Below are 143742 nucleotides of genomic sequence, written 5' to 3' on the forward strand. Positions count from 1 at the left end.
TCCCCGTCAGCAGCCACATGAAGGCGGCACGGTCGGAGCTCGCCGAACGCCGTCCGTCCCTCCTCCTCCCGGGTGGTCAGCGCGGCCAAACCCACTCAGAAGAGAGATAAATACATGGGGCATTTAAGGGTCAAGGTGGGCGCTTTCCACTCCCGCCTCCCCTGTCAACTTCTGCTCCTTCAACCCACTGAGGGCCGGGGCAGCCCTCTGGAGTCCCCTCTAGCTGACGCGCTCAGTTTCTCTCCTTAGAGGGAAGAGAACATTTGGCTGGAGCCGTTTTTCAGTCTTGTTGGCTTCAAGGCTGGATGGCGCTGGGAAACCCGCGAAATGCCCAAGTCAAATGCTTGGAGCCCCGAAGGGACCCCTGAGTCACGGACGGCGCCCGTGGTCCTAGTGAAATGCCCTGAACCTTCTCAACAGCCTCGCCCTCCGCGCCTGGCCGTCCCCTAGGACGCCCGCGCGGTCTCCTCCCGCCCAGCCCCTCGCTGGGGGTTCCCACCTCCCCCCTCGGCGTCGGCTGAAGGGACGCAGTTTCGCAGCCCCTCAGCCTCTGCACGGCCTGGTGTCCCCTTTCCCAGCCCCACTCCGGCACTCGGCTGCTGGGAAAGAGCGTCGCGGCCGTGCAGGAACACGGGAGGACGCCCCTAGAGGGGCAGGGACACGGTCTGCGCGACTGCCAGACTCCCGGCGAGAGCTTCGGGCAGCTGGGGGCGCGCGGCCCGCGGGGCGGTCCCGTGACGCACGTGGCCCCGCCCCCACGCCGAGGCCGCCGCGGGGCCGGCGCCATCTTCCACACCCCCTCCCCACAGCCAGTCCCGCCCCGGGATCGTGACCGCCGGGGAACGTGGGAGGCGCGAAGGATCACTGTCCGGCTGCCGTGGACAAGCTCGCGGCTCCTCTGTGCTTCGCTCAGTTTATTTCTGTCGTTAATGCTCGTCACCTGGGGCTGCCGGAGGCTGATAATTCCACGTCGCTGCCACTTGGGCAGAGAGCCCTGACCCTGTCGTCTCCGTCAGGCCTTGGGTGTAGCTGAAGCGTTTCAGAAAGATGAGATTTAAAAATCCAGTGCACGGTTTTCCTGGGTCTTTTTATTGAGTCTCATTTCTAAAACGTACACAATACAACCTGGGTCAGGTAGATTCCGGCAACGAAGAGGTGGGGAGGGAGCAACTTCCTGCCGGCTGATGCAAACGGTTGGGAGGCTGGAGTGACCAAGTAAACCAGAAAAAACGGTAAAGTCAGAGAAGCCAAATGGGAAAAGGAACGTGTATGGTACTCAGAAAAAGGCTCAAGGGAAAGGAGAAACGGGAGGAAAAGACAGTAGAGGGCTTTGACATATTAACAGGTGGCACTAGGTCCCAGGACAATAACTCTTTTAAGAACTGATTAAAATTTCAGGGTTTTTCTGGGTTGTCTAAAGGCAGATCCGGCTACCATACACAGTGCTTACACTGTCTTGTTATTACTCCAATAAATAACCCTTATTACTTACTCTTGAAAGGGCATAGGTCCAAGTCTTGTACATATTTGGATTCTCACAAAACTTGCACTTGCAGTCCTCTCTGTGAGCAGTTAGTTCAGACATTTTAGAGACGAAACGAAGGAAAGAAGAAAGCAAAAAAGAAAGACGGAAGGAAGGAAATGGAGGGGAAATTAATGATTAATTGTGCTTTCAAAAAAAAAAAAAAAGCCATTTCCAGTAGTTAAAATCTGTTGTGGGAATCCAAACATCTTTTCAAGATGAACCTCCTTTCACTGTAGTCATTACAAAACAGAATTTATAATAATATTAAGCAACAGCCAGCAGCACACTCCTTAGGAAAGGTGAGGGGAGAATGCATGAGATGTGTAGTAACAGTTGTAAAAATACCACTTTACCCACCTTCGCCTGCCATCCCTATTCAAAACTAATAAAAAGGATTGGGATAAAAATGTAGAAAAGATTGTTCAGTTTTGCAGATGTAAAGAGTGTTTAATAAAGCAAGAAACCTCTCCTTTTTGTATCTTGAAAAGATACAAGTAAATTCTTTCCAGCCTCTATGTTGGTGTTGGGATATGGGGGTTAGTTGAATTAAGAAATAACATGATAAGCCGAGGTCACCATCATTCTCAGACTTGAGGAAGGACTGCCTTGTGAAAATACAGCACCAAGGAAGAGACTGGAGTAACATTATTTCTTATGGCCCTGTGCTACTCCAGTCTCTTTTTCACTGATTATAAGATAATTTAAGATTGACATAAGAGATTGGACATAGTTTAAATGTGTGTCAAAGTGTATACAGTAGTGTTATTTATACCTGTCTGGTCATCACAAACTTAGTGGCTTAAATTACAACAGCAATGTTGGGGGACATGGCAGGCCAGTGTCGTGGGTGGTAAGAGAATTTACCAAAGGCAAAAGTTTAAGAGACAAGGAAAACATTTAATAGCTAAGCTGCTATAGGCAACAGCGGACCGCATAGACAGAGGTGCCTATGTGAGTGCTGAGGTGAATGTGCAGGGCCTTACTGAGGAAGGAGCTGTGAATGCAAAGTGATAAGGGAACAGATTTTTGGTTGGCTGTAAGTGAGGTAAAGGGCTTTGGTATATGGCAGGATAGTTGAATTTATGACCCCAAAAGATGAAGACATGGGCTGAGACAAGCAAGGTAGTGGAATTTATGACTCCTATAAGGAGGAAACATGGGCTGAGACAGGTCAGCCTGAGCTACAGTGAGGTTAGCCATTTCCCAGGGCTGTTAATTTTGCTAAGGCAGACACATGTCAGGAAAAGATGTACTTTATCTTCCACAGAGGAACAGGCAGATGCTGGAAGTTTGGGGTTCACAGAGCCTTGGCAGGCACCAGTTGGCACCAAAAGCAATCACTTAATTTTGCTTACAAATATGCAGTTCGGGCCACTGAAACAGCTTAGCTCTGCTCCACATGGTATCAACTGGGGCAGCTCAAAGTCAAGGCCGGAGTATGGAAACTGAAGGATTGTTAACTCACATGTCTGGCAGTTGATGCTGGCTATTGTTGGGACCTCAGCTGGGACTGTCAGCTGGAATACTTTTATGTGACCTCTCCATGTGGCTGCTTGGCTTCCTCAAAGCTTGGCAGCTATGTTCCAAAAATGAGCATCTCAAGATAGACTCCCAAGAGGACAAGGCAGAAGCTGGCTGACTTATATGACTCATCTCAGAAGTCACATAACATCACTTCTACTGTACTCTGTTGAAGCAGTCAAAAGCCACCACATCTAAGAAGAGAGGACAGAGACCACATCTCTCAATGGAAGGAGTGTCAACCGTATTATAAGAAGAGCATGTGGACAGAGATTGTTGCAGTGAGTCTCCAATAACCTGTTCCTTAATCATATACCTCCTGGGATTTGCTTAGGGAATTTTTTTTCCTTCTTATAACCATGAGAAAATAGATACGATGCTTAATTTTATGTGTCAACTTAACAGGGCCAAGGTTGTCCATATTTGGCCAAATATTATTCTGAGTGTCTATTAAGATACTTCTGGATGGATTAATGTTTGAATCTGTAGATTGAGTAAAGATTGCCCTCAATGTGGGTGGGCCTCATCTAAACAGTTGAAGATCTGGCTAGAACATAAAAGCTGAGTGAGAGAGGATTCTCTCTCCTGACAACCTTTCATCTGGTATATCAGCTTTTCTCTGCCTTTGGAATCAACACATTGGCTCTTCTGGGTCCCAAGCCTGCCGGCTTTCAGACCACCATCAGCTTTCTTTTTTCTCAGGCCTTTAGATTGGGACTAGAACAATCTGTCCACTCTCCTGCATCTCCAGCTTACTGAATGCAGATCTTGGGACTTAGCCTCCATAATCACATGAGTCAATTCCTTATGATAAATATCTTTGGTAATTTTAAAAAGCCTATGTTCTTCTCTGTTTTTGTTTTTGTTTTTGTTTTTTTCTCTTATACTCCTGTGGTATTGTGGGAGGCAAAATTTGCATATAGGTGCTAATAATGTCATTCCATATCTGTAGAATGAAACAGAATCCACTTATGTTCAGAAGAATTCCTAGATTTCAACTGTCCTGGGAATTTACTGAAGCACAGGAAGGGGCTTGTGTTGGAGGAAGAAGAGATGGAATGGGATTTAGGGTAATTGCAAAGTCCAAGGGGAAGGTGAGGGAAGTGAGGAGGAAACTATGGGTTTTATTTTCCCTTCCTTCTTCCCTTTCTTCATTTTCCTCATTGACTGTCTCTTCCTTCTCCTTCTTGTCCCTCCCACCACACCTCACAAGGGCCTTCATGGCGTCTCACTAAAGGTGGAGAGAGGAGAAAAGCTGGGAGTATTTTGTGCTGATAAGCCCAAGCAGCTGCATGCTGAGAGGGGTCCTTATGGCCCCTGGCTACCCTCCTGGAATAGGTGGTTCATTTCCAAATGGCTATTTCTCTGCCTATATAAAAGACATAGACAATGCAAGTTATTATGCAAACATTACTAGTATTCAACAGTATCTTGCTCTCTTCTTCAGAGCACTCAGAGGACTGTTTTTGTCAGCTGCCTTTGCAAAGGGGCAGGGTCATGTGGTTATAATGACTAATGATAGGTGAGCAGAAGTGACGAATCATTTCTGGGCTGCAGCGGTGAAAAGCTGTTTGTGATTCTCAAGTCTTGCTGCCCTGCCATTGTGATTGTGGAAGGGGCCTTATGTTGAACTGGAAGAGCTGAAATATTGAAGCAGCCATTAGTTTCTGAATCACCATATTGGGGAGGGGAGTGCAGATGCCCTGGAGACCCACCCAGACCCACAGCAAATTTTGTATAAGTAAGAAATAAACCTTTATTGAACTAAACAACCAAGATTTTTGGAGCTGCTCATTATCACAGCATAACCCAGCCTATCCTGGCAGATACAGTTATGAAAAGTACGGCCTGCCTATTTAAGAGAGCATAGACTTCATTTCTAGGGTGTGGAAGGTATTGAGTCAGGACTTTAAAAAAAATCTCTGTGTATTCTGGTGGCAATAAGGATATCCCAGGCCCTTGTGAAATGAAAGTGGTAGCTGATAGTAAAGCCTCTGGGCATCTTGGAATTGAACGATTGGGCTTTTCATGTCTAAAAACATACTGGTCTCTGATAAATTTCTGTCATTTAAGGATCTTTTTTGGAGAGTATTTAAGCTTAGTACAGGTGATAACCGATTTTTTTTCTCCCTATAAACTCAGATTGTCTCTTTACAAAGGCACACCTACCAACTCCCTCAAGATAAAGAGTCTACTATGGGGGAGGGCGGCAGGGTGCAGCGGAGGCAGCATGATGTTTGTGTCAGCTGGACCAGGATTTGAATGCCTGCGCCCCCATTTTCACTTGTGACACTGGACAGTTACATCCCCTATCTAAACTCAGTTTCCTTCTCTACCAAGTAAGAATAAAAATGCCTATTTTGCAAGCCTGTTTGGAGGACAGTGAAATACCAACTTAATGAAAATTTCTAACAGTATCTGGCACACTGCAGGAAATCAATAAAGTGTAACTAAGTAATACTGATTCCTGTTTATTGATGCTTAAAGTCAACAAATATCTAAGGGGAAAAAAGCATCATCTTTAAATATTTTGAAGAATGCTCCCTTTGTAGATTTAAATAAATTGTTGCCTAATAGATCCTATTTTTCAAAAAAATGGGAGGACTACTTACTTTGCAATTAACGAAGGACAGAGTGACTTTTGGGGAAATTTTGCTTGAAGATTTAGAAGTCCAAAATTTAGCCTTTACACTATTGGGCTAAATATAGTACTTTATGGTTCTTTATGGTTTGGGGTATGTTAAATAAACATTAAAGCAATTATTTGTTTAAAAGATACTAATACAGTCCTTCATGTCATCTAAATGATCTCACTGTGTGGACTGGGAAATAGTTTTCTACGGATATGAATCTATGAGGGTAATTCCTAATGCAGCTTCCCAATTTGTAATAGTCCTCCCACCTATGGTTTTCTATTAAACTCATCAAGAATATCTGAGAGGTGGGAGGTTGAATCCCCCTTCCCCCAGAAAGCCGCAGTAATTTCACACACACACACACACACACACACACACACACACACACACACACAGTGATTATAAAGCAACCTGACTAATTTTTTAATAGCAAGTGTGCCAAAACTAAAATACCCATGAGTATTAGCACTTTTAAAGGAGTCACCTTGGGAAGCTGTTTTAACTTTTGAAGTATATCATGATTTCTCCACACTTTTTGGGGACTCTCTTTTATGTTTAACTTCAGAAGCTGGCACAATCTTTCCTGTATCATAATAGGAAACATTCTTTCCCCGATCATAACAAATATGTCCTTTAAGAATAAATTTGGTTTTCTTGAAAGAGCCAAAAGTTATATAGGACCACTTCTGGTGATTTAAGTGATCAAGACAGTACCTTCTTTGCTAAAAGATGCGATCTGATTATAAAATACTACGACTCATAGTCTGACTTGGAAGTAATGGCACAGCTTTGGAATAAAAATATATATTTAACTTATTCCAGAACTTAAAGGACAAATTCATTAAGTATATAAATATGTAAATGCATACAAACCCCACAAAATCATGCATAAGTCACTAAATAATTTTTATTTCATACATATTTGAGCAGCAGGAGCCACGTTGTTTCTCCTACTTCTGACTGCCAGGCCACAGAGAGGTGTAAGAACAGTTAAGTGCTTTTACCTCCTAGGAGGAGAGGGGAAAGAGGGAAGGGGTGAAGAAGTATTCAAAGGAGTAATGGCTGAAAATTTCCCATATTTGGCAAAAATCATAAGCCTACAGATTCAAGAAGCTGGGTGAGCTTTAAACAGGATAAACCCAAAGAAATCTATACCAAGACACATCACAGCCAAACTTCTGGACACTAAGATAAAGAAAAAACATCCTTAAAAGTAGCCAAAGAAAAAAGCCACTTTACCTAGAGGGGAAAAACAATGTGAATAACAGTGGAGATCTAATTGAAACCACCAGAAAGTGGGCCAGAAAGAAGAGGCATAACATTTTCAAGGGCTGAAAGAAAAGAACCATTGGCCCAGAATGCTATATCCAATGAAAACATCCTTCAGGAATGAAGGGGATTGTGGTTTTAAAATTTGGGAATAATGACCAACAGTTTGGGAGTTTTTCCTTGGGTAGTTGAGAGTAAACAGCAAGACCAGGAGATGCACTTTAGGGGAGCAGGGAAGACACAGGGAAGTAGAGAGTCTTCCTTGGAGAACTGATCTAAGGGGTTAGGGAGGGCCTGAAGAGTAAGGAAATCTTAGGGTGTCCTGACAAATTGTTTGTGAACCCAGTTACACAAAAACTCTTACCAGGCTGGATGCCCCAGGAGTTTATAGTTTATCTGCCAGAAGCTTGTCAAGGACCAATCTTTTCTTTGAAATGATCAGATTTTGCATATCCCAAGCCTGCTGAGTTAATCCTTTATTTCATGTAGGGCAACCAAATGTAATATATGGACTTGTTTGGATCCTGATACAAACAAATCACTGTAAAACAAAATAAAACAACAACCTTTTTTCTTTTAATGGAGTATTGGGACATAACTGACATACAATAAATTGCATATATTCAAATTATACAGTTGATAAGTTTTGATACAAACTCCTATGAAACCAGCACCACAATAATGAACACATCCATCATCCCCAAGAGTTTCGTCTTGTCTTTCTGGACTCCCTCCCTCTGGTTCATCCCTGTCCTCCTTATCCCAGGCAGCCACGTATCTTCTATCTATTACTAAATTTGTATTTTTAGAATTTTCTGTAAATGGAATCATACAGTATGTACTCTTTTGTCTGGCACTTAGCCTAATTATTTTGAGATTCATCCATGTTATTACTATATAGATAGCACATTTCTTTTTGTTGCTGAATAGTGTTCCATTGATTGTATTGATACATCTCAATTTGTTTCTACCTCAATTTGTCCATCACTTGTTTATGAGCACTTGGGTTGTTCCAGTTTGGGGATTAAGGGGTTATGAACATGCATTTACAAGTCTTTACGTGTTTTCATTTCTCTTGAGTAAATAAATACCTAACAGTGCATAGCTGAGTCATATGGTAGGTATATGCTTAGCTTTTTAAGTAAAACTCATGATATGCCTAAATGTAAAACCTAAAACTATAAAACTTCTAGAAGAAAACATAGAGAAAACTCTTTGTGACCTTGAATTAGGGAAATATTTATTGGATAGGACAACAAAACATAAGTCATAAAAGAAAGAACTGATAAACTGAGCTTATGCAAAAGTAAGAACTATGCTTTTTGGAAATAAAAACACTTTTTTTGTTTTTTTGTGTGTGTGCATGAATGCATTTGTTTTAACATTTTTTATTCGTTTATAATCATTTTACAATGTTGTATCAAATTCCAGTGTAAAGCACAATTTTTCAGTTATACATGAACATATGTGTATTCATTGTCACATTTTTTTCTCCGTGAACTACCTTAAGATCTTGTATATATTTCCCTGTGCTATACAGTATAATCTTGTTTATCTAGTCTACAATTTTGAAATCCCAGTCTATCCCTTCCCTCCCTCTGCCCCCTTGGCAACCACAAGTTTGTATTCTATGTCTATGAGTCTATTTCTGTTTTGTATTTATGCTTTGTTTGTGGGTTGTTTTTTTTTTTTAGATTCCACATATGAGTGATCTCATATGGTATTTTTCTTTCTCTTTCTGGCTGACTTCACTTGGAATGACATTCTCCAGGAGCATCCACGTTGCTGCAAATGGAGTTATGTTGTCGGTTTTTATGACTGAGTAGTATTCCATTGTATAAATATACCACATCTTCTTTATCCAGTCATCTGTTGATGGACATTGAGGCTGTCTCCGTGTCTTGGCTATTGTAAATACTGCTGCTATGAACATTGGGGTGCAGGTGTCATCCTGAAGTAGGGTTCCTTCTGGATATATGCCCAGGAGCGAGATTCCTGGGTCATACAGTAAGTCTATTCCTAGTCTTTTGAGGAATCTCCATACTGTTTTCCACAGTGGCTGCACCAAACTGCATTCCCACCAGCAGTGTAGGAGGGTTCCCCTTTCTCCATAGCCTCTCCAGCATTTGTCATTTGTGGATTTTTTGAATGACGGCCATTCTGACTGGTGTGAGGTTGATACCTCATTGTAGTTTTGATTTGCATTTCTCTGATAATTAGTATATAGAGCATTTCTTCATGTGCCTATTGATCATTTGTATGTCTTCCTTGGAGAATTGCTTGTTTAGATCTTTTGCCCATTTTTGGATTGGGTTGTTCGGTTGTTTCTTAAAAAAACCACTGTTAAGAGAATGAAAATGCAAATCACATATCTGATAAATGAATTACTTCCAGAATATATAAAGAATTCCCAAAACTCAATAATAAAAAAAACCCAATTTTTTAAATGGGCAAAAGATTTGAACAGACAGAAGACATATGAATGACAAGCACATGAAAAGATGCTCAACATCATTAATCATTAGGGAAATATAAATTAAGACACAATGAGATACTACTACACACCAATTACAATGTTTAAAATTTGAAAGACTAACAACAATTACTGGCAAGGATGGAGAGTAACTAGAATTCTCATAAACTGGTGAAAATATATAATAGTACAACCACTTTGGAAAACAGTTTGCCAGGATTTTTTTCTTGTGCAATTTTGACTTTGAAATAGTTCCAAGCTTACATAAAAGTTGTAAGAATCATTCAAAGAACTCTCATATATCCTTCATCTAAATTCCCCAATGGTCTAATTCTACACTTGAGTTATTATCTTCTATTTTCTGAATCATTTGAGACCTAACTGCATATGTAATAACCTGTTACCCCTTAAGATTGGAGTGGATATTTTCTTTCTAATAACAAAGACAGTTTCTGTTTGACCACAGTACAACTATTAATGTCAGGAAATTAACCCTGATAGAGTACTGCTATCTAGTCCACAGACCCCCTTCAAACTTTGCTCATTGTTTTGATTATACTCTTTATAGATCCAGCATCCAGTACAGATTCTAATTTTAGACAAATGGAGATTTTTGAACATAAATTGGGTATTAAATGATGTTAAGCAATTGTTACATTTTTAAGGTGTAAGGACAGTATTATGTTTGTAAAATGTCCTTATCTGTTAGAGATATGTATTTAAGTGTTTATAGAAAAAACAGTATGTCTGAGATTTTCTTTGAGATTCACTCCTAGGGAGGTGTATTTTGGTGGGAGGTGGTGCAAAAGGGAGAAGTGAAATAAGATTGACAAGATATCTAAATGTGTTGAAGCTGAGCAATGAGTACAGGGGGGTTCATTATAATATTTCCTGTACTTTTATATATATGTTAAATTTTCCATATTTAGAGTTTTTAATGAAAAGAACCAATGGAGAAATGGGAATTTTTAAAGGATTGTAGTTATGATCATATTTTTGATTTAGGAACATTACTCTGGCTGCAATAGAAAGAATGGCTTAAAAGTGGGGAAAGAATTAAAACAGTGACTAGTTTCCGAGCTGTTGAAGTCATCCAGGGAAGAGATAATGGTGGCCTGAACTCAGTTAGTGGCACTGGGACGGAGGGTACCAAACTAGGGGGTTGGGGAGTAATGGTCACGATTTTAGCTTCTGGTCGTCTTCTGGGAAAGCTCAAGGTGAGTCAATAAGCCGCTGGAAAACCCATTAAATTCTGCCCTTAAGAGTTTCGTCTCACTACTCATGCCAGAGTTAAGGAGTTCCAGCAGTCATTTCTGTTAAAGAGATTTATTTCTTGAAAACCAGACCATTTGGCATTATTATCATTCCATTCTAATTGATTTGATCTCCCAAGCTCCTGCAGGTTCCTCTGCTCAAGTTCCCCCAGCAGGATGCCGGCCAAGCCTTCCGCCAGCCTCGCTCCTTCGCCTCCACAGTTCTCGCGCTAGCAGCGCTCCCGCCGCAGGGTCTCGCCCACGGGCCCGCCCAGGGCGCGGAGATTGGGCCGGGATCCTACCCACAGGCGCGGAGCCCCTCCCAGTCCCTGACCACCATCCCACTTCGGGCTTGGAGTTCCGGCAGCAATCCTTCCTCCAAGACTGGAGCCCCACCCACCCCTGGCCCCGCCCCCGGCGTGGAGCCCCGCCCTCGGGCCCGCCCCCGGAACGGAGCCCGCCTGGGTCCCAGTCGCCACCGCAAGGCCTCGGTGCCTTGCTGGCAGCACTACCATGGCTGGGGGCCGCGGGGCCCCCGGGCGTGGTCGAGACGAGCCGTCAGAGAGCTACCCGCAGAGACAGGACCACGAGCTGCAGGCCCTGGAGGCCATCTACGGCGCAGACTTCCAGGACCTGCGGCCGGACGCGTGCGGACGGGTAGGAACTTCGCTGGTCAGATCGGGGCTGGCGTGCTGCGGCCCAGCCTCCCTTGGCGCGGTCTACCCCGGCCAGGCCCGCGGGGCCCCGTCGGAGCCGAACCGCCGACCCTTCTTAAGATTCTGCAGTCCTTTCACCCCTCGCCATTCCTCCCACGCTCACTTTTTGTCCTTGCATCCGCAGCCGCTTGGCGCGTCTCCAACACCTACCTGGGCCTTTTCCCCAAGTCGGCTTCTCTTACCTGGCTCTGCTTCTCATTTCCACGGACATTCCATAACATCCCTGCCTTCTTACACCTTTACCTTTCTTTACCCTCTGAAAACCTTTGAGTCTGATACAACAGCGAGTTCATAGGGACCCACTGCAACTTTGTTCTGGGAATGGGTTGGGGGCCCTTGCACAGATTTTACCGATGTCGTCTTTAGAGTTCTCAAGTCTCACCCTCCCATGTGTGTTCTGTTAACCATATAATCCCACTCTACTCCTCAGCATCCTCACTGTGCTGTGCGGTATGGAGGAACTTCCCTCCGTATCTTCCTCTAAAGCACTTAGAGAGCATAGAATACATTCTTCTTAGCTGTAATGGAAAGGGAGTGTGCTGAGTACAGACCTTTTTAAATGTTATTTGGTTTAAAATATTATTTTCTTTCTTGTCTGGAAGTAAGTTGAGACATAGTAAGTTAAGCCACTAATACTGACAGTTTTCTTCCATCCTTGAAGAATTATCTACCAAACTGTTAAGCCTAGGAGTATTATTTTTAAAGTAGTACCTTCCTTCATCTACCTTTAATTCTGGCATTTTACAACATGTGCCTATTTAACCTGAAATAGTAAAAATGTAAATATTCCCCTTATACAGGCTTATAGTAAAAATAACAGCCTAACTTTCTGTTGATCTGGTAACCTCTCTGTTCTCAAACATTGAGAACCAGGAAGTAGGCTCATTAAGCCAAAATACCTGTCACAAAGTATACAATGGGAGTCAATACAGAGCCCATAAGACTTCATTCAGAACCAGTTTATTTACACGAGCTTAGTTATCTGATTCTAAGACTACAGAAAAACAGAAAAGGAAAAGGAGCTACTAGGTAGGGATAATGATAATCTCAGAATTTATAACTGGTGGCCTTTATAACAAGATAGAAGAATAAACAACACAAAACAAAAACTGTAATAGGCAGGCAGAAGAATTCAGATACTGTGGCCTGAGGTACACGGGCAGATAGCCTCAGCACTTTCATAGGCCCCACAGGCAAATATCTGATGGTCCTAAGGATGAATTAGGGTGTAGTCACTCAACAAGTACTTATTACTTGCTATTCCCCAGTCTTTAGGGAAGGGTTATGCAAGTCCACAATCCTTTATCCAAAACCTTGAAGCCTGACAGGTTTCAGAATTCACAAGTTTGTGTTCATGGTCCTGTGTGCACATTCTATACCTTACCTAATACCTCCCTCAGTGTCGGGTCAACATCCAAAATCAAACACAGTGAAACGTGAATATTTAAATATTCACACTCAGCGGGATGAATAAAGACTATTAATAGCCTCATGTCAGTTCAGACCAGATTTGCTGCCAGTAAATTCAGAGCAGAATTATTAACCTGGATAAACTTCAAGTTTTTAAAAAACTTCTGTCTTTTAAACTGCTTTTTGGAGGATGTGTTATAATATAGATTTTGGTTTAGTATCATATGTATATCATTTCTAAATAAACATTTTGGGAGTGCATGCTAAAAATTATTTTACATACTAAAAAAGTCTGGGCACTGCTAGTTTAAAATATAATTTACTCTACAGTTATAAATTTATTATTCACTTAATTATCTTGGCTAACTTTCTGTTGGCCAAAGGTCTGCTCATTTAACGTTTGAAAGCTGTTGCAAACTTCCCTCCTAAAAGCTTGCTTCTGTCTCTGGACCCACCAATAGTGTACGAGTCCTTCTTTCCTACATCTTCACCTACATTGTAGATGTCAGACTTTTTCATCCTTGCCAGTAGATAGATTTTTACTTCTTTCTTTATGAATTATGAAGGCCACCTTTGTAAGCCATGAATTTCTCTTTTTCTAATGACTGTTCAATGTTATTTAGTTTATTTTTCCACTCTGTTGTCTAATTTTCTTATTCATTTGTTGGAGCTATTTATCTGTTAAGAAAATTAGCATTTGGGGTCATATATTGCAAATTTTTTTTCCCAGTTAATCATTTGTATTTTGATATTTGGGTATTTTACACAATTTTTTAGAACTTTAATATAGTCATAGTGACTTTTTTTTTATTGTTATTGTCACATAGTCCTTGTGGTTTGTTTTTCTCCCTCCTCCAGTGTTACCAAAAAATGAATTCTTCAAGGCTCTCTTTTAATTCTTTCATGACTTTGTTTTTAAACTTCCATCAAATAAATATAGAAATAGCTTTAGCTTTTTTTTTTTTTTTTAAAGTTCTTACCTCTGTCTGAGTGTGAATCTAGACTGCCCTCTCTCACCCCCAATTAGCCAGTTAGACTAACACAGGTGATTTTTTTCAGTCTTTCCCTCTCATTTGAAATGCTACCTTTACATGATATGAGACTATGCTAGCTTCAACAGGACAGAGTCTGTGTATTTGTTCACACCTACATGCCTAGTGCCTGGTAAAAAGCTCTTCAAAAAAAATTTTTTTTAATTGAAATACCAAATATATTTGGGTCTGTTTCTTGACTCTGTTCTATCCCAGTAATCAGTTTAGGTACTGTGACCACATTGCTTTCATTGCTGTAGATTTGTAACAAGCCTCAGTGTTTAGTGTTATCATCATTTACTTTACAAAATATTCCTGACTAGTTTTACTTTGTTTTTTCTATATGAACCTTAGAATCAACTTGTATCTGATACATTCTGCATTGTGTTTTCCTCTCCTTTGGTGCTCTCAAAAACTTTTGGTTACCCCTTACTTTGTTTATTTGCATAAAAATATTCCAGGAATTCATTATTTCCTTGTGTAGGTTAAGTCAGAGATTTTATTGACACTGAATTCTAATGACCATTTATCTTCTAAAGGCATGAAGGAGGCCCGCCCCCATCCAACTCCCTAGTACATCTTGGTTGTTGAACTGTTTTTAATCAAGTCCTGTTCAGCTCCAGGAGTCCTTGAATGCCCTAATATGAACTAGTACTTGGTATCCTAAACATGTCTTGCAGAAAAGCCTCTTCCCACATTGGGGAAACTAAGCTTCTTAGTTTGCTTGAGAATATTTACTGGCAGATATTCCACTCTTACCTCTGAAAGCACTGTTCCTGGACTGTCTTGACTTGTCTTCTTTTCTTTTCTTTTCCTTTTCTTTTTCCTTTTCTCCCGTGAGCCTGTACTGGTTAGGATTAAGTTTAGCTACATATGACAGAAAACTTAAAATAACAAAATTTATTTTTTTACATGTAAAAGTCTGGAGTCTAAGGGCTTCTATGAATTGCTGTTCCATCATCCTTAATGTGTCCTTCATGGTCTAAAATGGTTGTCTGACCTCCAGCCATCACATCTGCATTCCAGCCAGCTGGAAAGAGAAAAGGATGTAGAAGTTTCACCCCTTTCTTTTAATAAGGGCCACTTCCTGGAAATTGTATATTATAGTTTTTCATCTTACAGGCCAGAAATTAATCCAGTAGCCACACTGAGCTGCAGAGGAGTCTGGGAAATGTATCCAGCTAAAAAATCAGGGATTCTGTTACAGAGAAATAAAAAGAGAATGGGTATTGGGGAACAATTAATAGTCTCTGTTGAGAAATACCCCAAAGTCTGTGCCCTATGGAGAGGAATATCACTCTGGTCCAAACAGTCAGCTAAAGATAAAGGCCTTAGAAGTAGCCAGTCACCTGGTAGCTTCAGTGCCCTGCTCTTTGGGTTGGTCTCAGTTGGTACTCAGAACCAGACAAGTTGTTAGGTTTTTGTCCAACATATGTCATTTCTCAATGGCCGTGGGTCTGTTCGTTCATCCAAACTACCATTACTGAACTCATACATTTCTTTCTTTGTTTTTTGTTTTTTTTTTTTAATGGAGCTACTGGAGTTTGAACACAGGACCTCATGCATTCTAAACATGCACTCTACCACTGAGCTACACCCACCATCCCTTGGACTCATGCATTTCTTAAAGCTGAAACCTTTATGCGTCTAGTAGTCTTCACTTTGCATTAAAGCTCTTCCCTCTTTCCTGAAAGTTTGCTTTGGCATTATCTGGACTCACCACCATTATCTCTGCTGTCCTGCTAGTGCTGCTCTGCTGTGGAATAACGAACACTAGATCTGTATGTGTTCTATGGCTGGGCCAGCACAGGAGTGTTTACAAGATCCTAACCACTTTTTTAGGCCCCATTGTTCTACATACTAATGTTCCACCTAGTAGCTGAGGGAGGCCTCCTTCCCTGAGGCTTGCCAGCAGTCTTTAACTGGATTCATTGTGCTTTAATACGCATTTCCTGTAGTAAAGAATATCTTCAAAATGTGTAGTCCCCCAGTAGGTCACTGTTTTCTGAAGCTAGCTTCCTGTGCCAGTGACTCCAGATATAAAGTGGAGACTTCCCTGTACCATTTCCTGGGGTTAGTTACATTCAGATATACTCTTTACTTCCTGCATAAAGACGAAAGGGAATGCTAAACCTGATTTGTTATTACATATGCAGAGATAACCCATTTCATGTGGCATATGTTGTCTGTATGTTGCAGGTTCATTTTTATACAGAGCCCAAGAGAGTCCTATCCCATGGTTTGCATTTGTAGCTTCTACTTATACAGCTTGCTGTTACAGTTTTATGATTCTTACTCCTTTCAATTATAGACTACTCCAATTTAGTTGCTTCAAGACAGAAAATCTGCCATTGCTCCTAGGTAGTGTGTTTGCATTTTGAAATCTTATACCCCTTTTGCGTTGGGCCTGCTGAGCATCCATATGGCATTTCCTCTTACTTTCTTACCTTCCTATTTACTTTAAGCTATGTTGGTCCATATAGATTTAGAGCAATATTCCCATTTGCATTCTGAAATCAAGTTTTCATTGGTCAGCAGCCAAATGAGAAAATGAAGGTCAGAATAATGTATATGTGAAGATATATTAACATAAGATAAATTGATCCCAGTGGTTATGAAATCTGACTTTGGGAGGTAAGAGTGTTCAGCTCTGAGTTTTATCATGTGTGTCCGTTGAACTTGCTTCATGAACAAAGCTTTGTTCTGCTCTCTGGCCCACAGACTCGTTTCCATTTGTGGGGCTCCCTTAGTGAACTCTTTTTTCCTGTTTGGAAGGTCCCCCATCTGAACTTGGAGCCTAAATACATTTTCAGAGCCAAATTTGCAAGAGGGTGAAGAGATGCTGCAGCTACTATTTTTAGCAATGTTTCTAAAAGTGTGCGTTGGGAGGTGAGGGCCCAAAGATGGAAATTCATTGATCATTGAAATAAACACAAACCCTGAAGTCCTGGCCCCGTTTTCTCGACTATGTTGCAAGTGATTGAAGCCTGCTGAATTATTAGGTTAGATTTAGTTCTGTAATATGATAGGATTTTCTTACTAGGTTGATTATTGTACATTAATTTGATTATTAGCTATGATCGGTAGTGTTTGTAACAATCACTGTCTGTAGGCTTATGATCTGGACAAAACAGGAACTTCAGTATGTTTACTATTGCTCTCACTTGGAAAAAAAAACTTTAAAAAAAGCACAAAGTAAAGTAGTAGGTCCATTTCTATAGACAGTTCATTCTTTCAACAAATATTTATTGAATTCCTAATAGGTGAAGAACCACTTCTCAGATAACTAAGTAATTTGTATGAGTATATATTCACTGAAGAGAACAGGAATAAGTCCTTCAGAAAGTACTTGAGTATCTGTTTGTTTTTAATACTCTTATTTTTCTACTTGGTTTTGTTGTTACTCATAGCAGGATGGAAACTATTCTTCGAATTGCTTTTTTCATCTGATGTAATAATGAAAGCCAAAGTATTCATATATCTTAAAATAGCCCTAAAAGGTACTCCTGAACTTCTTACTGGAATAATGTTTGATACTCTAATTATATAGGCTGTATTTATGTAATGTGTAGAATGACATATTAATAAATAAAGCAATCTGTTACAAAAAAAAAAAAAGATAAATTGACCCCAGGAACACAGTCACAGAATTGTGCTTTGTGGAGCCTTACCACAGGTTTTATCAAGGATTGTTATAAAGCCATAGAAAAACTGAGCTTACATATTTTATGTACATAGTTGATTATATAATTCAGGGTGCCATGTGTCAGGTTCATGTTATGAGTTTCTGTTAGAATTTAGTGTTGCTCAGTACTTTGTTGTGCCCTCTCTCTTTTCTGATAATGCTGCATTTCTCTTTTTGCCCTGGCTGCCTGGACATTCCAAGGCAAAGTCAAGGCTCAGTCACAGCAACTCAGGGTTGACATTAACAAGGAGGGCTGATGGAAAAGATGCAGATTTGGGAATCAGAGCTGGATTTGAAGTCCAGCCTTGTTAGTCAGGTGCCCAGGCCATATGCACAGGTGGTGCCTTGGCCTCCCCTTTCTCATGGTGTATATATCTCAAATCCCTTTTTTGGAAAAAGCATATATAATTAAATCAGAGAAGAGTAGAGTAGTTAGGTGTTTGGTGAAAAGCAGTTGGTTGCAAGCATACACAATTTTGGAATTGCTCCCAGACTTCTCCACATCTAGGTTTTCACTTATTATCTCAACGTTCTAATCTCAGTTGAAGTATCCCCTGCTCAGGAGGCCTTCCCTGACCTTCTCCTTCACCACCACTATGTTCCATGACTCTGCTTTGCTTTCTTTACAGCACTCATCACTGTTTTGAACTCTTGTCTTCTAGTTTGTGTCAGCTAGTTGAGTCATGTCTGCCTAGATCTGCCTCTGAAGTCCCAGGGCAGCACCCAGAACGTCATGAGCACTCAGTGACATTTGAACGAATGGAGGCTATGTGGAACATTTCAGGTCACTCCTTAGATAACTTTGAAAAGGAAAATGCATTCTCTCTGGCACCAGTTTTGTTTTTAAACCGTGCTTTAGGAAAATGTGACCGAACACCTATATTACATAAAATTATATGTAATATTTTGAAAGCAGAACTTTAGAGCTAAAATAATTATTGTCTTAATTGTTAATGATTGGCTTTCTAGAAAAAAAAGAACATTTTCTTTTTCTCTTTTAGGTCAAAGAGCCTCCTGAAATCAATTTAGTTCTGTACCCTCAGGGCCTGACTGGTGAAGAAGTATACGTGAAAGTGGATTTGAGGGTTAAATGCCCACCCACTTATCCAGATGTGTGAGTACGTTTATAAATAGCTTTGATTAAGATTTCAGTTCTGTTTTGACAACGTAGAAACTGGTTGAAGTTAATGACATTTTCTCCTTCCAGCCTTCATTCCATTTAAAATTTCATTTCCTACCACCTGTATTTCATCAAAACTACATCAGCAATAGACATTTTCCTGAAACCTATCTCCTGTTAAGTCAGCTTACAGTTAGTGTTCTCTGCAGATACTGATATTTGTTCTGTGACTGTTTGCTTCCTCTGATGTGTTAACTAACTTTTGTTTGTTTAGTTCTTCATAAACTGGGAAGAGGAACAATCTAGAAGAAAAGGATAAAGGTGTGGTGACTATTCAAGCCTTGTGTACTTAGTTATAAAGTATGATTGGTGTTAGGACTTAGAGAAGCCTTCTGGGCCTAATGGGACCTTTACTTCCTAGAATAAAGGAGGATTTAGTCACCCTGTTTCTGGGGACACTGCTAAGGGGTCCTCACTGAGCAGTCCCACGCCTGCAGGGCATGCAGCATTGCTGGCCTCCACCCACTAATGCCAAGAGAGGTCCCCGGTCAATGAGACAGCCAAAGAAACCCCCACTGAATAGGATACCACCTCTGGTTGGAAACCATTGGTAGCATTAGCAATCAGGACTCTTTTTTTTTTTTTTTTTGATTTACCATGTATATTCCATGTAATCTCCCCCTAGACTTTCTATGTGGAAAAGTAGATTGGCCTGGATGACGTTTTATGGTTTAAGCTTGTTGTACAGTGAACCAGTGAAGGAAAGTGACAAATAAAAGGAAGCACTGCCTCACACATGGTGCTTAATGTACACCTGGTGGTAAATTTATGAAATTTGTTGACCAAGAGGTAATGGAGGATATGAAAATACAGATAGGTCAAGATGAGCTTCTCAAAGTTAGTAACCCACTTTTACCCCAACCTCTAGTTCTAGAGTAGATATAGTAGGTATGCAGAATGTTAATTAGTGAATTAATTAAAGTGTTATTAATTTTATGAAAGAAAAATAAGACAGTGCCTCTCTAGGTTTTTTTTTCCTGACACCAAATAGGTGGTGTCTTTTCTGACATCAACTGGGTGTCCAAACAATTCAACTCATTTCTGACAGATGTCCATGGTTATTGGTACCTGGGTTAAGGGCTCATTCCCACAAGACTTCAGACGCCAGTTGCGGTCCTAGTACTTCTGATCAACTGGCTATAAATTTGCAGGTTCCCATGACCCGCTATGAGGTTTGATAATTTGCTAGAACAGCGCACAGAACTCAAGAAGGCACTTCACTTACTATTACCAGTTTATCAGAAAGAATACAACTCAAGATGAGTCAAATGGAAGAGATGCATAGACAAGGAATGTGGGAAGGGGCGTAGAGCTTCTTTGCCATCTTGACATTGACAGATATCCCCTGGGTGGGGGGGCGGAGGGAGGGCTCGATCACCCCTGGTTGAGAGCCTCAGCATTAGAGAACTATTCAGGTACATCTTGATGTGTCCACTTGGTAAAAATACTATGGGATGATTATTTAAGAAACTATATGCAAATGCTTATAAAAAGTTTAAAAGTGAACATTATAATACCAGGCACATAAAAGTATGAATTATGCGGCAAGGGCATAAAGACAACATTGAAAAATGTAAAGCAAGTTTAATTAGTGTTGTAGATGAATTTTTCACCATCTGTTAATACTGTATAACAATTGCTTGATTTTTTAAAAAATAATTATGTAAGTCTTAAACTTGAGGGGACATTTCTGTCTTTTGAGATGATATGGTACAGGAAAACTTTCCTTTTCTGCAAATTAGTCCTTGATAACACAGTGAGAGAGAGACTCCTGGCTTAGATCATCTATACGTGGACTCAGAACTTTCTCTCAGATTTCCATCCGTCCAAGTAGATGATGGAAGCAGTCTGTCATACTGAAGCATTGAGAGAATGCAGGGGTGAGTAGTAAAGGCCTTGCCAAGGTGAAATGCCATGAATCACTCAGAAATGCTTAGTGGGAAGTCATGAATCATCTTCTCTTCTGTAAAATTAAATGAAGCCTACTTAATCTCAGTGAGTTGTTATTGGATGTTTATTGGTTGGAAGTAAGAGGAACCCCAAGGGCAGGTTGTACCTTCCTTGGGTAGAAGGTGTTGTCTCTTAGTTGTGCTCTGTAGGGATCAAGAGGAGTGTTAGGCATCCTTGGAATGGCAAAGTTTGCAGAGTGTGCATGACTAGATTTATACATGAGTGAGTGAGCTCATTTACAATCCGAATGGGTGGCTGGGACACAGCATGTGTGGGAATACTGGATGGATCACTGTGGCTCCATCTTGCCTAGTTATTCTTGTCCAGCTTTATGCCGGAGCACGCCTATGAGCACAAAGGGCTTGGACTCTTGTGGGTAAGCTGTTAGAGTTACCTGATGTGGAGGGGTCGAGCATTACCATACAAGGGAGTACATGGTTAAGTTACTAGGCTAGAGTCACACACTGAGCTGGAGTGATTTTTTTAAAAGGCAGTAAACAGTAGATGTTGGAAATTTGAATCAGATTATAAAGTTGAAATCAGAGGAGCTGAGGAGACACCCAATTGAGCCCCAATAAGTCTGGTCATCTTGGGGAGCAGGGCACCTGACAGCCCACTCTGACCACTGGCCAGCGCAATTCTGTCCCACAGGCGACAGGCGAGTCCATGTTGAGCACTGTGTCAACAGAGTTGCAGAGGTAGAGTTGAAATCCTTTTGAGATGAAGGGAAGTGAAGTGTTGGTGGGGGATGAACAGTAAGGCTCACAAATGAGGTCCCATTGAAATCTCCAGGCCCTGAGCTTGGAACTTAGCAAATGTTAATGCAAATAATCTATACTTTCTAGAGTAACTCCGTTTTGTTTTTTTCTTTTTTCCAGAGTCCCTGAAATAGAATTAAAGAATGCCAAAGGTCTATCAAATGAAAGTGTTAATTTGTTAAAGTCTCACCTAGAAGACGTGGCCAAAAAACATTGTGGCGAGGTATGATTTGTTAAACTGGAATTATAAGAGGACAGTAAAAAATCTCATGTTCACCAGTGTTTGCTTTCCTGCATTTTCTTTGGGTTAAAGGCCTTCCCACTGCACCTTAAATCTAAATTTCACTGGGATGTTTTAGTTTTTATTGGTACCTACAAAGGGGAACATTGGCATTTGTATTTCTTTAGCGTATGGTATCTATGAATTACAAATTGTAGAATGTGTATAGACAGTAATATTGATGCGTAAGAATTCTTCTGAGAACAGTCCATATGAACCAAGCCATACTTTTTGCACACTTTGGACCTGACGTTGTCTGATCTTGTCTTGAATCTTTATGTTGGAAAATGTTTGCAGACAAGTGATTTCTGATCAAACTTTGATACGTCTCCCCTTTTTGTACTAATTGTTTTCCTTCTCAGTAATGAGCAACCTACTCTCCTCAGTCCATGTCCCTCCTCTCCCTGAGCATTCATACCTTGTTCGGTACTGATTCTTGTTGAATCCTCTGCGCAGCAGAGTCTACACGAGCTCCCCCTTGGGTGGCAGAACTCTCTCTGGAGGGCTAGACTAGGTGACTTCTCAGTGCAGAGTGTTACTGTGTGTTCCTTAAGCCCCACGGATCCCCTTAAGTATAATCCGTCTTTTCCTCACTTTTGTGTAAAATCACTCAGTGTGTTTGCCTGGACAGCTTATGCTTTACTATTCCATCCTGTAAAAACTGACAGAGTTAAGAAAGGATTCCGTGTCTATTTTGGAGCTCTAGAAAAGTGGCCGGGCAGTTTTTACTTGCACTCTGTAACACAGTGAGTCACAACATGCCCCGTGAGGTGCTTTTTGGCCGTGAAAACTTTGCCTATCTAAGTTGTGTTTCCAAGAATGTCAGTCATTGTTGAGGTACAGAAAGTGACTGTAGAACAGCCTGAACAAAAAACTAGGCCTTGGGAATTCTTCCAGAGTTCTCTCTAGTTTATTTCTTTTTTTTTCCGCCTAGTTCTTTCTAGTGTAGTCTAATGTCTAACTGAAAAATAATTTGCAGTTATATTGAAAATTCAGCTACAGAATCCTCTGGTTTCTTGGATTTATGATTTCCTTTTTGAAAAATTTTTTGCTATTTCTTTTTACAGTACAGTATTATTAACTATAATCACTATGCTGTACATTAAATCTCCAGAACTTAACTTATCTTTTAACTAGAAGTTTGTACTCTTTGACCAACATATATTCCCTTTTCTCCCACCCGCACCCCAGTCCCTGGTAACCACCATTCTAGTCTGTTTCTATGAGTTCAGCCTTTTTAGATTCCACATGTAAGTGATATCATGCAGTATTTTTCTTTGTCTGACTTAATTTAACTTAATATATTGCCTCAAGGTACATCTTCATTGTTACAAACAGGAGGATGTTGTTTTTCGTCACTGAATAATATTCCATTGTATCATACATGTCATACATTATATGTATCCTATCTTCTTTGTTCATTCATCTGTTGATACTTGGGTTGTTTCCCTAGCTTGGCTATGGTAAATAGTGCTGTAATAACATGAAGGTACAGATATCTCTTCAAGATCCTTTGTTTTCATTCCCTTTGAATATATACTCAAAAGTGGGATTGCTGGATCATATAGTAGTTCTGTTTTTAATTTTTTGAGGAACTTCTATACTCTTTTCCATAGTGGCTGCACCAGTTTACATTCTCACCAGCAGTGTACCAGGGCTCTCTTTTCTCCACATCCTCAACACTTGTTACTTGTTGTCTTTTTTGATGATAGCCATTCTAACAGGTCTGAGATGATATCTCATTGTGTTGTTGATTTGCATTTCTGGATGATTAGTGACATTGAGCATCTTTTCATGTACCTTTGGCCCTTTGTCTGCATTGGAAAAATGTCTATTGCATTCTTCTACTCATTTTTAAATTGGATTGTTTGTTCTTTACTATTCAGTTTTTATGAGTTCTTTATATATTTAAATATTAACCCCTTATCAGATAAATGATTTGCAAATATCTTCTCTCCTTCCATAGGTTGCCTTTATATTTTGTGCAAAAACTTTGTAATTTGATGTAGTCTCACTTGTTTATTTCTGCTTTTGTCCCCCCTGCCATTTTTTGGCTTTATTTTAAACTACACTTTTTATTATGAGATAATTATAGATTCTTATGAAGTTGTAAGAAACAATGCCAAGAGAGCCCATGTACCCTTTACTCAGTTTGCCCTAATGGTAACGTTTTGCAAAACTGTAGTGTAGTATCATAACCAGGATATTGACATTGATATAGTCAAGATACAGAATAATTCCATCACCACAAGATCCCTTGTGTTGCATATTTATAGCCAACTCCTTAAACCCCTCCAACCCCCCCATGCCCTCCTTAATTAACCTGGCAACCACTAATCTGTTCTCTATTCCTATACTTTTCTTATTTCAAGGATGTTATATAAGTAGAGTCATAGTATTGGCTTTTTTTCCACTTCAGCATTACTCTCTGAAGACTCATCCAGGTTGTTACATGTATCAGTAGTTGTTACTTTTTCTTGCTAAGTAATATTCCATGGAATAGATGTACTACTGTTTGTTTAACCGTCCACCAGGTGAAAGACATCTGGATTATTTCCAGCTTTGGACTTTTGAAAATAAAGTTGCTATAAACATTTATGTACAGGTTTTTGTGTGTACATAAGTTTTCATTTCTCTGGAATAAAAACCCAGGAGTGCAATTGTGAGTGTATGGTAGTTGCATGTTCAGTTTTTTAAGAAACTGCCAAACTTTTCCAGATTGTCTGTACCACTTTACCTTCCCATCAGCAATAGGTGAGTGATCCCAGTTTTTCCACATCCTTGTCAGCATTTGGTGTTGTCACTTTTTTATTTTAGCTGTTCTAATAGATGTTGTGATGGTTAATTTTATGTGTCAATTGGCTAGGCCATAGTACCCAGATATTGGGCCAAACATTATTCTAGATGTTTTTGTGAAGGTATTTTTTAATATGAAATTAACATTTAAATCAGTAGACTGTGAGTTTAGCAGGTTACTTTCCATAATGTTCGTGGGCCTCACCCAGTCAGCTGAGGGCTTTAATAGAAAAAGACTGGCCACCTGGGAAGAAGAGGAAATTGCCAGGAGATGGCCTTCAGACTTGAACTGCAGTATCAGTTTTGCCCTGGGTCACTAGCCTGCTGGACTACCCTGCAGATTTTAGACTTACCAGACTCTATAATCACATGAGCCAATTCCTTAAAAATCAGTCTCAATCACCACCCCTCACCCTCTTTACACACACACATTCAGTGGGCCCACCGTATCCATGGGTGCTGCATCTGTGGATTCAGGCAAGCACAGATCAAAAATATTCAGAAAAAAAAAATCCAGATAGTTCCAAAAACCTAAACTTGAATTTGCCTCATGTCAGTAACTATTTACATAGCATTTGCATGATGTTTACATAGTATTTTCATTCTATTAGGTATTATAAGTAATCTAGAGATGATTTAAAGTATACAGGAGGATGTACGTAGGTTGTATGCAAATACTACATCATTTTATATAAGAGACTTGAGCATCCGTGGATACTGAGGGATGACTCTGTGTGTGTGTGTGTGTGTGTGTGTTTTGGTTTCTATTTGGTTCTGTTTCTCTGGAGAATCCTGACTAGTACAGATGTGTATTGCGAGGTGAGGTGGAGCGGCCATTGTACATAAGGAGGTCAGGAGAGACCCCTGATAAGGTGACATTTGAGCAGAGGCCTTGAGAGAAGCAAGACAGTGAACTGTGTAGATTAAGAGGCAAGGTGGACAAGAGCCAGTTTGGAGAGCAGCTCTTATTTACATCTACTCATATATTTTGTCAGATTTGTATAGAAAATTCTATAGATAGATTAGCAAAAGAAAATCCCTCCACTCCTTGGCTCCTGGCTCCTTTCTGGTGTAGAAATGGTTTCTCTTTAACTTAATGGAAACTGCCTTCACTGGCCAGCTTTCCTTAAAAGAGCTTTTCATACAGTAGTTTGCCTCTTAGACTCTAGACTGGTGTTTCTCAACTGTAAATAGAAGTGTATTCAGAGAAAACCACAGCTTCTGGTATAGTAAAAAATACATGATCTCCCCACAACAATAGCTGTGCTTTCTCTCCAAGAGAAAGGTGAACACCAAGCAAACTAACGTTATATTCTTGTGTACAGTAACTTATATTACTTTTTACCAGCCCGTTAGAAACAGGAATTTTTAATCTTGATTCATTGTAATTGAGGAAAAAAATTTCAGAGTGGTGGTCCTCACCTGCAGAAGGACCTTGGCACTCTTGACCTCTTTGGGACTGGGGTAGTGGTCAGTGTGGGGTCCTGGAAAGCCTGTTCTGTTGATTTACCAACCCTGTTATGATTTATGACTCCTAGGAATAGGGGAAAGTAGCTTCCTTTGTTCACGTAGGATGTCTGAGAGAGGGGCCTTTTTCCTTCTGATACTGTGAATGCTTCCCTAAGTGGAAATGAAGTGCTTTCCGAGCATTGATTAGTCTGCTCCTGGTCTGCTCCCCTAGCAGGGAGATAGTGAGACCTTTAAATATTTGCCTCTGTACCCAAGTCGGATGTTTTCAGTATGCTGTATGGATAGATGAATGCTCTCACATTAGCAATGATTGTTCTCTGTTCAGCTGTCATTGTGTAGGCAGGTTTTCTAGCTGGGAAGGTAGTTTTTACTTTTATGCAGTCTTAAATATTTTACCAGATTTATTTATGTAGAAAAATGTTTCACCGAATTTATTATATTGAAAAAATGCCAATAAATTGAATGGGACTGCCAAAGGAAAATGAAGTTTTTTATTTATCTGGATAGTGATTTGTCTTGATAGTCACACAATGAGATGAGCCCTATAAAAGCTTTTTCCTGCTGTGGTTACATCCTATACCTAATTCAGAACATGTCCCATCAAAATGATTATCACCATTATGAGTGTCTCTGACGGCCTGCATGTCTTTCTATAGTCTCTGCTTTGGGCCCTGTCTTCCCATCACTTGACCATTTGTGGTTGATTTCCATCCACATGTTTAGGTGATGATATTTGAACTGGCTTACTACGTGCAGTCATTTCTCAGCGAGCACAACAAGCCCCCTCCCAAGTCGTTTCATGAAGAAATGCTGGCAAGGCAGGCTCAGGAGGAGCAGCGGAGGCAGCTTGAGGCCAAGCGGAGAGAGGAACAGGAGGTGAGACCCGGATCACCACGGCAACCAGCCCCGAGTACTGCAAGCTCCTATAGGTGTTTACTCTGTCTCTGCCTACACACTTATCAGTATTTATTTAAGTTTTGCTCAACAATTGATCCAAGAACCATGGATTCACTTGAGAGGAGGCCATCAGAGTAACTGAGAAATAAATATTCCCTACCAACAAATATCAGTGCTGGCCCTAGAACCCTTAGTCCAGGTCTTTAAAGAAAAGACAAAAGAAGTCATTTAACCAAGCTTCTTGTGCTCCTTCTGCACTTGTAAAGCTGTGCAGGATGCACAGAGTTTTAGAGGCTATTACTATCTTCCCACTGTGGCACAAGTATCTTGTGCCCAAATGAGTAGCCAAAACCAGAGATGGAAATTTTTTGTGTTCACTAACCATTTGTATTTTTTCTTTAATCTATTTGCATAAGGGTTACACTCCTGTGTTATTTTTCACATCTTTTAATCAAAGATAATATATGTATCTAAATTTCCTTCGTGATTTTTAACTTAGTTTTCTTTTCCTACTTAGTCTTTTAATAAACTTATCTAGAACTTATTTTGGGGTGGGTTGTGAAAATGAGGTTCAGTTTTTCTTTTTTTTATCAGACATTTTTCTAACACATTTATTAAATAATCATTCTTCAAGTGATTTGTAATACTTCCTTTAAAGTATATTTTACCTAATTATATATACTAAGTTCTATTTGCATATTATCTATTTTGTTCAATTCATCTGTTTTTTTCTTGAGTCTCTGCCAGTCTCTTTAGTTTATTGTATCTTTATAAGAGAAGTCAGGGCCCCTGTCCCTTCATCTTCCATTATTCTTTTTTTTTTCCTCAACTATTCTCACACATTTATTCTTATAGATGCATTATAGGATTGCTTTCTCAAAATCAGAACAAAACAAAGCCTCCAGGATTTTGAGTAAAATTGCACTGAACCTATGGATTCATTTAGGAAGAATTAATATGACAATATTCAAACTTCCTATCCAGGAATGTTTTTCCGTTTATTTTTATCTCTCAGTGAGGCTTTTTGGTTTTCTTTAGATGTTACTGTTTCTTACAGTTACTTCCATGGTTTTGTTTTTTCTGCTTTTCTTCGTTTCTTATTCCTGATTCTTTTTTTTCCCCCCTGCTTCATTTTGTTCAGCCTTTGCTTATGTTAACAATGTCTTTGTAAGTCCCATTCTTTTTGTTACTGCTTATCTCCTATTTAATTGTGTAGCCTAGTTATCACTTAGGGTTTACAGTTCCTTCTTGTTGTCATTGTTCTTAGGCAGACACGTTTTTATTAGAAGATAAAGATATTTAGCTAATGATCTTGGTTTGGTGTACTGCTGTAACTACCTGTAAGTTTGGGGTATGTTTTTTCATTTTATGTTATTGCTGTAATAGTTTTTGGTAAGTCTCTCAATGGTTTTGATATTTTCAACCCTGAATTTTAACAGACGCATAAAAAATACTATTTTTCTCTACCTAAATTCAGAACCATTTGAGCAATAGATACATGAGTCAGATGGATAGAAAGCAAAATGCCACTTTTAATACTGAGAAAGCTGATTGGGGAGTGCAGCTGAAGTCTATGGCTTGTGGGTGTGGTGCCAGCTCAACCCACCTCCACCAGGTCAGCCCCCGCACCTGGTGGTGCAGAGCAGGCACGAGTGCTTGTCCTCTGCAGACAGGCAGGTATCGAAGAGAAGGGGCTCAGTCAAGTGTGGGGAGAAGGGAGAGGCCAGTGGTGTTGCTGCAGTGAAAGTCCCTCCGCGTGGAAACTTGAGGAGTGGAGAGTAAATGCCCTCCCTACACAGTCTTGACACCTGGTTAAGTGAGAAGCCTATTGCATTAGAACTCTGATAAACTGATATAACCACAGTTTGTACTAAGGTCTGTATATTCAGGTCTCTTAGAGGAGGACTTGAATTATTGAAATTGTAAAGATTTTTTGTGATTCCAGAATTTATATGTTGTATGGGTTTCAGAGAACAGCATTTGATGGCAGTATGATTTATTTCAGCAACGTGAAATCCTTCATGAGATTCAGAGAAGGAAAGAAGAGATAAAAGAAGAGAAAAAAAGGAAAGAAATGGCTAAGCAGGTAGTCTATCAATTCTGCCATACTTCAAATAATTTACATTTTGCCAAAAATAAAATCTTTTTCTTTCCATTGATATTTGGATTATTGTATCTTTATAATGTTTGAATATCTGAGAAGTCAGGACCCTGTCCTTCATCCTTCAGTATTCTTTTTCCTTCATTATTCTTTTCCCCCTCATCTGTTACTATCAGTAGTAAATCTTAAAATGAAGCACTAAAAAAAAAAAAAATCCCTCAAATATCATTCATTTTGTATTTTGGATTCTCCAAATAGGCAGCAAAATTTAGAGTTCTGTGTCATCTGTAGATGACTTAGGCTTATGTGACTACAGCAGTTTAAAGAGTCAAAAGAGAGAGGAGATTGAAGCTTTAATAACCAACCTGGACTGAAATTCTTCGTACTTGGAAAACAAGACTGTTTGTTCATACTGAAGAGTGAATGAATAGACCACATGGATCTGTCTGAGTTTTCATTCAGTGATGGAAAAGAAGGATTCAACAGAACAGGTTTAACAGGCAGTGGTGGAAAATGATAAAGTCCTTTTTCTTACATTTTCCCTGAGTCCAGCTCAATCAAAAAACCAGTTACACATGTTTGGGGAAATCAGAGACAATTTTGCTCTTTCTTTTTTATAGAATTATGGCATTTAACTTAAGGGAAACGATGAGGTGCAGTGGGGGGAGGCAGTGATGTTTGAGTAAGCAGCACCTGGCTGAAAACTTTGGCTTTTTCACTGCCTGGCTCTGTGACCTTGACAGCTGACATTCTCCGTCCTTTTCTTCATCCCTCAAAATGGCACAGTTAATGCCTTCCTTTTTGTCTTATGTAATTATTCCCACAGATAGATGTACTGCTCTTTGTGGATGTGCAAAGCCATATACAAATGTAAGGTGATATTGTTTTTCCCACCAGCTGCCCTGTCTTACGTCTGATATCTCTTTGAATGCCTCCTTCTGCTCATCTCTTGCTCTTCTCCCTAACTTTTCATGTATATTCCAAGATTTTAAGCATTTTGATGGATAAAATTCACATTCTCTTGAAACTGTAACCTGGCCTTCAGTTCCTGAACCAGTACAAATTTGGGCATTATATTTTTAAAAGTTGAGTTCAACTTTATTACACTTGAAAGCATTCAGCTTAAACAAAATTTGCACTCTCTTCATATTTATAACTATGTACCATGATTGTCTTCCATGTATGACTTATGTCTAAAGTAGGTTTTTACTTTTTTTAGGGACGTTTAGAAATCGCTAGTTTGTCAAGCCAAGATCATACCTCGAGGAGAGACCCCGGAGGACATAGAGCAGCTGCCATTCTACACGGAGGCTCTCCTGACTTTGTCGGAAACGGTAAACATCGGACCAGCTCCTCTGGGAGGTCTCGGTAAGTCCCTGAGATTTCCCATCTGGAAAGGTGAAAGACATAGGAGGAGTCAAACAACTTGTAGTGAAATCTGATGAAATTGTCAGATCATAGTTTTAATAACTTTTCCAAAGCCTGTGTATCTTAATATATTAGTTAGCAATATAAAGTAAAACTTTCATTTGTTTTAACACTTTCCAAGTATCTTTCATGAAACCAGTTTTGTGATTCATTCCCCTTCATAACAGTTATAACACTGAAGTATAAAAGGATGTGGGTCAGAGAAGAGGAGATCTTTCATACATCTCCACACCTGTGATCCTCCATTGTTCATGGTCTCTCCATTGGTTCCATGGAGGCATGGACTGGTTCACTTCAAATTAAACAGTATCAGGCGTTCTTATTAACTTTATGTTCACAAAATTGCCCCGAGTTTCAAGTTGGGGGACCAAGAACTAGAGTTTCTGTGGCATCCGAGTGAGTTAGGCAGGAAGGTGAGACTGTCCTAGCCCCCTGTGCCTCAGGTGAGAGTCCCCTTTCTCTGTCCCATCCCAACCATCTATACCATTGGCCATATTGGTAGGGCAGTCTCTGGATGGGAGCCTGATTCTCAAGTCTCCGTTTGACAATTTGCAACCTCACTTCTTGCCCCTTGGCTTTTTTTTAATCATCTTTTCTTCTTTTTTGAGGTATCAAGGTCCTAGATGCCTAATTTAGTCTTCTAAAATTCAATTGTGTCTAATTCTCTGTCCTTTATAAGACCTAGTTAATGTTATTTGGCAATTTTGTTTAAACACTCTTTATCCTTGTGTACTGCCACAGCTACTTGGAAAAACTGATAACATGGGTGGTATTTCTAATTATATTTGCAAACCCCCATGAACATTCCATAATCTAAAATAAATCATTGACAATAACACCAGTGTTTTTGCTTCTAAGTACCATTTGCTTACATTTGAGATGGCTATTTCTGCTGAATTTAGAAGCTATTTTACTTATGAGTGGATTAGGTTCCAGAAGGTTGTTCCAAACCCAATTCTGATGAGTCCAAGGTAGACAATATTAGCCTCCAATATATACACGTTTTGGGGTGAAAACAGGAAACACTGATGACTTTGGATTTTGCTTCTTTATAACTTCTCTCCAACCTCTGTGTGGTCTACTTTTTATCCTTCAGAATTGTTCCTGCTGTCAGTCTATCCTGTGTCATGACTGTTAAATACAAACACAGTGAGATTCTTAAGAGTTCTAGTAAGAAAAGATACATCATTAAAATTGAAATACAAAGACATAATTTTAGTGAAAGTGTCAAGAAAAGGACAAATATGGTATATGACATTTATGTTAATAAGTCTAGCACATCATTTTAAACCATCAGTCTTACCCTTTTCTCCATAAATTTCACTGTGCCCCAGTGGTTGCACAAGTAACTTAAGAAGTAGAAATTTAAACAGAGCTACAATGTATTCGTCATTCCCTGATGTTTAGAGTATGTGGACACTTGTGATATGAGAGACTCAAATCATAATAGGTCTTATCAGCAGTATGGGAGGACTGTTAGGGGTTGAGGGGGTAGATGTGTAAGACTGAATATGGCAAGACCAGTTAATAATAGGGTGTTTTGTGTGTCTGGGAGAAATTTGATGATGACTTGAACAGGGCAGGGACTTGTACAGGAGAGGGTGGTACTTGAGGATCAATTAGATGCAGGAGATCTAGGAGCTCAGGGAGACTTGCACATTTTTAACTAGTGAGATAGAATAGATGACTGTGCCACCAACCAAAACAAAAGACCCAAGAGGAGAAATCAGATTGATAGTAGGTAGGAGGGAGGTGGTTTTATTGACGTTGCAATGGCATTAGGAGTAGATAGAAGGTGCAGACATGGAGACAGCGAGTATTGAAGTTTGAAGGTGAAGAACAAGATGGGGATTGTGGGAGAGGAGTATGGTGTGGGAGAGATTTGTAGGCTGAGGGGAAGGAGCCAATATAGAGGGACAGATTGAGCATATGGGAGAGAGGGACTAACCCATGGACTAGGATCCCAGGGAAGACGGTAGGGGATGGAACTGAGGACAGGGCAGCTGCCCTTCCTCAGTCTGGGAAAAAGATAGAATCATGCAGATGCCAAGTAGGTTTCTAGGTGGACCCACTGAAGGTGTGGGCTTCACTGCTCACTGTTTCATGTTCTCAGTGAACATGGAAGTCAGGATCATGTTAGAGTGAGAAGGCTGCTTCCTAGAGACCTGTTCATGTGCCCGATCAAAGCATTTCTTACAAGCATCCAATCCTGACCATTAAGAGCTCTCTCTCCCTTTCCTTGTTCCTGCAATCTTCTTCCTGATTTATTCATTATTTTTTACATTATAATCTAACTTCCCAGCTATTACTTCCTACCCAGGGGGAAAAAAGTAGAAAAAAGGGAAGAGAAAAGGAGGGCTTGGGCTTTGAGTGTTTTGAAGAAGTGAAGAGGAATGGCAGAGAGTATCTACCAAAGACAAGGAAGAGAATGAATGAGTAGTCAATGGTGGGGGGCCCAGTTGGAGACCAGGAATTTATACTGCTCCAAGCCCCATTTTGCAGCTTTCTCCAGATGTGCATGTGCATGAGATGTGCTAAAGGGATTGAACTAAATCACTGCTGTAGAACTTCTGTGATGATGGAAATGTTCTCTACCAGTGCTATCCAGCATGGTAGCCACTAGCCACTGTGGCTGTTGAGGACAGGCATACCTCAGAGATGTTGTGGGAACAGACTACCACAGTAAAGTGCGTATCATGGAAAAGCGAGTCACATGAAATTTTGGCTTCCCAGTGCATATAAAAGTTACATTTACACTATGCTGTAGTCTGTTAAGTGTGCAATAGCATTATATTTTTAAAAAGAATGTACATACCTTAATTTAAAAAGTATTTCTAAAAGGTGCTAAACATCATCTGAGCCTTCAGTGAGTCATAGTTGCAATGACCACAGATCACCATAACAAATATGATAATAACGAGGAAGTTTGAAATATTGCAAGAATTATCAAAATGTAACACAGAGACGGGAAGTGAGCAAATGCTGTTGAAAGAATGACACTGATAGACTTGCTTGACACAGGGTGGCCACAAACCTTCGATGTATTTTTTTTAAAGCAGCATCTGTGAAGTGCAGTAAAACAAAGCTCAACCAAATGAGATGTCCCTGTATTTAAAGGTGCCTACTGCAGTTGAGGACTGAATTTTTAATTTAATTTAATCCTGATTAAATTTAAGTAGCCACATGAATTGGACAGCACAGCTCTAGAGTTAGGGGTTTGCAGAGTTCATGTGGAGAAGACCTCAGTGGGCAATGGTGGGGGTTGGACAACTTTCCCATTAGCACCTTCAGCTCAGTTCCCAGTGGAGACAGATGTTGGACAATGAATGGGCTAGAAAGCAGGAGAAGATGGAGGGGCAAGAATTTCCTGTGTTAATCTTAAAGAAAAAAAAAATCATTGTCCAAATTTATTTTTAAGGCGAGAACGTCAGTATTCTGCATGTAGTAGTGAAGATTCCCCTGGCTCTTGTGAAATCCTGTATTTCTCTGTGGGTAGTCCTGATCAGCTCATGGTGCACAAAGGGAAATGTATTGGTGAGTAAACTAGCTAAACTCATTTAAATTATTCTAATGACAAAAGTTAATCATGAAGAAATGGGGTAGAATAGACACTGTATCATCTAGACCGGAGTAGTTCAAGGAAGCCTTTCATGCTGCTAGTCATTCTGACTCCTATTCCTGATGACCAGAAGTAGTCATTCGGGTTTCCTCTTTTGTAAGGTGGAAATTAAAACCTAGGCTCTTAGAAATATTGTTATCAGAAAGATGATTTAAAATTTGTCATCCTTAGAAATAGTCAAGTTATTCAAAACCTAAAGATTGAATCAATATTTTGCATCATGTACATCTATTGGTGATAAAATATGTGTAACAAAATGAGTTCTTAGCCTGTGATCTTTAATGGTCAAGGCTCATTTTCTCAATTTGCTCTCCATCTGCTTAAGTGTCTTCCTGCTTAGCATGCTGTACGTGACCTAGGAAAACCACTTTGTTTTCTATGTGTCATATTTAGCAGTTTAGCCATCTTTTTTAGCAGATGGTTATTAGAGTGAAGCTTGTTCAGCAATTTGTTATTTGAATTGTTTATGTTAAAATCAAGTTTTCAGTATCTACTTCTTTGCCCTAAATGTAAGTCATCTTTTATCAGCCATACAGATACAGCCACTAATTGGTGTAGGGATCACTTATATATGATGAATTTGACAGTTAAGTTTAATTTCCAATCCCATGAATATTCTTAACAGAGCCAGCAGGCAGCCAGATTATCTATATCAAGTTTGTTTTCTTTCGGTATCTTTTTCCGTTCCTCTTTGAGGAGATATAAATAAGCAGGGGAGTTGCCAGGGAGCAGACAGCTGGTGGCAGGAGAAGAAACCAAGTGTCTGAAGAGTCTGATCTGGACACTGGACCTTGGCTGACCGAGGCAGCCTGGACCATGGGAGTCTGCACATACACAGCCTGCCCTATTCAGATGCAGCAGCCGTTTGAGCAGGTTCAGGACCATGGCGGAGATGATTGGCTTTGTCCCTGAGACTGTCCTTGATTCTGAGGCATTTCAGACTCCTGAATTGGCAACCTAAAACTCACTACTTTTAATAATCTAGGGAAATCAGGAAGGCAAATTAATCCAACTGCTTATTACCTTACCTTGGTCTCCTAGTCTCATTGGTGCTCATTAGACAGAATCACCTTCATTAATACCCTCATTAGGAGACACATTTGCAATCTGTATGTTTTTTAATAAAGCCAAGTAAATTATTTATTTTGTTTTCTCACAACAGGTCTAGTTTTTAAAATATATCCTAATTTTCTATGAAATATTTTTATAAAAGATCAACTAATTAACATTTGCTTTTCAATTTAAAGCTGTTGGAACTGGAGAGAATCAAGAACTTCCCTATGGCAAAGAATAATAGAGGCTTCTGTATAGATGACCATCGTTAGCACATGGTAGAGTTATTGGTCAAAGACCTTTTGGTAACATACTTCCCTTCAGCCTTAGTGCAGTGGGTTCTTTTGTCCCTTTTATTATCCCCATCATGCAAAAGTGACAAGAGGAGGGTGACAATAATAAAATTATAATACAAAATAAAAACCTAACCAGCAGTTATGAAATTCCCACTTAATCCCAGTTAGGGAGATAAATGTTGCAAGACATTGTACTGTATAATGCACAAATTTAATTAGGCTTTATGGAAATAACATCACACTCCATCCCATAAACATTCAATATCATGTGTCTCCAGTGTGTACTGCATAGATCCCATATTCCACAGGTTGCTTCCTCTGCTTGACAAATTTTCAAACATCAGGATTTTTTTCCCTGTAGCTAAGAATGTCAGGAATAATTTATGACTAGCATGATAGATCATTTTAATTAAAATCTCTGTTAGCATTTCTATGAAGTAAAACTGAAGTGAGCTAGTTCAGCCACATTTCTCCAAAGTGTTTTTGCTAAAATCACTTTGTCTTAGGTATACAGGTTACTTCACTTTTCATTATGAAGATAATTACCATCATGGAGAACTGTTAATTAAATACTAAGAGAAAAGGACAGAATACTGTGCATCAGTGGTTCTCAACTAGGGCAGTTTTGTCCCCTGTGGGACATTAGGCAACATCTGAAGATATTTTTGATGATTAAGACTGGAATGGAGGTGCTACTAGCATTGAGTAGATAAAGGCCAGGGACACTGCTAAACACTTACAGTACACAAGACTACCTCCTTCAACAAAGGATTGTCTGGTCCCACATGTCAGTAGTCAAGGGTGAGGAACTGTTCTATGTACTATGATTTAATAAATTAGGCAAAAACAGGGTAAAGGGAGCTAGAAGAGAAATAAAACAAAATGGTAGCATTGTGGGTGATATTTTTCTCCATTTCTAATTTTTTGGTTTTTTTCTATTATAGTTATAATAAAAATTTAGATTTTTTTTGTAGGAAAATTTTTGGTATTACAGAAATTTAGCTCTCCTGGGTACAACGGAACCCATATGCCTATCACTAAATAAGCGTACCTCTCTCTCCCTCAAGCTTCAAATTTGAACTTTTATTTCTGATTCCTTTCCTTGAAGCCATTGGCCAGTTTGTGTTTACTGTGCATATTCAGATTTTGTATTTAGAAAATCATCGATGTATTCAAATCTCCAAGTTACTAAAATCTGTTTTTACTGTGCACACTAATCTACATTGATGGAGCAGTCTTGATAGAGAGTTCTTATTTCCAAATTCCTTCTACCATGTTAGTTAGTATTTAGCTATGTACACTGCTATACCAGTAGGCACAGTCATCAGAGGTGAACTGGTTATGAAAATAACATTGTGAATATTGACCAGTAGAAGAAAACATTGGTCTGATACTAAGATCTCAGTGTTGATTCCTGTCCTTTTATAAAATTTAATATTTTAGGGCTCAGAGTATATTGTTAAATCCTAAAAATTAGTTACAAAAGAGCATATAACATGAAATTACATTTTTCACGTTAGTACATGGTATCTATCCACTGTTGAATGAATGAACGTATATTCCCTCTTTTTTTATGCTCACAGAAACTTCACCAGTGAGATTTGATTGTATTTTCTTTCAATGTGCAGGCAGCGATGAGCAGCTTGGAAAATTAGTTTACAATGCTTTGGAAACAGCCACTGGCAGTTTCGTCTTGTTGTATGAGTGGGTCCTTCAGTGGCAGAAAAAAATGGGTCCATTCCTTACCAGTCAAGAAAAAGAGAAGATTGATAAGTGCAAAAAGCAGGTAGGCATCCAAGATGGTTCACTGAGCAAAAGGCCAAATTTCGAGGGTTAAGATGACCAAACAGAACAGCGCTGTGTCTGATTGGCTGGCGTATTTGACCCCGAATGCTGTGAGTTCTGCTTAACCAGAGGGCGTGTTGGAGAACCAGTGCCTTTCTTACCAGTTGTCTCAGCCCTGCTGCCTCTTTCACACCATGGTCAAAACTTGTGCAGCTGCTTCTCAGCCTCCTTTCTTAGCCCTTATCCCATTAATAGCTCTCTCTTGAAATGGGACTAAAGAGTACTCCATAATTGTGTTATTTGCAATCATTTGTATTTTCCCAGTCTTTCGAAATACTGCTTCACAACTGGAGTTTAGGGGACTGGAGAATTTTAAAGTTTATGTATAATACTGAGTTTAAGGAGAACATTTAAAATTGTATATTGCAGTGTTATGAAATAAAGAGATTATAAAGCGGTAGGTAAAACATTGTGTTTAGAAATGTGTGTGTATTTATGACAAAAAGAAAAATTGAAAGTAAATACACTGAAATCATAACAGTTTACTGTTTGTTTTTTCCAGTGGCCATATCGCAAAAGAAGTTACTTTTAAGAGCTATTCATCTTTTGAACTAGTAGGTTGACCATATGGTTTAGGGGAGGACTCAGTTCAGGGCATATTCCTTCTCCTCTCCTTTGAAAATATGTTTTTTATTAAATATTTCACTTTCGAAGTGAAACACTAGCTAATGCTGACCAACCCAGTATGACCTTATTGGTTTTTTCCATATCAGATTCAAGGGGCAGAAACGGAATTCAGCTCACTGGTAAAACTGAGCCACCCAAACGTAGTACGGTACTTTGCAATGAATCTCAAAGAGCAGGCTGATTCCATCGTGGTGGACATTTTAGTGGAGCACACTAATGGAGTCTCCCTCACAGCCCACCTGAGCCACTCGGGCCCCATCCCCGTGCAGCAGCTTCGCAGGTACGCAGCTCAGCTCCTATCTGGCCTCGATTATTTACACAGCAACTCCGTAGTGCACAAGGTCCTGAGTGCATCGAATGTCTTGCTGGACGCAGAGGGCACCGTCAAGATTACGGACTACAGCATTTCTAAGCGCCTAGCAGACATTTGCAAGGAGGACGTGTTTGAGCAAACCCGGGTTCGTTTTAGTGACAGTGCCCTGCCTTATAAAACGGGGAAGAAAGGGGATGTTTGGAGACTTGGCCTTCTGCTGCTCTCCCTCAGCCAAGGACAGGAATGTGAAGAATACCCGGTGACCATCCCTAGTGACTTACCAGCTGACTTTCAAGATTTTCTGAAGAAGTGAGTATCATTGAGATTCTCTGTAATTGCACTTTACTCCTGTGCTTTTTTTCACTTTCATATTCTTTTTCATTAAAAGTTATTGTGAGATATTGAATGAAGTTCCCTGTGCTTTACAGAAGAAATTTGTTTTTAAAATCTATTTTCATATACAGTAGTTAATATCTGCAAATTGTGCTTCAATATATTAAACATCTAAGTCATGTGTATAAGCTGTCCAGCCCCAGTTAACAAAAGAAAAAAACTCCCCGACAAGCATAGCAGCATTTCATTTGTAGTTATATTTTTACTTCTTGGTGAACATCCTTTGGAGAAAGGTTTTATTTCAAATCTGTGATGGGAAAAAGCCCAGACTCTGGAGCCAGACAGCTGGATTCATATCCCACCTTTACCCCTTACTGGCTGAGTGACTTATACTCCTTACCCTGGGTTTCCTCTGAAAAATGGGGATAACAGCAAAGATGCCTCTTGTTATATTAATGAGGTGACTTTCGGAAAGCACCTAAGGATGGGGACTGGTTGCTAGGGGAACCAACCATGTGATTTAGGGGTTTGGAAATTTCAGTCCCAGCCCTAACCTCCGTGGAAGTGAGAGGGGCTGGAGTTTGAGTCCATTACCAGCGGCCAATGATTTAATCAATTATGCCCATGTAGTGAAGCAAAAATCCAAAAGGACAGAGTTCACAGAGCTTTCAGGTTGGTGAACACAGCTGGAGGTTGTGGACGTACTGGGTGGGTGGCATGCAGGAAAGGGCAAGGAAGCTTCAAGCCTTTTCCCCCCACACCTTGCCCTATGCATCTCTTACATCTGGCTGTTCCTGGGTTATATCCTTTGTAATATACTGGTAATCTAGTTAAGTAAAATGTTCTGAGTTCTGTGAGCTGCTCTAGCAAATTAATTGAACCCAAGGCCAAGGTAGTTGGAATCTCCCATTTATAGAACCAATCTCCATTGGTCAGAAGCACAAGTGACAACCTGGACGTGCTGTTGTCTCACGTGGGGGTCAGGGGAGGGCAGTCTTATAAGACTAAACCCTTAACCTGTGGGATCTGATGCTATCTCCAGGTAGATAGTGTCAGAATTGAGTTGAACTGTGTGACACCCAAGTGGTGTTAGAGAATTGCTTGTTGATGTGGGGAGACACCCTCTCCCCACAGCAGAATTGGGTGCAGAACCTTTTATGTGATCAAATGAAAAAAACAAGTTGGAGAATAATATGTATAGGATGTCATCTAAAAAATCAATATTTACACAATAAACTACATTATTTGTTTGGGTGGTTGTCCAGCACTTTGTCATTACCAGAAATATTTAATATTTGTAAGAAGTTTTAATATTTGTAAGAAGGTGTTCATGATTTCCTGATGTAGCTAAAAATTAATTTTAAATTTAGGGGAAAATATCTTATACAAATGCATTTACTGCAATCTTGTTCTCTCAAGGTATGAAATTTGGAGTGTATTACTTTTTAGTTCTATGACATGAAAAAAATTAAATGTTACCCTTTATGATAGTTTCTATCACCACTTTATAGGTGTAGTCCACAATTTACAGTGATGGCTGATTCTTTTAAATATATTTTTATAATTAGGGTCAGGTTCTACCAAGCAGTGCTACTTGATGATTGTTATGAAAGCCAACCGACTTAGATAGTTAAAACAGTGGTTCGCAGACTTTCTCTTTGATTGAAACCACCTGGAGAGCCTGTTAAAGCACAGATTACTGCCCAGACCCCCAGAGTTGCTGGTTTGCTAGTACTAGGGTGGAGAAGAATTTGTATTTCTAGCAAATTCCCAGGTGATACCGATGCTGCTGGTTGGGGACCCCACTTTGAAAAACACTGGGTTAAAGGTATAGGTTTTTTTCATTCACTAAAAGATAAATTGTTTATTAGAACATTAAAAAGTAGTCTAATAAGCTTAAGGAATGAGAATGAAAAGAAAGTAGAAGATAGAACGTAGAACTTTGAAAGTCATTCTTAATTGTTACCAGCTTTGTACTATGTTGAACAGACTTCATCTAAAGTTTATCATATTGGGCCCCAACCCTGCATCAGCTATCTGATTTGCTTGTCTTTGGGGAAACTTTTATTTATGACTGATCCCCAGAAAGGCTCAGTTCAGCATGGCAAGTCACTGAGCTGTGAGTAGGAATGAAAAGTCAGCCTACTTGTGCTGTCTTATCCTTGACTTTTAAAATACTGTTCCATGAGGGTCAGTCTTCCTGCCTCTAGAGACTACTTTGCGTGTATGTGAGACCCCCCAACTTGTACCCAGCCTGGTGCTCAGCATATAAATCCTGCCGGAATGTTAATTAAGTTAAATTCACTTATGAGTGCATTTTAGTCCATAACTAACGTGAATTCTCTAATGTGTATCTTTTAAAAATAAACCCATCGTTAAAAGCTTTGGATTAGCTAGTTTAGCATTTATTTTGTGCACTGCTGAGATTCTGTTTTTTCCCCTCTCACTGAGGTGTGTCTGCTTGGATGACAAGGAAAGATGGAGTCCTCAGCAGTTGTTAAAACACAGCTTTATCAATCCTCAGCCAAAAACGCCTTTACTGGAACAAAGTCCTGAGGGTAAGTCTGTTACCATTCTTTTCTCATAGCCTATTTGACATAAATTATTTTGAGAGTACACATAAACCTAAGGCTGGACAGGACTGCAAGCATCATTTATTTTATCTATATGCTGAGCTATATATAAACCCATTCATTAAACACGTGCTGTGTGCATGGAACTGTGTTTGCTATCCTGGTTTTTCCTGTCTCTTCTGATGGAGTGTCTGGTGGTGTAGCCTTTCTTAGTGTTGAGTCACCTGTACTGCCGTGTAACTGGATGCCCCTGCTGTCACTCAAGTAGCAGGTGAAGGAACCTCAGTAGAGATTGTGATGATCAGTAAACCTGGGTTTGGCTTCTGGCTCTGTGGTTCAGTCATTTCTTTACTCCCAGTTACTCCGACCTGTAAACTTGGGCTAATTGTGTATTTCTACCTCCTTTAAGGAGGAAGAGGTGAGGAAAGTATTAAAGGGTCTGCCAGGTAAGAGGTACTTTTTCAAACTACTGGTTGGGGCCCCTTCCTCCAGCACTTGCATCCTTGTTGGATGTTGTAGCTCTTACTCTGTTTCTCAGTGGCCTCTTTTTGTTTTATCTCAGATTCTGGAGGACAAGATTACATGGAGACTGTTATTCCTAGCAACCAGCTACCCAGTGCTGCGTTCTTCAGTGAGACACAGAGACAGTTTTCCCGCTATTTCATCGAGTTTGAGGAGTTACAGCTTCTCGGCAAAGGAGCTTTTGGAGCTGTCATCAAGGTATGGTACAGAGTTGTCCCAAGTCCCTTTTAGAGCTCTTTCTCTGTTGTATTTCTGCAGACTTATGGACTTCAACTTTGAGAGTGGGGAGGGAAATGAATATGACCATTTGAAACTATGATTATCTTCCCCTTCATGCAGTTAAAGGCTTATTTAAAGTTAACACTGGACACATTAAGAATGCATCATTCCGCTTCCCTTGCTTGATGAAGTGCATTAACATGAACCCACATGATTACAACGGCACTTCAAGTGAAGTCAAGACCTCTACATGAGGAGCATTTTTGTGTGGTTTGGTTCAGAAAGAAAATGGTTCTCTTTTTCTCCCATTTTTTTGCTTTTAGAGTTGCTGTAGCTAAAAGGGGTACAGGGTTAGAACTGAGATGGAATTGAAACTGAGAAATGGCCCCAGATGGTCTTGATAGGTTTTATTTTCCAGCTCTTGCTGAGATGGGGAGGTAGCAATGCATTGTTAAGATGTGCTGCTGTTAGGTCTTCCCTTCTTCATTCCAAGCTATTTGGGTGACTTCTATTATCATCTGTTCCTTGAGAGGGAGATTTCAGCTGTTTTTGTATAATTTAAGTATTTGGTTTGAATTTAAGAGACCCAGATTACTATTATCAAATCCATATGAGATAGATGTCATCTTACAAAAGAAGGTAGTCCACCGTCAGGAAGGCACATGTTTGTGTAGGATTCTGAAGAGTATTAGTAGGAAGCATTACCTGTATTATTGTGGGAGGCCTTTTACACTGAAAAAGGAATTGTTAGTTTTTCTGTGGTAGTCAGGAACAGAAAGATAAACTTAAGCAAGTTTTCCAAAAGGAAGCCATAGTATCAAGGTAAGTTTTCAACTTTCTTCTTGAAAGTATAGACATGACAGTTAGGTGACTAAATAGATCTACTTTGGGCAAACAGATATCCTAATCAGATCATCACAGTTATCTTTAAGAGGAGTGGAGGACTGAAGTATATATTATCCCTTTAACTCTCTGTGATTTTGATCAACTCCTTTAATTTCTTTGTATTTTAGATTCTTGACTGCAAAACATGATCAAACTTCATTTCCTTACAAGTACTTTAAAATGACTAGTAAGCTCATATAACAAAAACATCTTAATAATTTAAATCCCTATATTTTTCCTGTGGTTTCTCCCTATGAGAACTCCACAGCCCTCACACCCATCTCTATTTTCAGGTTAAGGTAGGGCCATCTGCTCAGTGATGTGGTATTTCATTAGCAGTTGGACCCCTTACTGTGTATGCACCTCTGCATTTTAATAAATGAATTCCTAGGAGTTACAGTGTAGCAAGTCTCATATCCAAGTCAGTGACTCTATAGGATTACCAAACCAAACTTGGGTCAGCTTGCTCATGTGTCGTAAAGCCAATCTACTGACACCGGGTTGTGGTAAAGGGAAGTGCAGCATTTATAGCAAGTGCTAATAAGCAAAGAACACAGGCAGCTAATGCCCCAGAGACCCAAACTCCCAGGTAGATCTCAGGGAAGCCTTTTTAAAGGCAGGGTGAGGGAGAGAGTTGCAGGGTACATGATCAGCTCGTGCACAATGCTGATTCGTTGATGGTGAGGTAGCAGGGTGGTGTCACAAGGGTTAACGTCTGTCTTCAGGCTCCAGCCAGTCTGGGGACTGTGTACTCATGGTCATCATGCAGTTAGCTTCTTTCATCTGGTGGGGTTTTAGTTTTAGTATCTGTCAAACAACTCAGGAATGTGTATCAGACATTGTTACCTATGTCCTTCAGGAAGGAACTAAAGATTCTGTTACTGCCATATGGCTGATTCACTGTCTAAATTGTTACCAGTTCTTCTGGCCCAACTGCTATTTTTCTGTTACTACATATTCACATTCTTTCAATCTTTAATTATCAGGCCAGCCTTTTGTGACTCAGGGAGGCCTGGGAGACTAAAGCTTTTCTACAAACAAGAGGCAGGTGGAGGAGGGCAGGGAGGAGGGTCTGTCTAGGAAGTCCCTATAGGGTCCAGCTCAGTTACAGTGGTGTATGTGAGGTCTACTGAGGCATAATGTTGAAAGACAATGCCAGAACTTCTCACTGTCCTCCACTCTATTAATGTGGCATAAAACAACACAGGGATGTCATTTTGGGGAACACAATCCCTATTTCAGGCTGTGTGCCAGGAGGCTCACAAAACTTGTCTTTCAGTCCTGTGACAGTCTTATGAAATAGGTATTATCACATTTTCCAGGTGAGAGAACTGAGGCTCAGAGAGGTTATATCACTTGTATTTACATACATCCGTCAAGAGATGAAATCAGCATTCACACCTTCACTGTTTCACTCAAAAAACATGTTTCTTACCCCTATTTCTGTTCCAAAAATAGGTAATCTGAAACTCAATTATATAGTATTCCTTTCTCATTCCTAAAGGTAGTTTTTAGCATAGTAATTGAAACTTTGAGCCAAACAAGAGAATACTGCTCTATTTTCTCTTTTGTAACCAACTAGTTTCTCCCTCTGCCAATGACCAAGTTGTTGGTGTTCATCACCTCAGTTGACCTGCATGGTTGGGACTGAAATGTTCAGAAAATGAAATTTTATAAAAATTACTCCAGTTAGCCCAGTTTCATAGTGAAACTGCCCAGATTAAGGATGTTTCCATTTAGAATATGGAAATTTACCTGTGAAACCTTTTTTATATTTTTCATGTGTTTTTATTTTATTCTTAATTTTATTGTTCTAGTTTCCTTACGTAGTATCAACTTCAGTCTTAGTAATAAATGGGCAGAGATTGTGTTAATGCCAGTTGCTTTTATTTACTGAGCACCTTTCTCTGCAAGGCCTTCATAAGGTGCTTTACTCACATCAGTTCGTTTAATCCTCAGTCACTTTTGAGATAGGGAAAGTGGTATAAGTGCCATTTTATAGATTAAAAAATTGAGTTTCAAGGAAATTAAGTCATTTGCCCAAGTTCACACAACTTTATAAGTTGAGAATTAGAAGTTGCATGCAGGTCTGTTAAAAATGTTGGAGTTTATTTTGTGTTCAGTGACTAAGTGTAAAAGAAAAATACTGGAGGAAAACGAAAATCGTCATCTGAACCTTTACACTGAGTTGAGAAAATAATTTTTTTAAAACAAGGTTAAATAAGTGAGAATGTTTACTCGGAAATTTAGATAGCAGATGTGATATTGGAAAAGCAGGGATGTAATTGTCAATAAAATGAATGATTAAAATAGGATTGTGTTTTTCCCAGTCTCTTAGCAAGCCAAGTACATCTCCTTTGGGGCGAGATGTTTTCTAAGTTTCTGGCAGTCAAGACTTCCCTTCAGCTTAAAAGAGTTTCAAGCATGTGGTCATCGACTAGCTGTGGGTTCTGTAGTTTAGGAGTGGATGGGGCTGACGCGGTATGAATGCCAGTCTGTGCGGGGTTCGGAATAGCTCACCACCGGCCCCTTCCCCACTTTCCTCTCCCCTTCCCGCCTTTCCTCTCCCCTTCCCGCGCGCCAGGTACAGAACAAGCTGGATGGCTGCTGCTACGCTGTGAAGCGCATCCCCATCAACCCGGCCAGCAGGCATTTCCGCAGGATCAAGGGCGAGGTGACGCTGCTGTCCCGCCTGCACCACGAGAACATCGTGCGCTACTACAACGCCTGGATCGAGAGGCACGAGCGGCCGGTCGGCCCTGCGATGCCGCCCCCAGACGCGGGGCCCCAGGCCCGGGACGGGCGAGCCTTGCCCCGGCCGCCGAAGGGCGACAGCGACACGGACGGCCCGGGCAGCGTGGAGGCGGCCGCGCCGCCGCCCATCCTCAGCAGCTCGGTGGAGTGGAGCACGTCCGGCGAGCGCTCCGCCAGCGCCCGCTTCCCCGCCACCGGCCCCGGCTCCAGCAGCGACGAGGAGGACGACGAGGAGCACGATGGCGTCTTCTCGCAGTCCTTCCTGTAAGAGCCACCCGCCAAGCCCACGCCGGGAAAGAGCGCTCCTTCAGAAAGCCAGGCCTGTGGGCCGTGCTGAAATACGTGTGTATGAGAGGGTCACCAAATTCATTCCAAAGGTTTTTCCCCCAACTGTCTTCCAGAGATCAAAATCCAAGCCCTGGGGAAAGGAAAAATAGAAATTTCTTCCAGTCTCTTGTCCTAATACATTTAATAAGGTTTTTAAAAGAGCATTCTCTGTAGATAAGGTCTTCCAACTCTATGGAATATATAAAACAATTTGGAGTCTTGACACAGGGCCTACTGCAGTTCTAAAAATAGTTAACAAACCAATAATTATGATCCTAAAATGAAGTTTAATTCATTTCAGAATCCACCCTGGTCATTTACTTTCATGTTTTTATTTCCTTATATTCAATTGGATACAGTTTATCGTAACTCTTAGCTATTGAATTATAACACGAAATTTGGTTTCTTTAGCCTTTCTCTATTTCTCTTTTTAAGACCTGCTTCAGATTCTGACAGCGATATCATCTTTGACAATGAAGATGAGAACAGTAAAAGTCAGAATCAGGTAAATACTTAAATAGAAATTACACCTTTTTTTTAAATCATGGAGTAGGTACGTAGGCAAATGTTTGATGTTTCAAACCTCAGGTAAAATAGTAAAGCCTTAATCTGATATGCAGATATAGAAACTGTCCATTTTAACATGTAATTATTTAAAATATGCCTCTCATATGTTTATTTATAGGACTAAATTTATCCACATAATGAGACATGTCTGCTTTGAGAAGAGAGGAGTAAATTGGCATGCTGGGTTTTTTGTTTTGGTTTGGTTTGGTTTTAGTGAAAACCATTTCCTAGAGGATTTGGGGAAACATTGTGTGGTTGGGGATGAGGGTTGAATGCAAATTAATTGAGTAACTAAACAGCCTAATTGTGGAGTTATGTAGTCTATCTCACATCAGTTAATCTTGATTACTTATTCTTGTAAACCATCCTCTAGAGTGGGTCATGATCCTGTAACAGGTTATGAAATCAGTTTCAGGGGTCACAACCAGCTTTATTTTATTTTAAATGCTGTAGAGAGGAGTTTAGAATACCCAAATGCATCACCCTAGTAAAGATAAACTCTGTAGAACTTGTCTCTTATGAGTGTGTGTATTGGGTGTGATATAAAGTATAACATGATCTGAAAAATTTGAAAAACACTGCTCTAGGCCTTGGACCCCACACAATTCTGTATCTTCCTCCACCCAGGTCAGCAGAGCACCTCAGTGCTGATGCATGGAGTTCAGGGTGAAGCTTTGTAACTTCCAGGGCTGTCAGTTGTTGCTATAGAGCAACCTTCTGCAACTGGGGGTTGGATGCAGTGACTTTTTACCAGGAAGAAAATATAATTACAGTTATAAGGGTGCATTCACAGTAGATAAAGAAAAATCTACATGTAGACTCTATTAGATAAGCAATTAAGTTGATTTGAATGAGGTTTGAATGTGTTAGCCAGCATTTTAGAAGTACTTCCCTTTTCTATTAAAATCACCTTAAACCCCTGAGGAAGTTTAAGGGATAATAGCATAAGTAATTAAAATACTGCTTTGGTTTTATGCATTTAATTATTATAGCAGCACCAAATTTATAGTTCTGGTTTTGCTCAGTTAAGGGAGATATCCCATGGGCTAATTCTAATTGATGGGTAGATGCTTCTAAGAGATTAACAAGTTTCTACAGACAATCCTCAGTAATAAATAAATGATTCAAGAGTAGAACCTGATTGTTTCCAGAGCAGGTTTTTTTTTTTTCTTCAGTAAAGAAAAAAATGTGGAAAAAAAATGCAAATCAGAAACAGTCACATGCAACCTAATGCTTTTTCCATACTTAGGGAAGGAGGGAGTATTTATATATATATATCTATTAGAAAAAGAAAGAATTTTTTTAAAAAAAGGAATAAGTGTTAGAAAGAAAACTACCTGTAGGGGACAAACAGACTAACCATGTAGAAAAGTCATCTAAAGGATAGGTCACCCTGTGGTTCTTCAGTGCTGTAGCCCAGAGAGCAGTGTGCCCTTTGGTGAATATGATCACATTTAAATTGCTTTAGCAAAAGGTGAATTCCTCACCTTCTGTTTCCAAAGTAAGCCTATCATCAAAGGAACGCATTCCAGTAAAACTGAATACATTCTACCCTTCTTATCCATAGAAAGACATCAGTGGTAAGAAGGAATTGACTTGACTTAGTCTCTCTGTGGATTGTGCACCTTTTAATACCCATTTGTTTTATTTTCCCCATCACTGTTCTGTACAGTAGCAGACCTGTAAACTATACATTAGATTCTGATATTAGCAAAATTGCCTTTTAAATGCTGTAAGCATCTAAAGGACAGTGGTTGTGTTTGCTCACTGACTGGCCATGTATGTGGTAGGGGTGGGCACGGGTGATGATCTTGTTTCATTTCAGTCCCATTTTGAGTTCTCATGTGTTCCTCTTGGATTAGGATGAAGGCTGCAATGGAAAGAGCAGTTGCCGTGAAAGTGAGCCACCGGCGACCACTGAGGCTGTGCACTACCTCTACATCCAGGTAAGGCCCTGGCTCGCAGCTCAGTGACACAGCAACTCCCAGCAGTTGCTAGTGGGTATGTTTTGGGAGATGAGAGCAAGAGAGTGGGCAGAAGAGGGCTCAGCAGCACTGCCAGAGAGGACTGCAGCATGGTGGCCCTTACCCCCGGCCTTGAACTTGTGCTCTCCTGTTGGGTAGCAGGAGATGGCATTGGGCTCTGGACTCACACTTAGGCTAAGTTCACATCTGGGACCCACTGGTCACAGCTGTGTGAACTCCAGCAAGGTTCTTCAGCTTTCTGGGCCACAGGTTCCCCACCTGTAAATTAAACAATAACAGCTGTCTCAGTGACTTGTGAAGAATAAATGAAACAATGTGTGTGAAGTAATTAGAACCATACCTGAGTTCCATGCAAGCTAGACTCTGCATGTACAGAAACTCCACTTTAATAAGTTAAATCTGGACAAGTAAGGTACCATGTGTGTACATCCTCATGTGTATGGAAGAAAACCCACCTGGCTTTAGGAAAGTGGTTTGGAACCCCTGAGGGAAGGAGCCACAGGCAAACTAGTTCCAAAGTGGCATCATTCAAGGGAAGCCTGTAAGCTTGGGCCTGCTCAGACTCCCAAGGGGCACATTCTGGTCAGTGGTGAGCTCTGCTAGCAGAGGGACAGCCACAAGCCAAAGAGAAAACTTACCTCTGGCCCAAGTGAACAGGGCCATGGGATGGTACTAGCACTTTCAATCATATCTGAAAGGAGGCAGATCTTTAAATGTGAGATACAGTGCTACGCCCAAGAAAGAACCATCAGACAAGTGCAGTGTTTCAAAAGAGGCTAATCAGGTTGGTTGCCTGCCTGGGGTTGGAGCTGGTTTTAGGTTTTCTCTAATACAAACCCCTCACACACATGATAAAGCATTTGTCCCCCAAACCACTAACTGTTGAGTATCTACTAAGTGCCATTAGTCCCTAAACAATTCTAGTGAGACAGGAGCACTTAGGGGAGGTGTGTGAGATGTGGTAGGATCGTAACGTGGGGGTCAGGCTCTCTCAAGACCTGGAGGATGAGTCAGAATTTGTAGATAGCTATTCTGAGCATGAGAGGATATTCCTCTCATGTAAGATGATGTGTTCTTGCTCTCTCTTAAAATAATGCTTCTTCACAAGACATCTCAACTCTGGCACTGGTTTGAAACCTATAGGCTAGTTTCATAAATCAAATGTTGCATGTTGATTTAAGATTTTAATGATGCTGTTTATTTTCTGATATATTAATACACTTAAGAAGGGGTGGGAGAGAGCCCTTTCTTAAATGTTTTGATGTTTACAATGTTTTGCTGTACATGTGAAGGTCATTGACATTAATTTAATGTACAAATGAGAAAGGCTAATGACATCATTGGATTATTAATTAGCCATTCTTGGAAATTTGGGTTTGGAAACAATTTTGTAAAACAGTAAATAAAATTTTACTTAATTCTCAGTTTTTTCATATTATGTGTGACAAGGATTTTAAGATCTTATTTTTTAAATGAGCAATAATATGAAAAATAAAAAGTTTTGTTGGGGTGCTAAGATTATGCATATTCCCTTAATTTTTTTTTAATGGGGAGAGGTAATTTTAGGTTTGTTTGTTTATTTATTTATTTATTTACTTAAACAGAGGTACTGGGAATTGAACCCAGGACCTCGTACATACTAGACATGCACTCTACCACTGAGCTATACCCTCCCCTAGCTATACCCTTCCTCCCAATTTTTTAATAATGTTGATTTATTTTTTTAATTAAAAAAAATCAAGCCTTTCCCATAAGTATTTAAAATCCTTGGTACATGTTTTAAAATAGAGGGTTACATTAATTGCAATTGTCCTCCTTAACTGAAAGTCTGTGTAATCCAATCCTGTCTGGTTTGTTCTTGTCCTTAGATGGAGTATTGTGAAAAGAGCACTTTACGTGACACCATTGACCAGGGGCTGTATCAGGACACCATCAGGCTCTGGAGGCTTTTCCGAGAGATTCTAGATGGCTTGGCTTATATCCATGAGAAAGTAATCTGTACAGCATTTTATGCCTGAAAACTTAAGTTTATGTAAAACTTATGACAAAAAAATCAAATATGAGATTTGAGAAAAACAAATAGGAGGGAAATAATGGGTATGTTGAAATAGTCTATTTTTGTAGGAAATAGAACAACATATCAAAAGACAAGAAAATAGTTATATATAGCATCAAAGTTCAAAGAAAACACTGAAGGGTAAGACGGGTCAGCAAACTATGGCCCACGGGTCAAATCCACCTCTCTGCTTTTGTACAGCCTGTGAGCTAAGAGTGGCTTTTACATTTTTGAATGATTGTACAAAATCAGAAGGATAGTATTTTATGATACCTAAAAATTCTGTTAAATTCAAACTTGTGTCCGTGCATATGGTTGTGCTGGAACGGGGCCGTGCGCGTTTATGTGTTGCCCATGGCTGCTTCTGTGCTTCCCTGGTGGAGCTGAGTAGTTGTGACAGAGACTGTGTGGCCCATAAAGCCTAAAAGGTTTACTGTCTGGCCCTTTACAGAGAAAGCGTGCCAACCTCTGGGTTAGGTGGAAATAACTGAACATATATGGAATGTGAAGATGTCCTTGAGGAGTGGTTTAGATAAAGTGAGAGTAAGATGAATACATGCCAGGTTATTTGATTCTAACTGACTTAGTGCTGCCCCTGCTAAGAACATGGAAAAAACAGAAAGTCATATAACAAGGGTAGTGGTGAGACTGAGTAATGGAGCTTGCCATGTGTATAAAAGCTCGAAATTACAGTGTAAGTGCCCATGGACCTAACTTCAGGGTGAAACACTGCTTACATTTGAAAAATGGGATTGTCTAATGCATTAGACAGTATAAATATGTTTTTTCCTTTGCCTCAATTTTCTTTAACCTTAAAATGTTTATACTGTACCATATTTACACTAAAAAGCTTAGGACTATAAGTTATAAATGTCTAGTTTACAAATTATTTGGTTGAAGCAGAATTTACAATGTTGGACATAAAAATGAGCTCTAATGAAGGCCATTAGAATTCTATTACTGTGCTGTCATCCTGGGGTACTAGCACCGTGCTCTGTGGGCTCTCTTCCTTGCCATCTAATCTGCTAAGTACTGCTTACCATTTGCTGGGTGTGTAACACTGTGCCTGCCACACCTAGAAATACAGAAAGGCACAAGTGTCTGACAAATCCCATACTCGAGATGGACTTCCCTTTTTTTCCCCAGGAGCCAAAATTTGCCATCATAGTAACAGATCACACCATAAAGTGTTCTTATTACATTTAGTGATTTCCTATATTGCAGTACCTGAAACAATAAGCATTGTGAGGATGCCATTAAGAAGGAGAGAAAGCAGTGTTCACATAACAAGTAACTAGTGAGCACTTACCAGGTGCGCTGGGAATGCAAAGTTGAGTTATTAGAATTACTCTGGAAGTATTCATGAATAAGTTGGCACTTGTGAATGTTGGTGCAGTTCAAATGAGCGGAGAAAAGCCTGGGCAGGGCAAACAGCATAAAAAAGAACAGAGGAAGGAATGAAAATGCTGTGTGTCTCCCTGACCAGAGCAGGGGTTTTGTGATACAGCAGAGAGAATGACCATTGTGAACCTGGTAGAGGGGGCTCTTGGATGCCAAGATTAGGATTGGACCTGATCAGAACCACCAGCAGGTAGACTGGGAGATGGTGGTGAGGTCAGTGGCCGGATAGTCAGGAGACATTGCAGAGGCCAGCCTGGACTAGCATGGTCTGCTGGAGAAGACCTCATCTGATCTTCTTCACGAGGTTGGCCTTTTACATTAGGAAATAGGTATGATATAAACTCTACTTGGGAAGCAGTTGTTGATTTCTTTACTCTCTTCCATCAGGGAATGATTCACCGGGATTTGAAGCCTGTCAACATTTTTTTGGATTCTGATGACCATGTGAAAATAGGTGATTTTGGTTTGGCGACAGACCATCTAGCCTTTGCTGTGAGTATTTTTTAAATTTGAGCATCCTGAAAGTGGACTTGTGTGCCTTAATTATCCCTAACACTCTCATGACTGTGAGTTCACTGAACTCTGCGTAATCCCCAGGAAAATATCCAAGTCTGAAGGGGCAGCTGCAAATGATCTTACAGGCTTTAAAGTTGTGAATACTGTGAGTGCGTTCCACTTGAGGGATATAAAATTATTAGTTTGTGGATGACATTTAGGTCAAAGGTATATCACGCTTTATGAAACAATTTGGTATTTTTGTGTACCAAGCCAGGCACTGGGCTAGATGCTTTATACTTGAGGGGCTTTTAGTTAGCTTAAGAAAAGAAGGCTAAAACCATAAAACATCAGGAGAATGAATTTGAGGCAACATAAGTCAGAAAATGTTAATGTTCTTCACAACACTGTGGAATAGTTGTTTAATATGAAAAGCTAAAATAATGTGAAGTGAGAGAAATAGTGATATAAAAGACAGGAGAGATTTACATATGGTTATGAGGGTTAAGAAAGGTTGTATAAAGAAAACAGCATTTCAGATGGGCCTTAAAGGATGGATGGGAGTCAAGTAGGGTGAGATTGAGGGCATGGCATCATAACACCAAAGTAGGGGATCCCAGAGAGAATAGCATAAGCAAAGGCCCTGGGGTAAGCAGACATGATTGTTGACCATCAGCATGTTGTCTGGTTGGTTGACACCATGAGGTGTTGGGGATCAGTGAGAGAAGATACTTGAAGGCTGGGGATTCTTGGCTGTGGCAGACCTTGAGAGTCAGGGGAAGAGTTTTACTTAACGTCATAAGCCAGAGATTAGGCACCATAATCTGGGGTAAATGCGGTTAATTCTAAGGGTAGTCAGAGAAAGAAATTAGGATTTGGATTAATGGTGAAAAAAAAGAATAAGGGCTAAATTAGAAGGTCAGGTTAGGAGAAGCATAGAGGGGGGAAATAGAAGGGGGACAGTAGAATGTGGTCCTGAGCAGAACAGTGGGGAATTTTAAGAGATCAAGGAAGGGTCAGATGATGGAAATCTTGGGATCCCCAAACTAACAAATTTAACTTGGTGTCTGTATAGGGATACAGGTGAGAACACAGGCCCCAGAAGCCCACTGACCTGGGCTAAAATCCTTGGGCAAGTTAGTTAACCTCTCAGTGTATTTATCTATAAAAACTGCCTAGATAAACAAGTTTCTTCTGTACAGCCCAGGAACTATATTCAGTATCCTATAGTAGTAAAAAGAATATGAAAATAAATATATGTATGGATGACTAAAACATCATAATGTACACCAGAAATTGACACACCACTGTAAACTGACTAAACTGACTGTACTTCAATAAACTAAAAAAATAAATAAACAAGATGTGCCTAATGTAACTACCAACTTCAGGGTTTTCACCAGGATGAAATAAGAGTACAGGTGAAGCCCTAGAACAGCGCCTGGCTCTAAGAATGTTCGAGCTGTTGTTATTGATGGCAGGTGCTTGTAATGCAAATCTGTGGAGTGGTGTCGGAAAAACAGTAATTTAGGGTAATATGTGAGACGGCACTGTCACAGGTGTAGCGGAGGAAGTGAGGCTACCTAAGAGGTGTTAGCAGTGACGGTGGAATAGAGTTTGTGACCAGCCTCTGGGGAAGGAGTAAAAATTGACTCAGATAAAATAGTAACAGTGGGAAAGCCAGAAAGTGAGTTTGTTGCTGTTGTACCCTTACTCTTCCTAGTAAGTAGATTCTGTTTTGGCCTTTGCAGTATGAAAATAGATTAGTTTCTGTAAGTTTTCGGGGTTTCTTCCATGGAGTTTAACAGTGAATTGACCCTTCCCCTTGATCTTGTTGGGTTTCCAGTGAGCCCTGCACTAGTGGGCTAATGAAATGAAAAAAATTTTAAACTCAAAAAAGCACTATTATAATTATTCTGGTTTCTGTGTAATATTTTTCAGTCAGGCTTCATTTAGAAATGATAATCCATTCCTGTGGAATAACGTAACATTTTAATTTGGTATTTGGCTTACCTGTATTTTCAGGCTGATGGCAAACAAGATGATACATCAGACCACTTGATTAAATCAGACCCTTCAGGTAAATCCAGAAGACTGTATATTTAATTGGTATGTTAAAAAGCAGTCCACAAAATATATTCTTTTCTCTGTTAAATTTTTTTTCTAACATACAAGAAGCTGTAATGTATACAGCATGAGGAGTTTAGAGGTACATATGCACCTCAGGAAGCATCATCACGATCTATGCCATGAACGTATCTGTCACCTCTGGAAGTGTCTTCCTCCCTCTTATTTATTATTATTACTAATTTTGTGATAAGAACACTTAACATAAGACCTAACCTCTTAAGAAAATTTTAAATATATGGTACAGTATAAAACTTCTCAATCTGAAACCTGTTTTTCACTTGTAAAGATTTTATCCTAAAGCAAATTATAATTATTCATTAAATTAGCAAAATTATGCAATTGCTTTAATTTTTCTTTTCCCTTTCCACTATATTAACTGTTCTTCAGAACTCTTAAGAAGTCAGAGCTTCAATTAGAATAATTTGCTCCTGTGGGTGGACGATTATACTATGACCCCAGGTGGTGATGAGAGGTTACCTCATGACCTTGGCCATCTGGGGTCTTCTTGCCTGGCACTGCCCTGTTACAGCAGCAGAGCAATCCTGTGTGGAACAGAATGTGTGACCATCCACGATTTAGGGTTCACAGCATGGTGAAATGCATGCTGTTTCTTCCTGTGAATAGTGTGAACAGTGAACAGATCGTGCCTCACTCTTAAGAAACCTTTTTTTTTTTTTGATACAAATTTGCCTTATCTCTAAGTCCTATTATTGGAAAGCCTTTCCTCTGCCTTCTTCCATGCAGGTCATTTGACTGGGATGGTTGGCACTGCTTTATATGTAAGCCCAGAGGTCCAAGGAAGCACCAAATCTGCATACAACCAGGTAAAGGGGAAGCTTTTGGGAAAAGGAAAGGTCTCAAGAGAGAGATAATAGTGAGAATATCAAGATCATAGCATTTGGGGTTTAGTTATCAACTGAAATAGTCAGGAACATTTATTCATTCGCTACATATCCACATGTATATTGACTACTCCGCATAGGACATTTGGTGCCCAAGGACAGTGAATGAAGCTGGGATCGTTGCTGCCAAGGAGCTTACAGTCCCTCCATCCACTTAAAGGAGATTTGAACTAACTGGTCCTGGACTAGGCCCCAGGAATGTAGGGAACAAGGCAGTCGACTGATAAAATCTCATTGCAGCCCTCGGGGAGCTTATCCACTGGTGGATGAAATGGGCAATAAACAAGTGAAAAAAAAAAATTTAATCGCAAACTGACAAGAACTAAGAAGAAAAGAGATGGAGTCCAGTGACCAGAGAACAGTAAGGGACATCATCTTTAGGTAGACTGACCAGAGAAAGCCTCCCCAAGAGGATGGCTTCAGGATCAAGGAGGGAAGGGGGGACAAGCCTTGCAAAGTTGGAGGCTAGAGCTTGCCTGGGAGAGAAAGGGGTAAGCAGAAGAAACAGCACACATGAGGAGAAGGCTCAGGGTGAGAGCTAGCATGGCGCGCTTAGGACAGGCGAAAAGAGGGTCCCTGTGGCCACGGCATGGTGAGCTGTGGGGAGGGAGGCGTGAAGCTGGAAGGAAGGTGGGGTCAGATGATATAGGGCCAAGTGAGCCAGGTAAGGAGTGTGCACAGGCATCCACCAAAGGATCTCGAGTGAGAGTCCACCCTAGCTGCTGCTCTAGGCTTTGCAGAGGTCCTGGCGGAGCAGCTGATAGATGGAACCAGAGGGGTAGCAGTAGAGACAGGGAGAAGTGTGCAGATATAAGATACGTGTTGGAGGGGAATTGACAGGTTTTCCTAATGGAGGTGATATCAGGTGAGGGAAAGGAAGGAAACCAGGACATTGCTCAGGTTTCTGCCTGGAACAGCTCGGGGAAGGGTTGTAGACTGAGCTGAAGAAACCTGAGGAGAGACAGGGGAGATGGAGGAGAAGATAGGAAAATTCTGTTTGGGGCATGTGAAGTTTGAAGTGCCTGATGAGAAATCCCATCAGAGATGTCCGGTCAGCTGTTAGAGACTCAAGACTTGAGTTCCGCAGAAAGGTCAGAGTCAGAGGTATAAATTAGAGTGTCACCAGCACACAGATGAGATTTAAAGCCATGAGACTGGATGAGATCACTTAGGGCAAGAGCATAGAACTAAATTTTTAAAATATGTGAGGCTGGCAATTCACATCAAAGCATTTTTTCGGGCCTGCAGTGGAACCTGAAGCCAAGGTTTGGTTCTGACACGGAGCACGGGGCAGTGACAGAGCTGAAGCAGACCTCCAACACCCGTTGAGGACAAGGGTGTGTGGAAATGGATGTGCCCACCCTTGGGCAGTGGGAGGGAGTGGAGGCACCTATCTGAGTGTCACTTTCCTGAGTTCATTTTGCAAGAGTGTAATGAAATCCTTAAAAGGGCCCTACCCTTTGGCCCAAGAGTTCCACCTTTTGAAATGTATCCAAAGGAAACAACAAAGAGATGTCCAAAAAAATTGGTGTGAAAGTATTTGTCACAGCATTATTTATAACAGTGAAAAATAAAAAGTGTTTAAAAATAGGAAACTGATTAAGTAAATTATGGAACTTCCATGTAATTGAATTGAATGACATGTATATGTCATTAAAATCATGTTTTAGGGGCCTGTTTTAGAAAAATGACATACTAGTATCAAAATATTCTGCCTAGATTAGGGGAATAAAAGTTACAAGCGATAGTGTAGTTCTAATTTTGGGGTTATGGGTGCTTGTCTGTATGTTCCACATTTTCTACAGCCAACACATGTAGGAAATGACACCATGAGCTTGTTTTTAAGACTTCGGAGGTCACTAGTCATAATTGGAGAGGCTCTCCTATCCCTGGGTCCAGATTCATTCAGGGGTTTTCCTTGAAAGTGGCTTCTGTGCGTGTGTGCGGTTTACCCCGCACAGTCTCCCCTCAGCCAGGCTGTGCTTGGCTGCCTGGGGCGCAAGGCCCCCAGAATGCCCTCTTCCGCCTGGCAGCTCCCTGCCTGAGACCCTGCACTAACCACCCTTTTCTTCTCCACTTGCACTTCCCTGTTTGGTCAGGGCTCATCACTGACCTCTCTGCTGTGTCGGGCTTCCGTCCTTGGTATGGCTTTGCAGTCGTTGGTAGCTGACCTTTGCTGTCAGCTGCAGATTTTGGTCTGTGTCCCTTCTGAGATGATTGGTAAACATGCAAAGCAAGTTCTTTTAATAGACGTCAGTTGTCCTTGCTCTTTACTGGTTATTCTCAGGGTTTGGCTAGTGGTTATTCACTAGCATTTAGCATATAGCTAAACAAGTTACAGTTAATTTTCAAGAAAAATGTTGAAGTCATGCCACATATTTTATCACCTAACTATGAAATACCTGTCTCATCTATACTTCATACCTATAATTTTTTTTAGAACAAAGCACATTTTTTTTCTAGTGTCTTATTTTTCACTTATGCAAACTTTATTCCAACTAACAGTGTAATCCTGTAATTCCCTAGTGAATTATGCTTTCATATGTAGATGCTCTGAATACTGTTCTTTTGTTTTCCTCAGAAAGTGGATCTCTTCAGCCTGGGAATTATCTTCTTTGAAATGTCCTATCACCCGATGGTCACAGCCTCAGAAAGGATCTTTGTTCTCAACCAGCTGAGAGACGTATGTATCAGATGTTTTAGTGCCTTAGTTTCCAGTAACCTGAATCGTGGACATTAAAATTCAGTGTGGGGTATTTTTCTGGTATTTATAATATAGAAGAAGGTGATCCTACCATAATTTTATATATTTCTAGTAAATGGAAATCCACCTCTGCTTATTCACTTACGATGATAAGAAATTTTCCCTAGTTTTTTTTATTTTTGAAATCATACTTAAAGAGATTGCTAGGGTATTGTTACTTTTAAAAAATATTTTGAGATTTACTCTTGATTTTAAAACAAAGGAGGAATTTAAAATTTTTGTCTAATATCAGTTCAGTTACAGCAGTGGGAATGGGTTATGAGGATAATGGATATTTATATCTAGAAATTAAAGGTTCCGGCTGAATGGACCTGGTGTAGTAATACCGAAAGGATACCACCATGACCAGAAGTGAAACAGGGCCTGGGAAAAACATCAGCCACTTAATTTTTTTCCCAGTGAGCTCTCCATATATGTTCTTGGGATTGATCCTTGCCTCTGTTATTGCTCAAACTGAAACAGACTAATGTTACAGTGTGCAAGGTCAAGGGTGCCCATTGGAAACGGCATTAGGATGACAGTGGAAAGTAAAGTTTGAGTAAGGGCAATTGAGATTCACATTTTTGTGAGCAAGAGACATGGAGAGCCTTCCTCCTCCTTCCTGAGATGGAAGCAGGCACATCTGTTGGTGTAATCACATACAACGTAACTAAGAATACTCCTCTAGCTATTTTGGAAAAGTGTTTAATGGTTTAGCTGCTGGGACAGCGTAGATAGCTGTGTTCATAATGTACAGGAGTAAATGAGGTGGTTACTGTGTCCTTGCCTTGACTTAGAATGCTCTTCGAGGATCATATCTTCGGTTAAGTGCCTTTCTGTAGTCTAAAATTCACGTTTGTTCCCTCATTGCAAGAATCTCAACTGTCAAGTTCATGTTATGGTTGAGGTCTTATTTACCAGAAAGGTGAGAAATTTAGGGGTGAGGAGTGGAGGTTTTAATGTTGTGTTTTTCTTTCTCTGTGTTGATGGTTTGGTATTTTTGCCTTTTTAAAAATTGTATGTTTAATAAAGCTACTTTGTCTTTCTCTGAAGCCATTAGGTTTTAAAATACTTTGTTCTCAAATGAGGTGCTTTCTATCCCCCAGACTGTCATTTGGGTAAAGTTAGTATTAAAATAATATGTATGAACATAGAACAGTGGGCATCGGGTTTCAAGAGGGTGTCACCTCTGTCTTCCCTTGTTAGGAAATTTTCATTTCTGTATGTGATTTTCTTACTTCTGTTGAATAAAATGCTTTCACTGTGGCAGTCTGCCAAGCACTTGCTGATTTGAATATAATAATTTTTTAGCCCAGTTCACCTAAGTTTCCAGAAGATTTCGATGATGGAGAGCATACAAAGCAGGTAATTTTCTGATACTTTAATGACTGTGTTCTCACTCGTGGATTTTAATTACTATTTTTCTTCTTCCTCAATTAGTAATCTTCTGACACTCATTCTCTTGTGTCATGGGAACAATGTGGGGAAAAAAATCAAAAGATGGAGTACTCAACAATGTATTTAGACTTGAAATACACCATAGAAATGCCAACAGCTGACATAGAAAATTAACAAACTACAGGGTTCTTTTTTGTGAGTCATCGTGCTTTTGAAGTACTGTTTGGACCCTTGGCTTAGCTGTTGAAAAAAAAGAATGCTTTTACAGCTCATTGTTTAGATAAAGCTTGGAACTTTAAGAAAAGGAAAATACATTTAAAACTATAATTTTGTTCTGTCTTGTGGTTAAAGTAGTTCAAATTGTAAAGAGGAAGGCGAGACCATCTGATGTTACAATAATTTAAAGCAAAACAGTTTCTCCTCCATACTATAAATGTGTGTGTTTGTGTGTGTGTGTGTGTGTGTGTAAATAACTCATGTCATAGTAAATATTGGCATCTGGCTAATATAAAATAATAATTATTAGTGAATTTATTACAGTGCTGCTGATATGCCTTTCTTCTTAGTGCTGGCTGTTTGTCTTGATGAAGTCTTCCATGGTTAATACTCTTGTCATATGGAAGTTTGTTCCTTAAACTGACTTTTCTTAACAATTATAATCAAGACAACATCCCTTATTTAAATTATTAACATTGAGAATAGAAACCTAGCTAGAACATTGTATTAATTTGCTCTTTCTTAATTATTGGTTATGTATCTGGATGGACAAATCACTTAACTTTTCTAGACTTTAATTTTCCTCACTTGTAAAATCGAGGTATTATACCCTTCATTTATTTTAGCACTGATGTCTTATAATTCAGTGGTGTTTAACATGACATTTATTTATGGCTAGAGGGACCCATTCGGCCTCCACTGTTGAATTAGGGAATAACCATTAGAAAATACATTGGGTCATGTTTCTACTTCTTTTGTTAGCTATTGTTATTTATTTGAACTGAGTTGTCCCCTGTGTTTCTGGATGTCACAAGTAAATGTTCATTTCACTGCCTTTCCCTGTAACAGCGTCATTCTTATTCAGTATGTCCACATGTTAGCAGGGCTGATGGCATAGGAACTTAAACTGCAACACAAGAGCTACTATACAGAACATGTCTCATGACAGTGATTGGCCTCCTATTTCAGGGACTTAGCAGGCACGCTTAAGCATTTGCATTTGGACTGTATAAAACTGGCACAAAAACCACAACCACCGCCACCTCCCACATCACAGTTGTTGCTTTTTATCTGAAAGGTGGCAGCATACATAGAAAATGCTTTAGACTAAGTATAACACAATTGTTGCCACATATAGAAATTAGGCAGTCTGATCTATTTTGCTGAATAGGATATTATTTTTACCAGTTTAACATAAATTTTCATAAAGCTGTATCATGTCAGTTCCTTTCTTTATGTGAAAAATAATTATGTGTGTTTTTACTTTAGCCTAAAAAAGGGGTAGGTATTGTTGGGGAGAGGGTATTTTAAAGATATACAATTAGAAAGTGCTTAAAAAGATTCACCTAAAAATTGAGATTTTCTGATCTCAAGTATTCCTCTACCTCCGTATAAATCTTTATTATAAACAAAAGAATTATGGAATCAGTATGGAACCTATCAAAAGTTTATATATTGCCTTTAAATTGTTCCCTGCTTAATGAGTAATAGCTGTGAAAGTCTAAGGAACGCATATCATAAGAAAATTCAAGGGAATGGTATCAATACAGATAACATAAATGGAGAAGGAAAAATAAAAACAAGAAGCTTTACACTGCTTTAGAGGTTCCAGCAGCTACTACTTAACGTATTATAATTTCTACTAAAATTAGGCACCAAAAAATGCTTGTTTCATGTTCTTGTATTTTTTTTTTTGATACAGTATTTTAGGTACAGTTTTTAGAAGGCCTAACTTCTACTTCTATGTAATTGCTTAGTTGAAGATTTGTTTTTAGTCATATATGGCAGTAAAATATAAAATGGGCCTTTACTTCTTAAGAAATACTGATGTTACACTGTTGCACAATTCTGTGACCATAATGCAGTACAGGGGGAAAATGAGAGATTCAGATATTTCAGAACTACTAATTAAGATGCACCAACTAAGTGGAAGAAGTGTGTCTTTTTTTGGATCTGAGCATCATCCATTGCACCCCATCACCTGTGTGCCTGGGTTTCGTTATAGAAATCTGTCATCTCCTGGCTGTTGAACCATGATCCAGCAAAGCGGCCCACAGCCACAGAACTGCTTAAGAGTGAGCTGCTGCCCCCACCCCAGATGGAGGAGTCGGAGCTACACGAGGTGCTGCACCACACCCTGGCCAACGTGGACGGCAAGGCCTATCGCACCATGATGGCCCAGATCTTCTCCCAGCGCGTCTCCCCTGCCATCGATTATACCTATGACAGCGACATACTAAAGGTGGGCTTAAGCCATGCTTCGAAGGAGCTTAACCTGGTCCACAAAAGGACCAAGTCAGTTCCTTAATTTTCATGGGTTCCTTTAATGCCTCCAACATGAGTTCTTAATCTGAGGTCTGTATATGCAAAATGTGTGCATATGCATTATTCCAGAAAGAGCCACACTTTTAATCACTTAATTGAAGGAGTTCCTGCCCTACCAGAGATTAAGAAGCAGCGTTTTTAGGGACAGCCCTGGCCCAGCTGCCCAGTGCCAGAAATATCCAGCCAGCTCAGATCCAGATCAAGTAGCCAGTAGCTCCCAGTGCTGGCTGCACATCAAAGTCACCTGTGAGGCCCTTGGAGCTTGCATAGGCTCAGGCCCTACATCCGATCTAGGGGCTTGGAATCTTAAGTGTGAGGTGCTTCAAGAATCTCGGTTTAAAAGCTCCCAAGTGGATAGTATCCAGGGGGAGGGATAAATTAGGAGTTTGGGATTAGCAGATACAAGCTACTGTATACAAAATAGATAAACAAGGTCCTACTGTGTAGCACAGGGAACTATATTCAACAGTTTGTAATAATAACCAATAATGAAAAAGAAATATATACGTATAACTGAATCACTATGCTGTACACCAGAAAGTAACACAACATTGTAAATCAACTATACTTCAATTTTTAAAAAAATTTTTAAAAAGTTCCCAGGTGGTTTCTGAAGCATAGGCAGGTTTGAGGGCCTTCAACATTTTCTTTTTTAAAAACAAGCAGTCTGAAACAATATAGCAAAATATTAAAATTTGATAAAGTTGAGTGATGAATAGCAGATATTTGTTATATTCTTTATGTTTCTCTATACTTAAAATGGAACTTCAGAAGAGTCGTAAAGAAAGTAGTGGTAAGGTTTGTGGAAGATCAGTGTAGATTTCAGGAGCCAAACAGTTCTTGTTGCTGGATAATGTTAGATATTTGCCAAGATTATGGCCAACTTTTTAATTTTTGGTGTTTTGCTTATCGTTTCTAAATTTTCTATAGTGGAATAGTACTACTTTTATAATAAGAAACAAATGAAAAAGAAAGCTATTTACTAAATACATAAATGCCATGTAGCTTTCAAGGGGCCCATAGGAATCACCTTGGTATGTGAGGGGGTTTGATGCTGTTAGTATCTGTGCCTCAGTGTCCCTGAAAGTCCTCAGGGGGGATTGTGTACATGACTAGCTCTTTCTGAAAGGCATACGTCCGCATGACTAAGAGCTTGGACTTTGAACCTAGGCGGCCTTCCTAAAGTAGGACGTATTAGAAGACTCGTGGTTTCTTCTCTCCTGAATATGTTCAAAGAGTGACTGACTTGTCGAGATCTCTCTTGTGATCTTGGGAACAAGCAACGTAATGCCTACTGCAAGCCACAGAGAAATATTTTAGGGGATCCGTTTGATTAGGCTTTGGTGACGTTTTGATTGGTCATGTTTTAGGGCAGCTTCTCGATCCGTACAGCCAAGATACAGCAACATGTGTGTGAAACCATCATCCGCATCTTCAAAAGACATGGTATGTCCTTTTTAAAAAATTACGTGCCTTCTCAAAAGATGTTTTGTTTCCTCATTAGAAAGTATTGTTAATGGATTTGGATGCAACCATATTTTACTTTTAAATTCACTTATAACAGTTGCCACTTGTGAAATTGAAACTTATTTTTATAATTCAGCTTGTTGAGGAGAAACAGATTTGAATATTGCAACCTTGCTGCTAAAATACAGTTGGTTTGTGGAGTCCGAAGTATGACTAAATTAACAAACTTAGCCTTAGGTGAGCTTTCCTTTAGTAAATTTAAAGAATTGAAAATAAACTAGTTTCAGCAGTCCCGATAGCAAATGAGAACCTGATGATTGGTTATTTTTTCTCATTTGGTATAGGAGCTGTCCAATTGTGTACCCCGCTACTGCTTCCCCGAAACAGACAAATATACGAGCACAACGAAGCTGCCTTGTTCATGGACCACAGCGGGATGCTCGTGATGCTTCCTTTCGACCTGCGGGTGAGGCTGGGAATGCTCTGCTGACAGTGCAGGTGCCATGCCTGGCCCTGGGGGTGGCACCTGTATTAAAAGATTGCCCCCACTAGTCACTTCTCCCCCTAGGCTTATATTCTTAACATCACCTTTAGGAAGCATATTCTTAAAAGAGTTATGAGGGTGAGAGTATTATGAGAATTTGGTAATTATTTGACCCAATGTATATCCACCTTCCCAATACCACAAGTGGCTTAGGGCCCTAGAAACCAGGAACCTCCACACCACTGTTGAGCTCCACCAGGTGACCACAGCAGCCTAACCTGGCCAACTCAGACACATAAATGGAGTTTTTCCCTTCATTTCCTGGCTAGATCTTCAGTAACTTTCTAAAATGTTAATGCCTAGAATGATTAAATTCTTATAACAGCAAGCATCTCTGCTAATTGTGTGTGCTGAATTTTGCTCATGTTTGCTTTCTTACCCTCAGGGTTCCCTTTGACAGCAACACTCTCACCAGTAGATCACTGACATGGTGTTGGCTGCTAACAAGCCCATCTGTACATATGCATGTAACAAGAGTTTAATTTCCCTTTTGTACAGAAAGCACTTACAAGTAGAGAGATGAGCAAAGGCTATAACCTGGCAGTTCTCAGAAGACAAAATGGTCAGGGCTGATAAACTTCTGAAAGATGTTCAGCCTAACTAATAAGAAACTGGAAAGCAAAGGTATTTCAACTTCTCTGTGACAGAAATATTTAATATCCAGAGATAACAAGGGTTTAGGGAAATAGGTACCTTAATATGTTGCTGATAGGAATGTAAATTGCTAAACCTTTAGAAGAGTAATTGGAAAGTATTTAATAAAATAAATACACATACTATACCCTTTGAACTAGCAATCCCACTTTGAGGAATTTATTTTTAAAAATAACACACTTGTGTATGGATATTGAAAGGGTATTTGTTGCCAATTTATTGTGGTGGTCAGAAACTGAAAACTGCATGTTCATCAATAGGAACATGGTTGACTAGTTTATTATGGAATATTAAGGAGGTAAAAGATCAAAATACTTATGTATTTAGATATATCCATATCTATATTTGATCTGTAGAAATGTCCATGCTATATTGCGAGCTGAAAAAAAGTATGTTTCAAAGGGACTCTAATATGATTCCATTTTTACTACATAGAGAAAGAAAAAGTTTTTTAAAAAAAGCATCTGAGTGTGTGCATAAGGTGCACTGTATGTTTGCATGTACCTGGTATGTGTGGGGTAAACACATGCTCTCACATGTGTGTGAATAACAACACATACCAGCCTGTTTGTATCATCACAGAGTGAGGTATCAAAGACTCGAACTTTTGACTGTATTTTTCTGGAGGAAGGTTTGAAATCAAGGCATTTTCTTTTTTTCATACCTATGTTGTAGTTTATTACGGGAACATGTTTTGCTTTATGGTTTAAGAGGAAATGCCTTCCATACGCTCGGCTTTAGTTTTTCTTTTACAGTAAGTAAAGTGGTTTGGGGTTATTTTAGTGAGAGGTGAGTATGTAGCATGTCAGACACTTGGGCTCTGTTGAAGAAAGGAGAGACGTGCAAATATTTACATAGCTATGCTTAAAACTGGCTTCTTCTCTAAACATTAGGACACTAAAGTGCAGATTTTTAAACATCAGCTCTCTTTCTGTGAGCTGATATTCAATTTCCCAAAAGTAAAAAGTAATTGCCCTTTGAGGGCAATTTGACCCATTAGTTAATGATACTGTGTCAGATCTCTAGAGGCAATCTGATAATGGTTTTATAAGTTGTGGTGATTATTAAGAATTTCTTCTGTAAAATCTATGGGAAAGTCAGGAAATCCACTGTAAGAGGTAACACCCATTTGATTGCATTATTGTAAGTGACCCTTTAAAATAAATCACAGGTAATGAAATAACTTGCACTGATTTTAATTTGGCATTAAAAAATTGGCAGAGTATATTTAACTAAAAGTGAATTTTTCTCAAACTTAAAAACCTGAGAAGGGCCACAGTGAATAAAGATGATGGTATAGCCAACAGTGGAGTCGATCGCTGACTGACCAGCTCAGGAAGGTCCCTGGGAGTGTGAGTGGCAAGCAGTGCACAGCTTGGCGTGCACGAGGCCCTGGGTTCAATCCCCAGTGCCTCCGTTAAGTGGGGGGAAAAAACCCATTGAGTCGGAAACCTTAAAGGAGTGAATTCTGTGGTATGTGAGTTACAGCTCAAAGCTGTTATTAAAGAAACGAAAGGAGTGGTGGTTGGCACATCTTGACACTGACCTTTGAAACTTTATTTTTCAGGTACCTTTTGCAAGATATGTGGCAAGAAATAATATATTGAATTTAAAACGGTAAGAAACAATGTGGGGTTCATTTGGTGGATGTGAGAAAGAAACCAAGGAAGGATGTTTTATCCTCTGTGATCCTTATGCAGTAGAGAATTTAGGGTTTAAAGTATTGAGCTTGGAAAATAGTCAAAAAGCAGCCACAGTACCCCTTTTTATGACAGAGCCTCCCCTTTGAAGGAATGTCGCAGTTGGGTAGGTACCTGAGGCTCCCACGGTCTATTCTGTGCCTTCTAAATGTCCCCAAGCCACATAACTATTTTCACAAATGGTTGCTTAGAAAAACATCCGGCTGTTCTTGATCACAGATGGCCCCCTTTAAAACTTAATTAGAGGGACGAATGGCCAATGGTCTCTGTGTGGAAACTGCCTACACAGGTAACGGAATAAAAGCTGCTTGTGGAGAAGTGGAGTAAACCTCCAGGCACTCACCGCTGGGAAAAGGTTTTCTGTACATTCAAATACCATAGGGGTCAAACACCGAGATCTTCATAAATTGGAGCAATATTGTTGTCAATGAGGCACTCAACTTTATAGCTCCTTTCCTAAATGAAATCAAAGCTCTTTACATGCTTTTATTCTCAGTTGCAAGTGAACAGTTAATAGTCATAGTCCTAATGTGTGGGTAGAAAGCAAGCACTTAAGATAAAATTATTTTCGTGTACAATTTCATCTCTACTTCAGACATTAAAATAAAAAGTTAGGCCCCATAGTTAAATAGCGGCAACACTGGGATTTGGATCCTAGATCACAAGGCAAGACTATTCTGGGCAGATCTATCTTTACTAAGTTCTCTTAATCATATTACTGATTAGATTTTTTCATATTTATTTCTCTTATCTTATTCAACAATCTCTTACGATATTTAATTCCAGTAAGCAATGACCTTACAAATCCAGGTTTCTCTCCCCAGATACTGCATAGAACGTGTGTTCAGACCTCGCAGATTAGACCGATTCCACCCCAAGGAACTTCTGGAATGTGCATTTGATATTGTCACCTCTACCACCAACAGCTCTCTGCCCACTGCTGAAATCATCTACACCATCTATGAAATCATCCAGGAGTTCCCAGCACTTCAGGTTCCTTTCTGTATTGTGACAGCTCAAGATTATCCCGCTAGACTGAGTCCCTCCCCAAATGTAGTGGGAAAGCAGCGACCACAGAGCTCCTCCTCAGGTTGTGCGCCAGTGGCTCACATTGGTACCAGTCACTGGAAGAAGTCTGATGTCGCTTTTGAGACTTGTCTCAGGCTCTCACCTCTGCCCTGGTGGGAATGGGTTTTGTTTTTGTCTCTTTGTTTTGGAAGGGGGGATCTTGTTTCTCTCTCCATTCTTCCAAAATTTGAGGAACTAGGCAAAGATTCCTAAGATGCTTTGAGCATGTTCATACCCTGTTGAGAACCCTCAGTGGCTTGCTCGTAGACCCAGGCAACCAGCTTCACTCAGCATCATCTCTGCAGACTCCCCAGCTGGTGGAGACTGCTGCAAGCACAGTGTTTGCTCTCTTGGCCTTCCCTACACCCCCACCAGGGCGAACACCCGTCAGTCACAGTGTGCCCCTGTCCAGAAAGACTACTCTACCCCATGGTGGGGGCCCATTCTCCAGGAAGCCTGACTGCGCCCTCCATGTTGGGCCGGTCCCCTTTCCTTCTCAGTTCTCACAGCACGTGAGATGAGACATCATGTGCCACCTCAAGTTGTTAGTTGTTTCCTCCAAGTAGAGTGTTCTTTCTGTGCTCCCTCTGCACCTAGCTTAGCACACAGCTCACCACTCTGCCAGTGCTCAGTGATCGACTTGTGAAACTGACTTATGAAAGTAACTATACCTATTCTACCAGCCAAACTTATAGGTCAGTTACTGTTGCACCAGATCCTCTTCCTCTTGGAAATCTGTGTGAACTTGCTCAGGCTTTTTAACGTAGCCGAAGACCAAAGTATATGCATAAATAAATAAAGTGTTCAATTATATCGTACTCCTTGATTACAACAGTGTAAGAACAATGTGTATGAAAAAGCAAACTGGAAGGCAGTATGCTAAAATTCAGTCCTTCCATTGTGTCAGGTTGGTAAGTTGGTGGTAAGATCCTAGATTTGGTCATGTGCCTCTATTGGTTTTTTAATGAAAATAATAATTTCTCTATCCTAGGAAAGAAATTACAGTATTTACTTAAACCATACCATGTTACTGAAAGCAATACTCTTACACTGTGGGATCCCAGAAGATAAACTCAGTCAAGTCTATGTTATTCTGTATGATGCTGTGGTAAGCATTTAATTACTTTGACTTGATATTGAAGGATAATAGTAATAGTTTATGAGTATTTTCTTAGTGACATAACCAGAAAACTGAATTGGGGATTTTATCTCCTTCCTTCATTGCTCTAAGGTAAAAGAACCATTTGGTTTTGATTCTATCAATAGTTAACAAGTATTGGCTGAGTTTTTAATCTGTACTAAGCCTTGTACTACTAGTAATCTCCAGGGTGTTTTTTTAAGGGTAACTTCTAAAGATTGAATTATCTTATTTTGTAATATCATAAAGTTCTTCACTAACCTACTACTTGAGGCAAAAAATTTGTTAAGTACAATATTGGTCCTGATACTTGCCAGTAGTAATTTAAAAAATAGTTAATCTTTATTGAGCGTGTACCATGTATGTATGTGCCAAGCATTGTTCTAAGCTCCACATGGATTAGCTCACTCTAATCTCACGCGTGCTATCGTTATCCTTACTTTATAGAGGCCAAGAAAGGGAGTATTTGTTTTGAGAATAAAAGACTAATGCCCTGCCCGTAATTTTCCAACCTGTCTAAGCTTATCTCATTTATAGACTAGGATTTATTGAACTAGGGTGACTGATTTAGACTTCTTTGGAGTCTCATTTATCACCTCTTTCCTGCGGGACTAGGGCAGCGGCATCTCCAGTTACTCTTCCTGATTTAGCTACATCATAGTATTCCTTACTCTATAGTATGTGTGCAGAGCCTGGAGGGGAACCAGTGAAAATCTTAAATGGTATTCTGTATTATGGTGCTGGGATGGAGGTGAATCCTTCCTTATCTTTTCTAATGTCTTTCCATGTTAAATGTTACTTTTATAATAAATAAGGGTATCCAGGAGATTCGGTAACTAACAGTGCCAGACAGTCTGTGATTAAGACAGGATGAGCAGTGGAAGTCCATGATGCTTACTGTTTTTTATGTACTAAAAGGCATAACTAGCTTTTCTTTCATCTGCTGAGTACACATCAAGGGCCCTAACTTTACTGTCTGTTTCTCAGTGGTTCTTTTCTCCCCACAAAGTGCTACTGCTGTTTGGCAGGAACAGATACATTATAGTGTAAGTCAGACTCTGGCAGAAACCCCAGGGACGGTGCAGAGGGCTTCGGGTCACTCCTGTTTATATCCTGCAGCCTGTCTGCCAGCGTGCGCTGGGATGCTCAGAGCCTGACCGCATGCAGCTTTCATTAGGGGGACATCGATCAGTTGGCTCCCCCCAGCTCAAACATAAGCACCCTGGTTAACAATGTCCACCTCTGGTTCACCTCACCCTTCAAGCAAGTGCAACTTCCCCAGTATTAATTCTCTTATGTCAGGGATATCCAATTTTAAACAATGTTAGTTCCACTTTTATGTCAAATGTATGGGGAAGAAAAGTTTTTTAATCACTGAGTTGATCCATCCTTCATGATTAGGAGCAGTCTGTCCAAAATGAAGGATATCCCTATCAGAACTAGCCTGGAAATTGTATCTTGTTCAGGGCCAAATGTGGTGACTCTCACTGTTACCTTTTTCTTTACGTTAGACAGAAAAGCTGACTCGGAGAGAAGTGGAAGCTAAATTTTGTAATCTGTCTTTGTCGTCTAATAGCGTAAGTACCTTCTAACATTATGATTACAGCTCTCTCTCTAATTCTCTGATACCAGAAAGTGTCACTGAATTCTTGCTGCAGGTCTGCAGCAGCGCTTCCTGCTGCCTCCCTTGAGCATTAATAGGTACCATGGCAACCTCTGGATTAGGGGGAAGAGAAGCCAGTGCTGGGATCAAAGAATGCCTCTCCATGCTGCTTCTTAATGTGCTGTAATCACTCTGTTCTTTCCTCATCACCAGATACTTTTCTTTCACGCCCTCGTAAAGGCTGTGTTTGGTGGGGCCTCCTGCTGATCAGATCTCCTACTTCTTGGCCTTTTCTGAAATAGACTCCTCAGGACTAGTTTGAGGCACAGAGCCCTGCAGATGCATCTGCGTGTCCACCTCCCATGCCCCTCATGCCTCCTTCTGCCCCCCCTTAATATTAGAGGAGATATTAATAATTACAAAGTGACCCAATAGCATAATATTCTAATATGAAGAACAGGCTTCTAACACCTCAGAGTTGAATTAAAGCTCTTGCTTTTCTAGTACATTTCCTACTCCTAAAATTCTTTCATTTGATCACATTGGCAATGAGGAAGAATCTCATGGAGGTAAACAGGTTTGTCATATTCTCTCTCCTGGCATCAGATTGGGCCTGGATCTTTGGCACAGTCACCCACACTTAATTGAGTCCCTAAAAAGCAGATGACAACATGGATTTCTTACATTTTCCTGAATATTTATATAAGAAGAGCTTTGTTTTGTTTTGTTTTGTTAACTTTCCCAGAACCCTTCTAGACCTTGATCTGACAGTGACAAAATCCTGTGGTGATGAGCAAAATTCATATATGGGACAGATTAAAATATGATCATACACAAGCCAGGCAGAGTCATTCTAATTTTTGGACACCTACAATGTGTCAGGCACAGTGCCCGGGGTATAAAGAGGAGTCAGTTGAAGAGTCCACAGACAACTTTCAGCTTCTTCATTCATATTGACCTTTGAAAGCCATGAGAAGGGGATACGTGCAGCATATATCTACCCTCAGCTCTTCAAAACAACCTGCACAGGCCACACATAGACCATGGTTTAAAGAAATCACCCATTCAGTTTGCAGGTAGGGAAGGTAAACCAGATATATAGCATGAGGAGCTCTAGAAATTATACCAGATTACATTTTTAATGTTAAATACTAGAGGAAATACTAATAATTACAAAGTGACCCAATGGCATAATATTCTAATATGAAGAACTGTATTCAGATAATACCCTAGATGTGTGCACAGCACATACCTATGTGTAGAAATAGTCCCTAGTATAAATGACACAAAGGATCTGCGCAGGAAACTGCCCAGTTCAGTGACTTCTACCCAAAGATTCAAGCCCAAAAGGTTCTTTGAGCTAATGTCACTTTTCAAAGATACTTCACACTTGCACCTGATAACTGCATTGATTGCTAAAATGTCAGCTTCTTTTCTTTTTGCTAAATCTCTACCCACTGGTCATTTGATGTTAAGCATTAATTCAAAGTTGTTTGATTAGTTTAAATGGAAAAATTAGTATCTAATAAAGGCATTTGGTACTCTCATTATTTTAAAAGGGAACTCTAACGGTACAAGAATAAGGAGTAGATATATTGCAGAAGAGTTTCAAATATCTGACCCCATCTGTATTTTACAGGTGAGGCACCTAAGGCCTAAAGAGTGTGACTTATCCCAAGTTACATAGAGTTAGTTGATGACGGGGTAAGGACCAAAACCTGGGGATGTTAACTCTAGTGCTTCTGGTAGTTAATTAATGGGATGATTTAATGTTAAAATTTATTAAGAAGAAAAAAATTAATTAAAAAAAAAGTAATTTAAACTCAAAGACATCATTTTAAAATTAAAAATTTTTATCTTTAATACAGTAAGGAAATTATAGATGTTGATACTTTGGGGTTTTCAAAAAATACAAGTGATTTTTTATTATTAAACTATATTAAGCCAAGTCTTCACTCAGCTCTTAGTTTCCACGTCCCAGTTTATAGGTGAACCAGGTTCTGCTTGCTTACAGTCTCAAAGTAGCTATAATTTTGTTTCTTAATTTTTACTTTAGCTCCTGGGAATCTTTTTTTCTGGCTTTATGTTCATAGTTATTTCCTCTTTCACCTCCTACGTGCCAGGGACTGTGCCTGGCCCACAAATAGAAATTTGTTAGCCACTGCCCTCTCCTGAGGAAGACGATGAGTGCAGCTGTGAGAGCTGGGGTCTGGGATCGAGATATGAGCAGAGGGAAGGATCAGGAAGCTGCCTGCAGGACACGGTATCCAAACTACATCTTGGTGCTACAGATCAGAATTATTCAAAGGGAGGAGGGGGAATTCTTGGCTAATTCAGTGTAGTATCAGGATGAGTCAGACTTTGCCTTCCTGTCCCCCACGGACTTGCCTGTACTAATGGGAATTCATGAGAATGAGGAAGGCAAAGAGGAACAATACTGGTATGAAAATAGGTCATGGAAATTCTGCTAGTGCCAGAGTCTGCTCTGCTGGGGTCAGCGTCAGCTGTGAGTGTGTGCGACTGAAAGTTAACTGTGAGTAGGTGCCTAAGGCACTTCTGCAAAGTGCTTTAGAGTTGTTGGGAAAGGTTAATCTTTAGTTGGGATTGTGGGAAAGACTAAAATTTCCTTTGACCACAACATCCACCCTTTTGGAGGTGCAGACACTCTGCCACACCCCCTGTGAGTACGAGACAAGGCAAAGTGAGCCTCCCGTGATTTGGAAGCTAACTGTGCCTCTCTGCTTTCCAGCTGTGTCGGCTCTACAAATTTATTGAGCAGAAGGGAGAGCTGCAAGATCTGACGCCAACCATAAATTCATTAATAAAACAGAAAACAGGTGTTGCCCAGTTGGTGAAATATGCCTTAAAAGATCTAGAGGAGGTTGTTGGACTGCTGAAGAAACTTGGCATAAAGTTACAGGTTTGGCAACTGTTTGATTCTGGCAGTATAAATTTGTAGCATTAGTAATAGCACAAGGAGGGGAAATGGGATTTATTTTATGAATACCTAGTAAGTGTTTTATTTTTCCAGAAGAATTCAACTTTCTACATTTTGGAACATTTGATATCTAGTAATAATTTTGGCTTAAATCAGAAAATTTCTCTACAAGCATCACAATTCCTGTTGTGCAGCAATTCTTATTATGTCAGCCTTGGAGGAGTGGTTATTCTTGAAGAGAGCAGAGCTTCTCTTACTTGGCAGGCTACAGTTAAGCACGCTGTGTGCCAGATCTTACTGAATATTTTGATTATGCTAAATAGGCTGTTCTATGCTCTTGATGGAAAATGGCATTTTCAGCTTTGCACATTCTAAATCTCGAGCACTTGACACATTTGTGTGGCATTTCACTTTACAGGTCTTGATCAATTTGGGCTTGGTTTACAAGGTGCAGCAGCACAACGGAATCATCTTCCAGTTTGTGGCTTTCATCAGACGGAGGCAAAGGGCTATACCTGAAATCCTTGCAGCTGGTGGCAGATACGACCTGCTGGTGAGGGCTTGCCCTGTATTTGTGGATTTGTTCTGGCTTAATTTCATTTCTTCCTCAACTTACTATTTTGAAATTTTGCAAGCCTACAGGAAAATTGAACCATAGTATAACTGAACACCTGTATATATTTTCATCTAGGAATAGAAGTGTCTTGCGAACTACATTTGTAATCTTTTAAACTTTTATTTAAATAATTGTAGGTATATAGGATGTTGCTGCAAAGATAGTACAGAAAGGTCTTATGTACCTTTTACCCAATTTCTTCCAATGGTTAAGCCTGCCATAACTATAATAAAATGCCAAACCCAGGAAATGGACATTGGTACACTGTATGATTCTAATTCTGTGCCATTTTTATCACACGTCGTAAATTCCCATAACCACCACCACAGTTGGGATAGAATGTTGACCCTGACCCATACAAATGGAGTATAGAACTTTACCTCCCATTATGTCCCTCATCCCATCCCCCACTTACATTTGTCTTCTACATCCAGGGTGGGAGGAGGGGCCTTTACTGCTTCCCACATGCCTGCGCTGATAGTACAGTGAAGGGTGGAGGGATGGTGACCGGGGCATGGAGTGGAGGGTGTTGGCCATGGCTTTGTTACTGCTGGATGGTGGTGGAAGTTCCAGCATCACCCCCGCCCAGCCTCTTCCAGGACCACCCCAGTGGGGAGGGGGACCTTGTTACTGCTTGGGTTGGGGTGGAAATCTGAGCTCCTGGGGATCCTGGTCTCCACTGACACTTCTGGGGTAAGCATTACCCCCAGGCAGATAGCAAAGTCCTGGGTCCCCATTCAGTTTTCTCTGATGCCGCCCTGCTAGGACTTGGTGGGGGGCTCCTTCCATCTGGGTGAGGGTGACTGTGTTGGCCCCTACTCAGCCTTTGTGATGGGGGTGTCTGTGCTTTTTCTGTGTTTGGCTGGAGCAGGGCAGGTATTATTTAGAAGTTCTCTGTCTTGCTGGGTTGCCCCTTACTTGGTCTTCTGGCCAGAGAAAGCAGTTTTTCCTTGGGGTTTTTTTTCTTGGTTCTCCTTGGCATTTCTGGGTTGCCAGTTCCCCTAGCACCCAATCAAGGATACATGAGACAAGACTAACCCAGGCAACTTGCCACATGTCATTTCTCACATCCCACGATCCCTAGTCAGCCTGCCATCCTCTCTTAACTGTCAGCGTCATCTTAGGTTTGTTTTATATGTAATGTCTAGGGTTTTAGCTGTACTTAGTAGAAAGAATAGAGAGAAATGTACCTACCCATTTTGGCCCAGAACCTACATATGCAACTTTAAATTGTCTAGTAACAAAGTAAATTAAGAGAAACAGGTGAAATTAATTTTAAAAATATTTTATTTAACCCAATATATCCAAAATAATATGTAAGTGTGTAATCAAAATTTTAAAAATTATTAAGGAGCTATTTGACATTCTTTTTTCCATTCTGAGTCTTTGCAACCAGTGTAGGTTGTACACACACAGTGCATGTTGATTTTGAGTAGACACTTCCAGTGCTCAAGCCCCGTGTGACTAGCAGCTGCCATATCGAACAGCTCAGCGCTAGATGCAGCATTCGTTAACATTTCCTAAACTTGTGTGCTTGCTTCACTCTCTTGCTACACCCACACACTTCTTTTTGTTGAGCTCTTTGGTAAGTTGCTGTTAGAGTAGATGCCCGCTAATACTGCTTTTCCCATGATTGCAGTTTCTTGTCCGTTTTATGACCAGATTTGTGTGTGTCTCTCCGCAGATTCCCCAGTTTAGAGGGCCACAGGCGCTGGGGCCAGTTCCAACCGCCATCGGGGCCAGCATAGCTATAGACAAGATCACCGCTGCCACCCTTGGCGCGGAAGAGCCCGTGAGTCCAGGCTTTGCTTTCTGGCAAGCTTTGCGGTGTCTTTCCTTTTGCAGTCATTTACAGAGAGCCCTAGTTGCGGCAGCTGCAACTGAGGGTGACTGAGGGCTTGGGAGGTTACCTTCACCACGAGAGACAAGCCTAAGTCCTCATGCCAGTCCTTAGCCTCTGCTGCCTAGCTGGGGGACCTGAGTTTGCTAGCTTCCTTTCCTTGTCTGTGCTAGGCTGTGTAAACGTGAGATGCTACACGTGTTAGCAGACTCAGTTCAGAGCCCTTTGTTAATAATTACTGCTGTTCCACAAAGTTAGAAATGGTTTTTCGCTTGTGTTTTAGGCAAGATTAGTTTTCCTAGAGAAAAATTATCTTCCTGATGGCCTAGGATAGTTGAAATTATTTCTACCTTGAAAGACTAATGTAAAAGTTTTTTGACTATGTCATTTTTTTTACTATGTCATTTTGAAGCAAAGACTTCTGCATTTATGTTGCTGTGCAAGACTTTAAGATGCCTGTTTTCACATGAGTGCTGCCTCCCCGGCCTCATATACGTGCCCACAATCTCGCTCCTCTGTGTAATCACTCTGCTTCTGATTCAGGTTATTATAAGCTCTTGTGACCTCCTGGTTGTAAGTGTTGGCCAGATGTCCATGTCCAGGGCCATCAACCTAACCCAGAAGCTCTGGTCAGCGGGAATCACAGCAGAAATCATGTATGACTGGTCACAGGTAATGAGACAAAAAGCACCTGGGAGTGAAGTACAGACAGTCATGGCTTCGACAGCAAATCATCCTCTATGGCTTTAGTTTCTGCCAACTCTATCTCTGTGGTTTGAGCTGCTTCCTGTATGAGTTTCTGACTGTTGCAGTAAATTACCATAAACTTAGTTGTTTAAAACAACACTCATTTATTATCTTACATTTCTGGAATTTGGAAGTCTGAAATCACTTTCAGTGGACTAAAATCAAGGAGTCCAATAAGCCTGGTTCCTTCTAAAGGCTTTAGAGAGAGACTCCATTTCCTTGCTTTTTCCATCTCCTAGAAGCTCATGGCCCCTTCATCCATCTTCAAACTCAGCTGTGTAGCACCTTCTTTCCTCTCTGCCCTGTGCTTCTGTCCTTACATCTCCCTCTAACTGATCTTCCTGTCTTCCTCTTACAGGGACCCTTGTGATTACATTGGGCCCACCCAAATAACCCAGGATAATTTCCCTATGTAAGATTCTTAACTTAATCACATCTGTAAAGTCCCTTTCACCACGTAAGGTATCATGGTCCCAGGTTCCAGGGATTAGGATGTGGACATCTTTTCGGGGCCACTATCCATCCTAGCACACTTCCCAAAGGCATTCTGTGTTTCCCCAGACCTCCCGCAGCAGGCCTGACACCTGCTCTGGGTGTGGAGGTGAGGAAAGTGGCACCACTGAGCAACTGCCTACCCTTTTGAATGGGGAGCCTTTAGATGACTAACTTCTATACAAGCAGATCACAGAAGGGGCTGCATTCCCAAGTGATCAGCCAAGTTATACGTGCTTCACTTTCACTCAAGGTGCCCCAGAGCGTGAAGAGATGCCAAGGGAAACAGAACCCCAACCCACCCACCTTCTCTTCCCACATCACCTGCCAAGAGGTCTTTGAAGCTGCTGCTGTCCATTTTTGTGTGTGTTATATAAAATTCATGTCTAAAGTATGCTGAGCAATAAATAAATTGTAATCATTTGACAGAGCAGTATCCTATTCCATTTGTTTACTTGCTTCATAAAAATGTTAGAGAAGTGTTCTGTCTTACATTAAAATTGTAAGCTTGGTAACGATGACTTCAGCCCTGCACAGGGGCATCCCCTGCAGGCTTCTCTGCTCTGATGCTTCTTTGCTTTATGCTTCAGTTCTGCTTTTCACCATCTACTATTTCTTTTATTGCCTTTGCTTCCCTCAAAGGCCTTTTCACTCTGTGTGTGTGTGTGTGTGTGTGTGTGTGTTTGTGTGTGTCTGTGTGTGTGTATTTTGGCACCTTCTATGAAGATGGGAAGTCTTTGGAAAACCTCTTAGTGTGTAAAGCAAAAGAAGTCTTATTCCTCCTTTGAGTTCTGTACTCTTCTTAATATTTATTTCAACCCTGAAATCAGCATGTTTAGTAATTCACTTTGATAATACATTGAACACAGTGTTTTCATTCTCATTACTTGAAGCTGTTCCAGGTGCTCTGTGTTTATTTGTTTCAGTCTCAAGAGGAATTACAGGAGTACTGCAGACATCACGAAATCACCTATGTGGCCCTTGTCTCAGATAAAGAGGGAAGCCATGTTAAGGTAAAGACCAGAGGAAATCTTTCACAATTCAGCAGTCAGATTTCCCAAACTATATTAACTATGGAGCACTCAACTTCCCACTGAGGTTCTGGGCTTGGGTGTGGGTGGAAATCCATGATTTCATTCTCCTTTTGAATTGCTGGGCCTGTTTTTAGACAAAGTATATAAAATAAAGAAGAGAGAATCTGAATCTGAATACTTCTCTTTGAGCTTAAAAAAAAAAAATTAAAAAGCTATGGCTAGGTTTTTTTTCTACTTCTTTCCCCTTGTTCTGTTTCTCCATCTAAGAAAATGAGAATAATAACTAATGGTGATACTTGCTGGCTGGCATATCCTCTGGCTACTTCCTAACCAATTTTACTATGTTGCTTTTGACTAAAAATAATCATATATGTATCACCTCATAACCTTTATTTCTAGTTTTAAAGGGGGAAAAAAATCAACATATTTTCCCCTTGTTTTTCTCTTACAATGTCTTTGTCTGCTTTTGATAGCAGAGTGTTGTTGGTTTCGTAAATGAGCTGGATCTTACATACTCCAGATCATTTTCTATAGAGTTGCTGTTATTTCATCCTCAGATATTTGGCACAGTTTACCAGTAAAGCTGCAGAGGCCTAGATACAGAGCTATCAGTTTGCCTCTTTCTCCTTAAGTGAGTTTTTGGTAGTTTGTATCTCAGAATGTTTCCATTTCACGTAAGTTTTCAAACACTCCCTTTCACTATCTGTAGGATCTGTAGTAATAATCCCTTCTTTCATTCCCGATATTGGCAGTTTATGCCTTTCCTCTTTTTTTCCTGATCACCCTGGCTAGACATTTATCAATTTTGTCTTTTCAGAAAACCAGTTTTTGATGTCATTGATTTTTCTCTTATTTTTTGTTCATTGGCTTTCTTGCTTGTTTTTTTTTTTTTTTTTTTCATTTTTTTGGGGGTGGTAATTAGGTTTATTTATTCACTTTTGGTTTGGGGGTTTATTTTTTGTTTTTATTTATGCATTTTAATGGAGGCACTGGGGACTGAACCCAGGACCTTGTGCATGCTAGGCAGGCACTCTACCACTGAGCTATAGTAACAGTCCCCCCAACATTGGTTTTCTATTTCATTGATTTCATTTTTTTTCTTCATTCTGCTAAATTTAGATTTAGAGACAGTCACTAGTTGAGGTTTGCTTTTTTATCCACTCTGACAATCCCTGCCTTTTCATTGGAATGGTTAGACCATTTATATGTAATGCAATTATTGAAATGGTTGGGTTTAAATCTACCATTTTACTATTTTTTCTTTGTTCCACCTATTCTTTTTTTCCTTTTTTTTTTCTCTTTTAATGCCTTCTTTTTAGATTGAGTAGATTTTATTCCATTTTATCTCTACTGTTGGTTTACTGACTATAATTCTTATTTTTGGTGGGATTTTTTAGTGACTTCTCTAGGGTTTATAGTATACATCTTTAACTTACCACATTTTACCTTCAAAACATATTATATGCCTTTATATATAAGAACCTTATAACGAATACTTTCATTTCCTATCTCTCATCCTTTGTGCTGTTGTTGCCAGTTTTTTTCCTACATGTGTTACTAACTCCATAATACATTGTTATTTTGGGGGTTTTAATTAGTTATCTTTTAAAGTGATTTTTCAAATAAGGGGGGAATGTCCTTTATTTTTATCCACATAGTTATCATTTCTGGAACTGTGTATTCCTTTGTGTTCAGACAAATATCATTCTGATTTCATTTTCCTTCTGCCTGAAGAATTTTCTAATATTTCTGAGGAGTGCAGGTCTGCTGGTCATGAATTCCCTTAGTTGTTATTGGTCTGAGAAAGTCTTCATTTTGCCTTCATTTTTGAGAGATATTTTTGCTAGGTATAGAATTCGTGATTTACATTTTTTCTTTTTTGCACATCAAACATGTGTTTTATTGTCTTCTGACCTGATAATTTCTGTTTAAAAGTCTGCTTTGATCCTTTGTATATAATGTATGTTTTCTGGTACCTTTTGAGATTTTCCTTTGTCACAGTTTTCTGCAGTTTGAAAAAGGTGTGCCTTTATGTTCTAATACTTGGTATTGATGGAGCTTTTCTGAACTATAGATTGGTAGTTTTCATCAAATTTGGACATTTTTCAGACATTATTTCTTCAAATATTTTTCTGTCCTTTTTCCTTCTGGGACTCTGATTATAGTATATTAATCATTTGATATCACCCCACAGCTCACTGAGGCTCTGCTTTTTGATTTTTGTTTTTTCTCTATGCTTTATTCTGGATCATTCACTGAACTTTTCTGTAATATCTTATCTGCTATTAGTCCCATACAGTGCATTCCTTATTTCAGATATTGTATTTTTTTCATCTGTATAAGTTACATTTGTGTCTTATTTTTAATGTCTTCCATTTCTCTCCTCATCATGGTTCTTGTTTCCTTTATATTCTTTATGAGATTTATAATAATCATTTAAAATTCCATCATCTTGACATCTCTGGTCGGTTTGTATCTATTGATGTTTCTCCTGGTTATGAGTCATATTTTGCTTCTACTTTGTATGCCTAGTAATTTTTGGTTGGTTGTTGGATATTACGAGTTTTACATTTTTTGATGCTAGCTTTTCTTCTGTTCCTATAAATACTGTTGGACTTTGTTCTGGGATATAGTCAAGATCCTTGGATTCTGTTTGATCGTTTCCAGGCTTGACTTTAAGTATTGTTAGAGCAGGTCCAAGGCAACCTTTAGTCTAGGCCTAATTTTGCCCCACTCCTAAGGCAATGCTCTTTGGAGGATTCTGCCTGAAGCCCTGTGAACTAGGAGGTCTTTCTGCTCTGCTAAGAACAAGCACTATTCCCAGGCCTGTGGATTTCAGAAATTATTATGCCTACTCATTGCTGGTGGTTGTTTCTCCAGCCTTGGGTAGTTTCCTCTCACTCGTGCACAGATCAGTTCTCTGCCAAAGGTGTGAGTGGACTTCTCTCTAAAGCTTCAGAAATCTTTCTTTCTCTGTGTGTAGCTCTCTCATCTTCAGTCCTCTGCCCCACAATTTCTAGCCATCTTGGCCTATCTAAACTCCAGTCAGTCTCCCCAGCATGGCAAGACTTCTGGTCTCTTCCTCCCTCCATTGCAAACTGCAAACTTCCTCAACTACAAAAATCTGGGGCACTTGTAGGCTCACTCCTCTAAGATAATAGTCCTCCACTGCTTGTTGTCCAGGGTCTGAAAACCATTGTTTATATATTTTGTCTAATTTTCTAGTTGTTTAAGGCAGGAAGGCAGTTCTTACAGTAGTTAATTCTTCATGGGAAGATTTGTAGGTCCCCACTACTAGTCTGCTTGTTAGTCACAAAATCATAAATGACTGTAAGTCCTACTAATCAAGCAAGCCCCTTGCAGAACAATGATTGCTCCTGTAATATTACCAAGAGATGGTCAGCTAGCCTCTGCTGGATAATTCCAGCATCGTAATGCACTGCTGTAATGATTAGCAAATTTTAAAAACTTGAATCAGTATCTGCTTTCCCAAATTTACATTCACTGGTCCTAGTTCTGCTCTCTACAATAGTCAAAAACAACAAGTCTAATTCTTCCTCCTTTTCCTAACTACCTTCAAATAAATTTTAGGAGACCACTGCCATGCCACTCTAAGTGTCCTCGTTTCTGGTTTAAACATTGCAGTTACTTAAGCCATTCTGTATAACATGATTTCCAAATCCTTGACTCTCCTAATTAACCTCTAGACACACTTAACTCTGTCAGTGTCTGTCCTTAAATGCAATACTAGAATTCTACAGAGCATTCTAAGCATGTTCTGACTAAATGACAGAGTCAATCCAGAAAACATAAGTCTCCTAATATAGCCTACAAGCGAACTCTTAGCAACCATGTGGTTCTTTTGGCTTATACTGAATTTATCGTCAACTAAAACTTTTTGGCCTTTTCACAGTCATCACATGTTTGACTGGCCTTCTACAATGAGAACATGATTACAGGACTTCATGTTTATCTCTGTTAAATGTGATCTTGTTCATTTCATTACATTGTTCCAGTTCGTCCAGCTTTTTTTGACCTTTCTGCCTCTGTTAATGGTGGGTCAGTAGCATCATCTTCATATTTGAAAGGCAAGACGTCACTTCATTTACCCATTCAGTAAATGCATTATAAGCATTCACAGTGTAGAAAGGATTGAATTTAGGGCCATGAGGGTGCAGGGCCATTTAATCCACAGGCCCTGCTGTCAAGAACAGAAGACATTCATGCATCAGTGTGAGCTAGAAATTGCTAAATACCATAAGAATCCTACAAGAAGGCTCCCTGAGGATTCGTCAGCCCAAGAGATTACTACTGAGTAGCATGGAAGTCTTCAAGTGGAGGTGGGATTAATGCTGGACCCTCATGGATGAGTATAGATATGTGCTAAAAAGGCCTTTTAAGCAAAGGAATAGCAATAGTAATGGTAGTTCTTTCAGCAGATTGTCTCAAGGAGAGAGGCAGTCCAGCAGAGAACTATTCTGGCATTACTCTGAATAGTCTGTCTGGGGTGAAGCGAGACTGTGACGAAGGGCACTTCAGCAGGAAAGAACAGTTCTAGCTAGATCGTGGAGAGCCAAAATGCACAACCAAGGAATATGGACTTTATTTAGCAGTTAGTGGAGAGCCAGTGTATGTTTTGGACAGAAGGGGACATCAGAGTTGTAGATGAGAAAAATTAATCCGCAAGGATGTGTTGCATAGAATGGAGTGAGGGAAAACTGAAGACAGGGATAGCCAAGGAAAGAACACCAGGTTCTCCCAAGCCAAGGCAGGGTGCTGGCCATGGAGTAAAGATGAAAGGACAGGCACCATAAAAGTGGGATCACAGGACAAGGGTTTGGAAAGGAGCAGGGGAGTTGTAGAAACCTTGGTGACTGACCAGAGGATGCTGAAGGGAAAAATATGTGAAAGAATCAAATGAAATAGGAGCTGGTTCATCTTGGCTTTTTTTTTTTTTTTAATTCTGTCACCTATAATAAGCTATTCTAATTTACACCAGAGTTTCTCAACAGCCACAATTTCACATTTGGGGCTAGATAATTCTTTGTGGGGACTGCTGTCCTATGCATTGTAGGATGTTTAGCTGCCTCCCTAGCCCGTACCCACTGGATGCCAGTAGCCCCCCACACAGTTGTCACAACCAGAATGTCTCTAATCATTGCCAAACATCCAGTGGGGAGCAAAGTCATCCCTGGTTAAGAGCCACCAACCTCAACTGTTGACTTAGTAGTCTTACTGTGGTACTCTTGAGCCTATTGGCTTCAGAAATAATGGGTCTGTTTCATTCTTTTTAAGGTTAAGTCTTTTGAGAAGGAAAGACAAACAGAGAAACGTGTGTTGGAGTCTGATCTTGTAGACCACGTTGTGCAGAAACTGAGGACAAAAGTCAGTGATGAGAGGACTGTCAGGTAATTTAGTGAACAAAAGCGCGGAAAACCGGTTGCAATTGCCTATTTAGAATTTCTGTACATTTATTTAGAAAGCCAATTTGATCCTTTTGGGAAATAAAGATAGGTCAGGATAATTTTTCATGAACCATTCTATCGCTTCTGAATAACTCAGCAATTAAAAGTATATAACCTCCTGTGTAAGACTAGTCATATCTTACTTTCAGTGTTTGTTCTTCATAACATGTCAGAGACTATTATCATTTTGAAAAGCCCAAGGAGCCAAATATGTCTGCCATTATCTTATTTGGTCTGTTAATCAGTGAATTTCAGTAGTGTTTTATCAGTGGTTTTGAAATATCTAACGTTCTGAGAAATAATAATGTTCTGGGAAAAGAGCTCACATACTTATCATGGGAATACAGATTGGTTCAGCTCTGGATAGGATTTTAACAAAGTTAAAAGCCTTAAAACTAAAACTTTAAAAATTGACCCACCAATTCCACTGTAGGAATTCATAATAAAAAGTATTCCGTAGGGATATATATACAAAGATGTCTATGAAGGCACTGTTTATTACAGCAGTTCTCAAATTTTTTGGTCTCAGAACCCCTTTATACCCTTAAAAATTATTTGAGGACCACAAAAGCTTTGTTTATGTGGATTTTATCTGTCAATAATTTCTGTTAGAAATTAAAATGTGAACATTTAAAAAATATTTTTAGATAATAATAAACCCATTACATGGAACCTAAATAACATTTTTAATGGAAAATAACTATTTTCCAAAACAAAATAAATTCAGTCAGAAAGAGTGGCATTGTTCTACACTTTCGTAATCTCTAATGCTTTAGAAGAAACTATATTGTCTTACCTGTTTCTGCATTCAGTCTGTTGTGATATATCGCACGTCATGTAGTCTCTGGAAAATTCCATTACACGTTCATGAGAGGATGAAAATAAAAGGGATAATTAACATTTTAGGATTATTGTGAAAATAGTTTCGACCTCACCAACACCCTGTGAAAGGATCTCAGGGACCTCCAGTCCTCACTTACAATATCACAAGATTCATTTGTGAAATTTTCAAGTATAATATCACAGTACTCATTTTTAGAAAGTTGTTCAAATTATGGTAAATACAGTGAAACACTGTGCAGCCTTTAAAAATCATGATTCTAGTAAAGCTGAGTTAATTACAAGGATGTGTGTCCACAAATAAGATGTATGATATGATCCCATTTTTGTTTCAACCAAAATATATAGCCCATGCATAGAAAAAATGTCTGGTATAATGTACCAAATTTTTAATTATAGTTATTTCTGGTTAGTGTGATTTACAAGGGATCTTAATTTTCTTTAAGCTTTTCCATATATTTGGAACTCTTATATATATGCTCATAATCACAAAATACAGTACTCTACTTTTTTTGGCTTTACATCAGCGATTCTCAGTCAGCAGCGGTTTTGCCCTCTAGGGGACATTTGGCAATGTTTGCATGCAGACATTTTTGGTTGTTACAGTTGGAGGTACTACAAGTATCTATTAGAGACCAGGGATGCTGTTAAACATCCGGTAGTGCACAAGACTGACCTCCCTCACCCGCTCCCTGCAAAACAAAGATTTATCTGGCCCAAAATGTTGATAGTGCCAAGACTGAGAAATCCTGGCTTGTATTAAAAATAAAAGTTCTTGCTTTTTTCTCCTTACCCAGCCCCCACCACTGCCCATCTGCACCTATCTTGAATATATTCACTTTCAGCCTTTTTCTAAGGGAATATAATGTTCTCGAAATCACCAGGTATTAGGATTAAGGATCCAAATCACAAGCAGAGGTGTAGAAGAGAAAACAAATTATAGAAAACAATTTATTAAGAGTGACTATTAATAATAGTATAGGCAAACATTATTAAGACACTTAAAAGGCCAGATGGAATTTGGTTTTAGCAGGAAGAGGTTTAAAATCTTTCTTCCATGTGAATGATTATTTCCCTCTTTTCCCAAGATAGAGTGCTATTGTGTCTCTCAAAGGCTATAAATTAATTCAGTCTTTGAAAGAACATCCATTCACAGCTTTTGAAAGAATCTCATTTACTAAGTGTTCTCCTGTGGGTGATCACCAGGGTTGCTGCCATAATGAAGGTGGGGCACTGCTAATGTTTCCTTGTCTTGTGCGGGGAGCAGAAAGAACACCCATTATATTTCATTGAAATTAGCTTCTTATGTTGAGCCAGTATTTCAGACCCAACTGAATCAGAATGTTGTCCTTAGAATGTTAATTTGAAAAGACATCCTTTTAAATTTTTGTTTGCTCTTAACCAAAAGCATAATTAAGTGCAAATTTTTGTTTTTTTCTCCACTAAGAAGTATTTATTAAATACTTTGAATAGAAAAAAAGCCTCCAAGTATATAGCTCACTATAAATTACCTGTGTTGCTTTTGTCTTCTTGACTGTTTATTCTAATTGTTTTTGTTTGCTTGTTTTTAGAGAAGCTTCCGATAATCTTGCAGTACAAAATCTGAAGGGGTCATTTTCTAATGCTTCAGGTATAATTACTAATTGTAATCTAAACTTAATAATGCTTGTGTGTGTGTGTTTGCTCTAAGCACTTAGGACTATGGCTAACTCACTACATCAGAAATACACTTTTAAAGTAACAAATATATGATTAATTATACCAAATGGAACTTACCCCTATGCTTTGAAACCCAAATCCTAGAAAATGATAAAACCACTGGGAGTTTGGTGACTCTTTTTGATCCTAATATATCTCTGTCTACTGTCTTATTTTTACAAGTAGTTTAATCCTCCTTCAATTCAGTTTATTGTATAGATCAAATGTGGATAAATTTTCCCCACACAGAAGACTGAAGAAAAGGATTTTGAAATGCCTTGCAGAAAGACACTATATATACCTTTGTTTTCATGACAGCCAAGAGGGGACGGTGGTGATAGTTACACCTTTAGTCTCACCACCTCCGTCATCCCGACTGAAAAAGAATGTCCCACTGGAGTCCATGAGAAGACGTTTGGCTTTTAACAGAAGTGGGTCTTTTGGGGTTCATTTCTGTTAGCACTGACTTACTTCCACCATCAGATTTTAAATACTTGAGGAACTTTAATTAGAGCTTGGGAGGCATTAAGTTTTTCTTCTTGGGTTCATGAGGTTTGACCCATGTTGCCTCCCTATGCCTTTGTCGGCTGCCACGTGAGGAGAGAAGGCTGGTGATCTTGACAGAAGCATCAAAACCATTGGGGTGGGGTTCTGGGCTCCTGGTCAAGTGCAGAGATAGGAAACAAGGCCCAGACATAATCCATAGGATCACCCCTGAGGGGATTCTCATCATCTCTGCCATCTCTGTGGTGTGTTGTACAAAGTAGGGCCAGATAAGGCCATAATTTTTAAAACTCTTCGTTTCAGGTTTGTTTGAAGTCCATGGAGCAACAGTTGTTCCCATTGTGAGTGTGATGGCCCCAGAGAAGCTGTCCGCCAGCACTAGGAGGCGGTATGAAACTCAGGTACATGGTCCGTTTCCTGGGCTCTCTAATGTGAGCTGCAAAGGAGGAAGAAAATGAGAAAGGAAAAGAAAGTTTCCTGGAAATGCTTTTCTTCCCTCTTCCCAAACTTGGTGGTTGGAGAAAATTTCACCAACACAAAGGACTTCTGGGGCCAGGATCCTGTGCCATTTGTCCTCCAATGGCATCAGTGTACACTGGGCACTAGAAGCAGCCATTGTCACAATTACTGGATCTAAACAAAAACTTCCTTATCTGGGTCTAATAGCAAATGGGGTTTGTTTTTGTTGTAAACAACAGAGCAGAAGAGATCTGTCTACAAAACTTGAGGCAGGTTTCTCACTGCTGCTTACATGTTTTTGGTATCTGCTGTGTGCCTGATTCTGTGCTAAGTGCCAGGTGAGACAGAAAAGATATGGCATGGCCCTAGTCCTTGAAGAGTTTATAACCTTAGAAGCACACGCATTATATAGCTGGAGAACAATAGAAGGAACTAAGTAATAAGATGCTGAATTAAATAAACTGAATGCGTGTTAGAGTATGCTGCAGCCATAGGGGAGAGACAGATCAATGTTGGCAAGGATGATCAAGAAAGGCTTTGTGGAGGTGATCCCTGAAGGAGGGACAGTAGGACGGGCAGTACAGACAAGGCTAATGAGCACAGTCAGGACACTTGTGTCACTTAGGAACCGGTGAGGGTTAGAGAGCGTCATTATTCAGAAATGGAATTAGATTGAAATACAAAAGGTCAAGTTGCCTCATTTTGTAAGCTTTCCTGGCTATTTCTCAGGATACTGGGTGGAAACTCATTTTTCCTATCTTTCTACCATATTTCAGTTCTATGTTCTCATTGCTGTCACCTTCCCCCTTTTCTAAGTTTAGCTTAATGCTGAAATCTTTTACATGCATTTTTTTGTACATGTATTTTAACTGAAGTATAGTCAGTTTATAATGTGTGTCCATTTCTGGTGTACAGCATAATGCTTCAGTCTTACATGAACATATATATATTCGTTTTCATATTCTTTTTCACCATTTTAAGTTACTATAAGATACTGAATATAGTTCCCTGTCCTATACAGTATAATATTGTTGTTTATTACATATGAGTATCTGCAAATCTTGAACTCCCAATTTCTCTCTTCCTACCCCCTTACCCTCCTGGTAACCATCTACATGCATTTTTTTTTTAATAGTACTGAGCTTTTATTAGGTGTCATTTCAAAATTATAAAGAAATAAGCAACTGGGTGGATTATTAAACAAATGATCGAGATAGGCTATAAAATCTCATTTCCTTAGAGATCATGATAGACTAGACACTCATCTTTCCAAGGTGGATTAAGAGCAAGTCCTTAGGTAATATTTGGGATCCCTCCTAGGCTTTGGTTTGCCACCCATGACTGTTTTCTGAAATGGGAAATGAACTATCGAGAAGGATGGCTCAGTTTGACAGGTTCTGAATTCTGACACGCTTTCTTCCTATTAGGTACAAACCCGACTTCAGACCTCTCTTGCCAACTTACATCAGAAAAGCAGTGAAATTGAAATTTTGGCTGTAAGTCACTTTAACATTTTGAGAATGGCTTCTGTCCGTACATAACTGTCAAAGCAGTTTCCGCAGTGGTCAGGCCTTTTTTTTTCTTCAGTGTCAGCAGCACTGAGATACAGGCCTGTTACCACTGTGGTGAATTATATAATCTAAATCTGTAAAGAACTGGGGAGAAAATAGGTTTTGTATTTGTTTCTCCCACTTTCTCTGAAAGATGGGGTTCGGAGGAGTGAAAATGAAAAGCACCGTTTTTCTAAATGTTTCTGGCCTTTGCTGGTAGCAGTGTCAAAACTTCGGGGTGTCGTGGGCTGGGAGTATTAGTTCACCAGTGCTGAGGTCTTAGCGCTGTCTGGCTTGGTAAGGCTGCTTAACAGCACAGGAGCATCCCCTTCATGTCGCTCCATCCAAAGTGACACCAGTCACAAGTCTGCCCAGGTTCCCTGACGTATGACGTATGTTTGTGTGTGTCAACAGGTGGATCTACCCAAAGAAACAATCTTACAGTTTTTATCATTAGAGGTAAGCAAGATGAACTCTTCTGCATTACGGCCTTTAACATCCCAAAGCTTTGCTGTTGATTTGCCAAAAGAAAATGGAAAGTGGCTTTATTTTCCTAGTGATAATTAAGTATTTTTCTGGCAGTTCCAGGAATTTACTAATATCATTCCTTTTATGTGACATGTTATTACTAAATCAGATTTTGAAGGAATCATACTTTTCTAGTGACAATTCTTTTAAGTTTCAGATGACTTTAACACTTAGTGCTTTTACTGTGTGTCAGGCTCTGGCAGGCCTTGTTCTAAGCATTTTACAAATATTAACTCATTTAATCATAACAACCCCAAGAGATATGTACTGTTGGCCTTTTTTACAGATAAACAGAATCATTTTACGTCTTATGGAGAACAGAAGCAGAGGCTAAATGTCTTACTCAGAGTCACCCCAACTAGTAAGTTGCAGAGACAGGATTTGAACCTAGGCAGACTAGAGGGATCTATATTGTTAACCGCTGAGCTACGTGCTTCGAACAAACCTTTGTTCCAACTAGGGAAGCTCGTTTGCAGAACTAGAACAATACGGAAGATCTTTTTGTAAAAATTAAATGAATTTAGGTCCTATTTTATATGCTTTTTAAAAAATGGGTACATACCCTTATCAAATAGCCTAATTGAACTTAAAAATTTTTTAATGCCTTTGCTGTATGTTTAACTATAAGAATGGCCACAGATGATTTTTGCAACGTCATATCAAAGAATACTTTTGTTTCTCCAATGTTCAGTCACAGATTAAGTTAGATGACAAATGAACTTTGCCCCAGAACTAACATTTAATACATTTTCTATTCTTTTCTTTAAAGGTCATACTCCATTTATATAAAATACTGGCTGTATTCTCTGTGCTGTATAGCATATCCTCCTAGCTTATTTTATAAGCTAACTTCCCCTTCCCCCTACTGGTCATGTTGCCCTGTAAGCAAGCACATAGCACTATGCACTATCCTGGCAGATCACTGCTTTGTGAGCCACTCAGATGCGTGTACAGCAGAGGTGGTATCTCCATTTCACACAAAGTAAACAGTTGGCATAAATAACTCATATAAAGTCCCATGAGCACATGGGGGTTGCAGCGCTGTTAACCAGGATCTGGTAAGGTAGTCTTATAAAGAAACTCGATGCTGCAAAGGAAAGAACCCCAGCAGTCTCCCCACTAGTTCTCTCCCTATCACTGATTTCTTCACTGTACTTACGGGGGGCAATGACACTGAGTTTTCATTAGTGACCCTGAAAAAGCCAGTTAATACACCCTACTACCTGTTAAGTCTTAGCTATTTTTCTTCCTAGTGGGATGGTGATGAACAGGCATTTAACACAACTGTGAAGCAGCTGCTGTCACGCCTGCCAAAGCAAAGATACCTCAAATTAGTCTGTGATGAAATTTATAACATCAAAGTAGAAAAAAAGTAAGTTATCACTTAGGCATTTCAGGTTTTAACATGGGTTAAAACTCAAGGAGGGTTTTTTGGGGGGGGTTCTTGTTTTTGTTATCGAAGGAGGGGTTTTAAAGTGACACATATTTTGTCTTGTGGTTAGATGGTTAATAAGCTGCTATGTGAGAACTACAATTGGTAACCTGTAAATACTCCCCAGGACTGTGACTTACAGTCATGATCTTGTCAATAACAAAACACAGTGGTCCCAGCAGCAGCTATCTCAGTCATAATGGGAATCACCCAGGTAACTCCTAGCAATGTTTATATGAAAGAAAACAAGTGTGACTAATTTGCTTTGTGTCCTTTTGTCAAATGCCAGTTGTTCATGTCGTCATCCGCTTAAAAGGCAACAGCAAAACCTGTGGGGCAAGTGGTGGGCTCCTTATGTAGACCCTTATACTGTGGACCCTTGCCGGTCACAGCTTCTGTAAAACTTATGTAGTTTTTTAGTGACTAGATTTTGTTTTTGATTAAGCAAAAACCTCCTATGGTTAAGTCTTCTCAAAACAATTTATCAACCCCTTATCCTGTCTTTTTCCTTCTTTTGCAGGGTGTCTGTACTATTTCTGTATAGCTACAGAGATGACTACTACAGAATCTTATTTTAATCCTAAAGAACCATCATTACACTCTTCAGACAGGAGCTTATACTATAAAATGTTGTACATTCATTGTAATTTTAAATTAACTTTACAGTCTAAGAAGCTGTCCTACAAAGTTGAGCTTTGTAAGTTTTCCATGTGTAATATATTATACATTTGTCTTTTTGAATATAAAAAATGTTTTCATATATCTGCTGTTTTTTAATTGCAAATCTATTAGAACTAAAGGTTTTGTGGAGCTAGAACAGGAGAAATCAGCCTTGTTCCTCTCTTAGCCTTACTGAGTAAGCACATAAAAATGTCCAAAGTAAAGGGCATAAAGAAATCAAATATTGTTAACAACTTGGAATCTTTATTCTTGATTTTGTCATAAGCTTATTCTAAGTTTAGTTAAGGAAACTCATTTGGCTATGAGAACTCATTCAAATTTTCTAAGGGAACTATAATGATACAATTAGACAGCTAGTTAAGGAAAATATCCATGAAACAACAACTTTTTATAAAATTGTCAGGTTTCAATTCTAGTAACCCATGAGATAGGGCTTAGAGCCTCTTCGTAATTACATCACTCCAGAATTAGTAACTATTGCCACAAACTTTATGGGGAGGGAAAAGGAATAAAAGATGGTCAGTGCTGATAAATACAGGTTTAATGATACAGTGCTCTTCACGGGTGGCTACAGAGACTTTAAACTATAATCCAAGAATATACAACCATGCAACACAGACCACTTAGCCAGATCTAAAATAGACTGGTTTCTTACAACTACCCTGTAAACACTGCAGCCCTTCTTCCATCCAAAGATGACCCTAACCTCACGTGAAAAGTTACTGTACAGGAATCAGAAACCCAGCTTTGTGGCCAAAAGTAAAACCAAAAGAACAGCATTTAAGTGGTTAGTTGGTGAAAGCAGGAAGTCTGGGTCCCTTCACTGTGCTGCTTTGCTCTTCTTGCTCTTGCTCTTTCTGTCCCTCTTCTTCAGCCCATCCATGTTAGCTCTCAGTAGGTTTGAATAAGCCTAAAAGACAGAGCATGACCTTAGTGGGAAGAGCTGCAAACTGGTGGAGCAGCTGCCTCATTTCCATAATAGATTAGGGGAGCCAAACTCAGAAAGCCGATCTGATAAAGCATATAATTCTATGGGACACTTGTATCCTACGGGAAATGGTATAAGGAAAACACCCTCACATTATAGCAGCTTCTGCAACACTCACCCACGGTGAGTTAGTTGCATGTTTTTTACTTTTTTTTTTTTTTTAAGCAAAAATGGAAACCTGCAGGCAATTTCTTAAGCCATGCCATAAGTAGAGAGTATCTGAAGCGTAAGACAACAAAATCCAGTTAAAAAAGACAAAATCAGTATTGAAAGTAAAACTCATAGCCTGGCAGCTTTTACTTACAAACTGCTGGTAAAACATCACAGGACAGCAGTGAACCTGAACAGCAATCTTAACCCAGTGGTAAACATGTTGACTCCTGCCCTGAGGAAAGGGACACAGGGATCACCAGAAACTCACCATCTGAAACTTATTCACTTCTTTGGAGCTCACCTGGAAAAGAAGGGAGAAAGGTCACCCATTATCCATAGAGGAATCATCTGCCTCACCCAGTAACAATTCAAAAGCCTCATGAAGCCAACATCCTAATCCTTAAAAATACTTCTTCCCAATTGCAGAGATCACAATATGCTAAAAGCTATCTTTCTACTTCACCTTCCTCTACCTGAGGAACACGCAAAGTAGCTCTGCACTTTTTTCCACATGAGAACTGTTCCAAGATAGGATAGAGGCAGAAGTAGGCTCCTTAAGAAGTGATGCTTCTCCCCTCTGTTGAAATCTTACACGTGTGGCACTGACTTTTTCCCCCTGGGCTCTGAGAGATATCAGAGGACTTGGTATTAACCTTTTATACAAGATACATTTAAGTTACTCCCTCCCCATCTTATTTTAAACCTACCTTCCATTAATTCAGACCCATTTAAGCAAAATGAATGCTACTGCAACAAGAGAAATTCTACCTCTGAAGTCTCCTTAGTTTTCTGTATTTCATGATGCCCAACTTTATTTTTAAAAGCCACATAAGCTTGCTTTACTGTAAAAGTCTTCAAGGTAACTAATATAGGGAGACTTAATCAACTAATTATGGTCTATCATATCTTATCATCTGATTAGAGGGCAGTCCAGTTCTACCCCAGCAGCATAAAGGAGTATTCATTTGGAATCCAAGGAGTCTCTTGCTTTCATATTCAACCTCCACCTTGAAAGGAACACTAGGACTCTTGACTAAATTACATGCTCTCAAATACAAAGTTTAACATAATACATGTTTGGTACATGAATCACAAAGACAGAATAATCATCTTAAAAGTAAAAGCATCATCTGGTACCAGGAAACTGTTCACTGAAAGCCCAGCACAGTAAGGGAATAAGGAATCAAATACACCAACTGCTCCTGACGGTGCTACTAAGAGTAAGGACCAACATGCTAATTTTATTTCTAACAGGTGTTTGACTTTTACCCTTCATTTTAATTTTGCTCTTGAGTTTTCTACTAACATAATAAAAGAAGACCCTGATCCCAAAACAGCTGGGGAGGTAGACACTAGGCTTTATTTAAACAAAACAAAAACACCTGGTTCAGATATACCCCGTCCTCAGTTAAGTTCAAGTCTTTAAACTCCAAAACTGTAGTTTTAGGAATCCAACTCACCACGGTGCTGATCTTCTTCTTCCCATCAGTAGCTCTTAACAGACACTTGTTGTCTGAGGGCTCAAAGCCCTCCACGGAACCTTTCCTTGGAATGGGTTTAGTCCGACCATCATCTGCATGAAAAATACATCTTGGTGAACATGACCACAGTCGTTGTTAGCAGGTAGACAAAAAGTTAATCAGTAGGGAAGGGATACACAGGATACCTAATCCACCTTCACTGATCCAGTTCTGTGAACTACATCATTTGCTATCACCGACGGCTTGGCCACACCTTGGAAAACTACTTGCTTTTCTACTTCCACGATGGGAACACTGTAATATCAAAGCAGCTTAAATCTCACTAATCATAGCGAGGTTTGGGATCCTTGACAAAAAGAAGGGCCCTAACATGCTTGGGGCCTCTGGAACCTGAATAGGTCTAAGTGATTCAGTGCTGGGGGCCGCAACAGCCAGTCCCTAATACTTCGGTCCCTCAGCCCTGAACGTGCCCAGTACAAGATGGAGGGAGGCAGGGGAAGGCTGAGGGAGGCAGGGGAAGGCTGGGCTGCGCGGCAGACTCTGCCTGTGGCTCCCAGTCACGGGGCACCCGCGCGGCCTCCCAGCTCCCTTCCGGCGTCCACAGCTGCTTACACTTCTTCAAGGTGATGAACACGCTGCCCGACAACCGGCATTTCTGAAACAGCCTGGTCAGCTCCGTCAGGAACTGAAATACAACAAGCCCGGCCCCATTAGGCAACCCAAATCCCCGTCCCGCCTCGTCACGTCCCAGTCCCTCCCGCAGGAGACAGGTCCCGAGCTAAGCCCTGAACTACATCAGTCCCCGGGCCGGCCAGCTCTAGCGTTACCTGCTCACTCTCCAGCAGCACCATCCCGGCGCTGCTGGCTCCGCTCCGTCAGCATAAGGCCCAAGCGTTTGGAGCCGGAAGTTTCACCCCGGTTGGGCGGGACTTCCGCTATTAAGTTTCACCTCTCTTCCACCCAATCGCTGCTTCCGCCCTCTCCCCGCCCCATCCGCCCCGCGCCTGCGCTCTAAGACGCCCCCGTCCCTGGAGAGCTATGACGCGTACCGCCCTTGGGCTGCCCGGGATTTCATTAAGAAGAGGTCCTCTCCCCCAGGCAGTGGGAGGGAGTGAGACCGGGAAGAATGTGATAGAAATCTACGGTTGTGTATATTCGGCTGTATGCTGGCCACATTACCTAACAGTTTGGCGCTTCAATTTCCTCAACCTGTAATAATAATAGTATCCACTTCACAGTGTGGTTGTGAAGGGTGAACGAATTTGTGTTAAACACCTACAACTTGACACGAGGTATCATACCGCAGATCACTGCCTGTTCATCAACATTTTAAAAGCACAAACGAGGTTTCTAAATGGAAATTTTAAATGGTTTAGCATTGTTTATGATTTTTCTCTAATTTACTGGTCAGACCTCTTATTTCAGAAAGGTAAATAGATGTTAACATTGTTGCTTCCTTTAATCTTGCGGTTTTCTCTTTATTTTTGGATTTTTAATCAGTATTCTGATAAACTGCTGCTGAATTCTGATAAAATGACTAGCACAATTTTGAATAAGGTTATACAAAGGTATATATGTTCCACTGGGTTAAATTTTTCATAAAACTTTAAATTACTGAATTTCTTTTCAGTTGCATATGGTCTTTTGATTGCACATTGTACAAGGATAGTTTTAGTTAAATATATTATGTTGTACACCAGAAATTGACCCAACATTGTAAACTGACTATACTTCAATAAAAAAAATAAAATAAACGTGATAAATGAAACAAAAAATAAATAAACACCTACAACAGCGCTTGGCCCATAGAGGATGCTCAATAAGCATTAGCTTTTGTGGCTTTCATTATGATTGTCATCATAATATATTTCGGTGGTCTGCTGAACTCTCCCTGTTCTTTGACTCCCTCTGGCAGCAAAGGCTGACCCCAGCTCTAGCACAAGGGCCTGGAGCTGGGAATTAGTTTCACCTCTGGGTTCAGTCAGGAGCCCTGGGGTCTAGGCCTGGCTCTGCCAGTAGTCACCTTGAACCTTAGGCCTCGGTAGAGTCAAGCATGAAATTGTGTAACGAGCTTTCACTGAGGGCCTCTTAGCCTGTGCCAGGACTGTTGTAGGCGCTGGGGGTACAGCAGGATACAAGGTAAGTTCCTGATTTCCTGAATCTTGGGTGAAAGGAGTAGGGAGGAAATAAACAAGAAAGTGTAGCTTCAGATAATGAGTGCTATGAAGACAACTAAACAGGATACAAATGAGAGTGACAAGAGGACTACTTTAGGAGGGGGTCAGGGAAATCTCTCCCAGGAGGAGAACTCTGAGCTGAAAGCTAAAGGGACCAGCCTTTCAAAGATCTGGGGACAGAGTGTTTCAGACACAGGGAATGGCTAGAACAAAGGCCCCAAAGGGGAAGCAAGTTGCCCTGTGTCCACAAAGCTGCTGGGTAGGGGTGGAGGGTGGGATAAGAGGGGAGAGGTTGTGCAGAAGGAGGGGTGAAGGAGTATGGAGAGCTCGGAGAGGTGGCTGGTTGACCCACTGATATAGGGCCTATAAATTTGGATTTTGTTCCAAATACAAAGAAAAGCTACTTGTTAAGGAAGTTTTGAAAAGAACAGTGACAATCTAATTTACATTTTTAAAAGATCCCCCTGTCTGTGGTGTGAAGGCACTGCAGAGACAAAGCAAGAAGCAGGGGGACCAATTAGAGGGTTGTCTTAGCTTCCTGTTGCTGCTGAACAAATTGGCACAAACTTAGTGGCTTAAAACAACATGAGTCTATCCTTTACAGGTCTGGAGGTCGGAAGTCTAAAATCAATGTGTCTGCAGGGTTGCATTCCATCTGGAAGCTTCAAGGGAAAATCTGTTTCCTTGCCTGTCTAGAAACCACCTGCATTCCTTGGATCGTGGCCCCTTCCTCACATCATTACCACCTCTTGCTTCCGTTGTCACATCTCCAACTACTGACTTTGATCCTCCTGCCTCCCTCTTATAAGGACCTTGTGGTTATGCTGCGCCCTCCTAGATAATCTCCCCGACTCAAGATCCTTAATGTAATCACGCCTGCAAAGTCCTTTAAACATGTGACATATTCACAGGTTTCAGGCAGGACATAGATATCTTAGGGAAGGGTTGAGGGCTACCATAGAGGTTATTGCAAAAGTCCAGGTGCTAGCAGCATTTGCAATCAGATTAGTGTATACTTTGAAGGTAGAGTCAACACGACTCATACTCAATTGGATGTGAACATAGAGAAAAAGAGAAATCAGGAAAGACTCATAGGCTTTTTTTTAAAATTGAAGTATAGTTGATTTACAGAGTTTTGGGTGTACAGCAAAGTGACTCAATTATACATATATATATTCTTTGCCAGATTCTTTTCTGTTATAGGTTATTACAAGATGCTGAATATAGTTCCCTGTGCTATACAGTAGGTCCTTGTTGTTTATTTTATATATAGTAGTGTGTATCTGTTGATCCCAAATTCCCAATTTATCCTTCTCCCCACCCCAACCATTTCTTCTTTGGTAACTGTAAGTTTGTTTATGTCTGTGAGTCTATTTCTGTTTTGTAAATGATTCAAAGATTTTTGATTTGTGCAACTGGGTGGCTAGTGGTGCCATTTAGTAAGGTAGGAAAAACTTGAGAAGTAAGAAGTTTTGTAAGAAGATGAAAAGGGTTTTTTTTGGGTCTTGGAATATCTGAGATACCTATTACTTATCCACGTGGAACTATCAGGTAAGCAGCTGCATATGCAAGTTTGGAGCTCAGCAGAAAGGTTTAAGTTATAAATGAAAATTGAGGAGTCATCTTTGTATGTCCATGGAACTAGCACAGACTAGAATAGTCTGGGGAAAACCCCTCCTGTGGGGCTGCCAGTGCAAGACCACTCTGCAATGAGCACCACTATGAATAGCCTCTACAGAGCCCTGGGCCTTGGTATCATGAGCTCAGAAATCAGAGTCCTGGCTGAGAGCCCCAAACTGGCCAATCGTAGGTCATATGCTTGAGTTCCAGTCCTGGGGTGGGTGAGGGAGTGACCCTCTGACTTTTATTTTCCTTGCTTTTCACCAAGACCCACACAATGGAGGATTACAAATAGGTTCAGATCCTAGAGAACCAAAAGCCAGCACAGGTCTGCTACACAAGATCATCAGGGTGCTGGACATTTGGAAGAAAGTGTAAAATAATCAGAGAGTGTACATATTTGAGATGTGTGGTCAGATCTCCAGGAACTGTGAGGGCCCACTTGATATTTGTGGTCATGAATTTAAATGGAACCAGTTACAGCCTTGTGTGATCTAAGAGTTGGCCTGAATGATGATCGTTATGCTCTGAGCCTCTATCATTCATTGAATATTGAGCAGTGTTCTTTAGAGCCATGAGCTTGGACCTGGCGGCACCAGGATGAAGGAACTGGCCCTGTGCTTGAGGAACACAGAGCCTGGGGCCCTGATTCATCTGGGGCCTTGTCAAGATTAGCCCTCACTGTGGACACATCTCACTGCTTCCTTTGTGGGCTTGGTCACACCTTGGTTCCACTTAAGAATCAACAGTCATGCAAGCCACCATGTGTGACATCTCCAGGCCATCCCATGACAGAATAAGCCACTCTAGTAACAAAAACACCCAAGTCTGCCAGTTTTAGCATCGCCCTTGGCCCAGTACAATTCAGCTACTGACACAGTGTTCCTGGGCTTTCTTTACCTGTGGGAAGTGATTAAGAGCAACTGTTCTGTAGTTCAGTGGGTCTGGGTTCAGATGTCACCTCTGCTACTTATTATGTGACCTCAGGCAACCTCTCAAGGTCTAAATCGCTTCCTGAGCAAAATGGCAATAATAATACCTATTTCATAGATGTTATAAAGAGTTTATAAATTACTATGCATAAGACACTTAAGCTTGTTCTAATATGGTAAACATGGATATTTAAATTTAAATTAATTAAAATTAAATATTAATAAAATAAAATTAAAATTCAAGAAAGAGTTCAATTATTTAGTCTCACTAGCCACATTTCAAAGATTCAGTAGCCCTGTGTGGCTTTGATACTGCAGGTATAAAGCATTTCCATTATCACAGATTCTGTAGGACAGCATGATTGTGGCTGGCACTGAGGTTGGCATGTAATGAATGCTCAATAAAGAGTAATAAGCAGGGGGGAGGGTATAGCTCAAGTGGAAAACACATGCCTACCATGCACAAGGTCCTGGGTTCAATCCCCAGTACGTCCTATAAAAATAAAATAAAATAAACCTAATTACCTGCCCCCCTGCCAAAATAAAATAATTAAGCAATATAATACTAAATAAATAAAATATTTTTAAAAGAGTAATAAGCAATGCTATTATTTATAGACCAGCCACCATCCATCATTTGGACACCACTATCTTGATTTCTGCCATAACCCACATACCACCTGTACTATTAGTTAATACTTTTAAGTTGACTCATTTTATACTTGTTAATTTAATATCATTATCATAAATGGAAAATCAGTATTTTTGCCATAAACAAGAGGATGATAAAAGTAAGTACTATGAAACAAGATGTGGCCAAACTTTAAAATTTGATATTTAAAAATGAAAAACAATGAATAAAAGCAATAACTCGATTCATAAAAATCTACATTTAAAAGTAAATTTTCCAATGAGAAAAAATGGAATTGTTTATGATCCGTCAGGAGTAAAGGTAGCTCAATGAACAATGAAATTGAGAGTCTCTGTCAATAAGACATGATTAAATTCACCTTGCACCCAAAATCCTACCTTGCGATTAGATTGGCGGCTTTTGGACACCTGGAACAGAGGAGTGTGCGAGGCAGGAAGTTGGGTCACTTTTCCAAACCACGCAGGCCAGATGCCTTCCCACTCCTTCTCCTTCACGCAAGGAAAACTGAGGAAGGAAAAATGGCTCCCAAGTCCCTCCCATATCCGGGCCTTGAGCAAAGTCCTCCACAGCCCCAAGATCAACACAGAGGCCCTCAGCCCAGAACACCGGCATCTCCTTGAGGCCAGGTTCAGAGCTGCTACCTGAAGACCTGGGAGAAAAAAACTCCCTGTGCTCCTCAGCTGGAGGGGCCTGAGGGCCTGCAGAATTGTCCTGCTTACACCCCTGAAGCCACCTCTCCCGAGTGCTGTGGTCACAGGTGTCCTTTCCTCAGAGTACAATTTAGTCTATTAGCTTTAAACCAGGGGTAGGGTTTGAATTCGGATCAAGGGTCTTTCCTAGGCTGAGGTTGATTAATTTACAGCAGCAGCCACTCTCATGCAATCAAGCCTTGCAGTACCTAGAACGGAGAGTGATGATTATAAACAGGGACGCTGCATCCCAGCTGCCTGGGTTTGAACCCCAGGTCTGCCTCTCCTCATCTCAGTGACTGGAGGCAAATTACCTGTTACCCCTGTTAAAAGATAATTTAAAAAAAATAAAACGGTGAAATCATGACTCTTACACACTTATTCCAGATTTATTTACCTTATCATTAATGAGGGAACCAGGTAAATGATACACCCCATTCAAAGGAGGATTACCATAATGTTAAGGAGTTAGACTAGATTGCACAAGTCACTTCCACTTCCAAATTTATAAGAACTACTACTCCTCTCCCTCTGGCCCCACCTGAAAGCCTAGGAAGTTTCCAGAACCCATGAGTGCCAGTGTTTAGCTCACATGGGATAGGGGAAGCTGGCCATGCCACCAGGCCCTCCCTCCAGCGTCTCAGGGCTGGGAGAGCCCGGGCTGGGTCCTGCCTGCAGTGCTCCTTGGAGCCGGCAGGGGACGCCCTGACCTCGCCAGACAAGTACAGCCACAGGCAACCCGGGCCTTCCCAGATCGTCTTGTCCCATCACCTTAGACGGTAAAAATAGCCAAGACTGCGATCGTTATTTTTCAATATCACTTCTGCTGAGGCTAGGAGTTTCTCTGTAATGGATATTATCATTCATCCCATCACAGAACATGGACCAAACTAGCACCTACTCAGCCAGGCACTGTTCTAGATGCTGGGGTCCCAGGAAGTGGATTGAGTTCTGCATTAGATGATGCACAACTTTTTTTCTCAGATGATACCTGACTTATATTTACTGAGAAATTACTAGCACCGGGTGTATTTCTAGTTGCTTTAAGTGTATTCTCTCTTTATATTATTTATTTATCTATTTATTTATTTATTTAATTTAAATTAAAGTCTAGTCAGTTTGCAATGTGTCAATTTCTGGTGTACAGCATAATGCTTCAATCAAGTACATTCTCTCTTGAACTCTCATAACAGTCCTGTGAGGTGAATGTTGTTTTGCATCCATTTTCTGGCTGAAGACACTGAGGCAGCAGGAGGTGGAAAGATGTGCTTGGTTACACCCCTCATCAGAGGCGGAGTGGAGATTTGAACCCAGGGCCCACTGACTTCAGAGCCAACTGCACCGCTGCACTGTCACTGACAGGGCAAGACCAGGCAAATGAGCGCAACCTGAGGGCAGCCCAGGCTGGAGACAGGGCTTTCAGATGTCCAGAAAGGTGGGGGGAGGGATAGGAAATGGAGAGGAGGGAGGGAAGTCGCACTGAGGACAGCTTGTGGCACAGCAGAAAAACCTGGGACCCCACTCTCCACCCCTCATCTTTCCCTCCCTCCCAAGCCCCTGTCCCCCAGCCACTCCCAACCCTCCACACAGGCAAAATCTTGCCTCCTGGGTCCTTAATCCTTGGATTCTAGGCCCAACCCAGCATTCTCTGGCTTGTTTCTGAAGGAAAGTCACTTCTTTAGTCCCCATGAGCCTCCATTTCCTCAGCTATAAAATGGGAATGTTCTGCTCACACTGCTTTGCTGCAGTCGTAGGTGAGAAAGCACGACAGAAAGGCTGGGTTTCATGGTTATTTTCCCCTCCTCTGCAAGCAGTGCCCCGAGTGCAAACACGCAGTCCTTCAAAACACCCTCCCCTCCACCCCCCACCAAAACCCCAGTCTCTCACTAACCTCAGTTAGCAATGCAGAGGCCACCCACCTGGGAGCTAAATCATGCAACATGTTCATGACAGATGGTAGATACATCACACACGCTCCATTTTGGGAGGCAACTTAGGCCATATTAAACAAAGAAAAGACTCTTAATGGTGGGATTTCAGGTGCTGTGGCTTTGGGGAGATTCAAAGGGATTCCCAGTACCCCCACAGACTCCAGCCCATGGACACCCTGGCCCCACGTGCCTGGATGGTCAGCTATATACAGAAGTGGATGGTGGCACTCATGAAACACATGTAAACTTTAACAGGGTCTCCCCTTCCCGGCAGTGATTTCCTCCCTTGCTGAACCTCAGGAAGGGGAGGGCCACCACACCCCCTATTGTGCGAGGGGAAACTGAGACCAAGAAAAGCAGGCGTGGTTATTGCTCAAGCTGTCCTAGGTAGGCTGGAGGTCTGGGGGTGTGAAGAACCCTCCCCTCTTCCTGCCTTCCTCCTCCCCCTACTTCCAAGAGTTTAGTGAGTGGGAGAAGGGGCCCTTTTATTCATAATGATTAGGGGTCCCAAATTTTTAAATTTCCTGCCTGGGAGTGAAGGACAGGAAATTATAAAGCCAGAGTGTCCTAACTCCCTAAAGTAACAGATGCTGTTCATCTCTTAGCCTCTGTCATCATTCATCCTTGATTGTCCAGGGAAGCCCACTCCACCGCTCTGAGAGACAAGCAGATGCAGATTTATATGGGAAATCCTAGACAGACACACTGAACAGACTCCCCACCAGGTCAGAGCCAAGTTCTGCCTGGTAATAACATCAATGAATCACTGACTTCGGTGAGTCATAATATTGAGCTGCAAGAGGCCTCCAACATCTTTCTAGTCCAACATTTTACCTTCTAGGTATTCAAAAGTAAGAAAACTGAGTGAGGCCCAGAGATGGGAAGTGACTTGCCCAAGGTCACAAAGCTCATAATGGCAAAGTAGAGGCTGGAAGCTCCAGGTCCATGCACTTTCACCACCCTTCACAGCCCTCTGAATGTCCCATGTAGCTGGAGGGGAGACATAGGGCCCTCATGCTTACCCTAGGCCAGCTCAGGTGTCTCCTAGCAGGTGGGCTCAGTGTCAGCCTCAGCACCCCCTTGGGAAGGGAACAGCCTGGGACCCCTCCTCACACGCCAGGCACCAGGCCTCGGGTTAGAGGCTATAGGAGGCAGCTTCCTGCTTGGCCCTCACCCAAGACCATTTCACAATGAGGGGAAAAGCCCTGGGCTGAGAGTCTGGGTTAGTGCTCACTCCACCTCTACCCCAGCCCCTCTCTGCCCTCCTGGGGAAAAGGAGCCAGGCCCTACCTGAGACTGGGAGAAAGTTGGGAGATGGAGGCTGGAGAGCCACACTGAGAGTGTTCTTGTTGCAGCAAGTTCTTGTTCTTGTTGTTTGTGTTACAGCTCAATGTTACAGCTCAGTTGTGACAGCAGCCTGGATCCTGACGAGAGACCAAGCAGCACTCCGAGGGTCAGAGAGCTCAGGGTTATTATGCCAGCAGGCCCAGAGGAATTAACACTGCAAGCTCTGGACCACGTTTGTTGGTTTACACAAGCTTTTATAGGCTGCCACTCTAGACTTTGCAACACCATATGTAAATAAGGTGTAACAAAGTTGACTAATCAGGAATGAGCTTTTTAGAAAAAGAGCAATCAGGAGTGATAGAAATGGACCGATCAGGAGTGAGCTTTATGTAAATGAGGTGTTACAATTGGACCAATTAAGAGTGAGCTCAGGGAACCAATAGAATCTTAGGGGTAGATAAGTTCCTCTTTCCTAGAAGCAAGCCATTTTATAGAGGCAAAAAGCGAGATAATGCCGCCGGGCCAGGGAACAAGATGGTGCTGGCAGGAAGGTAGTGGCCTTGCCTGGGGATCCTGCCGGTCCTTTTCATTGGGCTCCCACCTCATTCTGAGTGGTGCCCAGAGGTGGGCAGTGGCCCCTTACAGATGCCACTATTCTCCCCTTTCCCTGGCCACCCACCTGCAAGTGTTCACATGAGGGAATCCTGTGTAGATAGGAAGTGTTCCACCCAGGCCAGCCCCATAATACTCTCATTATTAGTCAGAGGGGAATCTGGAAGCATGCTGGGAGAGGGGCAAGACCTTGGGCCCCTTCCTATAACGAGGCATCGTGACTACCAGGCAGAAAATTCTGGGCAGGGAAGCCCAAGCTGTTCTTCTCCTTCTCCTCTGGGCACGCCCCAGTCTGGGGTGACTGCAACTCAGGCAGGAACCAGCACAGAAGTGTCAGGACAGGAGCGAAGATTTATTGTGCCCCTACAGTCGGGACAGCTCTGAGCTCAGCTGGGTAAGGGATCTTGTCCGAAGCAGGAGAAGAGGTTAGGGACCCAAATTCTCCTGTCTTGAAGTCTTAAAGAAGAGACAAAACAAACCTAGGTGAAATGTCAAACCACAGAACAAGGCAGTGTGAGGTCGGGGCCCACATTCTCATACTGGACTGTCCAGTACAGCCGATCGGGGGTGGGGACAGATCAGGGTGTCACTTTGGCAAGGCCGAGGGGGCCCAGAGAACAGGTGAGGGGTGGGGGTTGGCTCTGCAGAACGTGTGGGAAAGGTCTTTCAGATGGGGAAGGGAAGACCAGGCAGGGGTGAACACGCATGTTCAGGGGACAGGATCCTGTTTGTGCAGTAACGAGGCTGGAAGTGTGTCTGGCCCCGAGCAGCTTCCTTCCTCTGAGCCCTCACTCCTTGAACTTGGTCTTCCTCTGTATCCATGGGACATCGCAGGCCTCCTGAGGCAGGTGACCACGTGGAGAGTCAGGCAGGGGTGAGGGGGTGTCGGGGAGCTCAGCCCCTCGGCCGGGGAGCCCTCTGACAACAGGAAGCAGCTGCAGCAGGCTCCAGGGCTATGCTGGTGTCTGTCACTCTCCCTCCCCACCGGCTGCAGCCCCTGCAGAACACACTGTTCTTCGAGAAGCTCTGGGGACAGAGGTCCCACACCTGCTCTCCAGGTCAGTTTGGACAAGCCCCCCTTGGCCCAGTCCGGGAGCCCAGCAGAGGCCCGACATGGCTCGGCAGCTCCCCTCACCAACCCCCTCAATCCCCTCCTCCTTCCGCCCTGAGCCCAGTTGCAGCGGACCAAGGCAGTGAAACACAAAGAGCTTTGGGGGAAACAGGCACTGGCTCGTCATAAAGACCTCATCCTATATGAAAAGGAGTACATGTGTGACTGAAACACTGTGCTGTCCACCAGAAATTGACACAACATTGTAAACTGACTATACTTCTATTAAATACATACACACATACATACATACACAGGCAAAAAAATAAAAAATAAAAATAAAGACCTCATCCTAGAATGTCCAATGATGCCTCTAAAAATAGGATCTAAACTCTAGGTCCCAAACTCTGATCTCATTGGGGATGCTAAGTGCTGTAGTTTTGCAGAAAGAGCACTGGATTGGAAGTCAAGGTGCTGGTTCTAATCTTAATTCTGCCACTAAAAAGCTGTGTGACCTTCGACAAGTTTCTTTCTATAGGTGGACTTCAGTCTCCTCCCCTGTAACATGGTGAATGGGGACTAATGAGCTCTAGGGCATTTTCTAGTTTAAAACTGTGAGACCCCGATGCTCTGAGGTAGCTTTGGGTTTGCTGCAGTTACTGTCTGGGGCTCAGGTAGCTGGGAGAGAAATTAGGATGACAGTCTAATCGAGGTCAGGATAAAATGGAATTGGATTCCATTTTGGACCTGAGAGGGTGGGGTTTTGTTTCCCCAGATCCCCAGGATCTGTCCGACTGAAAACACCCCAAGAGGAGCTAATTTTCTAGAAGATTCCCCAACACTTGGTGGAGAGCTAGAATCCTTCCAGAGAGTTTGAGGTCATCCCTCAGCCACAGCTGCCCACCCCAGCTTGGAATGAGCTGGGAGAAAGACACGCCTGAGAGCAGAGAGTAGGGCAGTCGTGCAAGGAAGAAAAGATCCGGTCCTCCCTATGCTCTTCCCCATATAAGCTGCTCCTTAAAATCCCTCCAACCGGGGGCCAAGGCTTTCATGCCACTGTAGCAGCTAAAACTGGACACAGCCATGTAAGATTCCCAGGATGGTGTAAGTGGCTAAGATTCTATCTTTCTAGGGCCCAGCGTACACCAGGAGAGGCCTTCAGCGGGGTGGGGACTGAAAGAGAAAGAGAAGGGGGCAGTCCAGACATCCAGGAGCCAAGCTTTTTCTGAAGCCAGACCTAGGCCTAGCAGCTCAGACCAGTTCCCTGTGGACTGAGATGTGGCAGAAGACCTTGGGCTTCCTAGATGCCCTCCGGGTCACTTTCTGAAACCATCCACATTGGCCTCCCAGGCCTCAGCAGCCCCTGAGAAGAAGAGCCCAGTTCAGCTCCCACACATCTCCTACCCACTCATCATCCAGGGGGATTGTTGGCGGAGAGGCGGGTGACACTGCTTTCTGGCCTCCCACCAGATCACCCATGTGGCTGAGGTGAAATAGACTCTGACTGCTTTAAAAAGGAGCCACAACCCTAGGCTCTTGGAAGTGGCTTCAGTGCGGGATGGACTGTGCAGAGGGGGAGGGAGGGGAGAGGGTGTGGGAGAGGGGAAGATGCTGGGCTCTGTTGGCCTTTAGTCTACTGGGCTGTGTGCTGCCAAGACCAATGCTGGCAAAAAGCAAAGGGAGAGCAGAGGAACAGAGCCAGACCAAGCCGATATGTGGTTCTTCCCAACTGCAGCCCAGAGCAATGCAGACATGGGCTTGGCATGCTCCTGCCTCTGTGTGTGTGTGTGGGTGTGTGGGTGTGCGTGCATGCGCACGCACGTGTGTGTGTATACATGCACAAACACAAGTGCACATGCACAAGAGGGTGTGCGTTCATTGGCCTGGGTGAGCACTGCCCTTCACTACAGAGAAGATGCCAGAACTCTGTGTTTGCCATCAGGGGCAGTGGTGCTGGGCTGCAGAGCCAGAGCCCCGCAAACTCCTCCTATCCCAAGACACTGCTCCTTAAAGAAACAGAGGGAGGAAAGAGGTGAGAGGCCTGCAGTAGAGGCTGCATCCTCAAGGAGCGCTCAGCCAGGCCGGCAGCCTTCCTCACTCTGTGCAGCCCTCTCCTTCTGTCTGTCCAGGACCACCCAGTGAGCAACTCCTCTGCCAGGGGCGCCCTCCTTGCACCAGACCCCTCTCCCCGCAACATGCTCCAGGAGAGCCAGATTTCTGGTACAAGGACGGGCTTCAGGACAGCACCTCTAGTACCATGTTGTGAAGGAGGTGGGCTTTGAAGGAAAGAAAGGATGTGCAAAAACTGAGACTAATGGACAAGTGGACGTGGGAGGCAAGAGAGACAGGAAGACAGGTTAGGAGTGGGTGTGATTTACAGGGAAGGTTATAAGGAGGAGCCTTTGTTTTGTACGTTCCGACACGTCTAACACCGACCCGGAGTCCTGTAATTCAGTTCAGGGGCAGTTCTGATACTAACTACTCAGACTTAGTTTCAGGTCCCACACATTAAAGGGCAAAGTCCCCAAGAAGACTGCCCTTATTTGGGATGACAGATGCAAATGAGGCCCCCAGGCTACCGTACTTCTGCCTTGGCTACAAATTCATACAATAGTTCCCGTTACCTGCCATTCAGGTTTGATAATTGGCTAGCATGACTCACAGAACTCACTAAATGTGCTATACTTACAATCAGAGTTGTATTATAAAATATAATTCTAGAACAGCCAAAGGGAAGAGCCGTATAGGGAAAGTATGGGGGGCAGAGTGCAGAGCTTCCGTGCCCTCTCCTCTCGGATCACGTGTGTCACCTCACCTGGCGAACATCCATGTGGTCACAAAGCAGGAAGTTCCCCTGAGTTTCAGTGTCCAGGGTTTTATGTGGGGTTTCACGCCATAGACATAGTTGATTAAACCACTGACCATGTGATGGAACTCTGTCTCCAGTCACCTGCCTCTCCCCCGAGGCTGGAGTGGGATGGGGAATTTCACTCCCACCTTCCTTCTGGCAGGGTCAGCCCCTCCCACCAGAGTATCTAAGGGCCCACCACCAGGTGCCGCATTAGCATAAACTCAGGTAAGGTGGTTAAGGGCTTGTTAGAAATAACGAAAGACACTCCACTTACTCAGAAAATAACAAGCGTTTTTTTAAGCTCTGTACCAGGAAGAGGGGACAAAGACCAATTATATTTTTTATTCTACCACAGTTGTAATCGATGGTTCCTATAGGGCAAAGAGGAGGGCACTGAGTAAAAAGGTAGGATGGGGCAGATTTATAAGGTCAGAAATTGATGGGTAACCCCACTCAGTCCTAAGGAATGGAAGCAAAGGAAAAGCAGTAGAGACAACTCCCTCACTGGTGTCTTGGTAGAATCTTTCATCCTGGTTATTGTTCAGTTTGCCTCTAGGTGTTTCATTAAAAAGGAGGAGGCATCTCCCAGTCTCTGCTCTGGCACCAAGGCCTCTATAGCTCAGGTCCACCTATTAACATCCCCCCTAGTTCAAATACCATTTCCTTCTGGAAGCCTTCCCTGATTACCCTAGGGGGAAATTGCTGTGCTCTGAATTCCAAAAGCCCTTTGAGCCAGTCAGTTCACTCACTGCTGCCCTGTGTTGGGACATAGTCTCATCTCCCCAGTTTGGTCCTAAGTGCCTTCCCTTACCCCTTTCTGCTTTGTTCAAAACAACCAGCACGGTGGGTAACACTTTGTATAAGATTTGTGAGCTTCCCGCAGACATCCATTAGTATCGTTGGCCCCTCCTCTGTCCGTGAAGAACTTGGTGCCTTCCCTTGAAGAGTCTTCTCTCCCTGAATAGAGTGTGAATGTCTACCCTGCCAGACTGTGAGCTCCTCCAGGGCAAGGACATGTTCCTAGATCCCAAGCTTTAGCACAGCCTGTCAAGCAGTGGGTACTCAGACATGCATGCAGAATGAACTCAGCTCCTCCTAGAAAATGTCACCTTTCCCATATTTAGGAAAGGTCAAGAGAGGAGGGGAATCAGTTACAAGTTATACAGGGAAGTATGAGAAGGGGGTGGGGCCAAAACAAGGGCGAGGCTGGCCTTTCCCACAGGATCCTACACCTCCTGGACCTCCTGTCAGAAGCCTGCTCTTGGCGGGTGCTCCACTATAGGCAGGTGGAGTGGCAGGATGAGAATTCAGACCGACCTGGGCAGGCAGGCGGGCAGATGGGCAGCCGTGAGCACCACACTAAGCTCTAGGGGCAGGCCTAGAGAAAGGAGCCCTTGGGGACTGTGTGAAAGCTTTCCCTTTGAGCGGCTTCCCTGGAAACCCCAGAGCAGCGTCCAAGCCATGGTTTACTGGACACGAATGGTTACCACCCCCTGAGGGTGGGAGCACGTCTGCTCAGCCACCAGCCCCTCCTCCGAGGCCAGGCCTACTTCTCTCTGAGGCAACCCTCTGAGGGGTCCTCAGCAGACAGGCCTGGTGGGGGGTGAGTGCCATCCCTGAAGATGACATTCTCATCCACCTCCCCCTAGGCAGGGTCCCATGACTTGGAATTGTTCCAGGGAACAGGTGACCAGACAGGAAAAGGGATACGATCCCCAAGGTTTCTCAGTCGCCTCTGAATCTGGCTGAGGGTCAGTGACAGTCTCTTGGTGCCTCTCTGTAAGCTTCGGGGCTTCTCAGGTGGGGTTTTGTCTACTGCATCCCCGGATCACAAGGCGTTTGAGTTTTGTCTGGCTGTGGATCCACCCTACATGACCGAGCATGGTACCTGGCATCCAAGGGAAGCCAGTTTGGGACTGGAAGGAATGGAGAAGGCCTGCTCCCAAGAAATGGTTAATTAATCCTCTCCCCTTCCCCCAGGCCCCTTGCACCTGCAGGCTGTGGTGTGTGGTTTCCCACAGCTGCAGCTGGCTCTGTGGCAGCCCCCTCCCTCCGAGGGAACCTGAGAGGCCCCAGGCCTGAGGCCGCTGGGAGGGGCATCTCACCGGGTCCGGCCGGCTGCTGGGGGTGGCATAGGAGGGCCCTGCAGCCCTCCGACCTGGACCTGCCACAGGGAGCACTCTGGTTAAGTGACCAAACCTGGCTCGGGGTCTGCCGTACTTCCCACTAAAGCCAAAGGCAGAGACTCCTGTTTTGGAAGTGCCCACAGAAGCTCTCCACAGGGCCCCTCAGTCCTTCCCTGGCTCCACTCCACTGACTTCTGGAAAAAGCTAATGGCCTCTTTAGTGCAGGCTTGGCATCCCTGCCCCCCTGGGGGAAGGAGAAGGAGTGGCGCGCCTTAAGGAGAGGGTGAGTTGAGTGTGAGAGGTGAGTGGAAAGGACAGGAAGGAACAGGAGGAAGTGAGACTTGGCAGGACCAGGCCTCTGCTGGTCAAGACGGCCTTGAACCCACCACGCTAGTCTCTGGCAGGCTCTGTTCTCTGTCTAGCCTAGAAAAGGGCAGATTGCCACAGAGCCTGGGCAGATACCCAGCTGCCCTCTGGGCCAGACAACTGTGCTCAAGGGACACCTCAGAATACTACTCACTCTGAGGCAATGAAACAAAAACTGTGGGAGCTTTCCTGCTGAGACATTTCCCGGGGATGAGTGAGCAGAGCCGCTGGGCATGTACCCAGTCCCAGGGGGACATCTGGCTGCTGCCACACAAGGTGCTCTGCCCCAGGTCCCAGCTGAGGGATGTTCACTTGGATGCAGATGGAGGGATGGGAAGGCTGAGGTCTGACCATAGGACAGTGACAGGGCCCAGGGCTCTGGCTTATCTCACGTCCAGCTCCAGGCAAATTGCTTCAATTCAACACTTTCCCTGGGAGGCCTTATGGCCTCCAGCTCAGGGTTTCGGTGGCCTCCAGTCTGCAGGAAAAGCCCAGCTCCCCCTCGGAGACAACTCCCCGACCCAGGATAAGAAGAGGGAGGGCGATTTGGCAAAGGCAGCTTGAAAGGAAACAGAGCTACCCATCTGCAGAAACCCCTGAGTCAGATGTGGGGAGGAGGAAGAGAGAGGGCCCAGCAAAAGCCACAAATTCGGTCCTCCCTCCCGTGCTTCAGGACAAGGACAGCTGCAAGGTGGCAGACAGGCCGGGAGGCAGTGAGGGTGCGGCTGGGCGGGCACCAGGCAAGCTTCAGTCTTGGCTCCTGCGTAACCTGACACCCCTAAGGGGGTAGAACCGATGCCAACCACCCTGGCCGGTGCCAGGAGTCCACTGTGTACTCCAGACTGGGGCTTGGCCCGTTTGCAGCAGTGCCACGTGGCCACCAGCACAGAGCTCTGGCTGGGAATCGCAGCTCATTATGGTTTGCCCTCAGGTGTACGGAGGCGAAGCAGGTGAAAAAACTGAGCTCCCGGGAAGAGGGGCCTAGGTGAGGCGGCCCGTCACGAGGTGATCCTGCCTCCACGGGGCTACCGATACTGAGGTGTATCTGTGCTCTCTTGCTGTTACTACATGATCATTGACATTTACTCATGATGGTTGTCCAGATCCCATGTGTCAAGAAAATTCCAGGAAATCGGTTGCTGGGAGAGCTTCGGCCCACGTCTTGGAGCGCCACCTTCTGATTTCTGACTTAGCATCACTGTTTTCCTCCTTGCTCAGATTCATCCACTTTGACCATTTTATATCAGTAGGGACCCTTTGCCGAGACTGAAATGCTCTGTTATGGAGTTAAGAATCTTTCTACTTCTGCTTTTATTCCATATTTCATTCAACCAATGTTTAGTGAGTGCCTGCTGTGTGTGATCCCGAGGTGCTGGTGTTGGGAACACACTGATGATTAAAACAAGGTCGTCCTTGGTGAGCTGGTGGGCCACACCCCAGACGTCACAGCCAGCATCACAGGGGTTACTGTCTGCACCCAACCATGACTAAGGAGCATGTTTAATTTCTTGAAAGATCTTAGCGTCCTTTAAAGACAAACCCCCCCCCAACAGGACTGTGATTTTTCAATATATTTTTACTTATTTTAGTTTTAAATAGGTAATTACAGTCACATGGTTCAAACACAAAAATGACATAAAAATCAAATACGAAAATAAATAAAAATGTGAAATGTTTTCCTTCTAAGTCTTTCCTAACAATTCTCATCCCCTGATATAAAAAACTTTATATCCTTCCAATATTTCTTTCTGTGTATATAATTTCTTCATTTTCCTCATTGTTATTCAATAGATATTTTACTATAATCATAGTTTTTCTTTGACACTAGGTGCTGGGAACTATTCCATATCCACATGTAGAGGGTTCTCCATTTTTTCTTCCAGCTGCAAAGTATTTCTTGTTCTAAACCAGTCCGCAGCAGCTGGCACTAGGGGGTCGCTCTCCAATCTTGCTGTCAGACAGTGCTGAATATGTCCTCTCAGAGGCGCTGAGGGGCACAGGGTCCAAGGGTTGGGGTGTTTGCAATGCAGAGAGATCTCGCAGACTGTCTTCCTCAGAGGCTGTGTCATTTTCATCCCCACAGGCCATGTATGAAAAGGCCTTGTTTCCCTACAAGGCTGAGACTTTTAAAGACAAAGGAAGGAGGCAAAATGAGGGCTCCAAAGAAGCGAGAGACTGAGAAGGCCAAGTCCAGAGTAGAAGCCCAGAGCACTCAGCTTGGCTGAAGATGGTTCACGGATAGCTGACGACTGTGTGGCCAAAGCTATGGTGTTTTGTCTGTGCTCGAGCGGGAGCTCTCATGGCTGGTAATCAGGGTGCTCTTCCCTAAGGGAGCAACGGACTCCAGGAAGAGAATCTGTGAGGAGGGCCTGAGGGAAGAGGGCTTAGCTGGTGTAGGCAGTGAGTGGTAAATGAGAGTGAGGACCATGATCCCCAGCGGAAAAAGAAAATGCATGTCAACTGTAACACAGTAGGGTTTCATCAGATCTAGGGAAGAACTTGTAACTTTGAAGGTGTCTCACCCTGTTTTAGGAAGTGGAAGGAATTGTGGAAACTCCTCAGGGAGACGTCCAGAAGCCTTAGCCGATTGGTCGTACAGCACATGTCAAACACCGACTTTGTACCCATGGCTGCCCTGGGTGCTGAGGATACAAACATGAACAGGACAAAATCCCCTCTCTAAGAAGGTCTAAAAGGGCAGAAAGCCAGTAGACAAGTCAGTAAACAAACAAATATTTCAGATAGTGAGGGGAAAGGGGTGGAGATTGGGGATGGGATGGAAAAGAGAAGTCCTCTCTGAGAAGGTGACATTCAGCAGACACATGAATCCTGAGAAGGGGTGGCCCATTCACAGGTCTGAGAAAGAGAGTCCAGGATGGATGAAGGGAAGAGCAAGGGTCGGGGAGGGTGGAGGACTGGGGCTGCTCACAGCATGGTGGGGCAGTGAATGAGGCTGGAGGTGGCGGCCCTACAGGCAGGCAGCAAACTGGGGAGACTCTGGTGGGCACTGAACCACAGCAAGAATTTTGGGTCTTATTTTAAGAATAACAGGAAACAGAAACTGGTCCCAAAGACACATATTGCATGATTCTCTTTATGTGAAATGTCAAAAATATGTAAATCCATAGAGAAAAAGTTGATTAGTCTCAAAAGTAGATTTGCCTGGGGCTGGGAGAGTTGGGAGGAAATGGGCAGTGACTGCTAATGGATACAAGGGGGGTTCTTTTTGGAGGGGGTGATGAAAATGTTCTGACATTGATGACAGTAATGGTCACACAATCCTGTGAATATACTAAAAAACCATTGCACCTTATACTTTAAATGGGTAAATTATATGGCATGTGAAATATACCTCAATAAAGCTGTTATAAAAAAAAAGTGGTAACGGGAAGTTGTTGGCAGGCTGTTTTATCAGGGAGTAGTATTATCGCTCAGCCTTGCTGCGGGAGAATGAACTGTAAGGAAGCCGGAGCAGAGGCTGGAGACAGCTGGGAGGCTGCTGCCGTGGGCTGGGCCGGGGGATGGTGACTTGGCCTGGGCTGGTCGCTTTGTGATAGAAGTTAAGGAGGAGGTCAGACTGGGTTATATTTAGAAGCTAGAGTTTGATCATGGATTGGACACAAGGGGTGAGGGAGAGAGATGAATCCAGGCCATTGAACTACAGTGGGGAGACTGGAGGAAGAGTTGGTTGGGGGAGGGGCCAGGAATCGGAGCTCTGTTCGGACGTGCCAGGCCTCTGAGATGCCCACTAGGCAGGGAAGGTGTCAGGATCAGAGTCACCACCAGGTTGAAGGTCACATGCTAAGGGCCAGCAGTCCTGTGAGGTGAGCTCTACAGCTATCCCTGTCTGTACTGGGCACATTGTGTGCACTAATTCAGAACCCCATAGCCACACCTCTGGTTCCAGACGTCACTGTGGTAACCAGTTTTGCATAGGCCTCAACCAGTGTCACACAAATGCAGCCGGACAGTATCCCTCTGCATGCCTCTTAAAGCCTCCTGACTCCATGGTGTGGGGGACTTCATGGAACCCACTTGGCATTGACACATGAGCCATCGAGGAATGCAAAAGAGTTAACATCCCTGGGGTAACTTGATAGGAGCCAATGGAAAAGTGACCCCTCTTTCCTCTGGGAGGCTCTGAAGCACATTGTTTAAAGCTTCTCAGAAGGTTCTACAGGATAGAGCTGCAGTCACCCATAGAGGCGGCCAGTCAGTTCACTTCCCGTGATCAGCAACCCTCTACCTGTTTCGCTCTTCCTCTCCCTCGCCCCTGCTCCCCGGGTCATGTTTCCAAATAAACTACTCATCTCAGACTCTGCTTTAGGGAGACCCTGTGTAAGATACCATCTACTGAGGAGCAGAGGAGTCTTTAACAACAAGGTCACACAGTTCATTGCGGGTGGAGCAGGGAGTCACATCCAGGCAGGGGTCCTGAGCTGGAGCTGCTGTTTCCTTCTCTGCTCTGTTCACTGTTGCCTCTCAAAGATTCCAACCTCTAGATGGCATTTAAAGTCACAGACCAAGATGAGACCTAAGCAGGGAGAGACCACAAATAGGAAAGAAGTCCCCACACCGTGCTAACATTTAGAGGTCAAGAAGAGGAGGAGCCAGGGAAGGAGCCGGAGAAAGAGCTGCTGTTGAGGTAGAAGGAAACCAGACCAGTGTGGGGTTCTGGACTCCAAGCAAAGGCAGTATTTCCAGGAGGAACGATTTCTTTACTAGGCAAATGCTGTCAAGAGGCTGAATAAGATGACAGGAAACTGACCTTTGGATGTGAGGTCATCGGTGACTTGGATAAGTGCAGATTCAACGGAGTGGCAGGGACAAATCCTCAGCTGGAGTGGGCTAAGAGGGAATGGAGGTGAGGATGTGATGAGGGAGGCAATGCGGCAGGAGCTGGAGAGGGTGTAGGGTCAAGGAAGTGTTTGTCTTCAGAATGAGCAACGACAGCACATTTATCTGCTGAGGAGATGATCTGGTAGAGAGGGTCAGGTAGATAGTGTAGATAGGAAAAAGTTGATTTGGGGCAAAATCCTTGAATGAGTAAAGGGACTGAACTTGTGCCCAAGGAGAGGGGCTGGCTAGGAATTAGAGAGGAGGCCATCCACTGTGAGACAGAAAGACAGTGACTAGGGTACCGAAGCAAGGGACTTGGGAGAGCTGATGGTGAGAAGACAAGTACTTTTCATACGATTACATCTATTTTCTTAGCGAAATAAGCAGCAAGGTCGTTAGCTAACAGCTGGGAACACAGAGGAGGTGTTGAGGGTTGGAGAAGAGAGGAGATGTGAAACACTCATCTGGAAAGTGGGGCAGTGAATCTAGTAGAGAAACACAGTAGGATTACTGGGCAGGCTGAGTGCCCACTTGAGGTTTGTGGTCAGAAATGTAAAGTGCGGCTAGTCAGCCTGGCTGTGAAATTTTCCCCTGTGATGTTCAGCTACTCAGCACAGGTGCAGGGTAGGTAGGGCGTTGGGGTTAAGTAGGGTCATGGTGTGTCAGGAGAGTCCAATGGAAGGGAAAGGGACAAGAGAGTGGAGGGCTTGTGCAAAAGGGCAATTATGGTTACAGACCACAGACTGGAGAGGGAGGTTAATGGGAGATCAGGGGACTGATGGACAAGGAAAGAGGGTGAGGCCAGTGGAATGGAAGCCCCAAGGGAGACAAGAATAGAAGGGAGGTGACAGAGTAAATGAGCTAAAAAACACAGGAAGTGGTGGTCAGAGAGTGAGTGGTTCAAAAGTGTTGAGTTACAGGTTATGGCCATGGGAGTGGGTGGCAAAGGTGGGAGCAAGGCTGGTACACAGGGGAAGTCAAAGGCCACCAGTGGTAGGTGCTGGGTGACTTATCTCCGGAGATGTCCTTCCCTGCCCACTGTGTCTGAGAGCGCTCCTCATCCCCTGCCACTACTCCTTCACCTGCCTTTTCTTCTTTCGTAGCATCTCTGCCTAACATTCTATTATGCAGTACTTATTTGGGTTTTTTTGAGGGTGGGGGGTGTTAGGCTTAGAGATTCTGTGATGAATTTTTTTTAATGCAGTACTTATTTGTTAATTACCCTTGCTCCCAGGGGAGTGTAAGAACTTTGAGGGCTGGGACATTTTCTCTTCGGTTTACTCCTATATCCCCAATACTAAGAACAGTACCCGGCTCACAATAAGTGCTCAAAAATATTTGTTGAATGAAAACATGAATGTTAAGGTCTCAAAAAATAATGAAGGAAAGGTGGTAGAGAAGAAGACCATGAGCCAGGCACTAGAATATTCTGTGAATGAGTGGAATGGCCTGGAGTTATGGTAGATTTCTATAACCCAAAGGGGTGGTGGCCGATTTGGTCTGATGGCATGGCCTTCAAGGGAGATGGAGTTGTAGAGTGAGGAGGAAGGAGAAAAACCCTAGACATAGCCATCAGGAGCAGGGAGGACCACTCCCTACCTCCAGACTCATTGGTAATGAGGAATGTAGAAGAAACAGCAACCACAGGAGGAGGCTACAAGGAAGCTATGCTTTGGGCATCAGGGAGGTTTCTGTTAGAGCAGGAAGGTGAAGGGTTGTTCAAAGAGAAGGTTGAATATGGGGGGAGATTTTGCTGACGATCAACTGTAAGTTTCAGAGAGCAAAGGGAAAGGCTTTGGGGGATTGGTCAGATGAGAGGAACTATAGAGCTACATGGGAGTGAAAGTCTGGCGGAGGAGGAGGTCCAAGATTCTCAGGCTTCTGGTGGTGACTGGGGACACAAGGGGGCAAGGCATGATGGGATTATTCTGATGGTCTTTCAAGGGAAGGTTGATAAAAGGTCTCATCCTAACCTCCTCCTCCAGCATGGGCCCTTGGGTGGGATGGGGCAGTGAAGCAGTGATATTGGGGTCAGGGGAGGGGGAATCTTGCCAGACACCAACTGTTCAGACTGGAAAGTGAGGGCAGCATTGGGTACCAGAAGGAAAACTGAGTGGGTGCTCAAGAAGCTGGAATATTGTCCCAACGTTTCTTACAAGCAGTTACATAACTTTGGGCAAAATGGGCATAATTTTCCTTACCTATCAAATGGAAAGGAGAGGAGGAGCCTCCCTGCTCTGTAAATCTTGGTCCCTCTCTCCTCCTTTCCCTGACCTCGTGCCTCCTCCCCCTTGGCCTCCCTGCCACTTAGCCCAGGCTTTATCCTCCCTGAGCCCTCAGTTATATTAACCACACTCCTGCTGTCAGGATAGATGGGAGGCAGAGCCAAGGCCTGCCCTCTTCCTCCTCCCTGGCTCCAAAATGCTCCCTGCACTGTCCCGTGCCACTCGGATTCTCAGCAGCCGAGGGAGTGGGCACGCCCTCCCTTGGGCATTGAAGTGAACCTCAGAAATGAGTCAGGAGAGGAAACTTCCCACAGGACATGAGGGACACTCTAGCAGGGACAAGTGACAAAGCCACAGACTGCCATGGAGAGGCTCCCCAGGCCCCCCAGAAGGGAACAAAGCCAGCAGCCATGGCTCAGGGATGGGCTGTTTACTATCCAGCAACTCCAGGAGCCTGGGGCCCTGCCCAGGGAACCAGCCAGAACAAGGTTTTGGCCTGGGGCTTGATTCGAAGCCCTAGACTAGAATGTGGGATGGAAGGGGAGGCGGTCCATTCTCATCCAGGAGCCCTGACAGCAAGTGTGTGATCCTCCCTGACCCTGGGCAGGAATGGTACTAACCACCTTGTTTCCCTCGCTTGTGGGAAAGACAGAACAACAAATGCCAACATCCCCGTAGCACTCACCACACGTCAGGCATGAAGTAATCCTCACAGCAACCCTCTAAATTAGCCTCCACTGTGACTCCCCCTTTAGGGATGAGGTGACAGAGACTTAGAACATCTAAGTAACTCAGCTGAAGTCCCACAGCCAGTAAGTGACAGAGCGAGGATCTGACCCTCTAAACCACACAGTTTAATCCCCTCAACAACCTGTGAAGCAGGTTATCATTGTCCATGTTATAAATATGGAAATGGGCTCAGAGTGGTCGAGTTTTTTGCCCAGGGCCGCTGGGCTCACTGGTGGCAGAACCAGCTTTTGGGCCCAGGCTCGACTCCAGAGGCCATCCTCTTCTCTCGGGGCCACACAGCACCCACAGCAGAGGGGCGGGCGGCAGTGTGCTGAGGGGTGGGGAGGGTGGGGACTCTTCAGGCTGCCCCGCCCGAGGCCTCAGCCGCGAAAACAAAGCTCTCACAGTCCCAGTCCAGGCAGGGTCTGCAGGGCTGAGGAGGCAGCTGGCCAGATGCCGGCAGGAAGCGTTTTGCTAAGACACATCCCCACCCCTCTAGAACTCGGGCAGCAATCCCTGCCTCTCCTGAAACTCACCTGGAGCAGGTAGATGCTCTGATGGATAAGAAGAGTGAGACGGGCCCACATCTCAGTCTTCTTCGGGACCTATGGCTGGTAAATGGCTATTTACATTCCAGCTTCTTTTAAGGAATCTCTGGAGACTTGGAAGCCCTTGTCAGCTGGTAAAGGTTAACCTCACCATTTTTCAGGTTGAATAGCTGAAGGATGGAAGGGTAGATGCCTTCAATGAATCCTTTCTGGTATCTTTTATGTGTAACCTGTGGCAGGAGGTGGGGACATAGATGCATCAGGCAGCTACTGCTCTCTAGGAGTCACAGGTTAGGGCTGGGGGGCAGGGGGTGTTGGGCTGCTGCACCCCACAGGCCTGCAAGCCTTGTAGTTGCCAGTTGCCCAGCTTGAGCCTGAAGAAAGCCCAGAGACAGCGGCAGAGACAACAATGGCTTATTGAATACAGGGAATCTTACACAAAGTGTCCTGGAGCCACACTCCACTTTCTGTGGCAGATAGAAGTCAGGACATAGCAGTAGCCCTCACTACTCGAGGGAGAAGAGGCTACCATTTATGGAGGTAGGAACTGACGTCAGGTGGGCTCCTCAGTTACCAGGGAATCATTAAGCCCTAAATTAAGGGGATTGAATAGTCCTGTGTGAAGCAGGGTCTGGTCGGACAGGGGATGTCAAAGAGCGAGAGAACAGCCATCTTGAATGACCTGACCATACAGGAGGGATATGCAGGATCCTATGAATGTGCGCTGATGATGGTGAAGCCACCATGGCTGGCCGTGTCGTTCCGGGACTTAACACCATTCACACTCAAAGCCTAAGGGTTCCTGCTTGATCTTATGGCCACAGGACCACACTCTGCTGCCTATGCCCACCTATAACACATACTATATGTGCTCAGTAAATGTTATTTAGCCTCAGACGGGGCTCAGGAAAGGCTGTGGGGAGAAAGGAGGTGGTGTCTCATATGGGCCTTCCTTGAAGGGAATTTGGTTGGTGCAAAGATAAGGGGAGAGGACCTAGGCTGAGAAAACAGCATGAGCAAGGCCACACGGTACATTGTGGGGAGAGTTCTGTGTGAGATGAGATTAGACCATAACTCGGAGTTCCCAAGTCTTTTACTTTCAGGAACCTGGTCACCACGTGGTGATTTACATTTCTTGTTCTTGGGACTTTGACTTTTTTGAGGCTCAGAACCATGTTCTGCTCCACCAGTGTTATCCCTAGCAGGGAGCTGCATCTGCCCAGGAAACCCTTTTACAAACTGCCACCGAGGCACTAGATAAGCTGACAACGACCCTATGTGATCTGGCTCATCCCACTCATTGCAGTGACCACACCCCGTGCTTTAGAGCAAGGATGGGGGTCCAATATGGTAGCACTAGCCAGCTGTGGCTATCAAGCACTTGAAATGTGGCTAGTGAGACTGGAGACTGCATTGTACATTTTGTCTAATTTTAATTAAACAGCCACATGTGGCTAGTATTTACTGTGTTGGGCAGTGCAGGTGTACATTCCTGTCTGGCCATGGACCATCAGCTCCGTAAGAGACCAACTGTGCCTGGTTTTACTTACAGAGGTCTCCCCAGCACCTACCCAGGGCCTAAACATGATTGGCACTCCCTTAATTAGAAGTTGCCAGATAAATAAACGAGCAAATTCTCCATTTCCCTCCCTACTCTATAATCTCTTTAAGAGGAGATAGTGTCTTTTTTGTGTATGGGAAAAAAAACCACGTAACGTAAAAGTTTCCATCTTAACCATTTCGCAGTGTACAGTTCAGTAGTGTTACCTATCGTCACACTGTGGCTCAACAAAAGATTACGTCATTTTGTGTTCTCAGGACCCAGCACAGTGCCTGGCACATAAGCTTAGTAAACACTGGCTGAAGGACTGGTGAGCACCGTGCTTTTGAGAAGGCCAGAGCGAAGATTCCAGCACCACCTCCTACCCTGGCCCCATACATTCCCTGAGGCTCTGAGTGAAAGTTCTCAAGCACTGGGTTATAAAGAAGTCGACAATCCACTGGGGCTGGGAATAAAATAAACTTTAAGTTTTTAAAATCTAAAATGAAGTTTAATCCACATAATGTAGGGACTGACAGCAGGACATGTACATAATTTATAAACATACGAATATCTGGGGGCACTGCCCCTCAATTTTTTGCCGATCAGCTGGAAACCACTTCTCTAGGACCCTGAAATAGACTGATGTTTCTAACTGATGAGCGGAGTCTCTCTCAGCCTCCAGCCACTTTCTTTCCTCAGTTCAGGGGACCCTCATAAATAGTAATAATAAATAGCAGGTTGTAATAGGAGCCTGAGGAAGGCTGCACTAGTCTGAGGGCTGTGGATGCAATAGGGAAGAACCTTTGTGTTCCATTACAAGTTCATCACTAAAGAGATGATTGTTGCCCCTAAGCTCAAATTATACATAATGGGCCATCTCTGGGTACCCTGCCTCCTAGGTAACAAGCATTAAGCTAAAATACCTTTCTTTGGCTCACAGGAAACCTCCTGACAAGGCCCGCCTGTGAATGGCTGCAGGCAGGAAGAAATTAACACAACCCCTCTAGACTTTACCTCCTCTCCTTTTAGTATAAAAGCAGCCTAAATTCTAACTCTGGGAAGATGGTTCTTTAGGACATTCATCTGCCATTGTCTTAGTCTGCTGGCTTTCCGAATAAAGTCACTAATGCTTGCCCCAACACCTCATCTCTCGATTGACTGGCCTGTCATGTGTGGAGCACTGGCCACCAGCATCTGTGTGTTTAGTCCTGTCTATTTTTGAGCTCAGAGGAGTCAATAAATTTTCAGTCTTAGTCATGAGATTGGGACATCATACCCCAGAAGTGCTCAGAAGGAGTTGTGAATCAAGTCTGAAGAGAGTCCATTTTCTGAACCTCAGTTTTCTATGCTCTCTTTCCTAAAAGTGATCTTCCTAAAAAGGCACCTAAGACAAGCCATCCCCTTTCATACCTGCAAGGAGAGAGGGCTTTACCTCCTACCCACTCTGACCTCCAGTGTGGGCACTGCATTGTGGAGTAGGTATGAGAACTCTCAGGGAGGGATAACAAGTCTTTTTGCAGGTCAGGTGGCTTACAATTCTTTGCTTCCAACAAATTAAAGGAGATGCTAATCAAATGGTCAGCAGATCATTAAAAACAATATGATAATAATGATATTAGGCATACACCTTGGAAGAAGTTCAAAGAATTGAATCACATCTCTGTAACAAAACTCATTGGTTTCCATTTATTTACTTACTTATGTTAACAATGTCTCTCAATGTTTAAATCTATACAAATAAAACATGGGAAGGAAATAGATGAAGAACTTTCAGTCTAGCAGTAATAGTCATCTACATATAGTCATCTACTAATTGGAAAGCAAACCTGCCCCTGCCACCTCATTAAGAAATATATTTCCAATAAAAATTTACTTTTTATGTTTAATAGCTTACATGGCTATGATCAATCGAGTACTAATCATTGTGACAACAACTAAAACCATAAAAACAATTGTTAACTAAGGAATTTTTAACTTAAAATTTTTTACTGATATATTACTCAATAGAAGATTTTCAGTCATACAAAATATGTTAGGATAAAATCTATAACAGGAGTAGAACAGAAATATAAACAGTAAAACAGAAAAAAGCTTGTGGAAGAAAAGGAACAATGTAAATTTCCACCTGTTAAAGAATTAGAGTTTGTTTTCCTATTGTTCAAGTGGAGAATGGAGGATATCAAACTGCTACGCTATTTAGATTCCAAAGCCCATTTAAAAGAGGTATTAAATTTTTTATTTTAAAATAGTAATACCTATTTTTCTTTCAATGTTCATAATGACTATAATACATAATCAAATAAAGGCACATGGAAGGTGAAAAAAAAATCAATGTTCAAAAAATGCTAGAAAGGATAGCCTTTGCAACTATTTAAATTTGCGATGAAATTTTTAAATGGCAACTTAAAAACTACAAGAGGGTATGTAATGTAAAAGAATTCCTTTAGAGGATTTGAAGGTCACACTCTGGGAGTTAAGGATCCAGTGTTTACAGCGCCTGCCCCCACCCCTAAGGTACCCATCAGCCTCTGGAAGTGCATCTGTCCTGCTCTGCCTTTACAGGGAATCTTTGATGTGGCCAAAAAAAAAAAAAAAAAAAAAACCCAAAAATCCCTAAGAAAACAAAACAAGCCCCTCCCCAGCATGCCGTGCCCTGGGGCTCTGGACGCCGCCGTCCTGTCCACCCGGCCCACTGGGCTCAGCCCTCAGCCCCTCCCCGCGAGCAGCCCGGAGCCCCACTCTCCCCCTCTGCCCCGCCCGCCCGCCCGCCGCCACCTCCTCCCAGCCCTCGCCGGCCTGCCAGCCGTCCAGCCCCGGAGTAAATAAACCACCGGGCAGGGACCCAGACAATGGGCCTTGGCGAGGAGTTAATGGGCTGGGCCTCTCGCGTTAGCCGAGTGTGACCGGAGCTGGCAGGGGGCCTGGCCTGGCGCCAGCATCGATTACGACTAGACGGAGCCAGGGCAGACTTGGCACGGGCGGGCCCCACAGCTGGCAGATTCAGTCACCCTGGCCACGAGGGCATGAGGCCTGCCCCGGGGGCCGCTGCCACCCGCCAGCGGCCTCCGCTGGCTGCATTACAGCCAGTGGGGAAAGGCCTCCTGTTGAGCCTCCAGACCCCCCGGCCCTGACCTTTGGTGTGCCCCAGGGGATTGTCCCTGATTGGGCCTCTTCCTGTCCCAGGCTGCTCGAAGGCAACTCTGTGGCCCCACAGACTAGGGCTGGGAGTGGGGGATGGGACAGAGGATGAGGACTAAAGGAGGCTGCTAAACTTGGCTGGTATCTGTCAGCAGGAAGGGCAGGTGAAGCAGCCCTCATTTCTGCTCTCCAGATTGGGGCCTGAGCAGACCTTTCTTTTCCTGTCCCTGGAAAACCCTGCAGAGCAACTTGGCTCTCCTGCATCTCAGCAACCCCACCCTGAAGACCTGAAGACTGAGTAGGAGGGGGTGGCAGAGGAGCCAGCCTGAGGGTTCCCTCTTAAGCCTTGCTGCTACGAGCTGTTCACGATGCAGTTTACAAGTAGGACTTGGCTGGGTATGAGGGAAATTCTTTGCTTTTTCAAGTTTACTTCTAGCTCTCAGACTATCCTTGGACGCTCTCCCCTGGGCAAGGAAGTACAGAATAACCTGTCGTCATTGCGTGTGTCTCCATCTCAAGTTGGCTTCTCATCCCATGCCGAGGAGATCCATGGTCTCACAGTCTCGCTGAGCAAAGATTTTGCTGACTTGGCCTGACGTCAGGAAGACAGATCATTCCTCTGGGCAGAGTCTCCAAATTTTAAGTGATGGTCAGTACATTTCTCCCCGAAGAGGTCCAGAAAACCCCATGGAGGAGAGAAAACACCTGGCTACGTGCCCAGAGTGACAGTCCCTGCTCCCTGAGGCCATGGGTGGAGAACTGGGAGGTCAGGTCTTGCGACAGGCCTGATCGTCCCACATTCTCTGAGCTGTAGGTGCACAGGTGCGTCCCAGCCCAGGAGGCAGTGATAATCCCGCCCCACCCATTACCCAGAGGGGAACGCTGGGACAGGGAGTGAGAGAGGCATTTGAATCAGACCACTGAGAGCAGAGGAAAAGCAGCGAGGTCTCATGCCACCTCGAGTTCTCCATCCAACCCTCAGTTGCCCTCGCTTTCCTCCTCAAACTCTGGGACCAGAACCTTTACTTTTTCATAAGCTGTTCTCAGAGGGGGTCTGATATGTGTGAAGACTGACTAGCTGAGGGTGGGTTGGGCTTAGAGGGTGGCGAGAATGTGTGACCTGCTGAATAATGCCAGCTCACACAACACTGGGGACTTGCAGCCTCCAAACTGTGAAAGACAGATGCAGTGACAAGTAAACTACACTGGTCTGGACTCGGGATGAGAAACACTCAGACATTTTGGACAAAGGGAGGAATTGGGGGAGAGATGACTTTTCTATAAAAGAAATATGGACATTTGATGGAGAAATAGAAATACATGCAATTCTTTTTTTTCTACTCCACTTACATTTTAGTGTCCTTTGAGGACCTACAAAAATCACTGAAGTCGTTTGGGAGCATAAAATGTGCTATGCATAACTTGGCTCATAAAATTGTCACCTTTGTTATACGGTTTTAGAGATGAGGAGTCCTGTTGAAAACGTGTTGTTAATGGAGAGTATTTTTCCCCAATATTTTTTAAAATCAAGACTCCTCTGGGAATTTGAGTTTTCTTCACCCTGCCCTTCACCGCTACAACGTGGACTCATCCTTTTGGCGTCTGTTTATATAGGAGCTTGCAGACCTTTTGCACTTAACCTTACCGCAGGGCCAGACTCATGGGCGAAGTGACCCAAGCAGCCGCACAGGGCCAGTACGTGCCTAGCACGGCCCTGCACTTAGTTTAATAGTCTGCTGTTGCCATCTTAAAATTCTTCATAATGTTTTAACGAGGGGCCCGCATTTCCATTTTGTGCTGGGTCCCACAGGTTATGTAGCGGGTTCTGCTCCCACCCCACCAGACCACCCGCCTGAGGCCAACGCTGACCTGCCCGGTTCCGGTCCCTCACTGCTGGCCTCATCAGCACAGTATCTCCCCAGGATCCTAGATGGATCACTTAAACCCTCCTTCCCCGATTCTCCACTATCCCCGGCCAGCTCATCAGCATCTCCATCTTACGCCCCACTTTCCTCTGGCTTTGGGGACACGGGGGACACCACAGCACCCTGAGCCCGTTTTCAGTCTGGGGTCAGTTCCAGGTTTGCTCCCCACACCAGCGGGTGGGCCCTCCAGAAGCTTGCCTCACGCTGAGCGGGAGACCTTCAAAGGAGCCGTGCCTTCCTGGTTGCTGCTGCCTTTGCATCCTGATCCAGTCTGATGGTGTTTTTGCTATTTTCCCGTCAACTTGGTGGGAGAAGTTCAAAGAGACTGTCTTCCTTTCTGGCTTCCTTTTCAGACGGAGCTGCTTTCTCTCGGAGGCTCCCCTGCCCCACCTCTCTCGAGGAAATTGGTGACTTTCCTCCTCCCTCCCTCACCAAAAAAGGTTTATTCCTGAGAGTTATCCTGAAAGCAAGTATGTGCCCGGTGCGGGGGGCATCTGAAGCACAAGGGAGGTCAGAGGTCAGCCAACACTCTGACTTGGGGGTCTTTTTGCCACACTCTCCTATGGAGTTAGACTCTCAGAGGCTTGGAGAGGGAGAAACAGGGAAAGAGAGAGCTCCCGGGGCTAGAAGAACATTAGCACCTCTCATTAGAGCCTCGGTGTCCTCAGTTCTGAAAGAAGGTGATGGATTATTCCTGACTTGTTTCTCCTGGACACACTTCCTAGGGGCTGCTGACAAATGGGAGTTCACCCCACCTGCTGCCTCCCTGCAGGTGAAGCTCTGCAGGGAAGCTATTCAACAATCTGGTATCCCAGGGGCCTTTGAAGGGGCCTCTGAGCCCAGGATGTATGGCAGGCACTTCCGGCCCAATTGGGAGTCTCCCGGTTGTCCCAGGGCATTAGTGTCACTCAGCGCATACTCAATGATTCTAACTCCCCCAGAAGACCTGGGATAGTGCTGAGGGAAGTGTGCAAGCACAGTTGATATCGCGCCTCCGTCCCTGCTCTCCCTCCTTCCTCCTCTAACTACTGAAATGGGTCAACAGGACCTGGGGTTAGAAACTCCTTGCCTGCTATTTCCACGCCAGACGTAACCACTCACCGCAGGAGAGCCTGCCAGGCCCAAGGACAAGCCCAGGGCTCCACGGCCACCCTTCCAGATCAGCAATGAAGCCAGCCAGACACAAGCTGGGCACCATCCCCAGACCTGGACACAGGACTAAGTAAGTAAGACTGTGAGCAGGCCAGGAGGGAAGGTGAAGAGGAGACCCAGAGTCAGCGGGAACACTCTCTGAAAATTTAAATCCCCAACCTGTAGAGGGAACAGGTGCCCAGAGAGACTCCAAAGGACAAGCCTTGTGGAGAAGACTCAAACAGCAGAGGAATATCCTTGGGGCACTGGAGAAAGAGGGGAGGCACCGTGGGGCAGGAGAAGAGCAGAGGGGCCAATGAGGGAAGTTGGCAAAAGCTACTTCTTACCTCTCAAAAGGGAAGAGGAGTAAGGGTGGAAATTTTCACTAAGCAAGACTGTCAAGCTGCCAGGTAGAAGCGGAAATGGAAAGAGGCACACAGGGCAAGGAAATCACACCATCAGAATCAAAGTGATTCACTTTGAGCCCAGTGAGAAGAGGAGGGGAATGGAGTACATGGTGACCTTTTTAGCTACCTTAGTCAATCGTGTGACCCAGCAGTGCCTGGGTCAGAATTAATGAATTAATGCGAATGGACTTGGAATAAACTTTGTGGCCAGAAATGGTCGGTTGTACATGAATTGTATGCCTTTCCACAGCATGCGGGTGATGTTGGGAGGTGCCCGCCCAGCCAGGGATTCTATCCCCCAGCGCCCCGTGCATAAGTGTGGTAGCACATGACTGGTGCCCACTAATGGAAAATGAATGGAGGTGGTGTCTGTCATTTCCAAGCTGATGTCGCTAAGAAACAGATGTGCCTTCTACTCCTTCACTTTCCCCATCTGTAGTGGCTTTTGAAGTCAGCCAGGTGACAAGCTAGAAGGAGCCTAGGTCCCTGAATCACCCACCAAACACCCACATTAGATAGCTGTGTGAGTGAGAAATAATCTTGTTTTTGTGTTAAGCCTTTGAGATTTGATGGGGAGGGTGAGGGGTCACTATATAATATAGCAGTTAGCGTTCCTGATATCTCTGACCCAGATGTTGCTCTTAGAGGAACATTTCCTAAAGAAATCATGAGAAATGCAAAGATTTAGAGAGCCTACAAACAATGAGCAAAACCATTAGATGGTTATGATCACAGTGAACACTGCACGGGACTCTGAAATATGGGACTGGGAAGTGGGCAGCCGAGGAGAGAAAAGAGATGGGGCAATTGCACGGTGGTAGAAACACTAATAGTTGTGATGGGACCAATGGAAGAACAGCAGTTGAGAAGAAAATAAGAAAACTGATCAATAAAGTTTGTGTTTAACAAATGCGTAAACTGAACCACCTGTACAAACATTTTGGAACAGGTTGGGGAAGAGATCCTGGTGTGGAAATACTTTGTTAATTGCAATCAGAGGGTAATCAGCATTTTTTCCCTAAGACATTCTTTGACATATTAATAAATTGCCAAGGTCTCTTTTATATTTTATGTCTAGATTTCTCCAACTCAAGTACCTTAACATTAGTGTTTTCATAAATTTGAAGGCTTTTCTTCTCCTTTTCATAAGTGATCCTTCTCACCATCCTCTCTGGCCCCAGGCAGTGATGGTATTGGCAGAGTAAGTCCTAATACTGGAAGTTGTGTCTAAAATATACTATATTTGTAGACTGCTTATACTTTCAAATTGCTTTCACATACATTTTCACTATTTTGCAAAATTGTAATCCCTACTTCAAATGGTGTCTTCCAGACTGGTGACACTCATAGGCACTGGAGGTTGATTTTTAAAGTTCTATCATTTCCTCTATTTTGTTATAGTAATCTCAAATATTGGCAGAAAATGAAAAAAGGAAAAGGAAAAGAAAAAAATTGTTCCCTCTTGGTAACTATGTTAGCGAGGATAGGCTGGGGTATGCTGCAGTAATAAAGTAACTCTGAAATTCCAGTGGACACAAAAAGGCTTCTTTCTTTCTTATGCTATGTGTTCATTCCAGGTTGGCCAGGGGCTCTGCTCTGCATAGTCCTCAGGGACCCAGGGTGACAGAGGTTACACCGTGTTGTAGCTGCACTACCTGGAACAAGAGGCCACCTCAATCACTGGAACGAAGGAAGAGAGAATAAAACATGGCTCACGGGTATTTTCTGCCCTAGACACACAGCATCGCTGCTTATATTTCACTGCTCAGAAATTGTCACATGGCCCCCCTAATATGCAGCACTAAACACAGTGTTTAGTGAGCACCACTGTCTCTGCCATAATTACTACATCTTCTCCCATCCCGTCTGCCACTTCCTCTCTGGGACTGCCTGTTTTCGGCTTATTTTTACGTACGTACGATAATCTAGCTTTCTGAGATTGCACAAGGACGGGGACAGAAAACATGTGCTGTCCTGTCCTCCTCCTGTGCCCAGCAGACAGTGCTTACTGATCGTGGCACTCTTTTCAGCTATGTCCAGATGTCGCAACAGAATCCTTCCCAGCACAGGTGGCTGCCAGTTTCTCAGTATTGTCACTAGAGATGGAACTTACTTGCCATTCCCTGTCTATGGAATTTCACTGACCCCCAGGACACAGAACTGGTTTCCTTGGCTCCACCTCCACTACCTTCTTTGGGGATGGACATGAGACCAATAGATACTGGATCGTTTCTGTTATCTGTACTGTTTACAAATACCTAATCTGGGGCCTCCAATGTTACCAGCAATTTCAGGCTCTGGTCTTTTCCTTTCAACTTCTACCACTTTGAACAGGGTAAGAACAATCAAAGGAAACTTGACTTCCTTCGCAGCTAACATGGGCTAACACAAAGACTGAAAGAAAAGAAATCTTTTGGGGAAAAACAGAAAGGCAAGTCCCTCTGACCCAGAACTTTGAAATGGATCAGTCCAGACCTCCTCTCCAGAAACCTCTAGAGTTTCACAGGTCACTCCCCTAAACCAAGAAAGGGAATCTTTCTTTCCTATCTTCAGTGACAGGGAGCAAAGAGAATATCTTTCATTTAAAAAGTTCTCTTTTTAAGGAACAAAATGTCCCTTCCTTAAGAGTTAAAAAAAAAGTAGCATCTCAATAAGAAAATCCAGAATGTCCTTCCCCTCAGCCATTAAAACTCTGCTCACCATTTTCTGTTTCTTGCAGGCTTTATCCTGAGCCCCTGGGGTCTCTGGTAAGAGACACTTTAGAAAATAGAGAAGTTGGGACAGGCTGCTGGCTTCCTTGTGTTTTTTTTCCTCTAAGCCATTTCCCAAAACTTCTTAAAGTCCTCGCCTTATACAACGTGAAGATTTGTTCTCTTACACCAATAGTCAAGAAGTCTCTCCCAACAGAAGTTTTCACTACTGTTGCTGTTTGGAATTGGCTCAGCAGACGTAAACAGGGTCATCTGGGGCCAAAGAGGGTGGGTGTTTAGTTTTAAAGCTCTGGGGTTAAGAGTGAAAGCATGTGACTCCAGCCTGGCCAGAAACAGAGAAGCCTTTGTGTGCAGGGAGCAAGCGATTGGCAGTCCTGAGGCTAAGCAGGGGGAGCGGGAAAGGGAGCGCTGACACAGGTTTCCAGGGTCTGATAGGATGCGCTGGAGGGGGGTTAACTCTTTGTGTCAGGCTCCGAGGCTTCTGTGGGGAGAATTTCAGTCTGTGGCTCATGGTAGAGTGAAGAACTTCAAAAAATAAAAAATAAATAACACCTCCTTGGCTTGAAAAGGGACACACATCTTTCTGTAGCCAGTGTTCAGTTCCAGGCTGAAGCAACTGGAAGAGAGAGCAATGTCTGTCCAAGGGGAGAGTTTTTGATAGATTATATGACAGAACTTCCTTGGAGTCCTAACATCTAAACACTGCAGGCTGTTCCTCTGCCGCTGCTCCCCCCAGCTCGTCCTGGATGGCTGGGATGAGCCAGAGAGGAGAACAGGCAGCCTGGACCACATCTCCTCCTCGTTGCCCCTCCCCCAGAGGAGGAGGTTGGCACTGTCAGAGGGAAGCTGGCAGGCTGCTGACTCAGCCCACCCTGGTTGCACCCCCAGGCACCAGCAGCCGTGTCAGCATCATTCGCCAAGGTGCCGGGCACCGACGGACACTGGGTGAGATTGGGCTCTGCTCAAGGCCAACACTGAGTGAGGCAGGTGACCCTCAGCCCAGGCCCCTATCCTCCACTTTTTGGAGCCCACCTGCCCCAGTGCCTGTGCGCCCTTCCACAGCCCCACCTCTGCCCAGAAATTGCTTCATTCAATCTTACTGAAGTGAGCAAGTCAAGCTTCCTGGAAGTCTGCAGAATCTGACTTCCAGACTTTGGCAGGGGGAGAAAAAGGAAACAAGATTCATTTTGCCACTCAAAGCCTGGGCCCATGGGACTCCCCAGGAGGAGGTCAGAAATAAACACGGTGGTGGATGGCATATCTTGCTAAACAGCACATCAGTCCTCATCCCCTTCCTCCAATTGTTACTCACCACCTTTCCTTCCACAAAGATTTCTGAGCACCTTGCCAGTGTCAGGTTCTTTGCTGGGCAGTGGGGACACAAGTGGTGAATGAGACAGATCAGTTCCTGCCACCAGGAGCCTTCAGTCTGTCCAGACAGGCACAGAGCTATTCACATACTAATCAAGAAGATGCTGTGAGTTGTACTGGGTAAACAGTGGCTGCCAGTGAAGAGAGGTGTCCCTGATGGCATGACATCCATTCTCCCAGGTGAGTTTCAGTTTCCAAGGTTGATGAAATGTCACCAGCTCTTCTCTACATCTCAGGGGTTGGGGGGGAATCACCAAAATTTGCTATCCGGCGACAGCAGCAGCATATTGAAGCAGTACTGAGCCTTGGTGCTCCAGCAAGTGAGTCTGATCTCAGACTCAGGGCTGATCCATCAGACTGGGTTTGCTATTTAAAACAGTACTCAGGGGAGTGATGGAAATGTTAACTATCTTGATTGTGGTGGTGGTTTCATCGGTGTATACATCTGTCAAAATTCATCACACTGTACATCTGAAATATGTGTAGTTTACTGTACAGGAATCATACAACAATAGAGGTGTTAAAAAAAATAGTACTCAGCCCACTTGAGAATGTGTGTGTGTGTGTGTGTGTACAATGCCTGTGAAATTTGTACCTGATGCTCTAGGGCACCAAGCAAATGTAATGATGTGTTAGAAATGAGGTTGCTACTGGGCACTGAACCCTCTCCACTTCAAAGACAGAATCACTGGGCAGAACCCTAGGCTCACTCAGATGAAAAGCAAGAAGCTTTTATCAGGGGTGCCGAGAGTTCCTAGGACTTGCCCTTGGCAGCTCCTGGGTCTCCTTCAGCCACAGGGCACGTTCTCCTTCACCTTCAGTGTCTGACTGCTACTCACCAGCTCATTCAGCATGATCCTCCCAGACACCTCATCAGAAGCCCCTTTTCTCCCTGAGTTTACAGGAAGGCATCCAGGCTCACTGCCCTCCTGCAGGCTGGCTAAGATAGAAGGACGGCTAAGAAAACCCCTGCCTGGGCTGGGGTGGTGGCCTCTGAAAGGACCAGACTGCTGTCACAGCTTCAGTCCCCCCCTGTGCTGATGGAGAAGGGGGTGTCTCTGAAATCAAGAATGCAATACAGTAAACGTGGTCCCGCCAGAGACTGTGCCACCCTCCTTCATGGTGGACACAAGGGTGAAGTGTCTGGGAGGGAGGGTGACTTCTTGCTGTATGAGCAAAGGCAGGAGCAGGATGAGGAAAGAGCTTGCTTTGGTTTCTAAGTTCCTGCAGTACTTTTCTTTTGCTTTTTTCCTTAGAGTCCATAAATCTGGGGACCAAGTGTCAGATAAAGAGACCAAATAAATTGCCTAAAATCTTATACAAAAATTCTTGAGTCTGTGTATTTTGTGCCTTCTCCAGAGGTGAAGATCCCTTTTTACAGTTTCAGCAGAATCTCTTTTGAAAGAGTTCAGGATGGTGGGGGTGGGTATAGCTTAGTGGTAGAGTGTGTGCTTAGCATACATGAGGTCCTGGGTTCAATCCACAGCACTTCCGTTAAAAAAAAGAAAGAAAGAAACCTAATTACCTCCTCCCTCCCAAAAAATTTTAAAAATAAAAAAATAATAATAAAAGAGTTCAAGATCCAACAAAGAAACTGCTGAAGAAAATGCTGGTCAGGTCACAGATTCACAGATTGGTCTCGCCCCAATTTGCAGATGAGGACACCAAGGACCAGAGAGGGGAAGTCGTTCAGCTGGTTAGTGAGAGAGTCAGCTTAAAACTGTCCCCCTAATCCCAGTCAGGTGGTGTTTCCACTGCCTCATAGCAACTGGCTTTCTTTTAGGACACAACGTGGAGGACTGGGGTCTTGTGGCATGTTTCCTTCGAATCTGTGCGTGGGCTTACAGTGGTGTCTGGGTGAGGGCTCCTGGTGAGGGGCTCCGCCAGGACCATCGACTCGTTCAGTGGGCCCTGTCTCCTCTTACAGGCGGGGCTTGGCATGAGTTCAAGTGCTACCGACAGATCTGCCCGCAGGGTAGGATGGAGCCAGGGCCCCTCTGAAAGGCAGCAAAAGCAGCAGCCAGACAGGTGCAAGCACCACTTATATCATTTACTCTCACCCTCCCTTCAGGGCAATTCCAATTCTAATTCTGCTCAGAGCCTTCCCATTTCAGGGGGCAAAAACTTGTCCAGGAAAGCAGGGGATTAGGGCAGAATGGCTGGTTTTAGGGTCCGGTGAAGTCTCATTTTCCACAGGAACCGGTTCCAAGACCTCCTGGAAGGCTAAAATCACAGGAAGTGAAAACTGCCCTTGAAAATCCTTTCAGACACCCATGAAAAACAACAAGATCATTCCTCAGGAAGTCCCAGACAGCCAGCTTTCCCTTAGTTTGGAAGAGAGTTCTCCTGCCTCAGTTGAGCAGCGGAGGAAACCACTAACATTTACAGCCACACTGGACCAGAAAAACATCTCTTTGAATAAGATGCTGGTGCGATATGAGGTCAGGAAGGGTCATGCATGTTCCCAGTCACACTCACTCCAGGCACCACCTGTTCACTGAGTGCAGGGCAGGAGACCTGTCTGCTGCACTATGTCACTAGATACATCTCTCTCTCTCCCTCTCCCCGACTCACCACTGCATCCCCACCTTGCACCCCATAGTGTAAATTACATGGGTGCTCCAGGAATCTCCACCTTCATACCAGCCTTCCAACATGCTGCCACCTTGGGCTGCCACTTCAGAATTCCTGATCCACAGAAACTGGGAGATAATAAATGTTGGTGGTTTTAAGTTGCTGCGTTTGGGGATTATTTGTTATGCAGAATACAAATACAAGAACACACATATAGAATACTAATACAAGGGGACAGCTGGAGAGAAGGGCTAAGGACTGTGGACTTGATCCAGGAGGGCAAGTTGTCCAGTGGGGAGGGATGGAATCGACTCTGTCTTTTAGAAAGGTCCTCTGTCAGCAGGGAAGATGCTGTGGGTGGGGCAAGGCTGGCGAAGGGACCAGGTAGGGGCCCTGCAGTTGTCCGGGAAAACAGACTAACACTGAGACAATGCAGCAGAAATAGAATAAAGGTGCAAGGGATATTGCCGGATAAGGATACTCAGAGATTATTGATCAGCTGCCTACAAATAATAATGGTAAAAGTAAAATTATTAATAATAGGAACAGCTAACATGTACTGAAAACTTAATGCATAAGAAGCACTATTCTAAGTCCTTATACATAACCACGCATTTAATGCTCACAACAAACTTACGACGCGGGTACAATTATCATCTCATTTTACAGATGAGGAAACTGAGGCACAGAAAGGTACCTGCCCAGTGCCGCTTGGCTGGCAAGCAGCAGAGCTTGGGTTCAAACTCGGGCAGCTGTGCCTTTAACTTCTCCCTGGACTTCCTCTGCAGGGGTAAGAAAGAGAGAAGGGAGGGGCCGGCTGGGATGCGGGTGAACTCTCAGGTTTCCAGCTGGGCAACTGAGTGCAGCCTCACCCAAAGCAGGGGCCAATGACTTGAAAGAAAGTCGTTACTATCACAATCACTTAATTCCCCCAGAACCTCAGAGGAGCTGCTTCATGGGCTCAACTACAAGCCGGCACGTGAAATGTAGAATAACATCCGGACGTGGCACCCGGCCCCACTCCCACCATGCTCCAGTAAAAATAAACCTCTCTGTCCAAATATAGAATGGTTAGAAGTGCCATGTTTTACAGGAGAGGAGGCAGTTATTTGGCATTAAAAATAGACAAGTTTTGGCTTCCCCACAGATCTGGGCAAGAACACTGCAATTTCCAAATGGAAACCAAGATGGATGGGGTGAGCCCCCTTCCGACTGACTCAGCTATTTAGAAAGCCCAAAGAGAAAACTGCACCCCCTTTCTGGGCCTGTTTTCTCATCCACCAAATGAAGAGCTTAGACAAGACTACTGACGTCACTTCAAGCCCCCACTCTCCGGGAGGAAAGGAACCAGAGTCCAGGGCTGGTCCTCAGAGAGCCGACAGCATCTCAGATCCCCGGAGCCCAGCACAGACAAGGCCCCTGGACTCACAGCTTACTGCTGGTAGGACCTGGAGTGGTTTTTGCCCCAGAATTTTTAGAACTCCGTCAAACACTTTAAATTACCCCTTTGAGTCAGACACATTATTAATCCACAAAGACAAGCCAGGAAGTCCCCCAACAACTAGCCTGCTTCCTGAGTTGCTACCTTGATAAAAAGGAAAGCGAAGCCCATCTTGACAAGGGCTGAGGGCTGTGCAGAGGGGCCGCCAGGGCACTGTCACTGAGGCTGCTGAGGGCCGGCCATGGGTGGGTCCTTTGTACGCACTCCCTTTAGTCCTGCGAGGCAGGCACAGCTTAATTTACACATGGAAGAACTCAAGGCTCAGAGAGGTTATACAACTTGTCTATGATCATTCAGCTGATGGACGCTGGAACCGGATCCAAATCAAGGTCTGAATCTAACACCTGTGTTTTCCCATCTCATGGGGTCTCTGCAATGCTGCTTACTGTGTGGTTAGAATGGCTCTTCAAAACCCCAAAAGGGGAAAGAAAGTCCTAACAAAAGCCAGGGGCCTTGCGGGGAAACTCAGGAGGGCAGCCAAGAAGCAAATCAGGAGTCTCTAACCCCCTAACAGATCCCTTTGCATGTTTACTGCTCCTTGACAAAGACAGACTAGCTTTGCTTTAAATGGTTTTATTAAAAATAGTACCAATTGATGAGGGAAAAGATACACACACAAATATGCATGTGAAAAACATAAAGCCAAATATTCTGTACAGGTTTAAAATCAACGGGTCCCCAACCCCGCCCTCTCTTTCGTTGCCTCTCCCACAGGCAGAGTGCCTAGAACCCAGGACGGCTAACTGGGGATGGACAAAATGCTACATTCTCACTGGGTCTCCCCCAACAGCCCCTGCGGATCCAGGGACCCAGGGATGGGGCAGGCCGCTGGGCGATGCTCACAGAGCAGGCAGAGGCACTGCTAGCTTCCCGTGCAGAGAGAGGAGCAGGGCAGACAGGAGCCTGCAGGGCTCCAAGCACCTTCAGCCCAAGAGGCTGGAGCATCTATAGAGAGCACTCTTTCTCTGCTATTCCCTCTGGGCTCAAAGTCTCAACCACTGCTCACGGTGTCCCCAGGAGGCTTCATAGGCTTGTGGGTTAACTCCTTCCTGGAAGAAATTCGGCCAGGGTAGTCTCTCACCAAGGTGTCCCTGCCTACACACAGAGGGACCCTGCAGCTTCCTCCAGCCTGGGCTGCAGCACTGATATGCAGAAGCTCAGCGAGCCCGCTGAAATGCCTGCTTTTCCTCCCCTCCAATCTCCCCACCACACTTCATCAAGTCCCTCAAATGAGACAAGTCTCAAGCTCTCAGCATGCTCCTGGCTGCCCAGGACAGTCACAGTGGCTCTTCAGACTCCAATGGAAGCTCAGGCTGGATCATCCCAAACAATCCCTTGCCTGCCATGCCCAGGCCAGACCCACCCTTGGATGGGGCTGGGCCACTGGGGACAGAGACAAGTATGCTGGGCCCCTCCGAGCACTCAGAACACACCTGCCACAGAAGCTCCCCACACAGACCCACTTCCCTAGGGGCTCGTGGAGGGCACTGGGAAGGGTGATCTTTTTTCCTGTCTCAGACTGAGCAGGAAAAGACCACAGGGACAGCTCTCCAGCAGCCCAGACTTGGAAGCAGGCAAATGCAGAAAGGCCCGGCTGAGTCCTCTAACTTGCTGGGGGAGTCAGACACCTGGCCTGAGGGGCTTCCAGAAAACCCTATTCTGGGGTTCTGAATTAGAAGGGCTGTTTTGACCCTGAATATCAGTTTTCCCTTCCTCCAGGCCATTCCTTCCCCAGGGAGGGAGGTTTCCAGTTCCGCCCCCGCAGCCCCCCAGCAGCAAACCACAAAAGCTCCACAAGTTGTCAGCTGGTTACAGGTCAGGAGCCAGGTCAGACTCTCCCTCCCTCTAAATCTGATTCTCCACCCCCTAAATGAGAGACAGCCAAGCTCCTGGAGGTGGGGGATGGGGAGAAGGAGCCCAGGAGGAGGGATGTGTCTCCTGAGGCTGGACTTGAGGAATGTTCAGACCAACTTACCAGGCAGAGGGGGAGGGGCCAGTCTAGATCACTAGGCCAATTATAAACAGCCAGCTACCTCTCGGGTTCTAGGGGGAGGGGGAAGGAGGGGCGTTTTTTACACTGTGCCCTGGCTTGCTTAGGATAGTCAGTTAGTTCCTGGTTTCACAGAAGATGGAGACAGTGCAGTCAGACCAGACTCCACCAGGCTCCAGGCTCCAGGCTCCATGATCAGGCGAGCTTGTCAAACTCTGGGCTCAGTTGTCAGGACAGGCCACATAACATCCCGCCCGGCCTGGCACAGTCTCTGAGGCTGATGGCTTTGCCTCAGCACCAAGGCCTGGACCATTTATTTGCTCTCTCACTCAGCTCAGGTGGAAGGGCCCACTAGGAGGGGATAAAAGTCACTGGTAGAAATAATCCTAGTTTTCTTATCTGTGCCACTCAAGCACATACCAGCAGCCTGCCCATCAGAGCCTTGGTCCAGGAGAGGGAAAAACAACACACATTCTATGCACATCAAGGAACAGTGTGGAGATACACAGGGAAGGATGGATGTCACAATGGTCCGTGTATCCCAGTGCCAGTCTTCACGTCTGTCCCCTGCGTTCCTTCTTAAAAGTAGGAACCCACCTTTTTAGCAGACAAACCATGGTGCACACCCTGAGACTATAATTCTGGCCAAGAATAGGTAATATCTCCAGAACACCCAAGCAGAACAAAACAAAGGCTTATAAACAGTTTGAAGTCCCTCTCCTATGAGCCACCGTGAGCTCATAGGGCACCTTTGTGCAAATAAGGAAAGGCACCCCCTCCTGTGAGTAGACACAGCCCTACACTATGGCATACAGCTTAGTGAGCAGAGCATGGGCTGGATTCTAGTTTTCATTAGCTTCCGCTGCAGGTGCCCTTGTGCAGTGAAAAACCTGCCTGACCGTGTATCCAGAAGATCAACGTGTCCTTCAACAGTGACAAAGACCTCCTCTCTGCAGAATTAGAGGAACTTGGGCTTGTTCCAATTTGAGAGACTACTCTGGACTCCTCCAATTTCCTTGGGTAGCCCTGGGGTCTTCTCTGTCCAGGGAAGCCATCTTTTCTTCGGGTCTTGCTTCACTGTTAAGCACCAATGTTAACTTTTTCTTACATATGCAAAAATGATAACTTAATTTTGGGGTGTCTAGTTAACATCTAGAAACCCTGTCTTTTTAGATTCCCTGTGTCTGTTCTCAGAGCTGCCAGACTGGCTGCTTTAAATCCTCTCCATTAGTGCCACAGCAAGGAGAGAAGGGAAGAAGTTCAGAGGCAGCTGTGATCCTGCTGAGTCCCAGAGCACACCTTTCTGGCCAGGCTGGGAGCTGAAGGAAGACAGGAAATGTGTACCCGGCTTTGACAGTTCCGCACTCTAATCATTGTCTGTTACTCTAAAAGACACGTTTCAGCTGACAAAGCCACTGTGCTGGCTTCTTCCTGTATCCCACCAGGTATGAAAAAGGAGTGGGGATAAAGGGGAGGAGGTATGTGGTTTCCAAGGAAACCGAGGGGTCTGGGCTCTTCTAGGGCCAACTCTTGTAGGTGGGATGGCCACCATGTTTCCCGGTGCCACTGCAATCCTGTCCCTTCGAGCCCTAGAGTGCTGAGGTTGGGGGGTGGAATGCAGTCTGCTGGCTGTGTCTTTTGCAAGAAGAGCTGACCAAGGCACAAGCTGCTGCGACAGCACGTTGATTGGCTATGTGGCTCATCCACGGTTGACACCCAGCCAGTCCCAGGCAGCCAGAGGTGGCAGTGGTTCTGCACCTGAGGACCAATCCTGAGGCTTCCAAGTGGAACCAAGTCTACCCAGAAGTTTGGTTCATTTTTGCGGCACATTTGAGGGGTCCTTGGAGAAACCCAACCCTCCCTGAGGTCTGCTGGAGATGACAGGGACCGGGCAAGAATCCCTGAGCCCTTGGGGTGGGCGATGGCTGGGCCCACTGAGAACCCAGACACGGCTGGCTGACCGGCCTGGTGAAGTTGCCGTGTGCAGCTGGAAAGCCCCTGGCTGAGGCCCTGGGGGGTTAAAGCAGTGTGACCATCGAATCTGGGCCTCATCCACGGTGGAAAGCTGAAAGGTTTGGTAGAACCAGGAGTCTAATCCAGTCTCCTATTTCTTTACCAAGTTCCTGTGGGAAAACTACAGTCCACTCACCGGAGAACATCACTACCTCGTCATCTTCAACAACTGATGACTTAAGGATCTACTTCTCCAAGCACTTGAGAGGTCCCACATCATGGACACATCAGCCTCTACTTCAACAGTGTTTGACAAAGGTCCCCATTCCTGGTCAAGGCCCTGAACAGGGAAAGAGGTCCGGCCTGGATATGTCTTATGTACACAGAAATTTTTAAAATAAAAACACAAAACAACAACAACAACAACTTCACAAGACAGTGTCCGTCCTCGCCGATGTCCTTCCGTGGTGCCCCAGGTGAAGAGGGCAGCCCAGCCTCACCTGGGACCTGCCCCATTTCTGTTCTCATCTCCATTCAAAGCGAGGTTGTGCAGGAAGAGGAGGATCTGCCACCACACGCGATTTCTGTTCTGCTGGTGCTAAAAGGAAAAAAAAAATCAACGCAACTCCTAAACACAGCCTGAGACGACTCCTTATCATTTCCAATAAAAGTTCAGATCTACACGTCTCCAGGCGGCACTTTAATCCCATCAGTACAGCCAACGGGGGGCAGGGGGAGCAGGACTAGAGAAGTGGCAATGAGGGGGAGATAGTTGGAGTTCTCCAAAAACAATTGCAGTTTGAACATTAAAAAGAAAAGACCCGGCTCTTTATGCACTGTGCACAAGAGGATTAAACTTTTTCCCCTGCTTGCAGGATTTTCCAGAGTTTAGCCAAGTGCTGCTTTTAATCAGATTGGCTCCTGAGCCCCTCAAACCTCAGCAGCCTGAACAACAAACTTTCTTCAGAAAGAAAGAGAAGAAGTGCCCCCCTCTCTCCCCCAACTCCAAAGTAACACAGAGAACAAGGGGGGGGGGCCTCCATCTGCAAGTGATTTGACACTGTGAAGGTCAAAGGGTTAATCTTCAATTTAAACCACACTGCTGAGGCAGCAAAAAACTGATTTCATCCAGTGCAAACACGCACACACACAGACACAGACACACACACACACTTGTGCGCCCGCCCTCTCTCCCTTCCCAGCATCTCCAGCTCCGCGCTGCCCTTTTTATAGCTGCTCTTGACAGTAAGCCATAAATAATCCCTCTTGGAGCGCTTTCCTACTGACTGGAGCCAATTAAACGTTAAGCAAGAACGTACTTGAAAACAAAACAAAAACAAAGAATGCACACTACTCTCTGGAGGTTATCCCAGGTCCTACTGTCAGGCAGGGAAGCTGGGGGCAAAGGTCAGGGGTCAGTGGCTCACAGGATTGTGGCTGGTGCCCCGCCCACACAGGTACCATTTCCCAGGGGCCAGCAGAGGCCCGGGGAGGGGAGGGGCGCCTGAGGGGTGCTGCAAGAGGCAGTCTTTGTTCTCTCTTTGTCCGCCAGGGCAGGAGAACTGGGCTTGGGCCTTGTCCACAGGGTTCTCAGTGGACAGGGGGATAAAAACCTAGTGTGCAAAAAGGAGCCAGCAAGGAGGCTGAACTTGGATTGCTGTGGTGGCCCAGGCAGCAAGCACGCTGATGTGAAGTACGGGGAGGGGTGGGGGGCTGGAGCCCCTCCTGTCTTTAACCACGCCCAGGCCCCTACCAGGCAGCTCCTAGTCAGATTAGAAGAGGCTATATTAAGTCAGAGGCAGGACTGGAAAGTGAGCCGGGGGCTCCTGGATGCCTAGAGCTGCACAGGTACCCCCGGCCCTGGCCTAGCTGACCTGTCCCCAGGCAACTGTGCAGGTTGTGGGGCCCCTGTCACCCTGCCTGAGGCCACAAAGAGAGGTGAGATGTCAGGCTGCCCTGTCATAGATTGTCTCCCACCCCATGCCCACATCTATGGCAAGAGCGTCCGTCTTTCCCTGGCAGAAGGGGAGACTGGAAAACAACCCAGAAAGTTGGAGGCATGGCTCCTGCTGGGAGGAGAAGGGGTGTGCCAGAGGAGGCCTGGCAGACAGTGACTGGGGAGACTGATGGCTTCCTTGTATTTTGTAAACAAAGACGAGTAAAAAAGAGGAAACACACCCGGCTTAACAAAATCTGGTTAGAGTAAAGCAGCGTGAAAATGGACTCAGCTGCAAACCTGAAGACTCAGGCCTCCTGCAGCAGCTGGGCAGAGCACCCCCTCCTCCTGCTTCCCCTCCCCAGCTGCTGCCCGGGACAGGTGCAAAGGTCATGGGGTGGAACAGGAGGAAAATCCAGGAAGATTTTTCTGGAGAGGCCAGTCAGCTGGAATTCTGAGGCTCCTCAGGTGCCTGTTTGAAAAGGCAGAGTAACAATAACAACCGTGATCCTAACAGTAACTGTAACTTGAGTGTGCCGGGTTCTGAATGTTTTACATCCTTGCTTCTTAAAGTGTGGTCTGTGGACTAGCAGCTACAGCATCGGCTGGGAGCTTATTACAAATGCAGACCTACTGAATCAGAATGTGCATTCTTAACAAGATCCCAGGTGACTCTGAGATACATTGGAGTATGGCAGCACTGCTCGAGATGTGTTAAACTCCTTCGGTCCTCTCAACAACCCTATGAGGTAGGCATATATTATCACGCCCATTTTATAGATGAGATCATTGAAAGAGTTAGGTAACTTGGCCACAGAGCTAGTAATGGCTGGGACTGGGTAAATCCAGACCACGTGGCCCTCGAGCAATGTCCTTACCCATTATGACTATGCTCCGAGTGCCACCATATACCTTCTTTCTACCAGAGCAGACCCTCTAGCTTCCTCTTCTCTAAATCATCTCTAAAGAAGCTCAAGGGCCCAAGAAGGGAGATCACAATTCTATGATTTGGGGCCTGGACCAATTCCATCTCTGTAGGGCTCAGTTTCTCCCCCAATTCCCCTAATGGAGGCCACTTGCTGCCTGGGTAACTTGCTGGGCTCTGAGGTCTCTGGGGATGAGGGAAGGATGCACACCCACTCCAATCATTTGGAAGCAATTGTGAGCCAGACTGTTGTCTTGCTGGGAGACACAGACCAGCCTAGGTGCACATGGTACCACACTCAGGAAGGACCTAGGTTCTGTGCCTCTGCTTGTGACAGGCCTCGGGACTCCTGAATCAGCAAGGAAGGAACTCTGAGCAGTAGATGGCTCCCTGGGCCAGGAATCAGAGGACCTGATAGGCTGGGGTCTCCCACCAGCCCGAGTCCTCACTTTTCTTATAAATGAAGTGCAGGTATGGTATTAGGCCAGTGGCTCCCACACCTGACTGTGTCACAGAATCTACTGAGGTGCTATTGTGAATACAAAGTCCCCAGTCCCACCCAGACCAACTCAAGGAAGGGGCCCAAGAATGTGTATACTGAAAAGCTCCCTAAGCGACACCTTTTAAAATCACAAGTAACATTTATTGTAACTTTTAGTCATAAAAGTCAGACATGCTAACTGTAGAAAAATTGGAAAATACCAGAAATTAGAGAGAAGAAAATAAAATCACTTGCAATCTGATAGCCTGGAAGAAAACACTTCATGAGTTGGTATTTTCTTCGATCTCTTTCAATCTCTTCCCACCCGAATGATGACTTGGCCACGCCGGAGGTAAACCCTGCCGAGGTGGTTTGAAGGCAGCCAGGCCACAGACAGGCATTTGGAAACCACTAAGGTGCTTTCCAACCCTAAACTGTGGTGACTTGGAGTTTGCCATCCACAATGACCTTCAGGATTACAACCCAGAGCTCCAACAAATGAATCCAGTCAGCCTGGCAGAGGGTCTGGGTGGGCCTGGAGAACAGGCTGCCTAGGACAGGGTTAAGCTGGCCACCGTGGCAGCCACAAGAGCAACAAGAGGCCTGGGACACCATCTATTGCCCCAGGAGCCCTGGCCGTGAGCAAGAAAGGATGCCACACGTATCCCACTCAGCCTTATCCTGCCACAGGGCAGCCCTCAAAAGGCCCTTCTCTGAAAGGAAACCAAACTGCCACCTACCAAGAGAATCAAAGAATGCCTTGATTATGAGGCACAACAATAAATAACGTATTTTTAAAAAATTAAACAAAGGGGCCTGACTATAAAGGGAAGAAAGAGGACTTGAAGGGAGGCCAGGGAGAGAAACAGTAAGGAGGAAGGAAATCAACATTCACCAAACAGGATGAAGGACACAAAGATACCAAAGCACCAGAGCACACGGATCCTTCCAGGAGAGAGTGTGGGGGAGAGGGGGAGAAGGATGGGGGGCCAGGGAAGAGTACGCTTGGCCTCTGGGTCTCAGACACCTGGCACAGCAGCCAGCACAAGACCTGAGCCCAGCCAGGGCAAACCCCTGGTGCAAGGCCCAGCTCTCCAGACTGGCGTGGGGCCCCTCAAAGTTTGGCAACCTGCAAAGAGTGGGGGTTCCTGGGATGTACAGCCAGGAGGCCCTCAGGGATAGGAGACTGGGGGTCAGGAGATGGGAAGCTGATGGGGATTTAGGCTTACACCAGTGGGGAGGGTATAGCTCAGTGGTAGAGCACATGCTTAGCCTGCTCAAGGTCTTGGGTTCAATCTCTGGTACCTTCATTTAAAAAACAAACAAACAAAAAAATGAAGGAAGAAACTAACATGACTGAATGTTATTCTGTCTAATAATAAAATGGGTCATAAAATGACAGAAGCTTACACCAAAGCTCTCAAATTCAGAAAGGGGAGGACCAAGATATGAAAGGAAAGAACAGAAGTGAACACTCTGAGGGAAGAAGTCAAGGGTAAAAACATTCTTTTCAGTTGAGAGAGTATAAACAGACATAAGAGACCTAGGGTTCTTCCTTCCATCCCACTTTCTGTGATTGGGGGATTCATGAAGGCAGTCAGTTGACAAGCATTCAAGTCACCCCTACTGTGTGCAAGGCACCGAGACTGAACGCACCCGGTCATTCGTCCTGTACAACAGGGAACATGTAGGGCACATAGTAGGTGTTCAGCAAGCACAATGGACAGACTACAGAAAAGTCAGCCTTGCAAGATAACTCGCTTGTCTGAGACCAGGCACAACTGATGTCTGGCCAGGTCTAAAGATGTACTTGATATGATAGGGTCAGCCTCATGCCTACAGAGAGGCCCAGCTAGTAAAAGGCTCCCTGCCCCCCTGCCAAAAAAAGAGCTGGCTGTGGTTTCTGACGAGGTTGGATTACACAAATCAAACTCTGTT

General features: G+C 43.1%; 3 protein-coding genes and 1 long non-coding RNA gene across 13 annotated transcripts in view; 1 reads left to right on the forward strand and 3 right to left on the reverse strand.

Moving 5' to 3' along the window:
* The first annotated feature begins 11110 nt into the window (after positions 1–11110).
* Positions 11111–91042, forward strand: EIF2AK4 (eukaryotic translation initiation factor 2 alpha kinase 4). Of its 8 annotated transcripts, XR_012507622.1 has the most exons (40): positions 11111–11334; positions 18521–18633; positions 21528–21630; positions 26677–26829; positions 28856–28936; positions 30171–30319; positions 33798–33913; positions 36976–37133; positions 37906–38441; positions 40917–41023; positions 41601–41758; positions 45249–45682; positions 46181–46250; positions 48175–48258; positions 50166–50288; positions 52142–52246; positions 54275–54329; positions 55124–55203; positions 57863–57964; positions 59336–59389; positions 61644–61880; positions 63334–63409; positions 63775–63896; positions 66196–66245; positions 67153–67321; positions 68388–68504; positions 70046–70111; positions 72887–73057; positions 73494–73628; positions 75376–75483; positions 76075–76203; positions 77697–77783; positions 83100–83212; positions 85681–85739; positions 86615–86712; positions 88198–88266; positions 88735–88779; positions 90102–90220; positions 90351–90494; positions 90801–91042. XR_012507622.1 is itself a non-coding variant. In XM_074365893.1 (39 exons), the coding sequence occupies exons 1-39, from the start codon at positions 11191–11193 to the stop codon at positions 90394–90396; spliced, it is 4941 nt and encodes a 1646-aa protein (XP_074221994.1). In that variant the 5' UTR covers positions 11111–11190; the 3' UTR covers positions 90397–91042. The 8 variants fall into 8 exon arrangements, 6 of the variants coding, with proteins under 6 accessions (XP_074221994.1, XP_074221993.1, XP_074221995.1 ...); XM_074365893.1 differs by having other exon boundaries at positions 90351–91042; XM_074365892.1 differs by lacking the exon at positions 90351–90494.
* On the reverse strand, positions 45699–84394 carry LOC123619713 (uncharacterized). The gene is made up of 4 exons (XR_012507624.1): positions 84066–84394; positions 51663–51770; positions 48401–48555; positions 45699–45836 (listed from the first exon to the last, which is right to left on the reverse strand). It is a non-coding gene; the product is annotated as an uncharacterized LOC123619713 (long non-coding RNA).
* Positions 91043–91182: 140 nt separating the features above from the next.
* On the reverse strand, positions 91183–94564 carry SRP14 (signal recognition particle 14). Its single transcript, XM_010965128.3, has 5 exons — positions 94411–94564; positions 94196–94268; positions 93563–93675; positions 92371–92403; positions 91183–91871 (listed from the first exon to the last, which is right to left on the reverse strand). The coding sequence occupies exons 1-5, from the start codon at positions 94432–94434 to the stop codon at positions 91782–91784; spliced, it is 333 nt and encodes a 110-aa protein (XP_010963430.1). The 5' UTR covers positions 94435–94564; the 3' UTR covers positions 91183–91781.
* Positions 94565–135076: 40512 nt separating this feature from the next.
* BMF (Bcl2 modifying factor) overlaps positions 135077–143742 on the reverse strand; it is a 20799-nt gene continuing 12133 nt past the window's right edge. For all 3 annotated transcript variants that reach the window (XM_010965131.3, XM_010965130.3, XM_045524156.2), the window contains exon 5: positions 135077–139060. In XM_010965131.3, the coding sequence (XP_010963433.1) occupies positions 138959–139060 (102 nt within the window). In that variant the 3' untranslated portion in view covers positions 135077–138958. The remainder of the gene's footprint in view (positions 139061–143742) is intronic.

This window comes from Camelus bactrianus, chromosome 6 (assembly GCF_048773025.1).
Source record: "Camelus bactrianus isolate YW-2024 breed Bactrian camel chromosome 6, ASM4877302v1, whole genome shotgun sequence".
Lineage (NCBI taxonomy): Eukaryota > Metazoa > Chordata > Mammalia > Artiodactyla > Camelidae > Camelus > Camelus bactrianus.

Excerpts from the sequence above, each read along its gene's own strand:
- EIF2AK4 (XM_074365892.1), top strand. The coding sequence starts at position 11,191 with ATGGCTGGGGGCCGCGGGGCCCCCGGGCGTGGTCGAGACGAGCCGTCA. Across the intron at positions 33,914-36,975 it reads GCACAAAGGGAAATGTATTG|GCAGCGATGAGCAGCTTGGA; the intron begins GTGAGTAAACTA and ends TTCAATGTGCAG. Across the intron at positions 50,289-52,141 it reads TGGCTTATATCCATGAGAAA|GGAATGATTCACCGGGATTT; the intron begins GTAATCTGTACA and ends CTCTTCCATCAG.
- SRP14 (XM_010965128.3), bottom strand. The coding sequence starts at position 94,434 with ATGGTGCTGCTGGAGAGTGAGCAG. Across the intron at positions 93,676-94,195 it reads GTTCATCACCTTGAAGAAGT|ATGATGGTCGGACTAAACCC; the intron begins GTAAGCAGCTGT and ends TTTTTCATGCAG. Across the intron at positions 92,404-93,562 it reads AGAAGAAGATCAGCACCGTG|GTGAGCTCCAAAGAAGTGAA; the intron begins GTGAGTTGGATT and ends CTTCTTTTCCAG.